The 141,365-nt window shown below is 46.5% G+C and overlaps 5 protein-coding genes across 22 annotated transcripts; 3 read left to right on the top strand and 2 right to left on the bottom strand.

Moving 5' to 3' along the window:
• Positions 1 to 24,715: 24,715 nt before the first annotated feature.
• Positions 24,716 to 73,160, bottom strand: BRCA1 (BRCA1 DNA repair associated). 5 transcript variants are annotated; one of them, XM_042844013.2, is made up of 24 exons: positions 73,036 to 73,160; positions 71,033 to 71,166; positions 69,368 to 69,467; positions 64,114 to 64,167; positions 63,680 to 63,760; positions 63,052 to 63,140; positions 61,763 to 61,902; positions 60,630 to 60,735; positions 59,592 to 59,640; positions 56,216 to 56,361; positions 51,400 to 54,858; positions 50,111 to 50,211; positions 47,799 to 47,973; positions 46,094 to 46,226; positions 42,810 to 43,009; positions 41,950 to 42,275; positions 39,956 to 40,043; positions 38,296 to 38,373; positions 37,962 to 38,002; positions 33,911 to 33,994; positions 30,658 to 30,712; positions 27,704 to 27,777; positions 27,066 to 27,126; positions 24,716 to 25,951 (listed from the first exon to the last, which is right to left on the bottom strand). In XM_042844013.2, exons 3-24 carry the CDS (start codon positions 69,445 to 69,447, stop codon positions 25,845 to 25,847), a joined length of 5,727 nt encoding a protein of 1,908 aa, XP_042699947.2. In that variant the 5' UTR covers positions 69,448 to 69,467; positions 71,033 to 71,166; positions 73,036 to 73,160; the 3' UTR covers positions 24,716 to 25,844. The 5 variants fall into 5 exon arrangements, with proteins under 5 accessions (XP_042699947.2, XP_023967135.2, XP_023967139.2 ...); XM_024111367.3 differs by lacking the exon at positions 73,036 to 73,160 and adding an exon at positions 72,556 to 72,764; XM_024111371.3 differs by lacking the exon at positions 73,036 to 73,160 and adding an exon at positions 72,556 to 72,764 and having other exon boundaries at positions 50,111 to 50,196.
• NBR1 (NBR1 autophagy cargo receptor) lies at positions 72,737 to 102,844 on the top strand. 9 transcript variants are annotated; one of them, XM_065577583.1, is made up of 22 exons: positions 72,737 to 72,876; positions 74,782 to 74,892; positions 77,752 to 77,814; positions 79,223 to 79,241; positions 80,240 to 80,262; positions 81,069 to 81,287; positions 82,048 to 82,122; positions 83,298 to 83,515; positions 84,688 to 84,852; positions 85,459 to 85,665; positions 87,323 to 87,482; positions 88,024 to 88,311; positions 88,955 to 89,107; positions 89,656 to 89,731; positions 90,295 to 90,405; positions 91,112 to 91,273; positions 91,400 to 91,534; positions 94,285 to 94,648; positions 94,924 to 95,018; positions 95,992 to 96,073; positions 96,931 to 97,036; positions 99,930 to 102,844. In XM_065577583.1, exons 2-22 carry the CDS (start codon positions 74,791 to 74,793, stop codon positions 100,104 to 100,106), a joined length of 3,000 nt encoding a protein of 999 aa, XP_065433655.1. In that variant the 5' UTR covers positions 72,737 to 72,876; positions 74,782 to 74,790; the 3' UTR covers positions 100,107 to 102,844. The 9 variants fall into 9 exon arrangements, with proteins under 9 accessions (XP_065433655.1, XP_065433653.1, XP_065433652.1 ...); XM_065577581.1 differs by lacking the exon at positions 72,737 to 72,876 and adding an exon at positions 73,107 to 73,235 and having other exon boundaries at positions 99,933 to 102,844; XM_065577580.1 differs by lacking the exon at positions 72,737 to 72,876 and adding an exon at positions 73,107 to 73,235.
• Positions 102,845 to 104,890: 2,046 nt separating this feature from the next.
• TMEM106A (transmembrane protein 106A) lies at positions 104,891 to 118,752 on the top strand. 5 transcript variants are annotated; one of them, XM_065577590.1, is made up of 9 exons: positions 105,106 to 105,165; positions 107,424 to 107,517; positions 111,397 to 111,636; positions 112,085 to 112,148; positions 112,654 to 112,813; positions 113,387 to 113,527; positions 113,989 to 114,032; positions 114,960 to 115,013; positions 116,796 to 118,752. In XM_065577590.1, the coding sequence occupies exons 2-9, from the start codon at positions 107,484 to 107,486 to the stop codon at positions 116,914 to 116,916; spliced, it is 858 nt and encodes a 285-aa protein (XP_065433662.1). In that variant the 5' UTR covers positions 105,106 to 105,165; positions 107,424 to 107,483; the 3' UTR covers positions 116,917 to 118,752. The 5 variants fall into 5 exon arrangements, with proteins under 5 accessions (XP_065433661.1, XP_065433662.1, XP_042699953.2 ...); XM_065577589.1 differs by lacking the exon at positions 107,424 to 107,517 and having other exon boundaries at positions 104,891 to 105,165; XM_042844019.2 differs by lacking the exons at positions 105,106 to 105,165; positions 107,424 to 107,517 and adding an exon at positions 106,640 to 106,982.
• A 1,254-nt stretch (positions 118,753 to 120,006) lies between these two features.
• Positions 120,007 to 123,381, bottom strand: CCDC200 (coiled-coil domain containing 200). 2 transcript variants are annotated; one of them, XM_065577592.1, is made up of 5 exons: positions 123,159 to 123,381; positions 122,954 to 123,041; positions 120,845 to 120,927; positions 120,491 to 120,664; positions 120,007 to 120,230 (listed from the first exon to the last, which is right to left on the bottom strand). In XM_065577592.1, exons 1-5 carry the CDS (start codon positions 123,234 to 123,236, stop codon positions 120,204 to 120,206), a joined length of 450 nt encoding a protein of 149 aa, XP_065433664.1. In that variant the 5' UTR covers positions 123,237 to 123,381; the 3' UTR covers positions 120,007 to 120,203. The 2 variants fall into 2 exon arrangements, with proteins under 2 accessions (XP_065433664.1, XP_065433665.1); XM_065577593.1 differs by lacking the exon at positions 120,491 to 120,664 and having other exon boundaries at positions 123,159 to 123,374.
• Positions 123,382 to 127,400: 4,019 nt separating this feature from the next.
• On the top strand, positions 127,401 to 129,194 carry ARL4D (ADP ribosylation factor like GTPase 4D). Its single transcript, XM_005310036.4, has 2 exons — positions 127,401 to 127,560; positions 128,001 to 129,194. The coding sequence occupies exon 2, from the start codon at positions 128,046 to 128,048 to the stop codon at positions 128,646 to 128,648; it is 603 nt and encodes a 200-aa protein (XP_005310093.2). The 5' UTR covers positions 127,401 to 127,560; positions 128,001 to 128,045; the 3' UTR covers positions 128,649 to 129,194.
• The last annotated feature ends 12,171 nt before the right edge of the window (positions 129,195 to 141,365 follow it).

Raw genomic sequence — 141,365 nt, 5'->3', positions numbered from 1 at the left:
GCTCCAGGCATGCACGAACTGACGTGACTAACAGCCTGGGGGATTCTCTCTCTTCCCTCTCTTCTCCAAGGGAAGATTATGTGATTCTTGGTTGTTATTCTTACTCCTCTGTATTTCCTGGCTGCTGGGCTGCGCGTGTGTTTGGAGAGGCAGCTCGGAGACGTGTGTGTGGCACCTGGAGCGGCAGGTGGGAGGTTTATGGCGCTTCTTAGTTCCCACTGGAATTTGATCCAGTGTGGTCCCTGGGGAGGCTTCGGCTCCTGCACAGACCAGCTTCACCCTTGCAGTGGCAGCGTCACTGTGCCCAAGAAGTGGAGCCATCGAACCACAGCCCTCGCCCGGGGCAGTGGGTATCCTGGGCCCAGGTCACTGATGCCTTGAAGATAAGGACGGAGGCCTGGAACTTGAGGATGAGGAGACCAGAGCGATCCGATTCCTGGGCAGAGGAGAGGGAGGAGAGGAGCAGGTGTCTACAGCACACAGACAGTTTGGAAACAGTCTGCTAGAGACATATGTTTCCCAGACACAAAATTGTTTAATTCATTAACTACTTCGCTGAGTGAGAGCCGCACGGCACTGCCCTCAGGCAGCAGCGCGCATCTGACTCAGCCTGCCGAGCAAGCCCAAGCCGGGTGCTGGCGGCTCAGGGACCGAGTGAGGCCAGCCTGGGAGTGCACAGACGTTTCTGTTCTGACATAGCACGGAACAGCCACAGGGACCTGGCTGGTGTCAGGACTTTAAAGGGAAAGAGACATCCCTGTAAAATTCCAGGTGGAATAGACTAGGTTGGAAGGCAACTCTGCAGCAGGCGGTGCATGAAATGGTCGGGGAGCTGGGTCTGCCCGAGGGGAGAGTGAGCTGGGGACGCTGCACTGATCCAGTGCAGCATACTATCAGTTCAGAACAACGGCACCTGTATTCCCCCTCTGTGGTCCCCCAAGAGCCCCCACTCTAGGCTCCTGGCTGCTCAGTCGTCACCTCTCCTGGACAGAGACCTGCTTCGCTCTCCCTCCTGACGAGTTTTCCCAGGCTGCACCGTTCCCTGCCTATGCTATGAAATCCTCCCCAGCAAGCCAGACTGCCTAAAAGGCCAGCGTCTGTTTGCTTTCTCTCCAGAGGCTATGGACAGCTTCACTGCTGCAGTTACAAGTTACCATACAGCTCTTCATATGCAAGCACATTTATGCTAAGGTGAAAGCGTTACAGAGACAACATGCTAAACACAGTAAAAGAACCTACATGCAGGCTAGAGTTTACCAGAGGTCACCCCAACTCCAACCTCAGGCTCCGGTAGGTGTCAGTCCTTCAAAACTCACAGCTGGCTTTTCCCCTGGGTTACAAGTTCATAACTGTCTCAGACTCAGAATCAAAAGAACCATGAATAGTTCAGTCTTTCCTTGCTACAGCTTGCCCCTTTGAGCTTGGCCTCATGCAACAGGTGATCAGCAGACAGTGGCGCCCTCTTCAGGGCGTAGCTTCCAAAGGCTGGGGTTTTGCATAACCAGAGATGGGGAATTTGCCTTCACCTCCCCCTAGCTATTCCCCAGGAAAACCACTTCACAAGCCTTGGCCCAAGAATCCATTCTTGTCTGGCCCATAGTTCAGTATAGTCCTTGGAGCCCCCAGGCCTCAAATCTCCCCCCGAGAGATTACATACAATCATTGCCCACAACAATACGTAAACCATTCATTTCAATGGACCCCAAAGACACGTAAACCTACTTCAGTAAGGAATATTGCAGGAAATTGCATGTCTGTCACAGCAACTCTCTGCTGCTTTGATTTCCACCCCCCTTCAATCCTTCGGAACTGCAGCATGTGGCACGGGGAGGGGAGCGGGAGGATGGAGACTATCATGACTATCTAAGGAGCTCTAGTCTGGGCTCCCCGTCATCACCTAGCTCCGTATCAAGGACAACTCCACAGCCACTTGATTCGTTTGTCAGATCAAAAGTTCTGGCAGCAGAGAGCTGGGAGTCGGAATTGCAGCATCAAGGAGAGGAATCCAACCCCTCCAACTGGAGTGGGATGGATGGCGGTGGTTCAGATCTGCTGCGGCAGGGAACTCTCGGCTCAGTAACCAGGCCCCACCCCTCTCTGGTCACCAGCACCTCATTCTCTGTGGCATTATTAGGGCAGGGGAGTTGGAACAATTTGTACAGTGGGGGGGTGGGGCTGAGAGCCAGTGAACCAAACTGTAAACCCTGGAAATGATGGAAACCACTTCAAGCCAGGGGGTGCAGCGGCACCCCCAGTTCCAGCACCTCTGCATTGGAGCAGAGCTGGGCACCATTAGGATGCGTGCATTCAGCATGACCATGCTCTGCCCTGCACATGGACGGGGAGACGCCTGCGCCTGTCCCCGAGCTGACGGTCTAATACCAAAGTGCAGAGGAGATGGGACGTGCTGGGAGCCAGCTGGTCTCTCAGGATTTATTGTTATTCTCACTCCAACTTCTGATCAACATAGGAGCAGCACTGAGGGGTTGCTAGGACTGGCTGGGGGTTCAGACCTGGGCTCCCTCTGGGCTACCCCGGAGCAGCTTGTGGCTGTATCATGCAGGGACTTTGAATGGGGCAGTGAGAGCAAGAGTGAACCAGGCAACAACTGCAGCCTTGGCTTGGGGTGCTGGGTGCCTGGCTGATGGGCTGTGCCCCCATTCCGTCCGAGTGAGACAGGCTTCTCCCCACGGGTGAGATGGTCTGGCGAGGGCACTGGAAGAGTGACAGCGAGTTCTGCAGCATTGCCTCCTCTGAGAGCAGGTCAGCTCTCTGCACGCTGCTCATCATCACAGCAGCAAAGCCGTACGCACAGCCACGGCGCTGACCTGCCGTCTCACCCCAGCCTCCCACGCAGCTACGTTTGCTGCACTCACTGAGCTGCCCGGCTGGCTCCCTAAACAGGGACCTGTGATGTATCTGGTGGCACTTTTCCTTCATCACACCAGTAAGGGCCAGAGACCTTTCTCTGCGCCGGCCACTGCCTGCAGCAAGGCGGCAGCAACAGGCAGACAACTGGCATTTCCTTCCCTGCCTTGAAATGCTTATTCATGTCCCCATCACTCCCCCCTCCCGCCCCGGGGCACGAGATCGACTCCAGCAGGTACAAGCATATTTCTGAATGAAGGAATAATCCCCCAGCAGCTCAGACTCAAATGCGTCCAAGCAGCTTTGCAGCGCTCAGCTTCAGAGAGCCCAAGGAAAATGTCACCGCTGCTAAGACCACTTCGCTGCCACGTCCCCACGCAGGGAGAATCCAGGGGAGCACGCTGTGCTAAGCTAGATCATACCATGTGCAGAAGGGTTTTATTCATAATAGCAGCAAAATAAAGTGACACCAGCCACAAGACGGATACAATTTACAAATCACCGAGAATAATTACAGGAGTGTGTGGAATATTGCTTTGATTTACTATTAACTCTAGTAAGGAGCTAGACAAGCATTATAATTACATCCATGAATAAGCTGCTCTCTTGTGAACAGCTTCAGCTCTGCAGGGAAATAACCCTTTGTGTCTGGATCCCAGTTCAAAGGAAGGATTGTTTTAAGGGTAAATTAGTTAAATAAAGAGCCGTTCATCTCCGTATTGCTCATTAGCAATATTAATACAGTGTGCACCAAAACGCCTGTGCCCTGATGGGATTCCCAGGAGCACAGGTTAAAATAACCACGCTATAACAGACCACCGGGCCATAGAGACAGAAGAATGATGCAGTGCCAGGCCAGTTACAAGGCTCAGTCACCCAGCTGTATTTTCAGCTCTTACGGAGAGAGGGCAGCATGGTCTGGCAATGAGAGTAGGAGATGTGCTACGAGGACTCCTGGGTTCTGTACCCAACTGTGCTACTGACTTACTCACGTGACCGGGGACTGGTCACTACACCTCTGTCTGTCTCAGACCTCTCAGCTCTAAAATGGGGATGCTGCTGCCCCACTGACGCATCGGGAGGATGAATTAATATTTGTAAAATGCCTTGAGATCCTGGGAGGAAAACACACAATCCTGCTGTTTGGAAACCTCGTTCCTGGCAGCTGGCGCCACATCACTCCCCACTCCACCCCCGTCACAGTCTTCGCTGTCGAATCTAGAAGAAGCTGAATACACCTGCTGTTCTGGGGCAGGATGTTCTGTGCTGCAATTGACCCTGAAATGGCTTTATTTGTATGGACATTTATTTACCCACCTACTTATGCGTCAGGGTTTTGGGGGTAGGTCAAGGGCATGTTCCTGCACTGGGATGTTCACTGGGCTCTTTTGATTTATTGCCTGGCTGAGTTGATTCGTTATTGGTAGAGGGATTATTTTGGGGGCTTACAAGTCTAATTAGCTGGGCACCAGGAGCTTCCTGTATGGGCAGGTTTTTTTAATTGTTAATTAAAAATGGAAAAACGGCAGCAATGTTAGCTGTGTCTGGCGGGTGGGAAAGGCCTCAATAAAAACAAAAGAGACTAGCAGAAAGCAGGGAATCTAAGTTCTTCTTAAACTTTTGACAGTGCTATCTTCATGCGGCCTGGGTTAGAGCACTTTCCTTTTCTCCTGGATGCGCACGTGTGTGAATATATTACACATGCACACTTGCCCTGGCCTCACCCCAGCAATCAGCCTGGGACCAGATGAGCTAATAATGCCAATGTCCTCCTGGGTGCCTGACAGATATTCCATCAGGAGAGGGGAAATTGTCTCTGCTGGGCTCCCTCTGCTAAGCGTGCCCAGGTCCAGCAGTGAAAGCTCACGCTGGAAGAGAGCAGACGTCTCCTGCGCTCTGTTTGCTTTGGAGCTACAGCTGTTCTTTGTAGGAGTGGGAGAAGCAGGACAGGATTGATGCCTTTTTAAAATTCTGCTGGCAACTTGTGGATTCTTCTCCAGGGAGGAAAAAAAATACACAGACCTCCCTGAACCATTTGGCTGCTGGGGCCCTGCTACAGCTCCCTCCATGGCAGTGGCTCACTGAGCCGGAGTCAGGCGAATTTTCTGATCTACGAAAGCAACTAATTTTTGGAGAAAAAATGGTGGCTGGAGTTTGCAGCCTGGCAGACGCCCGAAGAACTGTAATAATACAGAGCCCTGCCCTGCCCATAGCAATCTGCTGGGCCGTTCCCCCTCCCACCTCCACAGGCCAAAGTTAGTCAGTACTCCACCTCCTGGCTCTGTGAGTGAAACCTTTTTAGCCTATTTAAGCTGTTTTGTACTTAGCAGTAAGCAGAGGAAGACATGGCTTCAATCTTGTATGTGTATAAGGTCAATATTGATGATATTGAATTAACTATATTGTAAAAAAACACAAAAAACCACCCCCCCCTTCCATATCTGTAAAGTGCTCTGAGAGCCTGCAGTCCTGTGATGTAGAAACACAGCGCCACAGGCGCATTGTATGACTCTCTCTGAAACAGGAGGCATTGCCCACTGCTGGAGAGAGGATTCAGTCCTGGGGGGTCGTGGCTGCCAGGGTCTGTTCCTGGGAAAAGTGGAACGTTTCCAACCCTGGGAAGCGTGGCGCTGTCCCTACCCAGACCTGCACCAGTTGGTTAACTGATGCAAATCCCTGTGTGCACACTCCCCTTTTGGTATAAGCAGCTTATTGTGTATTAAGACAGAGCCCAAGGACTTAAATCCAGTGGGTCTCAGACTTTTGTACTGGTGCCCCCTTTCACATCACAAGCCTCTGAGTGCAACCCCTCTTATACATTAAAAACACCTTTTAAAAATATATTTAACACCATTATAAATGCTGGAGGCAAAGCAGGGTCTGGGGTGGAGGCTGACAGCTCACGACCCCCATGTAATAACCTCATGACCCCCTGATGGGTCCCGAACTCCAGTTTGAGAACCCCTGACTTAAGCTGAACCTGAGGAAGCTGCTCAGAGCAGCCACATGGTATTTAAGCAATTTAAAGTCACACCTGTAGTTAACCCTGCCCAAATCTCTCTGGAGACAAGGCCCAGGTGTCACACATGCCTTCTCCTGCTCCTCTATTTTTCACTTCCTGCATCTGACGAAGTGGGCTGTAGCCCACGAAAGCTTATGCCCAAATAAATGTGTTAGTCTCTAAGGTGCCCCAAGGACTCCTCGTGGTTTTACACAGGCCTTTGAATCAAAGCGGTGAAACCTTCCTTTGTGTGACCTTGTCACTGATCTGCCAGGCTGGGCCTGAGGCAGTGGGTGAAGCGGCTTGCTACAGTTTGACTGCCTTTTGCCTTTGCCTATGTCTCATTTGGAGCCCCTCACTGCCGAGTTGATTTCCCTCCATCCCAACCCCCTCTCCACTCCACCAGTTGGGCGGCTGCGGTGAGTCTCCTTTGGGCTCAGCTGCTCCAGGGATGTGGGGCTGGAATAAGCAGCGGAGCTTTTTTGCAATAGATTTGTTTTCTGGGTCTGAGATGCAGTTTTCTCTTGTGGCCCAGGCAGGGAGCGATCAGAAAGCTGCTGTTCCCTAAAACAAAGAAAGAAAAACCAGCCTCCCTGCTGCCTGTGTCAGAGCACAGACTGGTGTCATTAGGAGTTCCAGCTGCCTCTTTCTCCTACCTTCACCTCCTACAGATGGCAACTGGGTTTGCCACGTTACTAGTCGATTAAAGCAAACCCTGGAGGAGCTCGTTTACAATGCATAATGAGTGCACACGACTGTGCTAGTAGGTACATTTCTAATCGCTGTCATTACAGAGCGGGACTGGAATAATTCTCACTGCACTGGCCCCTCCCACCAGCTCTGGGACAGAAAGGATCAGGTTCTCTACGGATCAGGGCGTTGCTCGCCCGGCTGTCAAACAGCACCCTGTCAACCAGGCAGGGTTGGCAGCACCTCTCGGGAATGAACGAACGCGCTGCAGGCGGTGGGAGGCGGGTGCAGCCAGGGGCTCTGCATGCCACTCTGTGCAGTCAGGTCGAGACTAGGGTGACATTATTGTCACTCCTACAAAGGGCCTTCCCCTGCACACGAGGACGCCACCGAAAGCCTTTAGAAGCGTGAATTTAGCTCCTGAGGATACAGATGGAGGCACGAACACAGCTGTGGTCTGGGCACAAGTTGGGCAAGCTTCCCACCTGCAGCTTGGCCAGAGAACCTCCCGTGAGCTGGCCCCAGCGGTTCATCCCTGCCCACCCCCCAGCTCTGCCAGGGTGTCTTGGTGCTGACGTCCAGCATCCCCCGCCCCGGCTGTCCACCTAGCGCACCTCACTCCAGCACCCCCGTGCCCCACTGCAGCCCGTCTGATTGTTTGAATCCCTTGAGTGGAAATGGCTGGCATGTGCCTGGCCGTTCGTGGCTTCCAGACGTTGCCAGGCTGAGCCCTCCAGCTCCACTGACTGGGGATCGACAACCAATCCTTTACTTTGTCTGGCTCCACCCACTTCCTACAGGAGCAAAGGCAGTTCCCCCCCCAAAACAGACCATCCTTCCTGTCCCTCCGGCACTTCCCAGCGCACTCGTGGCCGGTTTGGGATTAAGCTGCAGAGGGGAACATGCTTCAGGGCGTCCATTTCAGAGAAGTCAAAAGAACCCCCTTGCCCTCCCTCCCGCAGCAATGGCCTGTGACAGTGTTGGGCACGCAGCCCCAGGAAGGGAGGACCCAGCCGGGGCATCTAGTATTAGAGAGCAGAATTCATCCTGGTCACAGTTCTGACCACTTCAGCTCAGCTGCCCTGCTGTGGGGACGGAGAGAGGAGGGAAGAAAATGGCAGCTCTGGCCTGATATACAACCTCTGCTGAACAAAGGAGGAGGAAAGCTTAACATGCAAGCTGCACAGATGTCTCTGCTGCAACAGGGAGTGTGGTCCAGCGGCTCGGGCACCAGCCTGGGACGCAGGAGCCCTGGGCTCTATTCTGCCAGTGACCCTTGCTTGAGCAAAGCTCTGGATCGCCTCATGCCTCGGTTCCCCCATCTGTAAAGTGGGGGCAATGCTGACCCACCTTCTTAAAGCTCTGTAGAAGGGCTTAGTATTAAATAGAGAGAGATTCTGCCACTAACTCCAGTGGGAGCAGGATCTGACCCTTGTACTGTATGGTACCTGAAACTAGGCTGAGAGCTCTATGAGAGCTCAGGCCATAAGAGACGCTGAGAAGTTTTTTACATCTGAACTGTGCCCCCTAAAAGCTTGTCTGCACGAGGCCATGCACCAAGGTGGTAAATCGGTTTGTAACCTGGTGCCAAGAGGCTGCAGGACGCCAGTTTTGATGTAAGAATGATGGGATGCAGTTTAGTTAAGCCCGCCCGAACTGACTTAGGTGGAGCTCAGTGTGGTTTAGCTTGAGTCATTTAGGAATGACTTAAACAAACTGCAGTTAGCCCCCCTTGTACCAGACTGGTTGCACTGGTTTAAATTTGCACCCTGCGGTATGTGAGTACAGCTTTCTGGGCACGCAAGGCCTAGTTCTCTACGGAGAGTGTCCCATGGCCAGAGTGTCTCGCAGGCCTGGAACCTCCATGTCTCCCTCCACTGGGCATTCTCCTCTGCAGCCGGTGCGTTGGACACATTGGCCAGGCTGACTTTGCAGAAGGTGGTCTCGGTTCCTATCCAGGTGAATGAGCTCCAACTGAGGGACTGAATCACTGAGAAAGGATCAGCCATATTGTCTCCGTAAGCCGGTTTCTGGCCTGGCAGGACGAAGCACTGTTATTTTAGACAAACACACATGCTGCGAAGGGTGCTCTTTTGTTCCCCTGTAGGCTGGGTGCTCCCCGCACTAAGCAGTGCAATCCCACATCAGAACTCACTATTTCCAAGCACTTAGAGCTCTTAACTAGCTGGTAATAATTTTCCTTTGATGTTTAATTACCCCCTGCAGTCCACAACCTCTCCCTGTTGCTTCAATCTGCTGCCTGCACAATAGCTATGGAGCAACCCACAATTATACAGTTATTCTGACAGCATTCACACAACCTGAGCAGGGCTGTCTCTGCCTTAGGACGTGCTGCCTAGCAGCAAAACACAGGGCAGCCTGAATCCTTAATGCGCTCTCTAGTCCCTGCTGCTCTCCACATTAGCATGGCTGATAAGGATGCAAGACAAAGCTCTGCCTAATTAGCATATATGAATGTTAACTAGGCATCAGTTCCCATATATTACAGAACAGACCCCGGACAATCACCTCCCCCCTGCCTAGACCAGACAGTTTCTAAGAGGGCTCAGGCCTGGCTGCTGATGCGTTTGCTCTGTTGTGGTGGCAGGCCAGGTCACCAGCCCAACCCTGCAGATCGCGGGATCGTGCAGACACGTTCCAGAGGAAGAACTTTTGCTGTCAAACCTGTCTTGTCTGAGGACCAACAGGGCTCCCATTCTGGAGCATCACAGCTGACAGCTGGGAGCAGTTCCTGGGGTGGTCTCCAAGGGCAGGAATTCAGCTGGTGAATGATAGTAATGGAGAACCGATGGGCAGCTCGAAAGGTCTCCATGGCGCTGGAACACTTTTTGGAGTGAGGCTACACCCTCCCCCCCCCGTACCCCTGTCTGCGCCCCCCCACCATCCCCTAGAGCTGGGGCTGGGAGCAGGGCCATGGCTCCAGGTGTAGAGGGGGGGGGGGGACACAGGGGTATGGGGGCCAAGCCAGGGGCCACAGCTGGGGGTGGGTGCGGAGCCCCGGGCGCAGGCCCAGGAGTGAAGCCCGGGCACGGGGCCGGGAGCAGAGCCCTGTGTAAAACCTGGGGGTGCTTCAGCACCCCCAGTGCCCCTAGTTCCCACACCTCTATCACCAACAGAAGTTGTTCCAATTAAAGCTACTCCCTCCCCCCTCCTCGTCTCTCTCGTAGCTGTGTTGATCTGAGGATACTACTACCCTGCGAACAGGAACGGGGCAGCCAGTTAGCAATGTAGGGCATGCGTGTCTCACAGCGCCCTGGCCAAGGAGGATCAGACTCCAGGGGTTGATAGAGGCACAGTGAGGGGAGGAAAGGACAGGCTGGGTCGATGCCAGCTCACAGGACTGGAGTGCAAAGCTTAGTGTATGCCCCCATGTAGGCTAGCACTCCCTGGACCTGGGCTTGGCTTCGGTTTTTGGAGAGGCAGAAATGACCTCTTCTGCACTTGGACTGGGCTTGTGTTTCCTGGCCAAGGGGCTGGGGGAAGAGGAACAGCAGTGGAACGTCTGGGCCAGGCCCGCTTAGTGCCGCTCTCTCGGCCCCTGCTGCCGGGGGGGGCGGGGGGGTGTCAGCTCCAGGCATTGGGCTCCCATGAGTGAGGCTGAGAGTCTTTCATGGAGGTTACGGAAGTCACAGATTCCGTGACCTCCGTGACTTCTGCAGCGGCTGGTGTGCTGACTTCAGGGCCACCAGACCAGCTGGGGTGGCCACGGGCAGCTGGTCCAAGAGCAGCAGTGTGCCCTGTGCCGCTCCGCCCCCGCCGGAGAAGCAGCATCCGCTGGAGCACTCCCCATCCCCCAGCATCTAAGATTTAGTTAGGGGTATTTTTAGTAAAAGTCATGGACTGGTCCGTGGTTGTGACTTTTTGTTTATTGCCCATGACATGTCCATGACTTACTAAAAATACACGTGACTAAATCGGAGCCTTACCCATGAGCCCTTAGCTCAAAGCAAAGAGTCACAAGCCGAGCCAGACGGATGTTCTGAGGACACAAGGGATGTAGTGAATAAGGAGAAAGGTCCGAGACTGTCTCTCAAGCCAGGCCACCTCCTGTCAGCCCCTGGGGGCTGTACCTAACAGCAGAAGCAGGTACGGAGGCTGCCAGGAAGAATCCAGGTGCCCCTCACATGAGCAAAGAGCGCCTGCTCCCACATATAAAGAGGAGCCTTTTTAATTGCAGGTGCAGAATTAGATTTGCCTGAGGCTTTGCCATCATCTGTAGCAATTGCCTGTCTTTCATTTCTGCTTTCTTCCCCTGGCAGCCGGCACGTGGCTCACGTGTTGCTCATCAGAGCTGGAAGCGTTTCCATGCAGCCACTCTCCCTAAGGCTCTGGGAGTTTATGGTATTTGAGACTTTGCTGTTCCTTACGCTTGGGTAATTCCCACAGCAGCCCCAACATGGCCTAGCCGGTCTGCACCACCTCTCCGAAACGCAAACACCTGGTGTAGTGTGTGCAACGCTGGAGAGCAAATTGCTATTGCACACGCTAGAACAGGGAGGGATGTGGCTCAGGCGGATTCCAGGAGAGCAGCTTTCCACTCTCACCAGGTCCTGGTGCTCTAGAAGAGCTGAGAAGAGCTGTGTGCTGTTCCTTTAAACCTGAGCCAGCCAGTGGGCTGGGGAAAGGTCAGGGGAGAAGCTCTGTAATGGAGCACAGAGGGACACTGTTAGTGCCTTGTTCAGTGTTCAAAGAAAGCAAGTCTTTCCCACTGTCACATGACATCTGTGGGCCCCAGAGTGACTGTGAAGTGCTGGGTTGATTGTCTCCATTCCCTGGAATTGAGCTGCCCTGCCTTTGTCCTGCCATGTGTCCTGCATAACCCTGCAAGAGGCTGCCCTCTAAAGGACCACCCCACCAGCGCTTGCCAGCTTCAGCACCGATGCACATGGGCTGGAAAACAGCTCAGTGGCATGGTCCTTTAGAGGGCAGCCTCTTGCAGGGTTATGCAGGACACATGCCCCCATGCATCATTGCTTGGCATCCCGGCAGAAGAGGGCAAAAGTCTAAGCCCTTTGTGAGAGGGCATGATGCCATCTGAACAGACAGGGACGGGCAATGAGGGCACATTGGTGGAGTGGGCAGGCTTCCCATCCTAGAACAGCCCAAGAGCTGCCCTTCCCCGCATCCCCGGTTGACTGAGGAGCGATGCCATCAGTAACTGGGCTGCAATTCAGCAAGAAAATTTTTTTTCAAACATTTTCAAAGAAAAAGGAGCGTTGGGGCGAGACAAGAGCACAGGAAAAGCCCACGTGATTGGCACCCCTGTGCCAGAGACCTCCTGGGCCTGTCGGTGATGAACTACGACAGCGTGCGTGGAAACACCAGCGACTTTATACCAGAAGCCAGAGCAGATTCCCGAGCCTCTTCGCATTACGCTTGCACAGAGCCTGCTTTCCTGCTCCTGATGCTAGTACAACCCAGGTGCTCCTGGCCAGTTGTGCCCAGGTTATTATGAGGGTTTTACACCTTGACACAGGGGGGGATTCACAGGCTTCACTCTCCTTCCTGCTGCCCAAGCAAGGCTGGAGTATGGCAGTCCTGAGGGGGGCAAAGACGGGAGGATTTTCACTAGATGCCAATAAAACAGAAGCTCACCACTGGGAGCAGCTTTGCTTCCGTGGGATTCATAGCCAGGAGGGAGAACAGTCCCTCTGGTGCCCGGCCCTGTATCAGCGGCTGAGGTGGCGGCCTGCATTTCAGATCAGCTGCAGCCACACAGGTTTGAAACCACCTGCCAAACCTACCCAGCTTTAGGCTGTGAGCGTCTCCGCGCTGCATGTTTGTACAGCGCTGTGCACAGTGGGGCTGGCTCCTCCATACAAATAATGAATGCCCAGAGCCAAGAGGCCACCTGTGACAGCATCCACAACAGAGGCCATTTTGGGCATCGGTCTCAGAACCTGACAAATTGAGGTGTGTTTTCTGCTTCGAGAGAGACTTGAGGCGTAAGAGAGGCAGGTCCAGATATGTCTGTCTGTGGCCATAGTGTCTCATAAGCCTCCTGGCAGGCAGCACAGGGCTGTTATCTCCATTGTACAGATGGGAACAGAGGCACACACCAGCTGAGTAACTGACCTAAGGTCACACAGGGAGGCTCAGGCAGGGTGGGGAATTGAACCCGGTCTCTAGAGTCCTAGGCTAGCACCATGACCACAAGACCACACCTCCTCTCAAGCCTGAAAGTCACAGACACCCAACAGCTGGGACACAGGATCACGGTCTCAATTACATTTCCATTCTGCTCCTAGCAAATAGGTTATGCAAATTCACTGCTAACTTCCCCTCTCCTGCCCTTTGAAATCGCCAAAGGGTGCAGACTCCAGGGACAGAGAAGATAAACCAAAGAGAAACTGCGAACATTTGGGTACTGCTGGGTCTGCCCAGATCCTGCCCTTCTGGCACCTACCTCTGCCACTTCCTCCCACAGACCTGAGGAAGGGCTCCGGGTAACTCAAAAGCTCGTCTCTCGAACCAACCGAAGTTGGTCCAATAAAAGATGTTACCTCCCCTACCTTATCTGTCTAGTTCCCTCCCAGTCCGTGCCCATCCAGCCACTGCAGCAGCAATCAGCCATTCAATAATTACACAGCATGACAGAAAGATGAGGCCTGAAATCCTTGTCTCCCTGGGACAAATTAAAAACTGGTATCACCATCCTGACAAGAGGAATTGACTCATCCCATTTACTAGAGACCAAGTGTCACCCAGATTCTACAGTTCTAATTTACAACCCATTTAATAACCTGAAGTCATAAAACTACTAGAGTAAAAAAATACTGCAAAATGAAACTTGAAACAAACAACTATTTGTGCTAATCTGCATGGATACCCAATCTCACGCCATTCTCCCACCTTTGTGACAGCCTTGGTGTGCATTGCAGCATTTTCCGTGATAACCAAGAATTTATTTCAGATCCAGTGAGCGATGCAATGAATTAGCCAGTAATTCTACACCCTTATCAGCTATGGTTTTGCACATTTGCAGTTGGATGCCAGGTGGAATGGCAAATTGGCAACTGACGTGCAAGTAAATGTAAAAAATCCAATTATGCAACCAAGCAGTGACATTTTCTTGAAAAACAAAAGAAAATATGAGGCTGAATTCTGGCCATTGTCAGGACCCAGGCAGATGTTCTCCGCGGGCAGGAGAATGAGGAGTCCGGTGGCATCTTAAAGACTAACAGATTTATTTGGGCATAAGCTTTCGTGGGTAAAAAACCACTTCTACCACGAAAGCTTATACCCAAATAAATCTGTTAGTCTTTAAGATGCCACCGGACTCCTCATTGTTTTTGTGGATACAGACTAACACGGCTACCCCTCTGATAATGGTCAATCAAGACATTTTAGATTTTGTTGCACCACTTACACAAACATTTGCTCTTTATTTCCAAAGTGTTACACAAACTGATTCATCCTCACAACATCCCTGCTAAGTGGATCCTCCTATTCAATTTTATCAATGGGGGTCACACAGTGGCCAATACAGAATTAGAGTTCAGGGATTCCTAGCATCTGTTCCCTCTCTCTCCCCCCACCCCAGTCCACTTGACTGCTTCCTCTCAGCAACTGATTTTAACATGGAAATTGGAACTTTATGCCTTAGTCTGGACTATGCACGCTTTGTTTATCAGGTATGGACAAGAGCTCCTACGAGTGATGAGACTAGGGCATCCATCTCTCTCTCTCTCTCTCACAAAATGTGGGCTTGTCCCAGGCTCTCCTCTTTCCAGCCAAGATGTCTCATGAAGAGCTTTGCTGCACCTGGTTTGCCTGTGCTCAGTTTATTCCACCATCTCTGCCACTCTAGTTACAAGAGATGTGCGTGTGCCAAAAGGCATAGGCCTAGGGAGTGGGAAAGATCTCAGAGGCAGAACGGCAGGAGTTTGCTACCAACATGGTGATCACTCAATTTGAGAGGATTGTTTCATCCAGCGTGCAAATATCTACGACTTTCCCATATTACATTCAACCAGCGAGACCAGATTCTCTCTCGGCTTGAAGTTCTTGCCATTTGGTGGATACATGAAGGGCTGCTGCAGAATGTTATGGACTTGGCCTGGGCCACTGGTCTTTGGGCTCCATTCTTTCCCATTTGCAATGAGCAGCGTAGCTGGGAGCACATGAAACAAACCCCCAATACTACAACAAGGCCCAACCCTCTCTTCCCGTCCAGCTCTACCATCAAGCTTGCAGAACCAAGCACTGACTTGCCAGCAGCTGCAGTGGGACTTTTATCCCCTCTTTTCAGGCTTTCAGTGTCACTAAGCCACGGCAACTCCGTTTTCCCAGCTTGCATGCCTCCAGATGGTGGGGCTCAGAGTACGCCTTCGCACACTGCTAATCACACCCTGTTGCGATGCTGACTTTATCCATTCTGCATCTGAATCAGCCCAGCCCTTCCCCACAAACTGAAGCATTGACTAATCATCGCAGATGTGTATTTCACATCATTAAAGTCAATAAAAGTGACTTACAAAACCATTTGTTTTATTTGCTCTTGTTACCTTAAGGGAAGCCTGTAATTGCTTTTTTAAGTTGTATTTGCATATTTCTATATTGGCATGTAAGACAGTCTTGGTGGATTCATTGTAATTTAAATATTAATAAAACAATCAAATTCCAGTTTAATTTTTTAAAAGCAATATTCCTTCTGTTCTCAGAATGTTGTTTTCATAGCCCGTTGTTCATTACTCCTTTTGTTTTTATTTTAAAAGGTGGGCGTAGCGGAGATTCAAGGACTATCTAAAACATTGAAACACTTGTAACAGCTTCCCCCTCTCTCTCCCACCCTGCCCCAGTAAGCAAATGAGCTGAAGATGCCATTCATGCACACATTTTCATGTTCAGTCTAATTTCCTGCCAGACTTCTTTGGGCTGTTCCAGTGGCCCCTGGGGGACAGCATCTGCTCCTTGGACTCTTAAAGGGGACATGTTCACTATCTCTCGTTTATAGCAAGCTTTTGCTGTGAACTAATAAAAACTTAACACTTGTTATATAGAGGGTTGGTGTAGCCTTGTGGGTCCCAGGATATGAGAGAGAGCAGCTAGTGTCTCTCACCAACAGAAGTTGGTCTAATAAAAGATGTTACTTCACCCTCCTTGGTTCTCTAAATGTTAACACTGTTAGCTGTGTGACGCACACTGCCGAGTGCACAGGAACCTGAGAGTTAAGGCTGGTGGTAGTTTGCTTTGTTGGGCACAGATGCTACAAACAATCACAAGGGAGGTGAAGCATGCATCAACCACGTCACATTATTTGCACCTGCTGCTATGCTTGGGAAAGGGCTAGGACACACAGAAGAGGCTGGAAGTTAGGCTACACTATGGCAGACTTTGAATTTCCTCCTTCCGTGTATTAACATGTGAGCCACTCCCCATATAGACTTATGGGCACATGAGTGATTTGGCAGTAGAGGAGCTGGGGAGGCAGGATCCCAGGCAGACTTCACTCTGCAGTTCAGTTGTTTCTAGGAAGCGATGCTTGCGCTGACACCTCCCAGAGAACCAGCCCTGCTGCACTGGCTGTGGCAAAGTAAGTGTAAGCAGGGGAACGGTTTCACTGTTGTGGGGGACTTTCCTGGCTTATGCACTACCCCGGTGAAGTGGGCTAGTGAAAGGATCTGAGGCCTCGCTCCCACTTCCTTTACCAAGAGGCCTGCCTGACCTCAAGGGCTTCCCTTCTGCTCTCCTGTGTGGCAGAGTCCTTGTACCCCCGACAAGGCTGGGCCCAGGATTCCTGGGGGGGCTCAACCCCCACCCTTGTCGTGGTCACTTAGGGCAGGGGCTAGGGTGTCCCCACTTCAGGATGATCTTTCTGCACTGGATGCTTCCCTGACCGACTGATCATTACATACAGTTCAAAGCAAATACAATTTATTAAACAGCAATCAATTAAAAAAAATAAGGAAAAAAATGGGAAAGGTTAAAGGAAAACCCATCACCCTACTCTGTGGCATGGGGCATCACAACCAGCATCTCTGGGACGTCAGGGCCGTTCAGTCTGTTCCTCACAAGTCCCCGGCCTCCTTCTCAGGCCCTGGCTGTGCTGCAGGGATGCTGCGGGTCGGACACTTGCTCTGGTGGTGGCCACGCCCTCAGGCTCTAGGTGGCAGGACCCTTCTTCCCAGTGTTGTCCCCACCCCATCGGGGTTACAATCTCCCCCCCCCCCCCCAGTCTGGCCTGCAAGGCCTCTTGGCTGGGGGTGTCTCCCTGCGCTCGGCCTGCTGCCCAGGGTCCCCCTCACTCTCCCCAGCTGCTCACCGCACCCAGCTCCAGCTCCACTGCTCTGCCTCCAGCTCCCTGGGCTGCTTCTCTGTCTCCTCGGGCTCTGGTTGCTGCATCTCCGCTCCCAGCACAGGTCTGCTCTGTGGGCTACTTCTGTGATGCTGCTCCCAGCTCTGACCAGCTTCCTGGCTGCTTGTCTGGTCCCTCTGGCTGGCAGGGCTCCGCTCCCCAGCTCAGCTCAGGCCCCTGCTCTCCTTAGCTCGGCCCCACTCTGTCTGACCCAGCCAATTCCAGCTCACACGGAGGACCGGACCCCCTTGGCCTCCTGACTCCCTGATTAGCTGCCCGCCCTGTCAATCAGGCTGACCTGGAGCACTGGCCTTTCCCCATTGTTCCTGGGGACTGTCAGTCTCAGGGTCCCAATTTCCCAACGACCCTTCCCCTTCCTTTGGTACTAGGAGCTAGCAACCAAAACACCCCCACTGAGTGTTAGTACAGGGACAACAGTCCCCTACACAAGCTTCCTCACGCTGACCCATCATTGCCTCTCAGCCTTTAGCTGGGGTACCACTTTGAAGGGGTGAGAAGGTAAGTCAGGCTCCATGTCCATCTAGCCATTGCCTCCTGTGCAGAAACTCACAAGGCAGCCAAGCTAGTGGCAATTGTGATGCTGCTGATTTTTGTGATACCCAGGATACCTGCTGTGACACAAGCTAACAAAGCGTTCACTAGTCATTGGGGGAGGCAGCTGGGGCTACCAAATCATTCCACAGAAGGTAACATGGATTTAGGTCACTACCTCCTTGGACCAAACTGGAACCAGGTTCCCTGATCCCATTCAGTCCTTAGCAATGCCTTTGTAAAGGAGCCCAATTGGAAACAGGCCTAACTCCCACATGCCAGGATCTCAGCAGCACCATCCCCCAGTGAAGGAAAGAGATAACTAAGTATGCAGGTGAGAGATGGAGCAGTCACTTCCAGGTCACGTACTGTAGGCCTTGCCCCTTAGGAACACCCTGATTCCCATTAATACACTAGAGCTCCACCCTCAAAATCCAATCAGCAAGTTCTAAAGATGTCTAAAGCACAGCCAGTAAAGTGGCACAGGAAGAGGCCTGCGTTTGTGACAAAGCCTCCTGAATCTGCCCTCTGTCCTGGCTGCACACCGGGGAGGAGGCTGATGGTGTGTGGACAATAGTTGACCTCACATTTCCTGCACCAAGGCAAAGTTGGGCTGAGGGAAACTGACCAGCTCCATTGAGCAGCGTGGCCGTTGTGCAGAAGCTCTGTGGAGTTTCCAGAACACTTGAAAGTGCCAGTGCATGGATATGGAGCAGTAGCTGAAACAGGCTGGAACCCTCAGAACAGCCCTCCTGCTGAAACAAGCGTGGAAATGCCTCCCAACTCTGAAACACACGTGGGAACGAACCACCATATACAGCCTGCCACTTGGCCTACTCAGAGTTATACCACGCTAGTGAAATTGGCAATGGAGTTTAAATCTACAGACACTTTTTACTGTGTTATACGTCTTGCTCACTGTGATATTTTGGCTTGAGCTGAAAAGCCCGCGGTAGATTACATTAGTGTTAAGCAATCCTGTACATGGAGTCCGACTAGCTGCTAAAAGTCTAATACTCTGTCTGCCAACTCATTTGGGAAATGTCATCTGGCTGTCCCTCCTCCCCTGCCCTGCCACTCCTACTAGTGAGTTCCCTCACCTGCTCCCTGGAAGAGTAGCAGTCCAGTCGTCTTGCTTTTTCCTCCGCAATCCCCACCTACATCTATGCCACCGGGTAAAAGCAAAATGCTGTCAGGTTGCCATGGCAACTGCTGGGCCAAATGACAACCACCTGATGTGGTCTGGGCTCTTTGCCGCCGCCCGTCATTCAGAACCAGCTACTCTTACAAAGCCACAGAGCTTTCTTCAGAAGTCCCAGAGCAGATGCTCCCATCACCCTCCCATGGGTGCAGACAGCTATAAAAATACAGTGAACCAGCTCTTCTACTAAACTGCCTTTGAAAACTGCTTTCTATAAGGGAGCACGACTGGAGCCAGAACTGGAACTACAGTTATAAACAAGGGGACCAAATTCAGACCTGGTGTAAGTAGGAGCAGGTCCCGTCCCGCCCCGTAGGGCGTAGGTGGCTCGTGTGAGCAACATAACTTGCACTGATTTGGTGTGCAGAGTGAGTGCGCCTGATACGCTGAGGAAGAGGTGATGCAGGGAAGGGGAGTAACTGGGAAGTGTAAGTGAAAGGAGGGCCTCCTCTACTTTATCTCATGTCCACTTAAAATTTCTTTCTCCGCCATGCTCCCTTAGTTTGCAGCATGCACCTCTGTTTACATCACTACTGAATCTGGCCCAGGGATCCTGCATCCAGGGCTTTTGTGTTTAAAAAAAAAGATAAAAGGGAGATTCTCCAAGTAACAAATGACCGTAAGGTCGTGTAGGACAATCTATCATTCCCACTTTTAAAATATGGATGGTTCAGGGGGCTGCTGCCTGCTGACACCAACTTTAAACCCACCATTAGCCAGACTCCCAGAATACTTGCATGTCACCCAGCCCCACCTTTTCAGAGGGTCCCGGGGCTGCTGAAGTCACACAATGGCAGACCAACAGAAATCACAAAACACGGGAAAACCTGTCTGCTGGAGTGAGCCTTTTCCAGCAAGCCAGTGATAAAGCTACATACAGACTGCCTTCGTTTGAGGGGTCTCTCAGACTGACTCAGACCAAGACATATTCGGTGGATTAAGATTACACTGTGAATTCTGAAGACAAGGAGAAGTGATTTTTCCAAGGCCCCACCAAGAGGTAACGCTGCCTTGGCATTAAGTGCACATACATGCTGGAGACTGATAAACTCTCCGGCCTTCCTGGTGAGAGGGGAACACTGATATTTAATACAGATGCACATGATTGTATCCAGAAGTGCTGCAAGATAATAAACTGGACAGAGCAATTTGTCCAAGGCCTGCATGCTGCCTCAGAGAAGGTGCTGTCAGCTTTGTCGTACCTTTCCTACAGGCTACCATGGCCTTCACTTACCATTCCTAAGTCACAAGGTACAAAGCAAACTCCAATTAGATTCTGTGTGCCTGATATTAAGCCTGCTGAGTGTAGAGCATTTCCCACAAGAATGTCAACTGTAGCAGCGCTTGACTTCTCCATTTGAAACTAAGCAATGCAAAATCTTCAGTAGACAATTGGAGTCCCTACAATGCTGCTTTGTGTTGTTAAACCTTCCCTCCACAAAGGCAGCGCTTTCAACCTCAGTCTTCGGCTTTGGAGAGCCATGTTTAGTTACACAGGGAGAAAGACACTTTCGGGAGACCAAAGCCAATATTTTCAAACCTGGATGGCTAATGACAAGAACCTAAATAAGCGGCTAGATTTGCAGAGATGCTGAGCACTCATAACTCCAGCGGATAGCGACAGGTGCAATGGGTGTTCGCTTCTTCAGTTGGGCACCAACATTTAAAAATCTTGGCCACACTTTCTATACACCAGTCTGTAGAAAAGTGACTAGTTTCAAGCTCCTAGAAACAAGTCTTGGCCTGAATTAACATTAAGGCAAGGGATTTTACATACCACATGGTAAGCTCTGGAACGCATCTCATGAGCGAACAGGACAACCGGTTTAATGCACTGATAAGCAAGATGGTCAAGCACTTCCCAACACAGGCTTTGAACATCACAAAACCATGTAGCTTTCTGCTGTAATGCTCAGCCATGAATCAGATATTTTGCTTGACATACTTTTTGTTTTTAAGTCGCATATAGTTGAATTTGATCCCTGTAGGTCTCTATTATAGCAGGCCTCTGAGTGACAGGCACATGAGCTCACAGTAGCTATGGACACTCAGGATCAGCCAGTCTAACCCAGCAGAGATGCCATGACAATACTCATTGTTGCTCTAGCCTCATGCTCCACTTTCCTGTTTTCTATTTTACATGCCGTCCATTGGTCTAGCATTAGTTGCATGTGCACACACATGCTATAGGAAAACAGAATCCTTTCACCCACTTATTCACCAGCGCCTAAAGAGACTGTCTATCCAGACCTCTATCTGGCCCTCATTAATGCAATATTTGTACGTCTAAGACAAACCGTTATTTCAGCGAGGATCCCACATTCACACTCCAGGGAAGTCAGGTTAGATTTCTGGAGAGGGACTGAACTTAGACTTGATGAGATGACACTCATGTTCCCAAACTGCAAGAGGACTGAGGCTAGACACACAGAAAATAGCAAACAGGAGATGGGGCAAGAGAGCATGGTTTCAAGTCAGCCTTCTTTACATCTTGCTTAAGTTCTCCTCACTGTTTTGTTTATCTAAAGTTAAGGGGCCAAAAATTAAACCAGGAAAATCAAAGCAGAGTTAGCTGAGCTGGAACTTATTCAAGAGCTGATGTAACATTTTAGGCCCCTTTCAGGTTGTGACAGCCGTTAGAATCTTGTAAAACGTTCCTGATTGCTAGAGGCAGCCAGGCAGTGACAGAGGCCGGACTCCTTGAAGGAGGTAATAACCTCATTAGAGGAGAAATTTGAAAGAGAACAGGTTTCAGATTGATGAGGCAGTGTGGCTGCTGGGAGATTGTAGCAAGGGGGCAGGAGCTGTACAGAACAGGAGTTACTGGAGAAAATTAAAGTCCAAGATAAAAACTGTTATACAGACATAGGGAGGAGAGAGGGAACAACGACAGCAAATAACATGGAAGTTAGAAGCGTGATGTGGTTCCTCCGAGAAAACGTAAAACCAAAGTGCATCAAAGGAGAAGAGTCTATAACAGATGCAGAGACAGGAGAGAGAAAAGATGGTTAAACATGGCCCTGCTCACCTAGGGCCAGATTGGGATGCTTTAACTTACTATTCCACGTGGGCAAGTTATTTCAGCCTGGCCCTTTGATTCTTAGCGCTACAAGGTAGAGAGGGCATCTTCTCTCAAGTCACCTGCATTAACCCAGCACATACCCATGACACTGAAGGAAAGGGGCCTAGGCAGAGAAGGGGTGATGGTGACTATGCCCATTTTGCTGCTTTCAAAATTCCAGTCAGCCTCCAGGAAAGCAAACATCGCCTCCTCCTCTCTGGAGGAAGCTAAAGTCTGTTTTTGGATCAACTTTTGTCAAGACTCCAAGGCAGAGGCGGTGATGATCATTTCTGACATGAATGCAGACAGCTGGGGCTCATGCCAGTAGAAATTTGCTCTTAGCAGCTGTAGTTACTATTCGACTCCACCACCCCCATTGCAATAGGTGTAAAAGTGAGACATAGGAGGCGGAAGGGAGATGCAGCTCTACCACCACTTTATTTGGAGAGCAATCTCAATGATACCTTTCCAGGTGCGAGAGGGGATTCAGTCTCCATAGCTCAATCAATCGCAGGCCTCTGCCACGATGCTCACAACGAAGGGAACAATCTAATTAGGATTGTGTTTGTGACTCTCACACCTACTAGGAACTGGACTGAGACCCCACCCAGTTCACTTCCCAGGGGTCAATGTAGTGACTTCTGAGGCCCACTCACCAAAGCAGGACTGGAACCAGTGGAGATGAAAGGCTCCAACTCATTGGCAAACTAAAGAGGCAGTGTCAATTCTAGTAGTTGAGTCTCCCCCTTTTTCTTGTTATTTGAACAGTGATTGACAGGCTGTCCCTGCATTCTCTCTCCTTATTTCCCCTACACTGTATGTTGTAACAATTGGGAGCAGATCACCAAGGAAACATTCCAACCACAAACAAAAATAAAGAAGAATCCACCAAAATGTATACCCATCCAAGCCCATACACACATACTGTCATGCATATTTACAGGAAGAAAGTGCAGTGGGCAACATCAGCCATACCTGTTCTAATCCCTCAGCAATCTAGGAAAATCCAACTTTCACCCAAAACAAACTGTCACAAACAGGAAACCTCTGCACAAAGAATCACTGCTCAAGGCCTCTCTCTTCAGCCCTTTGCCCGAGTTTTGCATTTTATGTAACTTTATGCAGAGCCCATGTATGCTCTGGGTTGTTGTGTGTGGCCTTTCTGTAATGGCTGTAGACAGGATTAGCTCATTCTGGGGATGACATGGGTGCAGGGTCTGTGACAGATATTGCAATCCCATGCGCTATCTTTGGGATATCTCCATTAATTAATTTAATTTATTTATTTAGCCCGATTGTGTGCAGACAGAAATGTAAGTCGCACCTTTTTGATAATGCTTTCCCCAGCAACAACGCATTTATCAGTATAAATCATTGGCAAAGCACAACCCCGGCAATCCAGGCGCATGGAGAGAGAAAAGCCCCTCTGGAGCTTCATGCTCATCCATAATTTTGTTCCGTGTCTAATCCTACGGAGCTGTAGTGCCTTAGATAGGTCTAAGATCTTTTTTGGATTCACCTACTGCACATTCATTGTCCTGATGAAGCTGGCAGTTGAGCTTTTAGCTGCAGAGTACTGTCAGACTAGGGCAGATGCCCATAGTTTAGCTGCATAATCTGCTATGTCCTAGGGGCTTGGTTTCAGTCGTTACGCATCAGCAGGGAACAGAGGAAAAGTCTCAGGACAGAGATACTAGAAAGCTGCAAGAAACATGCCAATACAATACGAAATCTGAATCTATGCTAACGAAGAGTCCCTTATGATGGGGAATGAGGTGCCAACTGTAATTTATTGAAGCCATCTAATTTAACCAGATTTTAAATTGGGTGAAGCTAGTTAATTTCCCCCTGCAGGCTCTACAATTCCTTCTCTGAGCTCTAGGCTCACACCCTCACCCTGGGAGCTCCCTATGACATCCACAAACTTTGCCTATGAGGTGGAGGGTCACCACTATGTGATGTGACTCTCCCTCTTTCCAGAGGCTGCCCTTGCAGGACTGCCAGCCCCTCCTGACCTGAAGCATGAGAGTGAGGGAACTTGCACCTAGTCTCCAGTTTAAGGCACTGCCCTTGGGCTGACCTAAAGCTGGTAATTTTTTTTTTAAAAGGGCAAACAGAATGAGGAGGAAAGAGAAAATGAACCGGTGAACATAAAGTTCTAACCAGAAAATACACTTTAGGGTGGAGGGGCAAGTTGTAGCTTCAATTAATCCCTATGGTAACGTAAAAAAAAAGTAAGTAATCCTCAACTGGGTTCCCAAAATAACTGAACTTTTCACTCAAAGCTTAACTCGGATGCAGATTACGATGCAAAATTTGCACATGGTTCTGCTTAGAAACAGCTTCCAGAGACCTTGTCACCTGTACAGCAGCTTTTCATGGAGGGAGGAGGACAGTGTCACACGTATTGTGCCTATTGACAATAATCTAGCAGGAACTATTACGTTACCTCCTGGAAAGGACAACTCTCGTGTCCGGATCAGAGGAACAATTTCACAGTGGCAGCTGCGAGAGGGGCTCGGCCTTTCCCTCTCATCTAGCAGGCAACATTTACCCCGATAGCTATAATCTTTTGAAAGGTAGATAAAAAAGCCAATGTGGACTCCAGAGATAAGAGGAATGTCAGCCTGAAGGTGAGGCTGTGCTGAGCAGCCGTGACAGTTATGAAATACCGTCACACGAGCTTGAAAAAGGAACCAAAAAAAGGAAAAACAGCAATATAGGCAGATTGAGGCAAATGCTCCCAGCACTCACCCTACTGGTAGTAAGCCCCAGCTAGACTACATCTGCCTGTGTTTGACACTTGATAACACATCTGCTTCTCATTCTGATGGAACCTACATACAATTGTGTCTCCAGCTCTGAAATTCCAATTTCTAATTATAAAATCTCTTCCAGCTGGCCTCCTCCTCCACCCCCCCCCCCATCGCCAGGAGATTAGACTTTAGAAATATTTCCATATGGGTCTCAGTGCCAAGGCTGAATGGCTGATTCACACCCAGAGAGCTGCACAACTAAGGAAAATACTTGCCAGTCACATTTATTTGCTTTGAATATTCTAACATTTACAAATATACTTTATACAAATATTCTAGACCAGCCTACTGCAGGTCATTGTATCAAACAATTCTTTGAACTGTACTATAAACAATTTTTTAAAAATATAACTTTATGAAAACAGTTTCTCTTTCTGCTCTGAAAGTACAATATTATTTATGAAGGCGGATTCCTTGGCAACAGGCAAAAGCAATATGTTCTTTCTCCTTGTGACCTCTCATTTTGCAGGCATGAAGTATTAGGATCAAAGAGTTTTTTAGGGCTTATTATAGGTAGCAGGGATGTGACAATGCATCTTGTTCACTACTACATCAGGATGCTACGAATACTCTCATATAGAACTAAAATTATCACAAAGCAATCACGAATAGAGGTTAAGGACTGATTTACTTTAACTTGTTAGTGACTGTTGGTTAAGTTGGCTTCTTTTTTTAGGCTCTTTCTTGTAGATAAGTTTTTAGGATAGAGAAATTATGTGTTAAGTGCCAACTAACAACAAAAGAGCTGTTTGTACTATTTTCAAAACAGCTTTTTCCATGGTCCAGAATAAAATGAGTTGATGTACCACTGATCCCAAAACGATTATATTTCAGTGTGTTGGTATAAGCGCTATATAGCGGGTATTTATGCAAGCAAAAATCAGGGAGATAAATGGCACTTGCACTGCTGAGTTAATTCAAGTCCCAAGCTCCATATAACTCTTGTAAATAGTTATGTTTCCAAAACATCCTGGAGTAAATAGTCAGGACCTGGCTGGGGTGGTAAATAATGCATCAGTGTTTCTCTTTGGAGGTCGGGCTTTAAATCCCCGATAGGTGACAGATGTGTTTGACTCACTTTACATACATTTTATAGGGCTACTTTGAGCAAGAAGTTTTACAGTCTTTAAACAGTAGCAGTTAAGCAACTTTTATGGTGCAAAGGCAGAATTAAATATTTTTGTGCTGATTTAAGTAAAACTTTGGATAATTTGTCTTGAAACAACATTGCTTATTAATGACACATGGTGTACAAGATATTCTAAAAATACCTGGTCCTTAAGTACCTGCACTGATAAGGATTTCTGAGCAATGGGAACAGAAGAGCAGCAGCACCATCATGACTGGGAGACAAGGTAGGTATCAAACTCCTGGCACTCATAGCATGCAACGCTGTCTAAAACCCACTCTCGGGTCACCACGGCAGTACACTTCTGTTGGATTGCTGCAAAACAAAATATGAATGATAAAATAATATCTGCAGGTCAGGGTGAGATTCAGATTGTGAGCTATTCTATTTCAGCATTATTTTCATTAACAGTGTTCAAAATATCATTTCAAATCAGTTACATGGTGGCTACTACTCTACACGTCCTGACATTGCATAAAATGCAGCTGTTTCATGGCCACTTGACAAACTGCCAGTATCTACCCAGGAACTCTTTAAACTGCCATACAAGAGACACTAATAAAGGTAAGAGAGCTGAGCAGTCTTTGATAAGCATCGCTAAAAGATTTCGAAATCACAGACTCTCAAGTTTCTCCATGCACACACACATTCAGTGTGGGTCATGTTTCTAGACATGTGAGGACACACTCATAGGGGAGGATGGCACAAAAGGGTGTTTGTGGCATTAAAATGCTCCCAGGTTAGATCCATTTTTCAGTTTAGGTGAGGTGGGGAGAGAAAGAAACTAAGAGATCCTCTTGTCCCAACCACTGCCCAGAAGACTGAATGCCAAGGGGGCTGTGTCTTTTTTAAATAAGTGGGGTGGATGGCCAGAGACAAGTGAGGTTTTTATATTTTATTTTGGGGTTGGGGTACTGGTGCTTGAACGGTTGGGAAAGGAAGACTGTTGGCCGCTTATTGCTGGGTGTTCTTTGTCTCAGCTGAGGTTTTCTACTAGATCTCACTGGTCTCTACAACGCAAAGCCTCTCCTAAACTCTGTAAATTTTAGAAAGTAGCCCTGCTGCCAGGGATAGATTTCAGCTAAACCCGACTCTGGAGACATGCAGGATACATGGACTGGCAGTTTATTTTAGTGCATATTTACATTCACATTTCATCACAACCTTCCTACTACACATCAGACTAGGAGACTGCCTGGCAAACCACCTCTCAGGACTTTTCCCTTACCTATCTTGAGAGTAAACAAAGTTTGAATGACCAACTGTGTCTGTTTCGAAATGTAGGATGTGCTCCCAATTCCAAACATAACAGGACTTTATTCTGCTTCCTTTATAGAAACCTACTACTATTTTATTACCCAAACCAGTGGAATCATAAGGCACTCACGATGTGCACCACAAAGCAATCCATAGCTCCATATAATCTTACCTCTGTACCCTGCGTTTTCGAGCCAAGCATCAGGCTGAACAACTATTACAGCAGTAGAGTTCTAGGATTTCAAGATAAGAAACAAGATAAAAATAGCGACTGTTATTTGTATTACATAAAATCAACCCTTCCAGTCTGTCTGCAGATAGCAATAACTGGGTATTTCTTTGCTTCACTGCATAGCTCCAGTGAACGAGTCAAGAGGAGGAAAAATAAAAAGTGTATTATGTTTTGTAAGAATATTCTACAAGAGTTTCTGTTCAGGGAGACTTGGTGACTATAAGTTAATGCACCAGAGCCATTTTGCTCCCGAAAGCCGAAGCCGGAGGAGAGCCCCAATGAGATGAGTTAAGTGGCCTGTACACAGTGCTCTGTGAACCTCAACACAGCAAGACCAACATGCATCTTGGCACTACTGGCACTGTGCTCAGGGGAGGCCAAGCTTGGAACAGAAGGGCTGCTACAGATGAAACTCTGGTTCACCCACAGAAGTGTGAACAGCACCTACCTCTATCTATATCTGGATACATCAGTCTTTTACAAGCACCAAAAATCACTAAGTATTTATTGGGGGGGCGGGGGGGCGGAGAGAAATCAATAGGACAGTTTACCTTAGACCATCATCACTGAATACTTACAGCTTTGTGTGTGAACAGATGAGGCTGCTTCACCACTGAGGCGCCACAAAGCTCCGCCATCCGTTCTAGATCACCTGATTAAGTCACACAAAAGTATCGCATTACAGTTATGACTGCGCTGCCCTGGGGACCAGCATGTCAGAGATCCAGCCCAGGTTCTCCACACCTTGCTAGTGTGGTTGTTACAAGTGAAATAATTTTATCCCCTTTATTTGTGGCATAAGCAGAGAACAAGGAGCCCTGCTCTTACTAGTCTGTGCAGGCCAATTATTACTATAGTCCTATCCTAGCTTCTTCAGCAGGGAGAACCACCATGGGAGCCTCAGGGTCCCAGGCAGACAACAGACACCCCTAGAAAAAATGCTGCCAGTCAGTTCATCTTAACTTAAGAGGCAAAGCATGAAATTACAATTGGAATCAAAAGTTACAGATCTGTGATAATTTCTGATCAACACAAACTAGCCAGAGTGTTTAATTCCCATTAATTTGCTGAACTCTTGATGAAAAAAAACATAACAAAATCTCCTAAGCAGAGGAGCCTGTAATTGCTCATCACAGCACTAAGAGTGAGCACTGCACATGCTGTGGTAATTACTGTAAATGTCAAGAGATATGGGGATAATTCATCCAGTCAGAAATAAATGTGATACTGGACAAATCAGAGCTTGTTGCAGGGAAGAGAATGAAGAGCAAAGATGGGAAGATATGTGCTTTTACTACTGAAAAGTTAAGCTACAAGTTTTGCTGCTTAATTGTCTTCACAAGAGACGCCACATACCTGCAGCTTTAAACTAATGAGAAAGCTGCAATCGTTTTCATCTACTTATCCTATGTGCATAATTGCAGGCTTAAATATGTGTTTTACTTTTCACAACTGCTCTTTTGTAAGATTAGGAAGAGATAAAGTTACACTGTGGCTGTCTCAATTGTTAAGAAGATAATGGGTAGGAGTTGTGTGTGAGGGTAGAAAAGTACTCAAATAACTTCAAATGTTCAACAGTGAGTACATAAACTTTTTCCAGAGAGAGTGGTGCTTACACATCTGCCTTTTTTTTTTTTTAAATGTGAAAAGAAAATGTCAAACATTGAATGGAAGGATTACTTCTAAAAATATTTTACGTGGCCAAGGCAGACACTGATGGGAATGCATTTAGGGTTGCCAACATTCTAATGGCAGAAAACTGAACACCCTTGCCCCGCCCCTTCTCTGAGGCCCCACCCCTAGCTCACTCCATTACCCCTCCTTCGGTTGCTCACTCGCTCATTTTCACCAGGCTGGGGCAGGGGGTTGGGATGCAGGAGGGGGATCCGGGCTGGGGCCAAGGGGTATGAAGTGCGGCAGGGGGGAGGAAGAAGAGAGGGCCTCAGGGCTGGGACAGGGGTGCGGGAGGGGGTGAGGGGTGCAGGCTCCAGGCAGCACTTACCTCAGGCTGCTCCCAGGAAGCGGTCAGGATGTCCCTCCAGCTCCTAGGCATAGGGGGGACCTGGGGGCTCCATGTGCTACCCCCACGCACAGGCACTGTCCCTGCAGCTCCCATTGGCTGCAGTTCCTGGCCAACGGGAGCTGCAGAGCCGGTGCTCGGGGCGGGGGTAGCACACGGAGGCCCTGTGACCGTCCCTATGCCTAGGAGCTGGAGGGACATGCCAGCTGCTTCCCGGGAGCCACGCAGAACCGGGTAGGGAGCCTGCCAGCCCCGTACCAACTGGACTTTTAATGGCCTGGTCAGCAGTGCTGACTGGAGTCACCAGGGTCCCTTTTCAACTGGGTGCTTCTGTCGAAAACTGGACACCTGGCAACCCTAGAGGCATTATGCAAAAATCTTTGGACAATCAGGGAGCAGAGCCAGAAATGCCTAATTTCATGATTAAGTAGATTCTTCTAAGAATTGCCTACTGAGTAATAAGAAGAATTGAACAGTCTTCTACAGACACTTGGGCAGATGAGGCCAGGAGAGACAAGATTCCATCTCTCTGATTGGGCTGTTCACACAGGCCTGACTTTTCCATCCTCACCTCAGGTTGGGTAGTACCTGACCTCCCAAGTAATGTTTATTTCAGTGGATCTACATGCAGTGTAAAGTACAGCTCTGTTTGAGGGTGACAGCCCTTTGATATTTCTGACAGTTTAGAGGACTGAGACTTGCCACATTCAGGAAAAGAAATCTAAATGCCAGATTTGTCAAGACTTTTTAAAAATTTTTAAATAAAATATTTCTGCTCTAACACTATCACTGCAACTGCACTCTAGTTATTACTGGTCTCGAGTGCTTTAATTTGTTGCTTGTGGTAAGAGTATTAATTGGAATAGGTGGGCATTAGAGAACTTGGAGATCTTACTTTCCATAATCCTAAGCCATATTTTCCTCAAGGCTCTAGTTCTTTCCTTTTTATTCAATTTACCTATAGGCATTTCTATAGGGCTCATCACCTTACATTAAAAACACCATTACATTAGTAACATCATGGTATGCATTTCTGTGCTGTAAGGAGTGCTTGGCGGCCATCACAGTATTTGTTAGGGTCTCTAGTCACCTGCAAGTGCTTTGGGGACAGACTTCCAAGATGAAAAGTGTTCTGTAAAGCCAAATCTTATTCTATTTTGTGCCATCCGTATGTCACCAACACAGAGATGGAATTCTCCTGAGATCAGCAGAGGACAGACTGCGTATCATGGTATAATGAGCTTTCCCCCAAAACAAAGAATTGCATCCAAACTTTTTTTTAAAAGTCAAGCAGCATTTTGTGAGTTAAGGAGATAAAACTGGAAAAAAAAACACTTAGTGCATGTTTAATCTGCAATTTACAGTATAGCACAATGAAATAGCCCTAAAAGGTGGGTCTCCATGAAAGGGCCAGCAAAGGCAACAATTCTGGAGAATTTGCAATGGCCACTGCAGATATTTTCTGTGGATTCTAGAAATGACAGTAAATTCCCTTAATCCAGAACCCCTCACCTGTGTGCATATCGGTGAAAGGTCCATAGCAACAGATCTCAAAGTCTTTGAAGAGCTGAAAAACAAGGCACACGTGAACAGAGGGTAGTGGTTCCAGGGCAGAACAGACATTCAATGAAATGTTTGTATTAGAGTGATGTATGAGGTCCCTCTATGGTTGGGAGTCTCAAGCTATGCTCTGTGAAGCAGCTGTGGTGCAGTAAACTCTTCCTGGTAGTCCACAAATTAAATGTTTTGACAACCAAGCAGGGGACGGTTGGGACTGGAAGAGGAATCTCTCTCTCATGAAGTTGTCTGAAGAATGAAAGCACTGGAGACCCCTGCACAACAGTATACAGGTATACTCTGGGAAATGTTAGTTCCTGTGACTTTGGTATATGACTTATGCTAATATATATAAGATCACAGTCTATATATCGGAAAATACACCCCTCACTTATCTGATTTGTTATTCTTGCAGCTTGAACATCAATGGATTTCCTCACTGCTAGCTGGTTAATTTAAAACTGACATTCTGTGTTGCATTGCTCATGGACAGTAGAAATTGATCATGCCTACAATAAATTTTTTGAGATCTGCTAGAATTATTTCAACAATTGTTTCAGAAACAGAAATTCCCATTCACGAAGCGTTGGGTCAGCCACCCTCACTTCAGTGGCCCATAGGCAAGGTATAAAGTTTCTTCTTTTCTATGGAAAGGGTTTATTAGGTCAAGGAGAGAGCTATTTTGCAATTAATGCTTGTTCCATAACCCTCTTGCTTAATCATTCAATTAAAATCTGCAACACTTATGGGAACTGCTTAAAGATTTTTGAAGTTCCAATGACCATTCTAAATCGGGAGCGAGAAGAGTTGCCAGACCACGCCCAGCCCTTGCAGCGCTGTTGTCCTCAGAAAGTCAGAGCAAACACACCCAAGAATGTGCACAAGATTTAGAAGTAGCGTAGTGTGAACATCACACTGATCCACACAGAGAAAACACATCACAGAATACTGATCATAAATCAACAAGCACAGCTGTAGCCAGACCTTCTTGTGTTGTGAGCCCAGCAGATATCACAAGGCAAGCAGGAATGCACCAAATCATTACACTTCCAATTACCCAACCTAGGTGCTACAGAAGTGGTGTTAACAACAGAATGTGGCACACTTATTTCCAAGTCAGCACTGAAATAAAAATCCAACATGATGTTAGGGGCACTGAGCTTCCAGAGATGCCATCTTCTGAAGGAGGTATAAAACCCCTTCTGATCATATTAAAATAGCATCCTTCATGAGAGTAGGGCTACCCTGCCTAATTTCCAAAGTGAGTAATTACACTATCTAAATTTCCTATGCATTTTCAATGGATGCAGTATCCTACAGCATTGCAGATGTAGCTGAGGAGGTGCTAATCTTTATCTACACTCACAGGGTGTTACAAGGCTTTGTTCACGAATATTGGTAAAATATGGGACTTTGAAAATTTGGGATGAAAGCTACCACAGAATTGAAAAATATTATTTTAGCTCCTATAGGAGCGAAAAGAAAAAATCAATATATTGCTGGCAAAGACTGAAGAGCACACTCTTTCTACAGTACATGCATATTACATCTTGCTTTTCATTTATTTTTATTTTTCTCCTTCTACTGCTGCTTCCCAGAAGTGCCAGCCCAGAGAACTATAAAAGACACTGCTGCTCCACAAAGCAACCCATATGCTATAAAAATGGATAAAGCTGGAGTTTCTTTAGGCTTAACACTCGAGTTTGGCAATTGTTACAAAAAGGAGAGGAACATTGTATGAAGTCTTGTATCTTGTTAAAGGTTATTCTTGTATTTACAGTTTCTTAATGAATATTACCAAACACGCTAACCAGAGAGCAAGGTGAGAAAGGTCTCCAAATAAGTGCATTGCACGTGCATGTATAACTAAGGTGGGGGGGAAAAGATCAGGGATGAATTGCCTCTCTCTCTCTCTCCTGTGCAGTAGGATTCAATTCAAGAGAGAACCTCTGGCTTCTCATTCTCCAGCCTAGTGGAGACAGACTGTTTCCAGTTGATGGCTCTGCCATCCTTCTAATGGCAGTCACACAGAGCATTATTACTGCCATTCCATGAGAACACAGCACATTTCCCCAGCCAACTGGAGGGGTTGGTACCACAATGGCAAATGTTAATGGGAAGGAGCTTGAGGAAAAACCCATGTGGTTCCAGGATAAGAGCTGGGCTTTCCCCAAACTTAGATGATTGGGGTCTCATCTGATGGCATAAACAATGTGGTGTGAAACAGCAACCAATTATGCCAGAAACATTTTAAGGCCACAGACTATTTGCACAGGACCTTGAAGATAATGAACACCTAGATTCGATAAATGAGAGAGAAAATGTCAAATTTGCTGCACTTTTTGTAACCGCTGAAGTGCAATTTGAACACAGCCCTAAACCCAAGAATAAACAACATTTATCATTTTGAGATTTGGTTTTGTACAAACCCATTTCTTTCCTACTGCAGTGGCAAGACAGCATGACATTTAGTATTTTACAATTCCATCACTCTGCAAACTGTTTTCAGTAGCAGTTTAGTCAAAAGGTCCCTACACACAGAATATAAATAACTATCTTAAAAAAAAAAAACCCTACGCTTAAATCATGGGAACAGAGTTTCATGTACAGAGAGAAAGTTTCAGAGGTTAAACAGCAGGTGATCAATGGAAACATTGCCTGTTTCTTCTAGATGAGAATTAGCGTAAATTGGTTATACCTTTTCCTTCCCCCAGACCTCCATTTCCCAGAGCCCGGAGGATCACCTACCCATATTTTTAGTTAAAATTCACCCTGCCTGCAAAAACATGTCTTGAATCACACTCATTCTACTTTCTGTAGAAGGATGATAGTATCTCCCTTCAGAACCTATCAACACTGATTCTTAATCAGGCAGAGGGATTGCAAATAGCTTCCCAGGGAGCTGTCTCTTTAGCAGAGCACTTCCTTTGAGCCAGCCCACACCTGTATTATAAAAGATGTAATTCACTCATGGTATGCAAAAACATTTGAATATTTCTGTTGCATGACTGGCAAGCTCTAGGAGCAGCACTGCAGAGACAGAGCCAACTACACCGTTATGTACAATTCTGTACATTTGATTTCATGGGAGGCTAAAAGACAATTTAAAAATATTTCAGCTATTCAGCTGGCATCATAAACAACAGTTTATATAGAATGGGATTCTTCTGACAGCTATGAATGGTTTCTTATGCTGATGTGCCTGTACCTTTCCAGCCTGGGATCGTCTGGCTCTCTTAGGGCCTTGGTGGTTTCTCCCATTGATCACATCTCCTCTCACTTCAAAGTCGTACTGGAAGATAATGTAAAGAATCAGAAGTCAGAGACAGAAAAGTGAGCCGGCATGGTGAGCCCATTGGGCCAAGGCAGGAAACGGCTCTCAGATTTCAGAAACTGGAAACCTTACAACAAACACACGCAGAAGACTGACTGAAAAGCATTGTCCATTATCAGTTAGAACATTCAAGCATTCAAGATAAATTTCTTCCGAGTTATCAGTGACTCGGTAACCAGTAATGCTATTTTTGACATAGAATGCCATTCCCCCACCCCCTGTCCTTCATTTGGTCCTTCCTAAATAGGTTAGAGGCATTGATTTTAACATTCCAATTGTGAGACTCATCCCACCAAGATTTCAGTAATACCAATTAGATTGAATTTATGCTTAAAAAAAAAAAAAAAAAAAAAAAAAAAGAGAGAGCAATTCCAATTCCTCGTTTGCTACCCAGGCTCCTAGCAGTGGTAGAGGAGAAATTCTCCAATTGCCTATACATCAGAAGTTAGAAATTGTAGAAAAATTGATAGGGGAAGCAAAGGGACACAAGGAGAAATTTACAGCCAGCAGAGTTAAGGACAATTAGAAATAATTTTTAAAATATATTAGGAACAAAAAGAATGCTACCAATGGTATTGGACCATTACTAGATGGAAACAGTAGAATCATCACTGATAATGCAGAAAAAGAAGAAGTGTTCAGTAAATATTTCTGTTCCGTATTTGGGGAAAAAACCAGATGATATAGTCTTACCATATGGTGAGAACACTCTTTCCATTCCACTAACATCCTCCAAAGATACCAAACAGAAACTACTGTTCAATATTTTGAAATCAGCAGGTCCAGATTACTTGCATCCAAGAATTTTAAAAGAGCTGACTGAGGAGCTTGCTGGAACATGAATGTTGATTTTCAGTAAGTCTTGGCACACTGGGCAAGTTCCAGGAAACTGGAAGACAGCTAATGTACCAATTTTTTAAAAGGCTAAACGAGATGACCTAGGTCATTATAGGCAGGTCAGCCTGACATCAATCCCAGGCAAGATAAAAGAGCAGTTGTAGGAGACTCAATTAATAAAGAATGAAAACAGAGTAATGTAATTAATGCAAATCACCTTGAGTTTATGGAAACTAGAACCAGTCAAACTAACCTGATACCTTTTTTTTTTTTATGAGATTATAAATCTGGTTGATAAAGGTAATAGTGTTGATGTAATATACTTAGATTTCTATAATGTGTTTGACTTGGTACCACACAACATTATGATTAAAATGCTAGAATGAAATAAAATGAACATGGCACAATTAAATGGATTAAAAACTGGCTAACTGATAGGTCTCAAAATTTAACTGTAAATGGGAATCATCACTGAGCAGGTGCATTTCCAGTGGAGTCCTGCAGGGATCTGTTCGTGGCCCTACGCTATTTAACATTTTTATTAAAGACCTGGAAGAGAACACAAAATCATCACTAATGAAGTTTGCAGATGACACAAAAATTGGGAGTGTGGTAAATATCAAAGAGGACAGGTCACTGATTCAGAGTGATCTGGATCACTGGGTAAACTGTGCAAGCAAATAATGTGTGTTTTAATATGGCTAAATATCAATGTATACATGTAGGAACAAAGAATGTAGGCCATCCTGACAGGCTGGGAGACTACCCTGGGAAACAGTGACTCTGAAAAAGATGTGGGGGTTGTGGTGGATAATCAGTTAAACATGAGCTCCCAGTGTGACGCTGTGGCCAAAAGAGCTAATGTTTATGCATCCCATGATCACAGGGGAATCTTGTATAGGAGTAGAGGGGTTATTTTACCTCTATATTTGGAACTGGTATGACCACTGCTGGAACATTGTGGCAAGTTCTGATGCCAACAATTCAAGAAGGATGTTAATAAATTGGAGAGGGTTCAGAGAAGAGCCATGAGAATGATTAAAGGATTAGAAAACATGCCTTATAGCGATGAACTCAAAGAACTCAATCTATTTAGCTTAACAAAGAAAAGGTTAAGGGACAACTTGATTACAGTCTATAAGTATCTACATGGGAAACAAATATTTAATAATGGGCTCTTCAATCTAGCAGAGAAAGATATAACATGATCCAATGGCTGGAAGCTGAAGTAAGGTGTACATTTATAACAGGTAAGTAATCAACCAAGGGTCATGGTAGATTCTCCATCACTGGCAATTTTTAAATCAAGACTGGATATTCTTCTAAAAAATGCGGTCTAGGAATCATTGTGGGAAAGTTCTATGGCCTATGTTACACAGGAGGTCAGGCTAAGTGATCACAGCGGTCCTTTCTAGGCTTTGAATCTATGAATCCTGCAGCTTAATCACATTAATGTTTCTTTAAAAAAAAAAACTAATCAAATTCTATTCAACACATTGAACTGACTCAGAAGAGCAGCAGTCAGTTGATAGAGGCAAATCTCATTCAGGAGAAATTAACTATCAGTACATAACCTCTAGAACTTTATTTAATTTTCAACATCTATTTTATTTCAAAGCATTCACTTGCCATTTAGATTAATAGTAAATACAATGCTTTATTTGATAATCTTGGGCCTGCATCTGTCTCTCAATCAATCGTCTATTATTCACTACTTTAAGAAAGCTCCTTCATAGATTTCTATAAAGAACTGGCAGAAAATTAAAAAACAAAACAAAACAAAAACAAAAAAAGACAACTCATATTTTCACCCAACTTCAGACTTATGTAGTTGTTTCCATAATGAGGGAGACTGAATCTGTCCTGAAAACCCCTCTCACATTGCTTGAAACAGAAGATTAATTGAGACCGAAGGGCATCCAGTAGATGCCCCATAGCATTGGCTGGAGAGCCCAGAGTTTCAGGAGCATCCATAAAGGGTAAAGTAGGACCCAGCTGGAGAATGATGAAGTCTCCCAGAAAGTTTATGGGATTAGTACAGTTTTTTCTTCTCCCTTGGCTTTAGATGCTAGCCTAGGGTTTTTGAGCAGAGAAGCTGAGGGTGGAGCGGAAGCAAGACATCCATTTCTACTCATCAGAACTATGAAATTTTGCACTGGACCGAAGTTTGTGAAGTACCTCTTCACACAACACGCAGTCACCCTATGGAACTCACAGCAATGGGATTTTGTGAAGGCCAAAAGGTATAACTGGGTTTAAAACAGAATTAGGTAAATTCCTGGAGGATAGGTCCATCAATGGCTATTAGCCAAGATGGTCAGTGATGCAGCCCAATGCTCCAGGTGTCACTAAACTTCCAACTGCCAGAAGATGGGATGGATCACTTGAAATTACCCTGTCCTGTTCATTCCCTCTGAAGCATCTGGCACTGGCCACTGTCAGAAGACAGGATCCTGGGCTAGATGGCCCTTTGGTCCGACCCATTACAGCCACTCTTCTGTTCCTTATACAAGGTTCTGCAAAAATCTGTGCCTGCGGCAGAAAATCTGAGCACTATACATGGAGAGGCAGATACCACCTAATCCATGCTCTAGTCTCAGATAGCTATCTGCACTACAAAGTTAGAAGATGCTGCAATGGCAAGTTTTCAGTAGTTGGCTATAGATCAGTTAATTAAGTGCAAGAGCTTGGACGTGGTTGTGTTCCAACATTATTCTTTCATACACACAACAGGTAATTACCTTCACCCTGCATTTGCCAACATCAACAGTCATATTTTATCTTTGGAACCGTTGCTACACAAAAGGTCAAGAAAATATCAGAGGGGAGGCTCTTTGTTCAGCAGCATGGAATACCTGCATTCTGCAGAACTGTGGATTTGAGTGACATTTCTTGGTACGGCCTAGAAGCCTCACTCTGGTCCTATGCCAAATTCTCCTCTGTCCCAAACACCACCAATTAATTTTCAGTTTCAAATATTTAATTCCTGTTTCTGTCTCAGACATGATTAATATGCTCATCGCCATAGTGTCTGGACGCTAGTGCAATGGACGTATTTTGCATTTCACTCTTAAGACATCAGACCCACCTCATCAAGTATCCTTCCTTCCTTAAAAGACTGAACAATCCCTAAACAAAAAGAGCAGAGAAGAACACATTAAATCAGGCAGGATCAGCACCAACAGTCTAATTATGGAGAAAGTATTTCTTTGGGAGAAATCACTTACAGTTATTTGAATGAAGCAATGGATACTTAAAAAAAAAAAAGAAGCTGAGTGTTATCGTTAAATGTCTAAATATTCAGATGGTACTCTGAAAAATACCAGATGCTAAAATATGTTAAATATGAAATATAAAGTAGGTGGTGTTAGGAAACCGGGGATGACGGGACACATAACTGCTCCAAAGAGTATTATACTTACATTCATAGCTAACTACCCATTTTCTTCCTGCAATGCCCAGAAAGTACTTCAGTGTCCGCTCACACACTAGCTCCATATCTGCAGATTAAGTAGAAATATACTGGGATCTCTCTCAGTTTTGCCATCTAAATAATGTAAAGCAACTTTGAAAGTTGATTCATATTTAAAGTGATACGCCGCCAGAAAAACACATACTACCCAATGACACGGTTGATGAACGCACTTTCAAGGGGGTTCAAAGTACCAATGTCCTAACGCTGCCCCCTCCTGGGTCTGCTCAAAGGGAGGAATCTAGTATGGTAGTCAGTGGAGAGTCTCTGACTGTACACCTCTCCCTCCAGCCCATGTTTCCTATTGAATTGGGCTCAGAGATGTTGGAAAGGCAAAAAATACAAGACTCTGAATTTGTATGCAAGTGAAATATTCAAACCCTCCCGATTTTCCCCTTGTGACTTCTTCACCAGCTTTCATAAGGAGAGGGCAAAAAGAGTATGTTGAGGATTTAATGGATTAAAAATGATAAAGACTTTTTTCCCTTTCTACATCATTTTTTTAAACTGGTAAGAAGAGTCACTTCTGGATCTTGAAGAATTTTGAAATGTTCCTATGAAGAAAACTGAGGACAGAGTAGGTTATTTTAATATTATAAATAACTAAATCCTGTAACACAGCAGATCAACTAACAGCAGTAGCTCATAAAATACTTTACAGTTTAATTTTTCAAGTTTTTTGTTTAACATCTGCTGATAAAATAGATTTAGTAAGGAGCTTAAAACTAACCTATGCCAAGTCATTTTAAATTTTGAGTAACAAATGTGAACGGAGAGGTTTGATGCCTTCTTGAAAACCAATCAATCAATCTTATGCTAATCAGTTAAGAGTTTGATTTGCATTTGTAAAATCTGAAGCTGTTCTGGTACTAAAGTTTATATAAAGTTTATTCAAGTCTTTAAGAGAGATGAGTGAGCTCTACTAAAGAACAAAAAGCAATTTAAGTGCCATAATTAAAAAAAAAAAAAAAAAAAAGTTACATCTTTTACTTTCTGAAGTTAATGTGATCTTGCAACACTGTTACTTTATTCCAATGGAAGTATGGCCTCCATTGGTTTTCTCAGCTACTATTAGAAAGCCAAATAAAATTCAGTTTTGGTCTGTTTTTGATTACATCAGACTATTTGGATTTTTGAGAAAGAATTTAAGTGAGCTTTTTAAAAACAAAAACAAAGGATGCTGTAAGAAGGAAATGTCTTGCTCTGCCTTTGGTTGGTTGTGAATTATCTAAAGTCAAAGTACTGCTGACACCTTCTTAAATTTACAGGCGTGACATGACATCAATCGCTCATCATAATGATATATTAATTTCAAATTCTAGTTGTAACCACGTCAATGATACCATATAAACAAGCAGCCAAAACAGAAACTTCTCATCTGGACTCCATGAAATGTAATAAAAGACAGATGGGTCAAGTTTTAGTTTAGACTTGGGATCACACAAACTCTGATACAGAATAAAAAAGCAGTGAACTCTAAATCCCACATCCTAATCAAACACCTTCAGACCATCCTGCTGAATGACCGTCAATGTGCTCTTTGTTTAGCCTGGAGTTAGTGTTTTATGTGGCATTAAATATCTGGTTTGTTCACAGAGCTTCCAACACACCTGTTTTCATTATGACATGGGTTGTTCCTTCAGTAATTTGATTAGATAAAGTGCTCTGGGTTTTCCTGGCAAACTTCTGCACCAGTAACTGAAAACAAATAAATATTGAATTAGAAAGAATTGATTTAATTAGAACATTAGACATCTCTGGCTTTGAATAAGAGTTTCCACATTACAAGATTAGCTTTCTAATATGTCTGAGAAATTAAATATATGTCAATGGAAGTTGTAAATACAACATACAGTGGAGAGGTACTTTGAAACAAAATGGAGAAATTCTATGCCAACAGGCACACAGATACAACCATTACTTCAAAAATGACGTTCATTTTGCTTTTAATAACAGAAATTATTTGATTGGCTTACATAAACTCAAGTAAAGCAATACCCTACTATACTATAATTCAGATCAATCAGTAATTTATGAACTAAGTGAAATGGAAACACGTGCTGCAGTTATCTGAGGCATTAAGCCAATATTCAACTTCTGATGGCAACAAAACATTAAAAGTCCAGACGACGTAAAAGCTCAGTGATCTAACCATCCGTTTCAACCGACTTACAGAGAAGGGTTTTAACCAGCACGTTCATTGTTGTAGAAATCTAGAGTTTTCCAGTTACCTATTAAATAAAATTAATAGCCATATACTCAGATCTGTTACTCCTCCAGCATCATAACTGGTAACTATTGGTTGGTAAATAACTTTCTTTATTAGAAACCACTATTTATCAACGAAGGTCACCAAAATTAGTATTTTTATATTGTACAAATATTGTAATTTAAGTTATTTCTCTCATGCTGCTTCCTCCAGTAGTCTACATGACTCGCGGAAAGCCAGGCTGAAAAGGCAATGATGTCCCCATACCACTGCCCTCTACCAGGATCATTAGCAATTTAGAATTAATTGCTGAAATCCTCACAATGGAGCAGAGTTCAATTAAAGCAGCAACCGCCGAAAAGATCAACTTAATGAAAGTTTCAGAATTATTCATGCATAAAATAGTAGTCAGCAGCTTTTATAATAAGTTTAGCACATTTCAACAAATCCAAATAGCACCGAAAGTGTCTCCCTCGCTAGTTAAAGCTGGGCTAGACTGAGCCATTAGTCATGTAATCCACAGCTTAAAAGCTAGCTGTTGCCAGTGCAGCTAATAAACCCTTTGCTTTATTAGACCAAACTGGATTCTCTGCAATTACCAATACAATAGAGCCAATGTCTGGGTAGCAGCTGCATGATAACTGACTAAATATACTGAACAATTTTAAGCAAGTGGTTTGCCTCAGATACACTAGTTGCAAGCACTGTGTGTGACTGAAAGGAAAGCTTTGGCCCTCAGACCTTTGAGTATCGAGTGCAAATCAGGGGGAGGCTGCAGCTTCTTGAGTCTCTTGTGAATACACCCTCCAAGACATTTAAACTCAGGAGGGAGATACTGTAGGCATAGCATGCCAAGTCGTAACATCACCAATCTTGGGCAGAGGTTGCACAGACAACGGAGATACGATTTTATGCTAGTGACGACTGGTTCAGAAAGTCAGTCCAATTGCTCACACCACAGTTGGAGAAGCACTGCTCTATGTAAGTTGGTTTTAAGTATATGCCACAATATGAGCCTCTAAAACTTGCAAGGAGTCTACTCGAATGTATAAAAAATAAATAAATTATGTTCTTTGAGGTGAGAGTTTCCCTTGCTCTGGAACAATGAACCTTCTTTTTGCCTGCCTGTGTGGATGGCTTTCCAATCCATTTAGAAGCGCTGAACCCTACTTAATTGCATCATTACATACAACCCCCCATATTTATCATTACTAGCAAACAAGGCAGTATCTAATTTCAAATACTCTGGTATTATTAATGGGTAATTCATGTCAAATTAAGTTTTGTTGCATATAGGATCTCTTTAGGGAGAGGTTAAAATTCTATTTAGGATCACAGGCGTCATGGTACATGTATATTAACAGGGGATTGACAAAGATCGTGAAATACACTTACAAGCTCACTCTGGTTCAGACCTGATGCCACAATTGACATTTGTCTTCCACAGGTCACAACTGGGCTTTTGGCATTTTCTTTTACAACTCCAGTGTGCAGAGCAGATGCAGAGGAAAATGCCCTTCTCCCCTGCTTACATCCCTGAGTACTCTTCCCATTAACAACATGCCCCGATACGGCTGCACGATTGGTTGATTCTGCAGTTTGACAGCGGGTAAGTCTTTCAGAAAATTTCAAGGGAGAGCTGTTTGGAGACCTCCTCACATTCTCACACGGAACAGCTGCACTGTTTATCTTTGTTCCAAATTCCTGCTCAGCTGCATTTTCTGAAGGAAAGAGGAATCAGTCACCGAAACAGTCCCGGTCTTTAATTACAGTTTCTCATTGCAGTCATGTTGGAGGATGTTGCTCCATCTTTTAAATTTATAGGCTACAGTCATTTTCTCTGCTTAGTTATTCACTATTTCACCTTTACCTCATTCATTATTTAAAATCACCAGGAATCATAATTTTTCCTGATCTAAAGCTAAGGTGCTCAAACACCTGTGAAACCTTTCAGGATACAATTAGCATTTCCTGAGAATACTATGAATCTGGGACTAAAACATTAAAATTAATTATTGTATCAGAGCACTACCCCCTCCCAAACTGCACCTTTTGATAGCACGGGATCTCACAAGGAATTATCAATGTTTCAATAGATTAAAAGTCTCTTGATTCACAAGAAAACACTATATAGTTAATTAAAACACATGTTCTTTACGATTTCTCTCATTATGGATATATAAACCAGACCAGTGACTGGGGTACAAATAGAAGCCAAAATGCATATGTTGGATTTGATCAGTCCTGTGTGTTACCTGGTTCAATTCTATACTGATTACATTGTTTCATTGCCTCTTCTTCCAACAGCACTGCCACACCAACCCGCTGAAGTGTTCCCTCCTGGGAGTGAGTTCTGGCTTTCCAAAGCCTCGGGCACCAGTGGCCTTGCTCCAGAGCTTCTTTTTTTAATAGATGGGATTTAGGATGGGAAAGCTGTAAAGCAGGCGACCTCGAACTAAAAAAGAAATTATGAACAATTTATCATCTCCTTAGCTATCAGAGACATTGGATCGCAACAGTGGAATTAGGTGTTGGGGAATGATTAGCAACAAAACTGGTATGAAGGCACAAAAGCAGTACTGTTGAATTTAAATTGATTAAAATATTTTAAAAACTGTATGTCGACATGTCAAACTGTCATGTAAATTTTCTCAAACTAACCCCAAAAGATAAATGCTAATAGCTTGCTGCTTAACAACATACCAGCTGTGTTTCACCACACTATCCAGCCTTGTGAAACAAACTTAATTTTGGTCTCTCCTCCATGCATCTACGTTCCAGAAACTTTGCTAGAACTTGGGTCTCCCTTAAAAAGAACAGAAATCTTTGCTGATTTCACAGGACCAATTTATTAGGGCTGTCGATTAATTGCAGTTAACTCAAAAAATTAATCACAAGATTAACTCAAAAAAATTAATTGCGATTAAAAAAAAATCAATCACGATTAATCACACTGTTAAACAATAGAATACCAATTGAAATTTATTAAATATTTTGGGATATTTTTCTACATTTTCAAATATATTGATTTCTATTACAATACAGAATATGAAGTGTATAGTACTCACTTTATATCGTTTTTTATTACAAATATTTGCACTGTAAAAATGATAAACAAAAGAAATAGTATTTTTCAATTTTCCTCATACAAGTACTGTAGTGCAATCTCTATCGTGAAAGTGTAACTTAGAAATGTAGATTTTGTTGTTGTTACATTGTTTTGTTTTTGAGTGCAGTTATGTAAAACTTTAGAGCCTACAAGTCCACTCAGTCCTACTTCAGCCAATCGCTCAGACAAACAAGTTTGTTTACATTTACAGGAGACACTGCTGCCTGCTTCTTATTTACAGTGTCACCTGATGTATTAATTAAATTTGTGACTGAACTCCTTGGGGGAGAAGTGTATGTCTCCCGTTCTGATTTACCCGCATTCTACCATATATCATGTTATAGCAGTCTCGGATGATGACCCAGCACGTTTGTTTTAAGAACACTTTCACTGCACATTTGACAAAATGCAAAGAAGGTACCGATGTGAGATTTCTAAAAATAGCTACAGCACTCGACCCAAAGTTTAAGAATCTGAAGTGCCTTCCAAAATCTGAGAAGGAGGAAGTGTGGACAATGCTTTCAGAAGTCTTAAAAGAGCAACACTCAGATGCATAAACTACAGAACCCGAACCACCAAAAAAGAAAATCAACCTTCTGCTCGTGGCATCTGACTCAGCTGATGAAAATGAACATGCATCAGTCCACACTGCTTTGGATTGTAATCAAGCAGAACCGGTCATCAGCATGGAGGCATGTCCTCTGAAATGGTGGCTGAAGCATGAAAGGACATATGAATGTTTTAGCACATCTGGCACGTAAATATCTTGCAACGCCAGCTACAATAGTGCCATGTGAACACCTATTCTCACTTTCAGGTGACATTGTAAACAAGAAGCAGGCAGCATTATCTTCTGCAAACTGTAACCAAACTTGTTTGTCTGAGCAATTGGTTGAAGTAGGACTGAGTGGACTTATAGGCTCTAAAGTTTTACATCATTGTATTTTTGAATGCCTTTATTTTGTACATAATTCTATATTTCTAAGTTCAACTTTCATGATAAAGAGATTGCACTACAGTACTTGTGTTAAGTGAACTGAAAAATACTATTTCTTTTGCTTTTTACAGTGCAAATATTTATTTTTTATTACAAATATAAAGTGAGCTCTGTACACTGTATTCTGTGATGTAATTGAAATCAATATATTTGAAAATGTAGAAAACATCCAAAAATATTTAAATAAATGGTATTCTGTTATTGTTTAATAGCATGATTAATCTTTTTAATTGCGTGATTAATCACGATTAATGTTTTTAATCGCTTGACAGCCCAATTTATCTTTCCTCCTCTACCTCCTCCCAACAATACCTCAAGTTCCTATTTAATCTCCCAGCTGTCTTTGACTGACACATGCAATGTTTGCTTACATTTAGGAAATACACAATCAACCACCGAACGGTAATTAAACAAGGGTGATTGAATAAATAAATATTTCAAACTATCTTTCTGCATTGAGCTACATAGAAGAGGTTTGTCTTCCCTATGCTTACATCTTATTATAGACAGAATATCTGCTAGTAATTTTAGTTTTAACATTTTAATTTTGGACACACAGCATAGAAATTAGTGCTGGAAAAGACCTACTAACCATCTCCAAAGCCCAATGAAGACTTGCTCTCTACAGTTTGTTTCTAGTATTTTGTACAGTCCAAATTTAAAGGATCCAGTTGATGGGGCTTTGTTATTCCAGTCTAGCAAATCTAGCTGCTGGGGCAAGTTTCCATGATATTTAGCCTGAAGTTTTCCCCTTTGCTCAATTTGGTTCTGTTACTTGTAATTAAGTTTCCTCAGATCAACCTGAACTATTCTTCCTCTTCCTTGACGTTTACACCCTTCAATTATTTATGCAGTGTTCGCTTGTCTTCATTTTAAAAATGCAAGCCAACTTCTTCCTTTTCTACTAACCAAAGGCACTGGCCATAAATAACTTCAGGGCACAATACAATATGGATCATTTGTAAACTAATCACTCTTCTGTGGAATAGTCCATCTCTAGTTAAATCCCATCTCTACTGAAGTCAATTATTGACTTAAGTGGGGACAGGATTTTATCTCTATTGCTTGAACTGATAGACTGGAGGGCCTTGAAAAGAAACTTCCAGGTCCCACTGATCTCTACACAGCCAACACAAGAACAGCCCCTACTTCTCTATCCCAAATGATGGAAAAACAAGTCTGCTCTAAACTCCGGTTTCCTGTATGCATGCATGCAAAAGGGTTAATCCTGCATCACTGAAATAGTCTGCATGTCTGTCATTAAACAGAGATGACAGAACAAGCTACATGAAATCTATATAAATAAAAAAATGTAGATTATTTTGGCTAGAGATGGAATCACCAATCAAGGAAATACTAACAAAATGCAGCTCTTCTTCTTCAAGGGGCTAATTGTTCATAGAAGACCATAAATGATAAACAAAAACATTTACCCTTCTTCTTCTAGCTCTTTATTGTTTATGTTGGAATGATCACTTGGCATTACATGGAACCCATCAGATGAAAGTCCCTTTGAACTGCTGATTTTGTGATTTTCAAGATTTACTTCTGAAATTAATGCTGTTCCTTCAAAAGAAAAACAAATATTTACAAAAATCCAAGAGAAATAAAAACAATAAGTGTTTTCAATCTTGTTCTTAAGGTAAGAATTCAATTATTTCTCCAAAGCTGCAACCTTTAGACAAATCAGATTTGTTTTTTAAAAAAAGAAAAAATTCCAGATAAAAAAATAAATGGAAAATATCAAATAAAACAACAGGTATATGCAACTGTTATCACCAGGAGAAGACTGAAAAAGAACAATTTTCTAGGCTAAGGACAGACAGATACATACGAACGATACGTGGTTTGAGTGAACTATAGTGCCAGTGGCACATTTTAATATCAATAATGGTGAAATGAGCTTAGTTTTTACGTAATTTTCAGTATTCTGCAGAATTATAATGCAGCATTAACCATGAAAAAAAATGGAGCCATATTAATTTCTGACCCCTGCAAAAGAAAGTTACATCTTACAGACTATAAAATCCCAATGTCCCCAAATCAAAATGTGTATAAAATACTACCCCATTTGAAACATAGCAAACTTCGTATATTCAATCATTTACAAAAAAAGGTGTCAACTGATGCATTAGGTGGAACTAATGATGAAATAATAGGGAAAAGTAGAAACATTAAGGCAAAATTCCGCTATTTTATACACTTTTTATTTATAAATCCTCAGAAATACATGAACGTATCTGTTCACCAGTAAGTGTTTTAGAAAGGCAAATACTTAATGGCTGGGAGATGCTTGTAATTTTTAACAAACCATCAATAATTGTAATCAGTTTGAAGCTTTTATGAAAAAGCTTGAAATCCATATTCTAGCATGACAATGTAAACAAGGTTTGTGTTAATTAAATTGTTTTAAGTCACTTTCTAGCCTGAAGGAAACTAATCATTGATTTCCCGACTTAATCCCCAAACACAGTATTTATAGTTATCTTATGAGTTTGGCTTATTGGATCTAGAAATGTCACAAACACTCATTCAAAAGTTAGCTCCATCAGGAATAATGTATCTCTCCTATCAAATTAGGCCCACCAGTGTCAACACACTTTTCAGTTTCTCTACCTGTCAGCAGTCTGGACCTGTCCTGCATCACCTCCTACAGCCAACCGATACTGAAATCAACTCCATTCTGTTTTGCCAAAGGACAGTCCTTCAGTGACAGAAGGTGGAAACCTGTTGGGGATTTAGCAGCTTTCACAGCCCCCATCCATCCAAGGGACAGAAGACAGTCAGACTGGAATGAATGCCCACAAAACAAGCAGCATGGATCGGTATTGCTAAGCCATGGGGCCTACCTAATTTCTTTTTGAAAATATCTTAAGCAAGAATAATTTTATGAGAGTCAGGAACAGATAAGTATGTGTTTTGTAACCTATGAATTTTACCGTGTAAACCATATAAATACAAAAAAGCCACTACTTTGTCCTGTGCATTTCACTGAATAATTGAGTTTAAGCAAAACTATATTAAGATTAAACCAGCTCAACCCAACACCTCAGCTTCTGGGGGAAAAAATAATCATGAGATTCTCAGCCAGTTGTTTGGAATAAAGGTTAAAAATAATTTTCATTGATGTTCTGTTACCTCTAGCTGGTCTCATCTGTCCCACTGTGAGTGTCCCTTCCACTCTGGAATGAGGCGGGTCACAGGGTGGGGGTGGGAATTCAGAGCCCTGGCTTCCATGCTCTTCCAGCACAGCCTCAAGCACAGCCATTTCCTGTTGAAGTTTTTTTAAGCTGTTTTGCATGGCATCCTTCTGCTGCAATAGAAAAACTACATTGTGCTACCAGGAGTCAGCTCAGTCGCTCAACAGTAAAAAATAATTTCTATTCAAATACTTGTGAATGGAACCACAGCAGAACAACTCTGATCCAAAATACTGAATCTAATTCATTTACATCCTGAGTGCTTGGGAAATTACAGCGAGTTTCTATTGTAAAAACAAACCAGGTGATGGCAGAAGAAAAAAATAAATACATTCACTTTGCAATTGCAAAACATTTTGAACTAGACTCCAAGTTATCACAGCCTTGCAGTGAGCAGCAAATACAGGCGTTGGCTTCTACAGAACGATTTACACAATTCAAATAATAGATTACTACTTTTTCCTTCCAGTCATCTGAACCTGTTGAATGCCCTAAGACAACACGTCTAACAAAGTGGCCCTTGCATGCTCATTGAATTGGTCCTAAATTGCACATGCTATTTATTCAGCAGTGGAAAAGGTCCCTATTACATGAATTCCAAGCATACTGAGCCTAGTACACGAAGGGTTAATAGGCCACTTTATTTAGAAAGTGGTAGTACAGAGCCTCTAATTAGCATTTATGTTCCCTCTCCACTATGACTCAGAAACCCAACAGCTGTTTTCAAATAGGAAAAAATCGCATCCCTTCCCTTCTTAATGCTGTCTCTGATCCTTGAAAACTGCTGTGCCCTCTACTAAAAATATGCCATTTACCTTCTCACACCACACAGAATACATGGCTTCAAAGGATGCTTTTATAAACAAACAGTTTTGCAAGCTTGACAGAGATGGTTTCTATAACAACAGTGGCTATTACATTGCCAGTTCCACTACTGCCACCACGTGGAACTTTCTGGTTATTGCATCACTGACCAAGCTAGAAATGAGAATAAGAGTAACTCCAGCCCAAAGCCCTTAGGGCTTGTCTACACTGGGCTTTTCAGGGCATGTCTACACTACAAAATTAAGTCGACATAACTTACTTTGGCATACAGCCCACTGCAGTAATTACATTGCTTGTGCGTGTCTACTCTTGGCTCCTTGTGTCGGCGGTGCACATCCTCACCGGGAGAACTTGTATCGATTGTACGGTCAGTGTGGGGCACTGTGGGACGGCTTCTGAAAGCCAGTAACAGTTGATGAAAGAAAAGCAGTGTCTACACCAACACTGCGTTGACCTAATTACATCGACTCTATGCCTCCATAGAGGTGGAGTTATTAAGTCGGCGTAGCTGGGTAGTTACATTGCGGGAGCGAAATTTTAGTGCAGACACTCACATAGTTAGGTTGATGAAAACTGCCTTGTGTCGATCTAACTCTATAGTGTAGACCAAGCCTCAGTCACCAATGAAGTAGCACCACTACAAACCCACAGCATAGTTGTGCTACACCACTACGAACCATGACTTGCAATAGTACAGCACACACTGGTTTGAACATGGAAGGGCCACCCACACAACAGAAAGGTGAAGTTTATTCTTCCTGGGATTCTCTGCTGAGACAGCCAACAGGGTGTGACAGGAGGCCAAGGGGGAGTTCTGTGGAGAGACCTGTCCACTAGAAACTGGACTGAGGTCAACCCGCCAGTATATATGACCCAGGCCACCCTTTCAATGTGGTCTGGTCTGAAATCAGTGACCAAGAAGGCAAAGACTTTGTGCTTCTAATTAATCACCATAGCAATCCAGTACCTCTTTCTCTACAGACAACTGGAATCAGATAATACAGTTAACCAGGGTTATAATTTTAAAAGTCTTTTTCTCATAAATCCAATATCAATTCCTACCAATGCAAACCTTTGGTGTAGGAAGCACAAGTTTCCAGCACTAATCGAATGCAGAAAGGAAGTTACAGACACAACCCACAATTAAGCATCAAAATCTTAATGCTATATGGTGAATAACCTGTACTAGAATGTGTTGCTAATGCATAAGGCAAAATCTGTCAAATATCAGCATTAAAGCAGCTCTGCAATTCTGGATAGTTTAGTACCTGAAACTAAGAGCACCTTTTCTGTAGACCTGTGGCTTCCAGTGATGGTAGCTCCATAATTTTCACATGACTGTCTTGTTCCTAGATTTTATACTATCCAACCATATCTGGAAAGTGCATTAAGCAGTTAGAGAGCTCAGTGCATGAACTTGCCTACCTGTGTGGTAAGGATCTCACCCTGGGAGGACAGCCCAGAAGAATCTCCTGGGTGACTGGCTTCACTGTCATATCCGGATGCTTCACCTTGAAAAACGGAAGCTATATATAAAAAGTACTGTTAACAACAACGTCTCTCACTCACCACAGGATCCATCAGTGTATGTTCACAATGAAGAGATTAAGGGTGATGTTTTCAAAAGCACCTAGATTACTTAGGAGCAAAAGTCCCATATTCAGAAGTGACTTAGATTCCTAAGGGAGTGATCTTTTAAAGCAGGGGTAGGCAACTATGGCATGTGTGCCAAAGGCCGCAAGTGAGCTGATTTTTAGTGGCACTCCCACTGCCTGGGTCCTGGCCACCGGTCTGGGGGGCTCTACATTTTAATTTAATTTTAAATGAAGCTTCTTAAATACTTTAAAAACCTTCTTTACTTTACATGCAACAATAGTTTAGTTACATATTATAGACTTCTAGAAAGAGACCTTCTAAAAATGTTAAAACGTATGACTGGCACGCAAAACCTTAAATTAGAGTAAATAAATGAAGACTCGGCACATCACTTCTGAAAGATTGCCGACCCCTGTACTAAAGCATCAAAGTAGCAAGATCACAAGTCCCTTCCAATGGGACTGGTGTTCTTAAGTCCCTTGGGCACTTCTGAAAAATATTTATTTCTTCCTATTACTGTAGCACGTAGGAGTCCTAATTATGCCCATCCTGAGTCTCACTTATCATCAATGGAACTTAAGAGCTTTTGAAAATGTTACCTTAGGTCTGTATCCTAAGAATAGCTTATGCAAGCATCTTTAGAAAAAAATAATTATCCTGTGAATTTAAAACTTCTCTTAGAGTAGTAAGTAATGTAGAGCTGAACAACAAAAGATATCAATTTCCATTTCAATGGATATTTTTTCTGGGAAAACCACCTTAGAACTAACAATGAAGTTTTGTCAGCAGATCCAGGAATCAAATTCTTATATGAAATTCAACCCTTTAGTCAACAGGTGCTGGGGCCAAATTAATTCCAGGCTCTATTTTAGTAGTTTCCTCTTTGCTCTAAGAATTAGTATGAGAATTTAACTTAAAGGAAACAAAAACGAACAAAAATGCAGAAAAGTAAATAATTTATGTATACTTCTGATTTGATTGCACGTTACTTAGATAGTAAGCTTTTGGTGCAGGGACCGTCTTTTTGTTCTGTGTTTGTATAGGACCTGACACAATGGGACTCCTAAGTATTCAGTAATACAAATAATAAATTGGAGCAAGGATATCTTCCTTTGTACCTAAATTTGGTTGCACATTCTGGTCTTGTTGGTGTCCATCTTCCAAATCAGTTTTTCTTCCTGTCAGCTCTTCATTACCATTTGGACTAGCTTCTCTGCTTCCATTGAAACTGCTTATTTCTTTGGAACAAGGAGCAAATGTTACGGGCTTCTTCAACTCTTGTGGTCTATTGGTTGAATCTTCTGACATGTTGGACTGGGAAGAAAATAAGTTAACTGAGCATTCTGACTCTTGGCTTGGAGAAACACATGCATCTCTCGAGAGGACTCCAGGCGTTTTCTGTACAGCTTTATTATTGCCACTGCTACGGTTCAGCAATGCTAGAATCTCTGCCGGGGATGAAGACCCTACCGTAGACATGATCTGTTCTGTAGGCTGCAATGGTGTGCTTGCTGATTTGCCAACTATTAATGCCTGAAAGCATGGTAGTTCTTCATCTTCACTAGAATCCTCCTCGGAGGACTGCAATTTCCCGGCTGGTCTTCTGGGTTCCCGAACAAAGTTTTGAGACCTAGACTTAGAACTACTGCTGCCACTGTCCAGTTCTCTTAACGAGGCATTCTGACCTTTTTTAACAAATACAGCAGAAATTTCTTTCCTATCAATTTCACAAATGCTTATGTTCGCTTTAACGTCACCAGCAGAGCATAATAAGCCATCAGGGGTTTCAGACAGCAATGGAAAACCACTAGTATCTTCAGTGGATTGTTCCAGAGTCTCCTCTGAAATTAAGCACTCAGGCACACCTACGCTGGCAATTTGGGATACTTGTTCTTCATCACTCTTTACTTGTTTGCATTCCCCTTCATAACTATTCTTTTCAATTACTTTGCAGCTAAATTCAGCAGGGCTTTGTTGACAAACTACAGGATATACCAGCACTGGTTTGGGCTGTAAATTTAATACTGGCCCTTTGTTTTCAGCTTCTTCAGCTTTTACTCCTTGATTGCTTCCTGTTTCATTAACTGTGCTTAAATCAGTTATTTGGAAAATTCGCTCTTCTATATTACTCCGGTCACCTAGGCTTCCATTACTTTTGTTTAGGTTCTCACTTAATTGACTTTCTATCACCATTTCAGGTGAAATTCTCTTTTCCTTTGGTTGTCTTCGTTTTTGCAGTCTGCCCCTACTCTTAATCTTGGCTGTGGCTGCTCTTGGTGGGGAGAATAACTGCACTTGATCTGGAATTTGTGAAACAGTCTTGCCATCGTCACTAACATGTCCATAGTTGGTGTCCCTGGAAAAGTGAGTTCCTGGACTATGCCCAGAAATACCTTTAGCAGATTCACACATTTTAGGCTCTTCTCTCTCGCAAACCTCATCCAGGCCCACTGTTTTTTTAACATATGGAGGTTCATTTTTTAAGTCTCTATTTTTATGCCTATATTCTACACAGCTAGCACCTGATTTCCTTAGCGTTTCAGAAGCAGTGCTTTCTGTCACTGATTCCTTCACTGGACTAGGATGAAGGGTAAATGACAGTCTTTTTGAATGTCTGAACATATTTCGGAGGTACTGTGTGTCTAGCTCACTGTCTTCAGTTTCTGTGTTCAACTCTGAAATGATTTTAGCTTCATGTGACTTTGGGTTTCTGAACCTTTCCAAGTCATTTTCTGTGCAATGTCTATTGGTCTTGGGTGAACATGCACACAACTCTTTCTTTTTAGGCTCGATGGCAGCACACTGATTATTCTCAGACAAATTCTGCACTGGGCAGGCAGCTTGATCCACATTTGTGGAATGAGGCTGCAGGAGTGAATGGCTGCCTTGATTTTCGCTAACTTGAGAATCTGTATCAGGCACAACAGAACAAGCATTTAAATCCTCCACTGACATTTCGACATACAAGAGGCCCTTTCCAGTTTGCAGACCGTCAGAACAATTTTCAGGATCAGGGAGTGTTTTATCTGCTTGCAAGTCATTGCCCTTCAGATCAGTGTCTGACAGAGGTACGGTATGGTTCGGTACATCCTGCTGCTCATCAGGGCCTTTGCATTCAGGGACATGGACCAATACATTCCTCTGTAATCCAGAGGAGGAATCTTTGCTTTCACTGGCATGCTTTCTTGCTCCCTCATTTGGCTCACCTCTTCTCCTGGTTTCTTTTGTCATTTTTTCAGTCAGTAACTGAAGTCTCCTGCTGCGTCTGACTTGTTTCTTTTCTGAATCAACTTTTCTTGGCTCTTCACTGCTTGGGTAGCTATCAATCTGCAGCTCAGTCTGATCAGGGCAACTTGCGTTTCTATCCACTACCAGCTGCAGAGCACACACGGGCCTACTTGAATGTCTGCTTCTTTTTGTCTGTGAGCTTCTCATTTTTTTAGTACTCTTTCGGTCACAGGTATTCTGTGCTGGCTCTTTATCAGTGCTGTTGCAAGCTACTTTCTCAGTATCATTTTTCAATATGGATTTCCCCTCTCGGAGGGCAAGTTCTGCTGGTATATTGTCCCCATTTTTCACACCCATGGGACTCCCATTAACAACAGTGGAACCTTCACCACCTTTTTTCCTTTCAGTATTTCTACTAACAAGGCACTGATTAACACCCTCAGAGTGCTTCTTTAGATCCTTTTCATCTCTCTTCTTGATGAAGTCCACAGGTTGCAGATCAGAGGCAGTCTTTCTTTTCCGTTTTAATTTACTTGTTCCGGAATTATTTGAGGGTTTCACCTCAGTAACATCTTCCACTTTTGGACTCCGTGGCATCTCTCTCGTGTGGACTAGGGGGTTTGACTTCCTCTCTCTTTTATAAGTTTTCCCAAATATTTTATCTTCAATGTTATGCACAATTGATTTTGACAAACTCTTGTCATTTTCACATCCCACCACAACTTCCGTGCGGTTTACCATCAGGTCAGTCTTCTCTGAAATACAGGACTCTCTATCTGATAAATATGAATCTCCATCTTCTGTGTCAGCTGCCCCAGCAGGAGCATCCTGGGAGGAACTAGAAGAGAGCATCTCATTGCTTTTAGAAAACCACTCGTTGACTTTTTGAATGCTTCTCTTCAGTCTTTTCCCAGAAACTTGACTCAAAGGATTGCCGTGAAGAGTCTTGAGCTGCAATAGACTCTCCGAAGCAGGCTCCCTTTCATGCAGGGAGTTACTCTCAGGTTGACATGTTTCTACAGCTTCTGTATGCTGGACACCATTACCTGTCTTCTTGCTTTTATCTAATTGGTTTTCTGAGCTGTGTGCTAAGCCAGACTCTTTGTTTTTACTACTGAATCGAGTTTCCCCAACATCCATTTCTTCTGCACTGTGGAATAAACTTGTGTCCTCATTCAGTAAAGAGCTGGAGTTGGCTGTTCTGTCACACTGCTCTGCCTGTGAGTTTGAAGCAGAAATGCCCTGGCTCTCCTTTAAATGACCGTCAGCCACATTCACTTGAGCAGCCTCTAAGTCTTCGATGCCATTCCCAGTGCCTTTGCTGTCTTCCTCTGAGACAACACATTCACCTGAAAATACATAAGACTTACAAGCTGTTAAGCACCTCAGGGTTTGCATACACAGGAATAATGAAGTGCTTAACTGCTAATATTTTGTTTGCAAATACGCTGAATTTTAATTTTATTCATAAAAACTAGTTATAGCTTAAAAAAACCTACCTACATGCACACTCAGGTACAACTATCATACTCACTAGCTATCTCTTGTTTAATTATTCCAGACCTAGCTCATATCTCATTTTTCCAGGATACTTAATTTCAGAGTTTTTGTTACTCCCTCTACACTGTCCTATTCCCTAATCTTCAAAGGCTAATTAACACCAAGTCATTCATTTTTCTGCATTTTTAGGTGGGCACGTTATTCCATTTAAACTAAAATGAGTCTTTCAATTGCCAATCCTTCAAAACATGTTTAGAAATATAATTATGACAACCAGTATGAGCAAGTTACAAAAGCAGTCTTTGTTTGAATACCTGGAACTAACAGAAAGTTCACCAGCAAAAGAAAGGCAGAACTGCTTGTGAATAGTTTGATTATACAGGCATGAAAGAGCCTCACTAACCCCTGCAAATCCTGAAATTTCTCTGGATTGAATCAAGTTCAAGGTCTCTGTCCTTATCTTCAAGGTGCTGTTTGACCTGAGCACAGGACACCTAAAACATGACTAAAGCTCCAGGAGGAGGATTCTGGTCGACTACTCTGCTGCCCTGGTAAAATGGAACTTTTCCCATAAGGGTAATGCTCATCTGTGCAGGAGGCAGAGGCTTCTCGAAGACTGTGGAATGAATTCCCACCGGAACTAAGGACCATCACAAACCTCACCACTTTCCACTCCAAGTGCAAGATGCACTTTTTCAACTTGTCTTCTTTAATTTAAAAACAAAACCCTACCAATATAGTTCACTGCACACACTAGTCTCCATATGGGGAAGAGGATGGGAGAAACACTGAACCCATGTGACATATATTCACCATGATGCTTAATGCACTATCGGAAGGTACTCCGATACTACTGTGATGAGGGTGATATAGGAACCCATGCAGAGAAGAATTTGTTTTCACTTTAAACAAGTTCATTTTTCTGTTTCCATGTATACAGACAGTTAAATATCTGCTAATAAGTCTGATACAGACAACCAAATGCCTAGCATTTTTGTGTGTCTAATCTGTAAACAGCTAGCCTCGTAACTACACACACTCTAGCCAAAGTCATCAACAAAAATGAATTCAGTACAGTACTGAGAGTGCACATTACCTAAACATGGAAATGAAAGTTTTAATTTATAGGAAGCCAAAATTAACACTCTAATTTCAAACTTCCTTCCTGTCCATATGTACTATCTGGCACAAAAATATCACACATACCTAAGATATCTGACGAGAGTATTTCTCCTGCATCTGACTTGATAGGCCACATGTTGCATGGACTTTCACTTTCCTTCTCAGCATACTTTAGTTCTTCCTCACACTTTCCTTTTTGAGGTGGAGTCTGAAATCCTTTGTCTCCCATTCTGTTCGGAAGGATTGTGAAAAAGAAAATCCATGTAGTCACAAGTGCAATAATGCTTTGACATAATCAGAAAATACTATTTTATACCCAATAGCAAACAAAGATTATTTACCAGATAATAATAATAAATTATTTCTGCTCCTCTGAAGACATCGTATTGCAGGATTCATTCTCATCCAACCCAGCTCCCCTCAGAGTGGGGGTAACTGTTTCTGAAGTCTTTTCCCCCCTTGCACCTGATTTTTCACTATCTCATATAGAGAGAGAGAGAGAGAGAAAACGAACTGTTGTGGTTATGATTATGCTGTACCAAATCCTTTGGAAAATACAGTACCTGATGTTTGCACCATGGAAAAGAATGATCTGAACCTTCATAAATGAATCATCAGAATAGAAACCTAGACCATGAGGACTGTGCACGAAGGGAGGCTTGCCATTGTGACCAAAGAATTGAAAAGATGTAAGATAGAAATGTGTGAAATCTCAGAGCTGCAATGGAACAGCAGGGGCCATTTCTCGACGATGGATGGGTTTGCCACGTACTATGCAGGCTGTGAAAGTGAGAAAAAGTGGTTACATTTATCTTATCCAAGGAGACATCCAAGCACATATTTGGACATAATCTAGTCAGCAACAGAATAATCAGAATTTGTCTTGGAGATAAACCACTTAACGTTGATCATATAGGTTTATGTTCCTACGACAGCAGCTGATGACAATGCAGCTGATGAGTTATATGAACGGTTTGAAAAGACACCCATTGAAACACCAAGTAAAGACATCACCCCTGTAACTGGAGATCTGAATGAGAAAGTTGGAGCTGTAAGCTCTCAAAGAAGTAATGGGAAACAATGATCTGGGTTTACAAAATGAGAGAGGAAGGTGTTTAGTTGCATTCTGCTGTTTAATCATCTAGTCACTACAGTCATCGTCTTCACCCAACATCCTAGACGTTTATAGACATGGAGGTCACCTGACAGTGTGACAAAGATCCAAATCACCTATGGAATAATACAAGGACATTGGAGATCAAGCATCTAATGGGCGAAGATTTTCTTGACTGCAGATCGTGAGTCAGACCATCAACTGTTTGCCTCAAACATAAAATTAAAACTTAGGATAACATGTTTGGCAGGTCCACTACATCTGGACCTGTCCAAAATCAACGAAAACTACATGATTTCTGTAAAGAATGCATCTGAGTCGTTGTCACAGGTGAAAGAGGAGAACAACTTGAATAAACTCTGGGATAAAATGAAAAACTATCATGCTCAAAGCCCCCAAACCACACATTCTGAAAAGCCAGCATCAGATGGCACTACAGTTAATGGAGGTGTTTGAGCTGGCAAAAAACACAATGCAGAGTGAAAGAGAGGCGTGGAGACTGAAGAATGCAGGAGAAAATACAAGGAATTGAGCAGATGGATTCAAAGGCAGACTAGAGGAGACTGCCAGATGCTGCGACTGGAGGACAGGAGTTATAGCACTCGATAATTGCCCTGTTCTTTTTGTTCTCCTTGAAATATCCGTCATTGGTCACTGTCGGAAGATAGGACACTGGGCTAGATGAACCATTGGTCTGACCCAGTATGGTCATTCTTATGTTCTTATGACAAGAATAAACACAATAGGGCAAAATGCAAGGAACTTGAGAATTATAAAGGCAGTAATATTACAAAAGCTATTCCCCCAGCGGTCAGTCCCCTTACTAAAAAGTTTTCCCCACGACCAACCATAATAAAAGATTATGATGACAGAGTTCTTACTGAAGATGATGATATCAAATGCAAGGCGAGCGATTACCGTGCCAATCTATATGCTTCATCAGAACCACTTACTATACATGACAGCAGAGAAGAGAATACAGAGCTGAAGCCATAAATCCTGAGAGGAAGCGGGGTGTTATATTATGAAAATTAAGCCTAGGAAAGCACTATGGGTGGATAACATACCAGCAGAATTGCTAAATGCAATTGGTGTCCACAATATTCACCTCATATGGAAAATCTGCAATGATGTATGGATGACTAAAAACTGGCTGGACAACTGGACAAAGGGAATCTTTCTGCCCTTGCCAAAGAACAGGGATATAACAGAACGCAGTAACTATTGTACCATCTCCCTGATATCGCACATGAGCAAAGTGCTTCTCTACATAATTCAGGATACCATGAAGTACGATAGGAGCAGAACTACCAGCACAACTATGTGATTTCAGAGAGGAATGAGACACAGGGGATCAAATTTGCAAATATCCATATCACTGAAAAACCCAAGGAGTATAAACACCCATTGATCAAGTGATGCCATATGACACAACCATCACTGAGGATACAGGCAGACACGGAGACTCCAAAGCATCTAATTAAACTTATTGCAAGTCTCTTCTGTTAACAACAGGCCACGGTGTGAAAAGCAGCGATTGGTTTTCCATTGACCAGGGTGCGAGACCAGAGTGCATTTTCCCCTCAAGTCTTTTCCACGTGTTCACAAAATTTATTACAATTCAAGCTCTAGAAAGTTTTGAAAAAGTGGAAGGAGCTGAGCTTCCATTGGTGGACACGTCTTAACTGACCTCAGATATGCTGATGATATGACACTTTTTGCTGCAACCACGGACACAATGCAATGAATAATGAAGCCTGTAAAAACATGTAATCGGGAACATGGACTATTCCTGAATGTGGCAAAAATGAAATGCATGTATGTTGCCATGATCAGTAACATGATACAAGCAGACATTACGATTAATGGTCAAGCTGTAGAGGCAGTAGATGAATTTAATTATCTGGGATCATATACATCCAACCAAGGAGGCTACTCTGAAGAAATTGGAAGACTAGGAATGGCTTCCCTTTTGAAAGTGTGGAAAAACCATGGTATCTGGAAATGTCTGAAGGTTGAATTGGTGAAAAGCGTAATATTTTCCATAGTGACTTATGGATGTGAATCCTGGGACACTAATGTTAGCTGTCAAGGGAGTGCAGAATGTGGCTAGAAACTGGATTTAACTGTAAACATGTCTTCACACACATTTTGTGAATAATGTTTACCACAGCAGTGTCATCTATTTGGAAAGTCCATCAAAGGTGCCTAGCACCACTAAATACTGTAGGTCCCTCTTGACAGCACTGCAGCACATCTGATTCTCTAAGACCCAACAGGGAGGAGTTAAATGAGCTAAACTAGAAAATACCAACCACATTCCAAGTACTGTTCTCTTTTACTTACCCACCACCACCTGCTTTTTTAAAAAGAAGATCTTCAGAAGAATCAGATCCTGGAAAAAAAAAACAACCAATCAGCTGTTAGCACTCTGGCTGAAAAGATTCCAAAAGCAAACCAGGATTTGTCATTGTTTCAATGCGCTGTATTCACATAAGCACTTACACCCTGGTGTTTTTCACAGTTAAGTTCTTTCAGCTTGTACTATGTGAACTCCATCTTGATCATGCCAGCGATTTATACTGGATCTAATTTCTCTGTGCAGATACATTGTTGCCCCCCGCACAAAACAATGTACTAAAGCTTTTTATACGGAGCCAGCTAGTGAAAGAAAAGTTCTGATTTGAGTTCCTAATTTTTTACCCAATACAGAAGGCACCAGCTAGTGTCTAAAGCAGGAGACTGGAAGTCGGGAGCTCTGGCTATATTCTAATCCCAGCTCAGGTTCTGTGGCTCAGTTTATCTCCTTTTTATAAGTGGAGAATTCCGCACTCCCAAGGATGGTGCAAGTCTAAATTAATTAGGAACACAGGAACTGTCATATGGAATCAGACCTGAAGTCCACCTAGTCCAGTATCTTGTTTCTGACAGTGGACAGCGCCAGCTGCTTTAGAGGAAGGTGTCAAAACCCCCACAGTAGGCAGATGTGGGATAGTCTGCCCCGAACATTAGGTCTCATCCTGATCTCTAGCAGTTAGAGATTGGCCAAAACTTGAAGTACAAGGTTTAATTACCATCATTATTTTTAACAAGTCTGGATATTCTTTATATACATATAACTATCCAATCCTTTTTGAATCTTGTTAAGTTCTTGGCCTCACAGACTGCCTGTGGTAGTGAGTTTCATATTTTAATTACACATTGTTTGAAAAAGTATTTAATCAGTTTTGAATTTCCCACCCAATACAATTAAAATGTCCCCTTGGTTCTTGTGTATGAAACAGAGATAACTGCTTGTAAAACACTTTGTGATGCACAGGAAGAAGGTGCTATACAAGCATTATTACGCTTTAGATTAGTACATTTACACACAAGGGTTCTTACCAAATTCGATGTACACTGCTTTACCAGATTCACATTTCTGCCTTTTGTTTCTGAGGGAACTCCTCCTGACCATGTTGTCTACAACCTGGGCACCAGCATTAGCTTCCTGTCAATAAAAGAGTACAGAGGAAGTGGTTACTGCAAAAAACAAAAGTAAGCCCGTCAGGCTGAATTATATAATCTGAAGGCCGGTCAGATGTGTTATGGAGCATAAGGGTGAATGTTTGTATCTGGAGACTCTGTACAGAACTTTAAACATGTGCAGTTCGTGAGAGTGGCTTTAACTGATTTGAGAGGTATTCTGCAATTAATATACATGCTTCTGGTGTAAAAGCAGAAATGTAATTTTTAGTCATTTAACATTTCAAAGCATTTCTGTTACAGTTCTGCCACATTTAGCATAGGATTATATTCAATATCTGACAGATCAGACAAGTGTCCTAATGGGTCCTGGGAACGATCTTAGGCTCAAAAAAAATTACCACCCATTTGGGAAATATCTTTTTGATTATAAATAGCTAAGACTATTTTCTTCAAATTCACCACTTTACTACCAAAAAATTAAACAGTGGCCAGTGTTTAGGTAGACTGTCAACTAAACAACTTTTTTTTAAAGCTTTGCTGCAAAAATCAGTTCTTCCCCCAACATCACCAGTTGCACAGGAGTAGAAAAAACATCCAACAGACGCTCATGCTACTGTCAGCTCTCACAGGAGATACACTGAAGCAAGTGGAAAGGCAACATTTGAAAAAATTTTATTTTTCAAGGTTATTACAGGCTATTACAATGTCAAGTAATTTTCTTTTATAATTTTTTTTTAAAGTCTGCAATGTCCTTTTAATAGTTATTCAATTAGGATTCGCCTTTATACATTAGTAGAAAAAAACCTCATAGCAGTAATTTCAGCAATAATTAATATATTACAACCTTGCATAATAAAAAGTAATGAAGCCCTTTTATTCAACCAACACCTTTAAGGAGAGTTATTTCAGTCAAATAGTCATTTAAAAACCAACACAATAAGGATTTTGGCTCATTTAAATTAATTCAGAGTTGCATTCCTAAATCACTAGCCATCAGATGATATTCCAGATGCAAGAGAGATTAAAAATAAACAGAAGAGAAAAATTACCAAGGTAGGATTTTCTTGTTCTTGAATTCTTTTTTGTCTGTTTCTGTAGCCCTTACTTTGGATAATGGAACCTTCCTTCCACAGGAGCTCAGTAGAATTGGTTTCTAGAGGTTTTTTAGAAAAATCCTGACTGTTTAAAACTGAGAAACGATAGAAGAAAAATATTAGGAAACAAACTTTCTTCCACCATAACCGTTAAATAACCATGAACTGGACACTAATACATCATTTGCAACAGTAACAGAAGTCCTGTACAGACGCTCCCCGGGTTGCGCAAACGCGACTTATGGAAAAACTTCCGTAAGCACTTTTTTTTTTTTTTTGGCGCGTAATTGTCGAAGGTACATTCCTGACTTACGCAAGGCGTTCTGGAACGGAACGCCTTGCTTAAGTCGGGGAGCTTCAAGATACAATTGTATCTTGTACATAATGCTCCAAGCCCCAGAAAATAAAGTTATTGATTTTAAGACTAGCAGTGAATAAATTACTAGCATTAATTTTACACTACAGAACTATCCCTAACCTAGATTCATGAGAAATTCCTTACAAACTAATTTACTAAAGCCCCAATCTCAAAAACAGATCGCCCAGGCAAATCGGTATGACCACATGGATCCGCTTCAGGATCAGGGCCTAAAACTAGTAATTTTAAAGTGATGCAAAACAATTAAAAAACCTGAGAGGAACTGTCCAACTCCATATATCAAAACACCTTCCCATAAAAAAGCCCTATCCCAAAATATGAACAAAAATATGCATCTAAAAGTCTACCAGTTCCAGTGTGCTAGAAAGGATCGTTTCATATCAGAATAACATGACAGAGAGAGAGTACATTTAAATGTAATTAGTGCAGTGATTCACAGTTCAGTCTCATTAGGCTAAAAATTCATTATATCACAGTTTAGTTCAAAAAAATAAATAGAAGCAAGCAAAGACACAGTAAGAGGAGTTGGGGGCAGCGGAAAGAGAGGAAGCAGGATAAGACTTTTGATATGGTTATAGAATTAAAATTAGCTAACAAGTTCAAACATTTCTCAGACGAACACTGAAAATATGGTCTGATACCGTAGTCATTCCACACACAGAACAGTCCTCGAAATCCTGGGGTGGGATTTTAAAAAGTGCCCGGGTGACTTTCTTTACAACTTACGGCCCTAAATAACTAAGCACTTCTGAAAAACCCACCCTATGGAGTTTTACACAGTGACTATGGCATTGGACGTATAATTTGACACAAAAGCCCAAAAGTTTACCATGAGTGCAGACCCTTGGAGACAAGCAATACCTACACTTGATTCCAGTGTCAAGTTCAAAAGCATGGATAGTTTCCAGTAGCCCTTCAATTAGCTGCTTAAATCTTGGATTTTCCTGAAGACTTCTGAAACAAAAACAACAGATGTGTGTCAAAGAGGAAGACATGGGTAAGTTACCAGTAGTTCCCTGGAAATCTGAGCTAAGTAAGGAGGGGGATGCAACCGGGTATGTGGAAAATGAGGCAGTGCTAAGAACTGTTTCCAAGGAGCAGAGGCTCAATTCCCCAAGATGCTATAGCCGGTATTACTGTAATTAAAGCATTATTCACTTCAGAATAAACCAAGAGGTGGTACACATTATCCTTACAATTTTATACTTAATTATTCTAATGCAGCTTTAGCATAGAAACTGCCTGTTATGGTTAAACAATGGTGAAATCCGAGATATTTTACAGCACAAACATTTCGTAAGAGTAGATTCTGAACCATACAGCTGTTTTGAAGATGGTCACAGAAAACGCTAAGAGACAATTCTTCCTATTTTTCTACTCTTTCAATTTTTTGTTCCTTATTGGCGAAGATATTTGCACAAAACAGGATCTTCTGTTTTAAAGTTCCATCTGCTCTCTCTCTATCCAATGCCATGGTCCCCAGAGTACATTACCTTTTGGTAACCTCAGTCTTACACAGTGGACACTGAGCTGGGCCTTTTTTCTTTTTGCTGAGAAGTTTAAACATACAGAATCTATTAAAAGAAAGAGGAAAAATCATGCTGGTAATATATTTTAACAGAAGAAATTGGTTTTTCTAAAAAGCTGCAGCCATTTTGATAGGTTTCACTTTGCTAGGATAACCTCATATCTGTACAAATCTGTCATTGTCAAGCTGAGTACCTACATTATTACTACAGAGTTTAAACCAAATTGAGCAAATTGCTTCTGAAATGGTCTCCGAAGCTGCAGCTACTTCTCAACTGGAATGGATTTTCTTCTCTTGAAATAATAAATTAATGATTAGCTAAGTAGTCTACTCCATTAGCATTGCTGGGAGAGAGTATGCTCAGAGAGCACTATGTGCTGAAGAAGTTTGGAGGCCCACCTGCAGAATATATGGTCACATTTTGTTGAGACTGGCTCTTTTATCAACTCCAAACTGAAAGAGAAAAAAAAATATTTACTGTTATACATTTGAAAAGACAATACAACAAAAAGAAAGAAAGAAAGAAACTTCATTGAACTAGAAAAAAATACATAATCTTTGCCAAGAAAAGCAGAATATTCAACAAAAAGAATGAGGAGTACTTGTGGCACCTTGGAGACTAACAAATGTATTTGAGCATAAGCTTTCGTGGGCTAAAACCCAGTTCATCGGATGCATGCAGTAGAAAATACAGTAGGAATATACATATACACATACACATACACATACACATACACACACACACAGGACATGAAAAAATGGGTGTTGCCATACTAACTATAACAAGAGTAATCAGTTAAGGTGGGCTATATTATATTCAACATAATTTTTGTTTGGGCACCAGGCAAGGTGGCTGACTTTTCCAGTTGTGCAGCCTATTGCACAGTATTAGTTTTTCTAAAGCCATTTCTTTCTTCCTTCCTCTCTACCTGAAAGGTATGCTTTCTGGAGATGCCAGTTCAGTATGACAAGGGACAAGTTGTTTTGCAGCTACAAAAGATGTCCTCTTCCACTCTGACCCCTGGTGGAAACACTGGGAATACAAGCCTTCCCTATACCAATTCTATTCTACTCAGGTTGTTATGTGACCCTCATCACTGCAATATGATCATTTTCCAGAAGTGCATTGAGTGATATGATTAGTATCTGTCATGTGCGATTCTCTTTTTCTGTTTTTCTCCCAGTGAGAAGCTGTGTGTGGGGAGTGGTTTATTCTATTTTTAAAAATTTATTTATATCAATTTAATAGATGTACATTGTGCTGTGTGTTTACATTAGCAAAAGCAAGGTCAAAGATGTGAACCTTGCATTTAGAGCAGAAGGGGGAGATGGCTGTGGTAGTTCTTAGTCCCTGTGGGAGTCTGTTCCAGTCTTGGATAGACCCCCCTGTGAAAGTTCTGTCTCCTGCACAAATGACCTTTATCTTTGCTGGGGATCGTTCCATTGAACCAGAGAAGTAGCGCTTTCATCTGCAGTCCTCGTCCTAGAGTTTTGGGGATCTTTTAAATATCCTGGACTCAAACCATTTAGTGTCTTGAAGATAAGGATTGAGTCCTTGAATTGACATAGTAGTACACCTCTACCCCGATATAACGCTGTCCTCGGGAGCCAAAAAAATCTTACCATGTTATAGGTGAAACCGCATTATATCGAACTTGTTTTGATCTGCCGGAATGCGCAGCCCCGCCCAACCGGAGCGCTGCTTTACCGTGTTATATCCAAATTCATGTTATATCGGGGTAGAGGTGTATATGGTGAGCCCCTGAAGAGAGCAGAAGACAAATTTGATGTGTTTGCAGTAGCTCATGTTGCTGGGGAGATGGGTTGCCACATTCCATACTGGTTGTAGTTTCCAGAGGGCCAACAGCTTCATTCCCAATTAGACAGCATTCCTCTAACCTGTTAAGATGGGACCCAATCTCCTAGTACATGTGACTTGCAGATGCTACTTAGAAGCACCCCTAAACTGTGCACTGAATAGTACAGTTGTGCAACTTTAGTTAATAGAGACTGCACCATGCTGGAAACTCCTCAAAATGTGCACTATGATTATGATGGTTCTCATGTCTTGGATAGATTAACTCAAAGCTCTGAAGCAGACAGACAATTCCTGCTTGGATACAACCCTACTGCTTTTTGAGATACAGCACATAGAGCAGAAATCAATGTTACTGGGAAGCAAGTTCTAGCTAGGGTACCACATGCTCATCTAATATCACAGAACTGGAATAATTACATTCCAGCTCAGTATTTATAACCCAAACCAGGCAGACATCCTGCAAACAAACTCAGCACACAGGAAAATTTCAACACAAAATAAATAAAAAAAACAAACAGGATTGAAACCATTCTTGTAGTTTGTCTTACAAACACTGACTAACAGGCTAAGAGAGACACTTCCTCCTCTGCCACATGTTTTACTAAAATGGCTCATCGCACTGTGTTCAGCATCTTATTTTTCAGGAGGACATGTTTCAAAATGAACATTCACACACCCATCTTTGGATTGGTGAAGGTTCATAAAGACAGGACCAGCCCAATCAGTGAATGATATTACTAAGCCCCCTCCCCCCCGTTTTCCATCCAAAAATCCAATACACACTATGTTTTAATAGGAAGTAAGGACTTCAAAGATCTCCTACCACCAACCCACCTTTTCCCTCCCCCACTCCCACACACAAGCAACCATCACTAGAGGGAAGATATGAAATAAGTTTCTAAGCAGGACAGAGGGAAAGAAGTAAGAACAAAAGAAAACCAGAAAGGGATTAGAAAAACTATTCCACTGGGGATAGTCCTTTGCCACACAGTTAAATTCCATTTCCTCTACCTTTCAAAACCAAGTTATGGCACACCAGGTGGAATCGTACATTTCTTGTGAGCATGGGCAGACAAGGTCAAAACAGTCAAATCTGTTCTAGCCTCAGTACAAAAATAAAACGAATACATGCAGTAGGGAATTACAGTAGCAAAAATCTACCTGGTGCAGAAAGAAACATTCAGGAAATAACTTGGCTTGAGTCATTTTAACTCTTTAGCTGTTCTTAAAACGTGTTAGACAGAAATGGCTTCAAAATATTAACTCACTTTTGACCCTGAATCCTTTGTTGTTGTGGTTTTGAGATATGCTCCTAATGGATTTACTTGAACAGTTTCCATGCTTTAGCCATCTTAAAATCAGCAAGTACAACCTACCTTCAACATGTGGAAAAATTCCCCTTTATTTAGATAAAATGTCATACATCTAGGCAAGCATGGTGTTAACAGGCCGAGTCATGTTGCGAAACCCTTAAGGGTTTCACAGTTCTTGTATCCACATCAGGAGGACAGATCATTCAGAATCCCAGAATCCCAGAAATTAGCAGCATGTAAGAACAGGCTAAGTATTTTCTGTTCACTGCTACCATTCTTCTTCAACAGCTGCCACAGAAATGGATTTCAGCTCAATGAACCTCAGTGAATAATGTAGAGAAGAAAAACATGCTATATAAACTTTGCCAAGTACCACAACGACTCCAATTAAAAGGCCACATCAAAATGACTTTTACTTGGTCAAAGCAAATAAAACAGTTTCTGCTGCAAAACAGTCTAAATAATAATTGCTAATACCAAAATCTACAGCAATCGTAGCCAAAAAAGCAGCATCAGCATTAACTCTCATTCCTGCATCCTTAATTTTTATGAGTCTCCCAACTTTTAAAATTGATAACTTGCTAGAGTAATAAAGAAAGAACATTACACTTTTATGACTTAGATTCTCATGAAAATGCAAAATAAATGGGCCCAACTTCCACAGTATCCATAGCTTTTTGCTCACTTTATAATTACTACCATGAGAGGTTAGTAAGTGTTGTAAAATCCCAGAAGTATTTTTTAATATTGCCGTCTACTGCTTCTCTAGCATAGTGGTTCTTAAGCATTTTTCCCTGGTTTATTATTTAGCAAATATGCTGTTAGCTTTAAGAATCAAATCCATGTTGCCTCTCAGAGTTCTCCCATCAATGAGAGGTGAAAGTTGCACTGGACAAAACTCTCCCTTCACACAAGATATTCTACTGTCCCTTAGGGAGCTCCACATACATATGGGAAACAGAACATGGTAGAAAATGTGCACCAGGCAAACCTGAAAGCAAAACTTGACAACTGTGTTGGATTATATTTTCTCTCTGAGTAATTGTTCACTATTTATTGTCATTATAACAAATCATGCAGTGATTCAGAGATTTACCAAAGAAGCACCAGCATTATTACACCCTAAATGCTCCAGAAGAGGTAGTACAATGACATTTGACTAGTCATAAAGAATATAGAGTCTTCTACACTGTGGCTTTACAATGAAAGAGATCACACTATAACATGTCCACTGCAGTTAGGCCAAGTCATTTTCTAGTCACCGGGGCAAAAGCTAGATGTTAAGCTTGTTTAAAACTCAACTCAGACCTTTCATCCCTGAATTATTTTCTATTAAATGCAAAATCTACCACATATGTGGTTCTTAGAAATTAAGAGTCTGTCCTAAATTCATCAAGAATTTCTGAATTTCCTAGCTTTAACATCCTGTTTGTTTTAAAGGACTATATACCTTGTGTAGAGACAAGCAGGCTGGATCCAAGCTCTCTCACAAGCAGCACTTGGATCCAGCCAGTTCCAGTTTTTTTCTCCACTACTGAATAGTTAAGGGAGGTTCATGCTTCCTTGTTAATAAAGGCAGGATTTGTTAGAACACCTGTTTGTTACATGTATCCAGGTGCTGTTTTTAACTCTTCATGCTTAGAGCTGAGCAGATGCAAGTATTTTCTCAATAAGCTCTCTGAGATACAGAAAGCTTGGACCTCACAAAACCCAAATATTCATTTTCCAAATGGCCCCAGCTGTGGCTGTGCGTAGAGTAAGTAGTGTTTGAATACAAGAAAAAAAAAAAAGTAAACAATTTGTCATAATTCACTGCGATGAGCAAACTGCAGCCCGCGGGACCGTCCTGCCTAGCCCTTGAGCTCCAGCCAGGGAGGCTAGCCCCCGGCCCCTCCTCTGCTGTCTCCCCCAACCCGCAGCCTCAGCTTGCCGTGCCGCCAGCGCTCTGCTGCAAGCTCCTGCCGGGCAGTGCGACTGCAAGAGCTGTTGGCCTGCCCCGCTGCTCTAGACTACGCGGCAGCGTGGCTGGTTCCGGCCGGGCAGCACAGCAGCCAGTCCTGGTGTTCTGAGAGCCATGGTAAGGGGGTGGGGAGTAGGGGGATTAGATAAGGGGCAGAGGGTCCCAGGTGGCAGTCAGGGGACAGGGAGCGGTTGGATAGGCGTGGGAGTCCCGGGGAGCCTGTCAGGGGGCGGGGGTGTGGATAGGGGTAAGGGCAGTCAGGGGACGGGGGGTTTGGATGAGGGGTCCCGGGGGCGTGGCGGTTGGGGGGGGGGGGCCTGGGATGGGACGGTCAGGAGACAAGGAGCAGGGGGGACTGGATGGGTTGGGGGTTCTCAGGAGGGCAGTCTGAGGGGCCGGAAGTGGGAGGGGCAGATAGGGGGCGGCGACCAGGCTGTTTGGGGAAGCACAGCCTTCCATACCCAGCCCTCCATACAGTTTCGGAACCCCGCTGTGGCCCTCAAGCCAAAAAGTTTGCCCACCCCGGTGCAGTATGAAGTCCAGATTATTCCCCTGACATACCATATTGGGCACTCCAAGTTCTTCTGCATAGCCAAAAGCACATTTTGCACATCTCCAATGGCAGCCACAGACGAGTCCATTCCTCAATTCCAAACACAATCTACAAAAAAGAAATTTATTCTGGCACATAGTATCTCATTCACATTTGCCTGCAATGTGAACATTACTACATTCATATGTACTATGCAGCATGTATTAGGCTCCTCAGAGAATTTGATGGATCCTTGCTCTAAAGGGTTCACAATCGAGAATATAGACTTGACATTACAAGGTGACCACAAACTAGAGGAATAGAGTAGTGTGGGGAAAGTAACAGAAATAAGATCATATGGCGACTCAGCGAACTCATGTACACTTCTTGATGAACAACTTTTTTTTCAAGCTTTCATTTAAAATATTAGTTTATTTCTTTGAGGTTTTGGGGCAGATGCGAGTCTTTAGGAGGGACCTAAATGCAGTGAGGGTGATGCCTTAGCGAATAGGCTTCAGCAGAGTTTTCTAGATACAGAAGGCAGCATAGAAAATAGCAGAGATTTATGTGAGAAGTCAAAAGCTGGCATCACTGGTGGACAGAACAGATGAGGACATGAAAGTAGACTATATTAAAGATATAGGGAGGAACTGAATCTCATAGTCTTGAAGGCCAGAATTTGACCTTAATATGCAGACGGTTGGTGAACAAGTGCAGGGCTTTCAGGGTTGTGGGGAAAATGCTGTTATAGCAGCTAACAAGGAAATTATTTTGTCAACTGAATTTTGGATAGGTGAGGTGCACGTCAAGAAGAGGAGGTTGTAATATTCAAAGCAGGAAATGGTTAGGGCAGATACAAGTATCTTAGGCTATGCCTACACTGTGCACATTACAGCGGCACAACTGTGCCACTACAGCCATACTGCTGTAAGGTACGCAGTGTAGCTGCTCTTTGTCGGCAGGAGAGAGCTCTCCTGCGGACAAAATAAAACCACCCCCAACAAGGGGCAGTAGCTTTGTGGATGGGAGAGCGTCTCCCACTGATAAAGCACTGTCCACACCAGCGCTTTTCATCAGTAAACCTTTTGTCGGTCAGGGGTGTGTGTTTTTTTCACAGCCTTGACTGACAAAAGTTTTACCGAGGAAAGTGCAGTGTAGACATACCCTTAGTTGTGAGGAGGGCCAATCCTGAGCTCCACTGACTCATGCTTCCAGGATCGGGGCCTTGCACATGAACAGTTTCCAGAACTAATGAAAAGCTAAATAGATTTACATAAAACATTTAATATTTCTTAAATTAACTTGCAGAAAACATGAGAAATTATCTGATAATGGTAGTCCCTTTAGCCACTGGCATAAAATCTTTAGAAATGATTCCCTATGTGTACATAACTGCTCTGCTGCTCACATGAAATGCAAGGAAGTACAAAATGGATCTTCACCTCTGTGTGCCTGTTACCCCTCCCCATTATTTGAGCATCTGGACCATAAGCTCTTCAGAGTAGGTACTGGCTCTTACAATGTGTAAACACTGTGCCTCGCATAATAGGGTCCTCGTCTCAGGTGTGGCTTCTGGGACGGGCACCCCTCTTCTACAAAGTTTTTTTTTTTTTTAATTAAATACCTACATAGTGAAATACTTTAGAGAGGCCACTGCAAAGATTCTAATGGGAGAAAAACATAATTAATGCTACCTTTATTGCTGTTTGCTGATGATTCCAGTATAGGTCGTCTGTAGCTGAGCAAGTGGCAATGCACATCATACGTCTGCAGAATGAGAAATCTTATACTCTCTTGGCTGACATAGTAGACTTGGAATCTGAAAAACCTATTAGATCACACAAGGAATAAAATCAGCTTTTGGAGTTGTGGGTAGCAGGGTAAGAATACACAAATCAAAATTGACTGAACTCAGTTTAAATCTTACAAGTATGGGCTATTCAAATGATGTGCAGTTGGAGACCAGAAACAAAACATGATATAGTCACAGTGAGCACTCAGCAGCAAAAGCAGGTGGCACTTGCAGAAGCTCGGATTAGCGTTAGCCTGAACGATCAGATCTAGATTTTGAACCAAAAGGACGCCCTGTGCCACCTTATTCAAGGATGGCAGTTTCTAGGTATGAGACTTTTCACTTAAGAGGGATTATTGCATAGACTCAGTTCTGAAGCTCAGACAGGTGGGGGCAGCACTGTCTTAAATTTACACTGAAGCAAAGACAAAAGTAAACACAGAAAAAACCGAGGGAGAATCAACCACGCTGAAACCGAGAGAGCAAGAGGCAGACAGCCTAGCCCTGTCCTCACAAACAGAACAGGTGAAAGGAGGAATAGACAGGCAAGCAAACTGCAGAGCCCAAGGGCAATCACAGCAGCCCCTCATTTAAAGAGAATGAGAGTGTTGACACCCCAGAACCACAACAGGGGGGGGTCCTCCTCAGACAAACAATAGGCCCAGGCAGCCAAACCAAGAGAGTGTAATGGTTCCCCCAGCCAGAGCTCTCTCCTGCTCCTACTCACTGCACCCCACTCCCCGGGCCCTGTCACGCCATGCCCCTTACCCCCAAACCGTGTCAGCTTAGGGCTTATCCCTACAGATCCTGCACCACACATGTCCCCCCACCCTAAACCTTGCCAGAATCAAGCCTACCCCTTGCATCAGCTTGGACCCTAATCCCCAGAGGTCCTGCTTTGAACACCCCCCAGCCCCCAAACCTTGTCCGTCTAGGGCTCTACCCCCACCCCCGGGGCCCTGCCCCACACATGAACCCCCATCCCCAAACCCTGACAGTTTAGGGCCTGCATCCCAAGGCCTGTCCCACCCACAAGCCCCGTCATTTTAGGGCCTACCCCCTCATCCTGCCCCACACATGCACCCCCTCCCCCAAGCCTTACCAGCTTAGGAACCTATCCCACACCTGAACCCTGCCAAGTTAGGGCCTAACCCGCCCAGGCCCTGCCCTGCCCCACCTCTACTAGCTTGAGGCCTACCCCACACCTGCACTCCCACCCCCGAGCTAGGCCAGCTTGGGGCCCCCTACCCCACCCCTGAGCTAGGCCTAACCCCTTCCCCCGCCCTGCCCCATCGAGCCCTGCCAGCTTAGGGCCCGCCCCATACATTCCCTCTTCCCTTTCCCCCATCCCAGGCGTTACCCCCCCCCCCATCCCCTCCCTTCCCCGCCGGCCGACACCCGCCCCCATCCCCCTCGCACACTCACTCGCCAAGTGCCTCACTCGAGCTGAAGGTATTTCGCGCCCTTTCCATCACCTAGGAAACCACCGCACCCAAGTAGCCAATCACACAGCCGAGTTCGCGTCACATGGGGAGAAGGGTTTCTCCGTATTGGCTCCACTACAGCCACATGACTGATCGCGCACCCGGACGTGAGGGTCACTTAGGGTAGGAGAACCCCTGATTGGCTGTGCTGCCCCATGTGACCTCTGGGCTTGTTTATTCCGTCACGGGCGGAAAGCGAGCGGCGAGGCCTGGAGTCCCTCACCGAGCGGGGCAATGTTTGGAGCCAGGCCCAGCGTAGGAGGTACGCGCCGCCCCGACAGGGACTACGACTCCCAGCGTGCACTGCACAGGCCGGCCCCTCTGGGGAGTGGTGTATGCTGGGAACTGTAGTTGTCAGAGTGAGGCATCCTGGGAGTTGTGGTTCCGGGTGAGGCGGGGAACGTCGGGCGCTGAAACTTACGGCGACGACGCTGTGCGTGCCGGGAATTGCCGTCCTAAGGGTGCGGCATGCCGGCAGCGGCAGTTCACCCCGGAAGTGGAGGGTGTTGGGAACCGCTCTGCCCCGGATCCAGCCTCCCTCTCCCCTCTTGTTTATTGTTGTGGTCCCCAGAAACGTGGCCCCACCCCTCATCGTTGAGACCAATCCAAAGGAGGGAGGCTGTGAGTGGCAGGCGCGCAGACCAATCGGGCGGCAGTAAAGGGGGCGGGCCAGATGAGGTGAATCCGCCATGTTAGGATCCTCTATCACAACAGTGAGGAGCGAGCGGCGCCTGGAGCCTCCCCCTGCCCAGGGTCCCGCTGAACCGCCCCGCTCCCCTGCCGGGACCGGCCTCGGGCGGGTAAGGACCCCCAGCGGGGGTGTGACTTCCCCCGGTGCCCCCGCCCGATCCATGAACCCCGAGCCGGCTCCCCCCGTGCTCGGGGCAGGTCACAAGCCTCGCTCGGGGCAGGCTCCCGGGCTGGGTGTGCATCTTGAGTGGCAGCGTCCCAGCCCCCCACCGGCCCCAGCCCCCCTCCTCCGACCCCCCACCGGCCCCGGGGCCCGGCCCCAGCCCCCCCTCCTCCGACCCCCCACCGGCCCCGGGGCCCGGCCCGGTCCCAGCCCCCCCGGCCCCGGGGCCCGGCCCGGTCCCAGCCCCCCCCGAACCCCCCACCGGCCCCGGGGCCCGGCCCGGTCCCAGCCCCCCCCTCCCCCGACCCCCCACCGGGGCCCGGCCCGGTCCCAGCCCCCCCCCTCCCCCGACCCCCCACCGGGGCCCGGCCCGGTCCCAGCCCCCCCCTCCCCCGACCCCCCACCGGGGCCCGGCCCGGTCCCAGCCCCCCCTCCCCCGATCCGCCAGCGGCCCCGGGGCCCAGCTCCCCCGACCCCCCCACCGGCCCCAGCCCCCCCCGACCCCCACCGGCCCCGACCCAGCCCCCCCCCCCCCCCCCCCACCGGCCCCGGGGCCCGGCCCGGTCCCAGCCCCCCCTCCCCCGACTAAAAACAGAGTGCCAGAAAAGCTTGGTTACCTGAAGCACAGAAAAAAGCTGTGTGGGGATTGCGTGAAAGGGCAGTGATGCACTCACTCAGCTGTGTGATCAATCATGAATACATTCTAGCCCCTTCAGGACTGAGGGAAGGAATTGCTGCTAGTCGCCTGACTCTAGGTTGCAATGTAAACAGTTGTTGGAAGAGGTGTAGCAAATTTCCAGTATTGACATGGAGCCAAGACTCCAGTTGAAGTCTCTGTTGGATGGCTAATTTGTGAAGAGAAATACACCTCTACCCCGATATAACGCGACCCAATATAACACAAATTCGGCTATAACGCAGTAAAGCAGTGCTCCAAGGGGGCGGGGCTGCGCGCTCTGGCGGATCAAAGCAGGTTCAATATAACGCGGTTTTACCTATAACACGGTAAGATTTTTTGGCTCCCAGGGTCAGCGTTATATCGGGGTAGAGGTGTAGCTGAAAACTGTGTCCTTTGTGTGAGCAAAGGTGTCTTTCTACAGGCAAAGTATTGTTAATTCCTGGACAAACAAAAATGCAGGCATTTCAGTTAAGATCACCTTTGTTGTTTTAACCTCTTTGTTCAAATCGTAAATATTAAGGACTAAATTCTCAATTCCAGTGAAGTCAGTGGAGTTGCATTCCGTTTCCACAGAAGAGACTTTGGCCTGAAATGTCTTGACATATTTTAGGGTAACAGTCTTTCTTTTTCCATAGCCCCACAGCATGGAGCCCCAGGTAAACCTCAGTGTGACTTTTAGAGGTGAGACTCAGAGTTTCCTGGTTTCAGATTCATCAAACACTACCTGGGCTGATGTGGAAGCCATGGTGAGTTTTGTAATTGTGTTCATGGATCCTGTATACTATCCTGTCTCTTTCCAACTTTCATAGAAATCTAGGAATTAAAGAACATTCATTTTTAATATAGGCAATTGTATTTCTTTTGAGAAAAGCAAATTAAAGGGAATGTTAAAATAGATAATTGCCACTGTGAAGAAGTTCTTAAAGTTCCTTTTATTGATGCAGTTAAACACAAGATCCTCTAGACTTCATTAAGCTATTAGCTACGTCTATGTTACATATTTCTGCTGGCATAGCCGTGTTGGTCAGGCATGTGAAGAGAAGTATCTCTGGCTAATGTAGCTGTGCCCATAGAGGCCCCTAGCGTAGATGCAGTTCTGTTGGCAAAACTGCACTTTTACTGGTATGTCTTGTTTTCTTTAGTGGTGGCAGTATGGTAAAAGTGCAGCTTCGCTGCTATAAACTGTGTCCACACTAGGAGCACATGGCTGATACAGTGTAGACATGGCCTTAGTAAACTTAACCTAAAGCTCCAGTTGCCTTGAATACTAATCCAATTTGGTTATGTTATTTCAAAATCATAGAGAAGTTCTTATGTTTGATTAATCTGTGAAAACTTTAAAAATGAAGCTTCTCTCCCTTTCCTTTTCAGCCTTGGGAGTCATAATCATGCTATCATCTTTTTTTTTTTTTTCCTCTTTGTCTCTCTAAACCCCACCAATCTCGCTCCCTTTTACCGTTGATTGTGCTTTCTAAAATTGGTTGCAACAAGCTAGTTTTGGGGTGAAATTATATTTTATTGTGAAAGTTTGAATCTTTCATTTGGCTTATCTGAAAGTAAGAGGTAATGTCTCCATATCCTGTTCTTTTCCACAGCACTAACAATTACTAAGGATTCAAATTTAGGCTTTTTCCACCATCAAATGCACTGACTAGTCCTCAACTTCTTAATTCCCTTCCCTACCGAAATAGATATAGGGAAATGACGTACCTTAATGGTTCTCCGCCTTGGCTATGACTGGTTCTCCTGAAACTTGATCTTTGTTCTGAGGTGCAGTGGAATTGCTGACATAAGTGATCAGCTTCTTGTTATGTTAGTGGTTTTTTATGGACTGGTTTGCCTTTTGGATGCAAGTGTTTATCTTGCATATAAGCTGTGTGTGTAGACTCATATAGTCACTTGTTACCAGTCTGTATATCATATGGTAGGTGACTGGTCGCTGAAAAGTATTAGCTTGGATTTGCATTTCCAACATTTTCTAGTTACACTCTTTCACTGGGATAGCTGTCTGGGAGAGTTCACAATTCCATTAACCATAGCAGAAATAATGCATCAAATTCGTTTCCACCTGCAGTAACACCCCATCTTTATCCTGTTTTTGTTCATACCCTCACAAAGATGCATCTTGACATAATGGGCAGTTATCAGCTTATATCTCTACTTTCCATCACTATCTAAGACTTGGCTATTATCTTTGAATGATACATCTTGGGAGAGGGCCCTGCTTCACAGCTCTCATCCTTGTATTCAGGAACTGAACAGCACTAACACCCTTGAGAGCTGCACTTTAATGTTCTGGAAGGAGTTGTAGTTCAGATTTAAAATACTGTATTGGCATGACAAGCTATTCAGATGTTTCTAAAGGGCAGAAAAGGACAGGACCATCAGATCTGTACTCCCATTTCCTACTCACACTGGGAGTGAGGGACATAAGTCAATTGCAGTGCTTCCTATAGCTCCATTGAGATACTTGAGTGCTGGGGCAGATGCTCCAAAACATTCAGTGTTGTAGTTTCTCAACTGGGAGCTTTGCCATTTTATCTATAAATTATCTGCAATGATAAACCTGCAGAGAAGGATTCTATTAGGAGTGCTGAGACCACTTTTCAAAGGTGCTGATTCTGGGGTATATTGCTGGGGACAACTGCATTGATTGTCCTGATATGCTACACTGATTGTAGTTATTACACTGGGGAGTTGCTCAATTTCTCAGGAAACTACTGTATAAGAAACTCAGCTTTCACTTGTCTTCCATCCCCACTGGTTGTCTCTACTAGGTTCAGAATTGCAGAAACCTGGCCCGTATGTAATTCTTCCTTGTGTCAAGTAGAGAGATTTGAATCTGCTTGGGGAAAGAAAAGGATTGTTTGCTTATGTAAATTTCATAATTGCGAAAACATACATGGCCCTCAAAGACTTATCACAGTAGGAAACATCTGCCAGTGTTTATGGCTCATTTGGAGCCATTCAGGGCTAATGCAAAATACAGAATGGCTGCATCAAACTATTTTCCTGAATCTGAAACACATGAAGTTAGAGATTCCATGTGGTCCCACAGAGCAGAGTATCAGGCAGTGGGTAATGCAGGAGTACGTACTTCACTCTGAGTGCTTGTGTAGCTTCAGTATTTGAAAACCCAAGGGGACAAGTGAAGCAGGTATGTGGAAAAAAAGGCTCTTCACATGAGTAAACAGTCTCCTGATTGCTTGTTTGTGTAAAAGTGCAGGTGCTTAAGAATAGTTTGCCTCAGCCTTTCTTTATTGCAGGGTGTTTACACAGAATAGGACCATAAACCTTGTGTAAATCCCATTTCAGTGGAAAGGTTGCTAAATGAAGCTTGGGTTTAGGTGCATATTAACTAAGGAAGAAGGGATCAAAGGGGAGTATTGCCCTTGGTCGTGATAGGTATTTAAATTGTGTAAGGCCTAAAGGAAAGGCAGAGAGAGGGATGTAACGTGACTGCAGAAAAATGGATTTAATAAAACTCAATTGATCTCAAATGAGAGACAATGGGAGGGGAGAGTTTAACCATCTCCCCTATTAATAACTATGACTAGCTGAGAACTACCATGTTCCTGTCTCACTCTCTTTATTTTTACTTGCAGGTGAAAGTTTCATTTGATCTAAACAACATACAGATCAAATACATGGATGAGGATAATGATGAGGTACTTATGTTAGTGATTGTGTGTGTGTGTGTGTGTGTGTGTGTGTGTGTGTGTGTGTGTGTGTGTGTGTGTGTGTCCAACATTAGTGTGAGGCCAGTAACCAGTTGATGGTTTCTAGCTGGTTGTTCAGGCAAATGGTGTGTGTTGTGTTGGACAGGTCAGAGTTAACTCCTTTTGGAATGCTGCAGCTCCACATGCAGGATTCACTTTGCTGGTTTCCCCTCTTGTAAAATGAGATGTTCCTGTTTCAAAAAGATGGAAAACTGCTGTCCTGTTGCCATTTCCCATGGACTACTGAAAACCTGTAGTCGTTCCATGCTGTTATGTGGGAGGGATGTTCCTTTTCCTGAAGACTCACAGGGTTGTAGCTACTTGTGTTGTCAGCCACTGCAAAGCCCTAGCTACTTAGTGCATGCCATTTCTCATGGAAAATTTAGGTTTATTACTATGACGTGAAACATTCAAATTCTTTGCATATCTTATTCAAACTCCATGGTCTCTATGAAGTGATGCTTCCATCCTGAGTGAGTAAATTGCCTACTTGTAATTGTTCTTTTTGGGTAACTTCCTGCATGGCATAACCTGATTCACTCACTGCCTCTCAATATATAGTTAGAGGTTTAGATCACAATAAAACTCTTAGGTAGCTCCTGAACACTGCCCCTGTTGGATAGCTCACAGCTCTTCTTGTATGCTGGGAGAAAAACCAACACTTCTGGAAGCTTTGAGGAGAGCCCTTTCTGGTACTTTACTTTAGCAAACAGATCAGTATTGTGTTGTCTCAAGGAAAAGATTACAGGAATGGAGTCTCCCTTTATGTTTAAGTCACACCTATGAAGACTAGCTACTCTCTTTGTTAAACTTCATTCAGAAATGCTAACTGATGACTCATTGCCCAGGATCTTCAGAATCAACAGTCTGTAGTGATGAAATAGGATCTTTCTTATGCGACAGATTAGTAACTTTTCTGTGCACACTTACTAATCAGGCAAACTGTAGGAGATGGGGCTGGCTTGTGTCGAATTCAGTTGAGCATTACACCTTGAAAGGTAATAGGTCAGATCCTGCTTGTGTGATTGTTTCTGTCAATGGCCCAAAGACACGGATGGAATCTTCTCCAACTTGCTTCTAGTAGACAGGGTTGTGCCTCGAGGCCTCAGTTGGGGATTGGTATACAAATCTAGTAAAAAGACCATACAATCTAGGTTAATAACAAGATGCAGCAGGATGAAATAACATCTGGGTGGAGATGAGGATGAGGTAACAGAAGTAAGACAGTTTCTGAAATTCAGAATAAGAAATAATTTTATTTGAATAAATTTTCAAATGTAGTTGGAACATATAGGGAGTAGTAATAGGAAATATTAATGATGTGGGGGCTTTTGCTCACTATTATTTCTCTTCACAGGTCTCTGTCAATAGTGAAGGTAAGGTATTACTTTGCTTTTCATACTTGGTTTATTATTTTCAGTAAAAGAATAGCACTGCTTAGATTTCTGGGGAAACATGGTACTGCTAGGCAGTGCCAAGTCAGGGCATCTCAGTGGCGAAGAGGAAAGGTCTGGGCTTCTGAAAATCTATAGCACTACTATTCTTAAGACTCCCCTTTTAACCATCCTTCTGTTGTCTCCCTGACTTCTGAGCTTTGCTGGAAGCTATGTAGAGAGATGGTTTTTAAATTGTAGTTATTAAAAAGCCTGTGGAGTGTTGGCTAGTTCTGTCACCCTCATGGAATTGTCCTGCTTTTGTTTTGTGTGAGTGGCATCTGATCATTCCTCCCCCTAAAGTTCCCTGGACGGGGAATCCATGCTTGGTTGCTGGATGCTGACTTTATCATCAAAAAAAAAGAACAGGAGTACTTGTGGCACCTTAGAGACTAACCAATTTATTAGAGCATAAGCTTTCGTGGGCTACAGCCCACTTCTTCGGATGCATATAGCTATATGCATCCGAAGAAGTGGGCTGTAGCCCACGAAAGCTTATGCTCTAATAAATTGGTTAGTCTCTAAGGTGCCACAAGTACTCCTGTTCTTTTTGTGGATACAGACTAACACGGCTGCTACTCTGAAACCTGACTTTATCATGTTCGTCACCCAAGCTCTTCACAAATGATGGGCTGTTTGGTCCGTCAAGGCTGCTGATGTCATGAATTTCTACCCGGGTAGGTCCTGACTCTCAGGTCTTCTGCAGAGTTCTAAGGGATTTTTTTTGTCATCCATTGGCTGATTGTATGGGAATTATGAGAAATGGGTAGAAATGAAGGGAAGAATGTTACATTGCCAGTCTGCAGGTGCATATACTGTCTTTTATGCTACTTTTTGTAAATTGCAGAAGGCCCTTTAAATGCTATTGAGTCCCTGAGGAAGAGCACCATGTTATGTCTGGGACATGGAAATAGTCACACATTTCTTCTTTTTTCTTTTAGAGGAATATGAAGAAGCTCTGAAGGTAACTGGTCCCTGTAACTTTTTCTGATATCTTCAAAAATCTCTATAATGGAAATCCACGTAGTGCTGGATTTTTCTCAGGCATGTGGGGAATCAGAACAACCTGGTTGTAAAGTTGCCTAGTTTTAGATGCTAGTTTGAAGACTTTATTAGAATAATTCTTCCAGGCCAAAATATTGTTACACTGACTTCCCAAAAATTTTCCATCTTAAAAAACAAAACAATATTCAGAGAATGTAAAAGGGACTCCAAAGCATGGTCTTGCAGACTCTTAAAGGCCTTACCACATACAAGGTCCAGTCCTGCATTCCTGAGTAATGTAAACTACAGTGGTGGTGAGCTCAGCTGCTGTATCTAAGGTTAATTTGTTAGAGCAGCTGTAAACTGTAAACCACTTGCTGGATAACTAGCACAAGAAAAATCCTTTCATCACTTGGTTCAATTTTGAATTTCTGTTCTTGAAATAATGTTTAAATATTCAAGAACAAAAGAACTGTGAAGTAATCTCGTGACTGCTCCGGGGCTAAAGTTTTTCATAGTCATTCTGTTTATCAGGTCAGATAAACTGCTCTCTTGTGGATTTAGCAAAACCTAGAGAAGCTCTGTCTTCTTTCCCTTCCATTTATATTATGACTTGCTTATGATTTTGTTTGGTAATAGAGACCAGCTGACTGTAATCTGGCATGTCACTTGCTTTTTTGGCTTTTCTGTCATACCATTGTAGTATATGTCTCTGCAGGAAAACTTGCTTGTTGCTTGTGAAATGGCGAGAATGGAAAGTGTATGTATCATGCACTGTTTACTTAGATTGCAGTTGCACAAGGAAATCAGCTCCAAATGAAAGTGTATCAAGTAAACTCCCTTCCAAGTGAAACTTCGCATTCCTGTTCCACGCAAGTCTGTGAAAAAGCTGGGATAGAAAAACTGTCCATTCCCAAAGATGGAAAGAGACCTCTCTCACACTATTCCATGCTTGCTCAGGCCTTAGGGCAGGACTTAACGGCTGAAAGGGAAACCACAGCACAGGTAGGATACAGAACTGTATTGTTCAAAACAAATGATTCTGAAATGTTTCACTTGATAGCATATTATTGCAGGCTGGTAGTCATCTACCTGTACACAAGATGGAGGTTTGAGTCAAAATTTTGCCTCTCCGTCGCACCTGTTCAAACCCACTGAAATCAGTAAAGTTGATTGGCTTTAACTGAGGGGAGACTTGTTTGGTCCGATATTAGGATGAAGGAATCCTTAATGTCAAGGACAGAGTCTTAAACGTTATAAGAGGTGTGATTGTTAGATTCCTAAAGCTTTAATGAAGTGGGTTCTAGCCCATGAAAGCTTATGCCCAAATAAATTTGTTAGTTTCTAAGGTGCCACAAGGACTCCTCCTTGTTTTTGCTGATACAGACTAATTCGGCTACCACTCTGAAACTTGATTCCCTCTGTAATTCTCAGCTACAAACTAGCTGCTCTCAAATAATTTTCTCTAGCTTTCAGTGTGTAATTTTGCATCTAATGCTAATAATGGAGGAAACTTTCAGTAAACTTAGTCTATGCAGACAGTGGCTTGCTTATGTGGCTTCCAGTGTTCTTCTAGGAGACTGAAACTCTGTTTATGGTGAAAGGTGTTTGAGGGGAATATGTTCTGTACTCTCCTAGCTGTTCATGGGCGGGGGGGGGGTATGTATTTGGACTTGGTGTTTTTGCTGCGTAATCCCAAATTAATTGGAGATATATACAAGGAAATTATGTATTTAAGGTTTGCAATTTATTTTTGGTTCTACAGAAAAAGCTAAATCAAAACAAAGCTGAAGGGACCAATGAAAAGCCTCCAGAGTGGTTTACTAGCTACTTGGAATCAGTAAGTGTTTCCTTGGATCTTTGTCCTCTCAAAGGTTTGTGAGACACTGGGGGATGCGGGGAGGATTTTGTTTCTTACAAGTATAGGTCTGGTTAATCTGGTTTCCTTAAAGCAGATGGCACTTGGCTTCTAAATATCAAGAAGCCACTACAGTTCCTAAAATGTGGTCCACATTGAAAGTTACAACTGCTCTATCCCTTGTCAAAGCTGGATTGTTCCCTGTTGAACATTTACAAGGGTTGTCCAATCTGATTTTAAATAATCTTAGCTTTCACAAGGGTTGGAATAGTTTAGGGATTCTCACTCTTTCCATTGGGAGACTCTCATGGTAGAATCCATGTTGCATTCCACACAGCCCTTAGGATCTCATGCTAGTCATTGTCCTGAAGAATTAAATAAAACATGGTGTCGCTTTTAGAAAGTCCTGTTTGACCAGTTCAACAGGTGTAGCCCTCAGGCCTTATTAAGACTTGGAACCACAACATAAACAGAGCAATTAAGAGAGGCTAGGCCACTAAAGGTAACACTTCTTTGGAGACCAGTGGGTATAACATATAGACTGTTAACATGGGTTATTGATGTTGTTGTCGATCAGCTCCTTAATACACAAGCTCACAGGAGAGATGACTAGCCAGGAATAATCAGCTACTACCTTTCTGAACTAATCCAAGTCATAATGATCCCTGTAATAATAGCACCACAAACTAAGCAGCCCCTTATTTATAAGGCGCTAGCTAGTGATATTTAAAGTAGGATCTGGTAAGTAAAGGCAGGATTCAGACTTTTAGGGATCCTCTAAAAATGAAGGCTGGAGGCCTGCTTGCTGTCCGGAAAGGTCCACGCAAACCTGGAGTTTAAGGGAAAATACTAGACTTACCTAACTCCCAGTTACCTGATTTGCTTGGGAAGCTGTGCCATAGAGTCAATATTTAGAATCTTCTGTTTGCTTTTCTGCTATAAACTTGATTCATTAAATAAGTAGTTTGGTATTTTGTAAAATGCCAACTGACTGTCTGAGGGGGTGATACTCCACTGATTTCAGTCTGGAAGTTGCCAGGAGAGGAAAAGGAATTAACAATGAACTTTTTGTCTTAAAAATTGGGAATATTGGGACTATGTGGACCAAAACCTAAAGTCCAGGCAGGTGCCATTGGTGACCACCTTCTTTTCCTCAGTTTAGGGAACAAGTAGTTAAAGAAACTGTTGAGAAACTTGAGCAAAAACTCAGTGAGAAGCTCATCCTTCATAATCAGCCCCCAGACTCATCTAGCAGCTCCACCACAATAGCACAACCTGCTCCAGAGACCCAGTCGACACCAGGCAGCCAGTGTGACTGGCTAATCTCCTGCAGCAACTGCCACGCCCGGATTGTGGGGATCCGCTACCAGTGCAGGTACAGTCTGATGGCATCTGGTTGTTTAGAAGAGTGACATATCAGTGTTGCATGCCTATGCATTATAGGATGAGAAATTGTTGGCACTTGGAAAAATCTCCAAAGTTTGAATCCACAGTGTGAGATCCTTGTCTCAGATGCTCCTGTGTGCATTGCTGCATGTCTTGTATAATCAGTAACTGTACCATGTGCTTTTGGTGATTTGACAACTTTCTCAGTGGCATATGGGCCTAGATCTGAGATCATGATGTCTTCAGTAAATAGTTCTCTTGTTGGTCATGACTGGTTACTAGGCTAATGCACATTTTTTTTTTCTCCTCTTCCTCTCCATAGCCACACCAGAATTCAAAGCACTGAATCCTGCATTACTAATACATTTATAAGGACCTTACTGATAGGTATCTTAAGTGCAGTGTGATAACACAAATCCCATAAAAAGGGGCAACTTCCCTTTGAGTTTCTGTAAAAACAAATGCTTCGTTCTTATGGCCTAAATAGCAACTGTAGCAATTGACATCGTTCAATCTGATGTATATTTCCTCTGTCACTCAGAGCGTAGAGATTGAGATACTTCCATTAATTTCATTTCATCAGTACATCTGTTTACAGCCCTGGGACGCTGCTAAGAGCTTTGGTGTCCTGTCCCCTACACTGTATCATCCACTGTACTGCAGTATATTTTACAGAGAATTTTGCTTAGTTTTTCTTACCCTCTGTTGCAAACAATCTGCAGTCAGTCACTCATGAGTTGAGGAAGGCCGGTTTTAAGATGTGACACTAAAGAGGAAATGACTCAATGCCTTGGAAGGAGTTGTGTTGGAAAGAATGTTCCCGATAGAGGTGGCTGCACAAATGATGGAGCCGACTCCTGCTCCACCCAAGTAATCTTGCCTAATATGCAGAGGTTCCGATACAGTGATTGCGTCTTTAGAGAGATGGGGGTGTTAGCCATATGAGGATTTTCTCTCTCTCTCTCTCTCTCTCTCTCTCTCTCTCTCTCTCTCTCTCTCTCACACACACACACACACACACACACACACACACACACACACACACACACACACACACACACACACACACACACACACACACACACACACACACACACACACACACCCCTACCTTCCTTTATTTGCCTTTAAGTAACCTGCTTGCCTTTACTTCTTTTGCAGTGTGTGCCCAGCCTACAGTATCTGTGAACCATGTGAGACAGGGACATATGCACATGATCCTAATCATGTCTTGTTGAAGTTGCGGAGACCTGTTCTATGTGTCTCTGAGACATACAGCGTTGGGCAGTTCTCTCCTCGTCTCCCTGCTACTCTGGAGCAAGTTAGGTAAATGCGTAGCTGCCTCAGTTACATGGCAATGTTCTTCTGGTCTGCAGGAGGTAGTTTGAAAACGCCTATAATTGGGGTTTTGTTTAGGTTTTTATGATGGCTATAGAAGAAAGCAAGAAGTGGAAACTGGCATATGCATTATTTCCAGAATATGGAGCAGATGACTAAGCAGAGTAGCATATGTCTGTGCCACATGAAATCCAAGACTGTCCTAGACTCTTCAGCAGGAAGGTGGACGAGATCATTAGGCAGAGGTTTCTTCTCCTTTCTCGTCTCATAGCTGGGTTCTGCAGGATCTAACGAGTTCAGTATCTCCCTGTGATACCACGTATGTTAATGTGGCTTCCGTGAGTTTGCTCTTCCATCAGGGCCACATTGAATATCTTCACCAGCTACTCTTCAGGCATTGTCGCAGATTTCCATCCTTTGAGAAATGTGCCCTTCAGAAGCTGTCCCTGGGATATTGCTCATAGAAGCCTGAGGTTTTTCATTTAGTGTTCCATGAAACACTCCTGGCAGAATTAGAGTTTATGTTGTTGGAAGCTGAACTCCAGGTTGGTTGCTAAGTGGATGTTGTACAGAGCTGGATGTCTTTATTTGCAGGCTCCAGAAACAGATGGACAAGAGATTTCTGAAGGCAGAAAAGCAAAGACTACGAGCGGAGAAGAAACAGCGCAAGGCTGAAGTCCGAGAGCTCAAAAAGCAGCTCAAGCTGCACAGGAAGATTCACCTGTGGAACTCGGTCCATGCGCTGGAGCTCACGGGCTCCCCCGCTATCAAACCAGAGAGCCTGCAGCCCAGTGCCCTCAGGTAAGCAATGCTGGGAGCCGGAGCTGGAGCTCCCGGGCTCCCCCGCTATCAAACCAGAGAGCCTGCAGCCCAGTGCCCTCAGGTAAGCAATGCTGGGAGCCGGAGCTGGAGCTCCCGGGCTCCCCCGCTATCAAACCAGAGAGCCTGCAGCCCAGTGCCCTCAGGTAAGCAATGCTGGGAGCCGGAGCTGGAGCTCCCGGGCTCCCCCGCTATCAAACCAGAGAGCCTGCAGCCCAGTGCCCTCAGGTAAGCAATGCTGGGAGCCAGAGCTGGAGCTCCCGGGCTCCCCCGCTATCAAACCAGAGAGCCTGCAGCCCAGTGCCCTCAGGTAAGCAATGCTGGGAGCCAGAGCTGGAGCTCCCGGGCTCCCCCGCTATCAAACCAGAGAGCCTGCAGCCCAGTGCCCTCAGGTAAGGAATGCTGGGAGCCAGAGCAGCGCTTCGTGCATTGCTGTGCCATTTCTCGATCCTGTGATGCAATGAGCTTAAAATGTCCTGTAGAATTTTATGAAATAATGAAAGGCTAAATCCTGGAGACTCTCACTGGTGGCAGTGAGAGTCCATGAGAGCTTTGACCTAGTGAGGACTGCAAGGTTTGATGCTGTTTGTTAAAATCCTATCCCTTACCAAAAATCTGAAAACAGGTGTATCTGGAGCATAAGCTGGGCATGTTGTGAGTTGGGAGAGTGTGAGGGGTTTAAATTTGAGGTGGTGTAACAGGGAGGGAGGGAGGGCAGCATAAATTGAGGTTGAACAGACTGCATTTTTTTATGGTCTTCCTGACTGGCTCCTTTTGGAATCTAGTCTGTACTCCATGTGCACAGTTTTTGCACAAGACCATGCTGAGGTAAGCATGGAGGCGATAGCACCCTTTTGTCTCATTAGATGGGAGTCTTTCATGTAGAGAAGTCTGCTTGAGTTTTTCCATTATTCTACTTTATGCATGTACAGATTTAAAACATGTAATATCTCTGGTTTCTCATTCCCTTAAAATCATTGGGGTGTATTTTTTTCCCTTTACATATGTCTGAATCCAATTAACATTAGTTGGAGCTACTTTATACTCGTGGAGAGTTTAATAGATCTAGTTGTGTTACCTATTTGCTAAGTAGGAAATATTTCCACTTTTTTTTTAAAGGACACCAATTTGAAATGTAGTGCAGGACCTGAAACTGTGTTTAAATTGACCTGTCCCTAAGCCTCCTTCCAAGTTTTCGGTGGGTGGGTGGGGAACATTTAAACTCCTCTATTGCGGAGAGTCCTTACGGGGAAATGATGAGGCTGACCAGATACTGAAATGCTTTGTTGAATCAGAATACTAGTATGTGTTTTAAATGCTTTGCTTTGAATCTAGGCCAAAGACCTGTCAAATGAAAGTAAACCATCTGGGAACAAATTATTTCATTAATATAAATCTTTAAATGTTGTAACTATACTAGGGGAAGTTTTCAGAAAAGTGTTTTATTTTGACCCCTATAAGCAAAGGGAGACCAACTGCTTAAATGGTGGCTTTTAAAACTTAAGTTGATGATATTTATTTAAAATGCTAGGGCTTTGGATCTGCCTTCCACAGGCTGACGAGGAGGACAACTGAAATAGGTCAGTCTGCTTCATTCAGTCAATTTCAGAACGGCTTCTATGCTTTGTTCTGTACTCAGGAGTCCTGTCCAGCCCTGCCCAACCGTTGTCCCTACACTGAGTGCAGCCTTCGTGGATGAGAATTTGCCTGATGGGACTCACATACAACCAGGGACAAAGTTTATCAAGCACTGGCGAATGAAGAACACTGGCAACGTGGAGTGGAGCTCAGACACCAAGGTGCCCGCCCCCCCTTTGCTATTGCTGTGTTTACACTCGTAAATCACTTGAGTAAGTTCCAGGAGGTAAAGTTTGTATGTGTTGGCTACGGACGGGGATTGTGGTTCTGACTGCAGTCAAAGCAACACCTGCCTCAGGTTCTGGCTAGTCTGTTCATAGAAGAGTACACTTCTTGCACTCCTCAGGAATAGATGGCAGAGGACTGAAAAAAAGGGGTTAATTACCGCCGTAACTTTGGGAAACTATATTGAGTTAGTGACTTGCCAAGGGCGGGAGGGGTCCCACAGCATGGTCGTTCTATCATACATCCGCTTTTGCTTCTATCACATACACACATCTGACCATAGCACCACAGCCTCTTTCTTTCATTAGTCTAGACCAAAATTAAAACTGAAACATCAATATTTTATCAGCCTTTGGCGTGACTGTGACTTAAGTAGAAAGTCTGAAGGGTTCATTAGAAGGGTCGAGTAGAGCTGGTGATTGTGGGGGAGGTTAGGGTGCCAATAAACTAGTTGGTTTTGTTTTTTTTATCCTTCAGCTGAAATTCATGTGGGGAAATCTGACCCTGGGGTCTTCTGAAAAAAAGGACGTGTTGGTGCCATCCCTGCCAGCAGGGCAAGTGGGGATTGTCTCGGTCGAGTTTATTGCTCCTGCTCTAGAAGGGACCTACGCTTCTCATTGGCGGCTGTCACACAAGGGGGAGCAGTTTGGGCCCAGAGTTTGGTGCAGTATTGTTGTGGATCCTTCCCCAGTCACTGCCTGCCTGGAGAGGAATCAGAAGACCTCTAGTTTCAGTCTAAAGGATAAAGCTTCCTGTAGAAATGAGGCAAGTATCCCAAACTGATATGATGGAATCTGCCTATGGAAGAAAGACTAGCGTCTGTTTCTATTTGGTGCAGTGGTGTAGTTGTGTCCATCCTCCCGTAGTGTTGGGGATTGTTTCAGTTGTTTCCCATTGTTTAAAAAAGATGGCCTAACTTTGTTGCTGTAGTAGTTGCTGACATAGAATATCAGGGTTGAAAGAGACCTCAGGAGATCATCTAGTCCAACCCCCTGCTCAAAGCAGGACCAATCCCCAACTAAATCCCCAAATAGCCCCCTTCAAGGATTGAACTCACAACCCTGGGTTTAGCAGGCCAATGCTCAAACCACTGAGCTATCCCTCCCTCCCGTATTACCTGCTGCTTTGCTGAGCCTTGAATTAATTGTTGCAGTGTATTACAGCTGGGTTTTTTTTATTTTGTTGTAACTGAAAGTTTGCAAGACACCATTCTTACGATATTTGCACTTGTCTATAATGCTCCAAGTAGGTGGAATGAGGCTTTTTTCATATTCATACCGTCTTTCTGCATAACATTCTGGCTTCATATTTTATATAACTATATTTTTGAGCCTCCTGCAAACATCAGAAGATGTTAATCTAAGGTGCCTCTGGGGTGTATCTCCTCCCCATCCTTGGTTTTCTGCAGGCGGTTTCTTCAAAATCAGAAGCAGAAGGGCAGCAGGCTGGTGAGGGGATGGAGCAGACAGACTTGCCAGTGCCAGCCATCCCTCTGAAGATTAAAAATATCCCCAATGAGAGAGAGTTTTACATCCCATCAGTTGATCTCCTTACTGCGCAGGTAAAATACCAAATTAAAGGCAAAGGAAGAAAGAAGATTTTGTGCCCTGGTTTTAGTAAAGTGCATAGATATTCACAGGGGTTAGTTGCCTCTGTCTTCTTGAACTGTGAGCTGTTTTGGGTTCAGGAAAATACAGGCCACAGCTTTCTTGATTCAATAAAACTACTATTTCCTTGGAGCAACCAGTAGTGGGAACTTGTTGCCACTACAATAGGTATGCCACCCATCTTGTTGCCCCAGTAGAACCTATTCCACACTGAGTTATATGGGCACCTTCCCTCCTTTGCCTCTAATAAAGGGCATTTGTATGTGCATTGCTCCCACTGTATAGTCTCCCTCTTTCTGGCCATTCACTGATTTTAAAAACATAGCTATTCTTCTGCATTGGACATAGGAGTCCTACTAGAGAGCTGCGGTCTGCCTGAAATTCTGAGGGCCCTGGAGAAGTGGAGTAGATTTATTTATAATAAATGTGGTGCTGCTAGGTTCTGTGGGAGGGTGCAGTGCAGGGCGCAGTAATGGAAATGATCTGGGGTTTCCTCCTGTAGGATTTGCTGTCCTTCGAGCTGCTGGATATTAACATTGTGCAAGAACTGGAGCGAGTGCCACACAACACTCCTGTTGGTAAGGAACTTCTTAAATTCTGGTGCACAGCATCTCCCATTCCAGGAGGCCTACAATAGAGGCGTATGACTGTGGTCACGCAGACAGCTGATTCTCCCTTTGGGTCTCCATGGACTGTGATGCTGGAGAAGCAATTTGGCCCTCTGCATGCGAGACTTTGCCTCTTGAGACACAGAGGTAGAGTAATGAGCTCTTACAAGCTCAGCGTCTTCTCTGCCCTTCACTCAGAATTCCCCTTGCTCTGGCCCAAGGGGAATTTTGAGGGTCCCTTGTGCGTTCATTCTTGACTCCCTTTCTCACTCACATCACCATGAACAAGGTGATGGACCTCAAGGGAGGCTGCACTTCTGTCCACCCACCCAGCCAGTGTCAATGGAGCATCATAGATCAGCCTGTTTGAGGTGCTTGTTCGTGACACCCACGGTCCCCATCAACCTTGCAGCAAGTAACCTGAGGGGGGTGCTAAACCTAAAAATGGCTAATTGCTTGAAAGGTTGCCTTTTGTTTAGCCGGAAGTCTTCTCCTGTAATGCAAATAAACTTTTTTTTGTCTTTATTTTCCAGACATGACTCCATGCATGTCTCCTCTGCCACATGATAGTCCTCTGATAGAGAAGCCTGGTTTGGGTCAGATAGAGGAGGAGAATGAGGGGAGTGGATTTAAACCAGTACCTGGTAAGCAGTCACCCTTGGAGTCCCCAGGAACATTTCCCATTTTCTCTAGGTTGCTAGCAGCTTAAGATCTGTAAGTGGGAACCAGGAACCCTACCTGCTGCCACCACCAAATGCAGCCGTGTGTATTTCCAGCTGCATTTGTTGCAACCTTTTTATTGCCTTAAATTTCCTCTGTAGCCTGAAATGCAGCGAAAATGGTTCCTCCTTATTCAGCATTTCTGCTCACTGAGTCTGAGTCCAAACTACTTTAGTGACTTAAACAAATGTTTACTCCTGTTAACCCTTTTTAAGGAGGCACAAATGAGAATGCCTGGCTCATAATCTACCATTGGCTGATCCACTCTGATTGCAGGATTCACGTGGATTTTAGATCCAGTGAGAAACAGCAGTTAGAAAATCCCCAGAATTGATCCAGAACTCCCCCTTGCAGTTGTGCATTGAGTTATGCTCCGACACTGCAGTCTCTTTGGTCCACGCTTTTCTCAAGATTCTACTCACTTATATTTAACTTAAAGGAAGTGAACTCTGGAATGCATCTGTTTCAAAGAAGTAATCACATTTGAAAACCTAGAGGTTTTCTTGTGCTAGCCTCTGCCCTGGTCAGGCTGCCTTTCACGCAGTCCATGTGATACATTCCTCTAGCTGTACTAAAATAACCTGGAGTACTTCACTTGCAAAGAGCTAATTGAAGCCTGCTGTCCTGCAGATGCTCACATGGTGAAAGTGAAGGCTGAACATCCAGTGAACTTGGAAGAAGGGGAAGAAGACATGAGTGGGACTCAGTTTGTATGTGAAACAGTCATACGCTCCCTCACCCTGGATGCTGCACCTGACCACAAACCCCCTCAAAGGAAGAAATCACTGCAGAGTGAGTGCTCCCCTCAGCTGAATTCTGAGGCTTTATTTAATTTTGTGCAGCTGAACCTTGGTAATAAATTGCCTCCCCTGAAGGTGGGTACAGCATTTTAACTGTTCTTCCTGTTTCTTCTATTAGGCTCCCTGCAAACACTACAAGACACCTTCAGTTACAGTGTAAAAAGTGAAGAGGCTAGTAGGACAAAAAGTAATTCCGCTTCCAAACCCAAGGAAATGGGGTCAAAGAGCCAACAGACAGAAGAAAATAGGTTTGGTAAGTGAAATGGATTCTGAGTCCGGAATGGACCACTGTAATAATCTAATCTGACCTCCTCCTTAACACAGGATAGGACTTCTCTCAAAATAATTCTTGTTTTGATTTAGAACTGCCTTTAAAAAACAAAACAAAAAAACAATCAGTGGGGTCAACTGTGTGTTTGAATGCCTGACTCTGAGGCTGTAATGGATCCCGTGATAAACTCTGAAGTACAAGAAGAAGTCTGTGGAAGGGAGTCATGTTGCATTAGAAAATCTGTGTCTGTACTCTAACGGAGCAGCACTTGAAACAGTTTTCTTCTGCAAAATGGAATTAAACTATAGCAGGCTAATGAAAACTTGAAAGGGGAATTCTAGTTGGGTAGGTGTCTGTTATAACACTAGGCGAAGGGCCTGGTTTTCAGCATGAGTCCACGTTAGGCCATATCTACGCTAGCATTTATGTCGGAAAAACTTTTGTCACTCCGAGGTGTGAAAAAAAACACACTAAGTTACACTGACAGAAGCACTCGTGTGTACAGTGCTATGTCAGCAGGAGACGCTCTCCCGCCAACTTAGCTATCGCCACTCATTGAGCTGGTTTTATTATGTTGACAGCAGAGCTCTTTCCCGTCGACATAACACAGCTACATAAGCGCTCTTACAGCGGCGCAGCTGTAAGCTTGTAAGTGTAGACATGGCCCCAGTGTGCACAACTAGATGGGAGCACTTCTTGCTTTGTGTTGATAGTTGGTAATCTGTGTATAGGTGCATGCCTCGCCAAAGACTGAAAATCAGGCTCAAATTTCTAAGTCCTCACTGTAATTAGTGTGCATGTTGCATTTTGCATTCACTTAATAATATGGCCTGTCCCTTTCTCACATCCCCTCACTTTTTCCACGGGCTAGGATGCACTCTGGAGATCTGTACTCAGTCCCTAAGGAGGTGAGTTGCAAGCCCAATTGATCTGTGTGGTTGTGAGGTTTCAGCTACCTGGTCACTTCTGGAGGTGCCTGTGACGGGTTCTCCCCGGGGTGCCACCTGGAACTGGGGTACCACTGAGCGCTCTGACTCACCAGCCTGGGCTCCTCTCACACTATGCTGCTGTGACAAGTTGCAGACCTGCTCCCGGTCCTACACCTCCACCAGCAATCACACAGGCAGGGACACACCCAGCTGCAGTTACATGCAATAGAGAGGCGACAGCCAAAATAACCACCCGCTTCTCAGTGTAGGACCCCAGAGTTGTACCATCCTGCCCTGGTCAAAACCCTGACCCGTATGAATTTATTATCCAGTTCGCCTCCCAGTCAATGTGAAGGGGAAATGCAACAGCCTTTGCCCCTTGAGCTAAGATTTCCAAGCACTTCATTCAAACTCACTGGTTTAGATAAAGCAAAAACAAATTTATTAACTACAAAAGATAGATTATAAGTGATAGCAAACAGATCAAAGCAGATTACCTAGTAAATAAACAAAAACGCAAACTAAGCTTAACATACTAGATAGATTGGATATGCATTAGTAGTTTCTCACCCTGAGTGATGGTACAAATAGGCTTTCAGATTCATAAAGCACAAGCTGCACTTGCTTTACAGCTTGGAATTCCCAAGTTTTTCATACGCAGGCTAGAAAATCCCTTTAGCCTGGGTCCAGCACTTCCCCCAGTTCAGTCTTGGTTCCTCAGGTGTTTCCAGGAATCCTCTTGTGTGGGGAGTAAAGAACAAGCGAGGATGTCACTGTCTGCCTTATATTGCTCTAGCATGTGGCAGGAACCCTTTGTTTTAAACTTGGTTCCTAGACCAGTTTGTGGAAAAATACAGACCTCCCAAGATGGAAGTCCAGAGTCATGTGGCCTGGTCACATGGCCTTGCTGAGTCATAGGAGCCATTACTTATAGAACAAGAGTACTTGTGGCACCTTAGAGACTAACACATTTATTTGAGCATAAGCTTTCATGGGCTACAAGTTATGCTCAAATAAATGTGTTAGTCTCTAAGGTGCCGCGAGTACTCCTGTTCTTTTTGCGGATACAGACTCACACGGCTGCTACTTTGAAACCTGTCATTACTTATAGACTGTCTGGAACGTTTACAGGAAGGTTAAGTTCTTTCAGGGTCCATTGTCTTTGCTGATGGGCCATCAGCACTGTCTGGCTTCTTCATTGTTGTACCTGGAAGGCTAGTTGTGGGTGTCACCCAGAGTAAGCACATTTGAAATACAGATACTTAGTCAATATTCATAACTTTAGATACAAAAATGAAACATGCATACAAATAGGATAATCATATTCAGCAAATCATAATTTTTCCAATGACCCTTCACATGGCCCATCTTGTACAAAATGCATCATAATTAGGCCATAATCATATTATTATAATATCACTGTGAGGAATATGGGATGCAGTATCACAGTGCCTTTCTAACTTAAAGTACCCAGGCATAGTGCAGTTCTTCGCCCCTCTGCCCCTGTGTGAGCACTGGGTAAACAACCTGATCTACAGCCGGAAGGCCAGGTAGTAGCAAAGACAAAGTGCAACCCCACTAATCTCATGCCAAAGGTCATTTAGACAAGGTCTGCTTCCCAGCCAGTTGAAAGCCCACACCATCACCACATGCACACAGAAAAAAACCTGGCCAGCCTTGGTACCAAAGGTCCTGCAGTTTTTTTCTGAGCTCTGGTCTTGTGTTTGTAGGCAAATGGTGCCTTTGTTGCCAAGCTGGTCTTAATGGCAAAATTCTAGTACACCATTCTTTTTCTTCTGTTAGAGAAACTTGCAGTGTCTGACGGAGCAAATCTCAGTGGGGAGCCTAGTGACGCAGAGTATGAAGAGGAGGAGGATGTTAAAGATGAAGTTCAAAGCCAAATGTCCTCTGCTTCTTCAGAGGATTATATCATTATTCTCCCTGAGTGCTTCGATACCAGCCGTCCACTGGGAGAGTCTATGTATAGCTCTGCCCTCTCTCAGCCCAGTTTGGAAAGAGTGATAGACACTGAAATGGAGATGGTGATCCCAGAAGGAGAGAGCCAGCCTCAGGTCCATAATATCAACGATATCTTAACAACTTCACAGACATTGGATGCAGTACCGTTGACCCCAGAGATCGTCAGCACCTTACCCCAGCCACAAAGGTATGGAGGGTGTGGGTGCTTCTGTGTCAAGAACAAAAATGCTAAAGATAGAAATTCTATGTCTATGGGGCACTGAGCCTGAGTCCTGTGTGCAAACTGAAAAAGTTACATTTGTGCTGTTTGAAAAGTATATGCAAGTGTGAATGTCTCAGATCCTGCTGTACCGTTTAAGGAAGAATCTTCTGTACAGCCTGTACTGACTCCAGAACTGAGGTTTGCGGTTTTGGCTTCTATATCTTTCTACATGGTTTTTATATATAACTTTTTTTTTGCAGGAACCCCTCTTTTCTTCAGAGTCATAGTCTCCAAAAACCAAATTTGCCATTTACAGAGGAAATACCGTCCACTGTTCCTGATCAAATAAGAGAAGGTACCTGCAGCCTATATTATAAATTCCATAGGCGGCTGCTTCGTAACATACACTGTTAACTACATGCGCTCCTCGTTGTCACCTGTTTGTTGGGTTCTGCAGCATATTATTTCTATTAAAGTAGTGTCTAAAATCTGCTAGTTGCCATAGAGGCAAAGGAAGATGCAGTTTCTCCCCACGCTCTTTGTATGGTTGTCTTTTATACTATAAATTCTTTGGGGGTAAAGTAGTACAGCATACAGTCAGAATGATTCTTTTATACACAAATGATCCCTTTCGACTTTTCAATTTATCCAACCAGCAATGGTTATCTTCTTGTTTGGGTAGGAGTGTGCCTGAAGAGAGGGATTTGGAGATGTGCTAACTAATTTTGACCCCATTTTCTGGCAAAGACAGATCTGCTGAGGCAGAGGTGGGACTCCTAGGCATCCCACAAAAGGCCCCGTGGAAATCAGTCTGTCTGTGGTGTTTTCTGAATGCAGAGGGTTAGCTCAGTGGTTTGTCCATTGGCCTGCTAAACCCAGGGTTGTGAGTTCAATCCTTGAGGGGGCCACTTAGGGATCTGGGGCAAAATCAGTACTTGGTCCTGCTAGTGAAGGCAGGGGGCTGGACATGATGACCTTTCAAGGTCCCTTCCAGTTCTAGGAGATGGGATATCTCAATTTATTATTATTATTTATTTATTTATTTATTTATTAGAGGGTGCAGGGGAAAAGGGGCAGTGGTGGTGAAAGATAAGTACCCCTGTAATTTCCCTCTCTTCTTATCCCATGATCCCCAAACACTGGATAGCTGCAGCACCCAGCTTAGAGTATGGTGAACTGGCTGCCTACAAGCTTGTGATGTCTGTGTTAAACATAGTTTCTTGTGGCCTGTGGGAACCTCACTACTCACTTCAGTTCGCATACGCAAACCACAGCTGTCTGCTATGCTTGTTGACTGCACCTGCTCACTTGTTTTGATTTATTTCTAGAGCCCAGATATGAAGACTTTCCTGGACCAAGACCTTCAAGAATTGTAAATAATAATAAATTGAAGTGCCCAGAATACACAAGGTAATTGAAACCAATCAGTTATCACTTCAGAATTGATGCATCTTGGCTTCGCATCTCTTTGAACTAAGAGAAGCAATTAAGGGCATAGTTTCTCTTTGTAGGCTGTGGAGATGGGGGGAGCCTGTCTTAGCAACGTTCAATTCAAGATTTCAGAGATTCAATTACTGATTTCAATGGAGCCAGATCTTTAAAAGAGCTCTGCTCTGATTTATGCACCTAAATGAAGGGGCTAAAGTTGATGAGCACTTTGAAAATCTGGCCCTTGACTTGCATGCTTCTGTTGGAGCGGAGTCCTTCTGAAAATCTGGTTTGTTGCCTCCAGGTCTTTCAGATTCTTGGGAAAAAATTAAACTAAAGACACAGTGAGAATGCAACCAACTTATAAAGATGTTCTGAGTTGGATGTACAGCATAGTAATCTAAACAGAAAAGGGTCAAGAGACCAGGCACAATATCTGGTTAAGTAGATGGGACCAACAGAGACCAGAAATGGTAATGGCAAATCTGGATGTTAGGATTGTTCTGAGAGAGGTATTTGGCAGGCAACACAGTATGCTGCTAGATACCCCCATACAACCCTGTAGATCTCTGTGGGCAAGCAAATAATAGTTCCACTGTAGATAGCTGTTGAGTGTGTCTTGAATGTGCTCTTTCTATACTTTCATAAAACATGTTGATAAGGTGTCTTGAAAGAAATGGACCGACCTCCACAAATAGCCTCTGAATGATTCCTTTGGATAATACCCCATTTTTCCCAATGAGACTTAAATCTCAATAGGTTCTGTAAGAGGGAGATACCGGAAGTGAAACACACACTTTGCCTTTACTGACTCCAGATAACCTCACACTTCTCCACAGACACCCCCCAGGAAGCAGCATTGCAGGAGGGCTGGTTAAAGGAGCGTTGTCTGTTGCTGCCTCTGCCTACAAAGCACTGTTTGCTGGACAGGCCATTGCAGAACAGGTCAGTGCATCTCTCGTTTCTGACGCACTGTGTGGGAGGGGTTTGTTTAGAACTTTAACCTGGCATTAAAAATGTTAATTACGGGAGTTTGTTACCCTGTATGGGGTAAAACTCCTGTCCTTTTACTCTTGGAACAGTAAAATATTAAACAGGTTTGGCAGTAACTGTTTCAACTGCAGACTCAAGCACAGCTTCCCTGAGTACTTCAGGAAAGCCAAACACCAGATGGTTAATTGGGGGGCATTGGTAATCCTAGCAGTTCATACAAAGCAATAACTGGCTGAATACCAACTAAATCTGAAAAGTTGGATCATGTCCAAAGGGGGCTGAACTGTCAGAGCTGAGCTCTGTATGGTTATCACATTGACTCCAGTGTCTTGAAGGTTTATTTCTATTCTGCAGTTTAAGATGCAAAAATGAGATTTATGCCATTTCCTTTGCCAGGAAAGATTTACAGTTATGTGTTGTTGACTGAGTGGAGTCATTGGAGTTATTGGAGAGAGTGACTTGTATAAGATAGCGATGCGATTGGACAGCTGATGTCCTAATATTCCAGTGTAATGTAACTTTCAGCCAATTGCAAGGAGAATTGTTTCAACCACTCAGCCCAGAAAAATCAGTTGCCCTTCAGTGAATCACCTGTGTCCCATTCAGCCCATGACTTCTTTAGAGTGTCTGCAGGCCCTTGTTTTATCTAGTGTAATAAGTCATCTGTTGCTTGGTTGTGTATGCCTTTTGGGATTGGCTAATCATCTCACCGTTATTTCCACCACTAATAAATCTCAGCAGCTGTTTAAGGCTTTGTATATTCCAGTATGGCTAGGAACTGAGTTACCTCCCTATTCTAAGTCTCTTTGCACTGTTTTTCCTGACAGCATGGAACCATAAAAGTTGCAGATGGGAGAGACCTCTTAGGGCAGGGGTCAGCAACCTACGGCACGTGTTCCGATTTTGAATGGCACGCGGCTGCACTCAGCCCCCCCGCCCACCGCTCTCCCCTGCTGGGGCAGGAGGCAGAAGCTTCTTCCTGCAGCAGCCAACTTCCTCCCCCCCCCCCCTCCCCACCCCCGCTTCTTCCCCTAGCCATGGTGCAGCCTGCTTTCCTGCCCCTCCTCCTCTCCTTCCCTGTGCCAGCCCTTGCAAAGGGAGGGGGGAGGAGTGGCAGCATGCTTGCTGCTCTGCAAAAGCCCCGCAGCCCTGCTCTCCTGGCCGGAGCTCCAGCCGGCGTGCAGCAGCCCTGCGGCCCCTTGCTAAATCTGGACCTGGGTAAAGGAGGCAGAGAAGAGGTAGGGATGGGCCTTGGGGAAGGGGGTGGAACAGGACATATCCCTTCCAGCCCCCTGCCATGAGCCGCTCAGGGCAGAGGACCGGGGGCTGGGAGCACCCCCACGAGCCGAGCACCCCAGCCCTCTGCCCTGAACCCCTTCCCACACCCAGACTTCTGCCCTGCACCTCCACACACACACACCCCAGCCCTCTGCCCTCCCCCCCAACACCCAGCCCTCTGCCCTGACCCACCCCACCCCCAGCCTTCTGCCCTGCACACCCCCAGCCCTCTGCCCTGAACTCTGAAGCCCCCCACGCCCCCAGCCTTCTGCCCTGCACACCCCCAGCCCTCTGCCCTGACCCCTGCACCCCCTCACACCCCCAGCCTTCTGCCCTGCACCCCCCCACACCCCTCCAGCCCTCTGCCCTGACCTCTGAAGCCCCCCACACCCACCGTTCTGGGGGTGTGGGGGCTTCAGAGGTCAGGCCCCACTCAGCCCGCGGCCGGCCTAGGTGAACAGAACGCCAGGCTCGCAGCGAGCTGAGCAGGCTGGTGGCGCAAGATCATCATTTTAATTTAATTTTAAATGAAGCTTCTTAAATATTTTGAAAACCTTGTTTACTTTACATACAACAATAGTTTAGTTATATAATATATAGACTTATAGAGAGAGACCTTCTAAAAAACGTTAAAACGTATTACCGGCACTGGAAACCTTAAGTTCAAGTAAATAAATGAAGACTCAGCACAGCACTTCTGAAAGGTTGCCGACCCGTCTTAGGGTGTGCCTCTACTACCGTTAGACCCCTGCGGCCGGCCTGTACCTGCTGACTCAGGCTCGCAGAGCTCCTGGGACGATTTAATTGCGTTGTAAACATTTGGGCTTGGGCTGCAGCCTGAACTATGGGATCCTCACACCTCGCAGGGTCCTAGAACCCGGTCTCCAGCCCGAGGCTGAATGTCTACACTGCAGTTAAACAGCCTGTTACCCTGAGCCCCGTCAGCCCGAGTCAGCTGGCATGGGTCAGCCCAGGGTTTTTAACTGCAGCATAGACATCCCCATTGAGGTCTTTTTTCCATCTAGTCCATCTTCTGGCCAGTGAGCATATAATGGTTCTTCAGTTACTCATGGAAATAACCAAGTTACTCATTAAAATAATGATTTGCTCACGGTCCTAGGATCATTCTGGGTTTTCTCCAGCAAGTAACTGGCATTGATTTCTAAACACATGCTGATATCATATCATTAAAATCAAATAAACCAGGTGTTTCTGGGTAGAGATCACTGATTTTTCTAAAATGTTCTGTAAACGAGGACAGTTGGTGCTTTTTGTGAAATGCTTAGTGCTAGCCATAGTGCTGGCACACACTTCAGGTTCCCCAACATGACTTCAGTTCTACCCCTTTCTGATTGCTCTTCATACACAATTTTTGTATGTAGGGTAATGAAATGTACAACCACGTATAAAGGGTGGCTGTAGCTGGTCCCTGCCCCAAAGAGCATAGCTTGAGGGGTGATCCTCCTGTTGACTTCAGTAGGGTAGGACATGGTAACCTTGATTCATTTGGAACATGAGTCGACACTTGAATCCATCTTTGAATTTAAAGGGTTCTCTTTTCTTTAAGCAGCCTACAACTACAGAAGAGCAGACGGCCACTCTCCTAGCCAATCTGTGTGAGATGGGATTCTGTGACAGGCAGTTAAACCTGAGACTGCTGAAGAAACACAACTATAACGTAGTGCAAGTAGTTACCGAATTGCTTCAGATCAATAACAACGACTGGTACAGCAGCAGATATTGACTTCTCCTGGTAGCCGAAGCGCCCGTGTGTGACCAGACTGTTATTAAACACCACAGCCGCAGACTACTCCCAGGCTTCCTTCGGTTTGGGGTTGGGGGATAGAAGCACTTCATTTCCCGTTTTCTTGAATTCTTGATTTGTTCCTTCGCTGAAATCTCAAACACACCACCCGCGTCTCAGAATTTTATGAATCAAAGACCCGAATTTTAACTTTGCTTTAGACACTGGATAGATAGTTGAATAACTTTTAAATCTGATTTGATACTAAAGCTCTTGTATCTAGGAGATCAGTAGAATTATTTTAAACTTCTCCAACACAAGTGACAACTTCCTCTTTTACTGTGTAAGTTGTTTTTAGGCAGTTGGGAGATTTTGTTTTGCTGACCTCAGCATGAACAAACATTGGGAAGAGGGGCCAGACACTGCTGTGAAATGTAGTCTCACCTAATCTTCAAGATCTGCACACAGCTAGCAGGTTGCCACTTCTGCTGAGATTTTTTTTTTAAGTAATCAACATTTCTAATGCATGATAGAAGTATTAATAGATTAAAAATACATCCTAAGCACTCTTTTAAAAAAAAAAAGAAAGAAGAAAAGAAAAGAAAGGGTGGGGTTCTCACATGAAAGACACCTAAAAAAACCCATGATTCAAATTTATTTTAAAATACTGAAAGTATAACCAATGTTAATTTAAATGTACTTAATGAAGGTCAGGAATTTCATTGTTTAATTTCATTGTAGATAGAATGAAGCATGAGAATTAATTCACCAGCAGCTTCTGAACAGTATCTGTAATGGTGAATAGTACAAAATGTATTTCTTCAGCAAAGAAACAAAAAGTCACATAGCCTACATAAGATATTTTCCTAAAAGGGGAATAGAACTGTAGGAAAAAGTCCACCTATGAATCCTTAGGGACCTTTTGCAAAGGATGAAGGTTTGACACTTACTTTTTCCAAATCACTGCAGTGCAAACCTTCTGTTTTAGTGACAAAGAACTGAAGAATGTGATAGGTCAGGCCTATGTGGGGGTGTGAATTCTAGTTATGTTTGGGAATGTGAGTGGGAGTAAGAGGTAGGATTTGGTTTACTTCTGGTTTTAAAAAAAGCATTAACTCCAGCAGCATTAACTACCCAGTCTCTTGATGAATCAGGTTATACTGTGTAACAATTACAGTATATTGTATTCAGTTGTACTGTATGATACAATGCCATTGCGGCTTATGTGCAGTATTTGAGAAAGATGAAAACCTGAGAAAATAATTCCCCTTGAAACCTGTCAGGGCTAGGGTTTGATTCTTGGGAATGACAAGAAACCATCAGTATCCACTGCTGTGCAGTAGTGTGCCAGTACTTTGTAACTTGGAACCCAGCCATCTGGATTTGACCGCAGTGTTGACTACATTCTTATTTTGAATCTGTCATGGTTTAAGTGAATTTTTTTCCTTGCTACAGCAAAACTCAGACCATTGACAGTATTGAAAACATATTAAATTCTGATCTCTGCTGCTTCTATTTAAGGTGTTAATATTTTGACAGGATGTGGCTAAAGAGTCCAAAGCAGTATCAGTATTGTGATTGACTATATAATAATCATTAGCCATACAAATATAAATTAGTCTATTAAATAAAGTATTAAAAGAAAATATGTATCAGATACAATTTTGTTGTTTAAAACCTATTTTTATAGAAGATGCAAGATAACAAATTGTTAAACATTTATTTTGAAATACAGTGAGACTATTTTGCAGTGTGTTTTTCCCCAGTACATTTCTATCTGCTGTGGACCAATTCTAGATAATTCCTCACTTGATAAAACTGCAGTTTTAATACTTTTCCATCACCTACAGTCAGTGGCGTAGCCAGGTGGAGGGAACAGGTGGAGCATCAAAAAAGAAGGCGCCACCCGCTGCTGTGCTTTTATTGACGGGACGGTGCTTTTACTCACCCGGCGGCGCTCCGGGTCTTCGGTGGCGGGACCTTCACTCGCTCCGTGGGTCTTTGGCGGCATTTCCTTCAGTGCCGCCGAAGACACCTGGAGTGAGTGAGGGCATGCCGCCAAAGCGCTGCCGGGTGAGTAAAAATTAAAAAGGCGTCAAGATGCTCAGTGGGGGGAGCGGCCGCTGCCCCGCTCCCCCCCCAGCTATGCTACTGCCTACAGTATGTGTGCAAACTGTATGTGTAGTGTTGTAGCTCAAGCTTACAGAGAATGAAATGGTGAGGATGAAGTTCAGTTGCTGGTAAGCATCTTACTTTGAAATGGATTGTTCAACAAGAAAAACTTTTTGCTCTTAATACATACCTTCATACTGAGAGTGGGTGGTTTTTGGTTTTTTATTATTTTTTTTTGGTTCCTTTTTAAACAACTTTCCATTTGAGCTACTTTAAGTAATTGTTAAACACTGAAAGATTTGCAAGTAACTCACTTCATTTGAGATTGAAACCTTTTCAAGTTTGCAAGACCTATTCTCTTTAGTTTCCCCCTCCATAATGCTTGGGTTAGTTTTACTGTTATAACTCTAAGCCATTCTCCTGTATCCTGATCGTTTTAGATAATGTATGCTTGGACTTAAGATATATTTCTGTTGGCTTTGTATATTTTGTTAATGGATGCATGATATAATTTATAATATATTCCATAGTGCAGGTAAGGTCTTTGTATATTATTTAGAATAAGCACTTTAAAGTCTTCAAATGTGATGTAAAAAAAAAATAAAAAAAAAAAAATCTTTGCCTCAGACCTTATAATAAAATTCTTAACTATTTGTTGTTCATCAAACTCTTAAAGTGCACTTGGTAGCCTTGCAGTGATACCATGGGGGTGACAAGTACCGTTTTAATATTATGAACTGGTAGGATACCTTGTCTTTTTTTTTTTTTTTTTTTTCTTTCACTTAACTAGTGATTGATATGCCACTATGCAGATTACTTATCAAGAAAAAAGTTCATTTACGTTAGATAGCAGGGTTGAGAGCAGGAAACAAAGCATCTGAACAATTCCAGTTTTGGCACAGCTTTGGTGAGGGCCCTTGTGCGATCCCTTTGACGGATAAGGGGAGAAATACAGCAAGGGTTAATAAAGAGGGTGAGGTCACTTAACTAATGTTTCTACAGAGCTGCTGAGCATTATGACTCTGCAGATGTAGTCTGTGCCAAACTTCTTACTCCCAGCTGTGATATAAGTGAACATCTTGGTTCATTTCCTCATTCTGTTACTATTGTTCTGGTAGAAACTGCTGCTCCTTGACTTTTATCATAGTTCTGTTGAGCTGCAACCAGTGTCCAAAGGCGTGCTGAGGCCCTGAGCCAACCAAGTACGAACAGTGACACATAGGCTATGACACAGCCTAAAACTTCCCACTGTTGTACAACCCTCTGCAATTCCATAGCTGGAGGCAGTGCTGGAGAATAAGAGTGGTATAAACAGGACACCTTTATCTAATCCTAGGTACTCAGCCGTTCTCTACAGCAGTAGTGAGGGAGCTACAGCAGGGGATTAAAAGTCCTGTGTAGACAATGTTAAACACCAAAATAATGAAATGTGATTGTGGCCATAGCATAACCGTAGCTGTGCCTGCTGGATTACATTATCACATAATGGACCCAAATGTGCTGATCTACTCTATCATCCTTTTGTAGCGTTGGCAGGTAAAATCCATTTGGTATTTATTTGTATTATTCCTTTCTATCTAATTACTGTTTCAACTTCCCTGAAACATCCTCGTCTCTCAGCCAGCATCAATCTTCCTATGACACTGCTGTCAGTGAAATTTTTGTGCAGTCTGCACCAAATCTGCCAGTGGTGGTAATATCAATGTTAAACCACCCTCTGCTACTGTACAGAATTCTGCAAATAAGCATAAAGTTTCTTCTCTTTTCTGTTAAAGGGCACAGTTTGATCCCTGGCAGTGGACTGATGAGGCTACAGGCTTGCTGTACACCTGCACAAAAACACCCCTGGTGTTGCTGTGGGAGTGTGGGAGAATGACATGCTTCCCTACTGCTCCCTGGTCCTAACCTCAGAAATACATTTCCACCTCCAAAGGGCCCACTTGATGGGTTAAACAGTGGAATAAATTGCCTAGGGAGGTTGTGGAATCTCCATCTCTGGAGATATTTAAGAGTAGGTTAGATAAATGTCTATCAGGGATGGTCTAGACAGTATTTGGTCCTGCCATGAGGGCAGGGGACTGGACTCGACCTCTCGAGGTCCCTTCCAGTCCTAGAATCTATGAGGAAGTGGGTCATAGGTGTAAGGAAACTTCTGAAACCCACTAGTGGGCTGAGAGGGGCTGTAGAGCTGCTCTGTTCCTGCTGTGTAAAATCCAAGGGTGGGGCTGGGATTTCAAAGGGTGCTTAGATGCATGGGCCATACGTGCTGGAATTGAGGGTGCTGCCCCCCCCGGGGGGTTGAAGTAGTTTCCATTATATGCAGGGTTTACCGTTTGGTTCAATGGCTCTCAGCAGCCCCACTGTCAACCTGTGGAACTCCTTGCCAGAGGATGTTGTGAAGGCCAAGACTATAACAGGGTTAAAAAAAGAACTAGATACATTCCTGGAGGATACATGGCTAGTAGCCAGGCTGGGCAGGGCTGGTGTCCCTGGCCTCTGTGTGCCAGAAGCCGGGAAGGGCGGCAGGGGATGGGTCACTGGGTGATTCCCTGTTCTGTTCATCCCCTCGGGGCGCCGGGCACTGGCCACGGGCGGACAGGACACGGGGCTGGGCGGGCCCTGGGGCGGACCCGGTCTGGCTGGTCTCTGTACAAACTGCGGCCGCGGGGGAAACGAAACGCGCAGGCCCGACCCGCCGGGCCCAGACTGGCCCCAGGCCCGGGCGGTTCGGGGCCCCGCTCCCCGGGAGCGGCTCGGCGGGTGGCGGGATCCCCGGGCCGGCGGCGCCTGGGCGGGACCCGCGGGCTGCACCTGCCGGCGGGGGCGGGGAGCCGGGGCGGGGCCGGCCCGCCCCCAGCCCGAGGCGCTTTTGGTTCCGCTTTGCCCCGGCCCCGAGCGGGGCTGGCTCGGCTGCTGCCGCCGCGGGCCTGGAGGAGCCGCCGCCGGGGTAAGAGACCGGGCCTGGCTCCTGGCCGGCCGCGGGGCGGGGGAGGATCCTGGGGGGGACCCGGAAACTGGCCGCGCCTCCGTCCCCAACGTACCCCCGTCCCAGGCCTAGCCATGGGGGCCCTGCCCCGTGTGGGGGACCCCAGCACCGCCCCCTGTTCCCTGTACCCCCAGTTCCCTTCCACAGACACCCCCAGCCAGCCATGGGGGCCCTGCCCTGTGTGGGGGACCCCAGCACTGTTCCCTGTACCCCCAGCTCCCTTCCACAGACACCCCCAGCCAGCCATGGGGGCCCTGCCCCGTGTGGGGGACCCCAGCACCGCCCTGTTCCCTGTACCCCCAGCTCCCTTCCACAGACACCCCCAGCCAGCCAGGGGGGCCCTGCCCCGTGTGGGGGACCCCAGCACTGTCCCTTGTTCCCTGTACCCCCAGCTCCCTTCCACAGACACCCCCAGCCAGCCAGGGGGGCCCTGCCCCGTGTGGGGGATCCCAGCACTGTTCCCTGTACCCCCAGCTCCCTTCCACAGACACCCCCAGCCAGCCAGCCAGCCATGGGGGCCCCGCCCCGTGTGGGGGACCCCAGCACTGTCCCCTGTTCCCTGTTCCCTGTACCCCCAGCTCCCTTCCACAGACACCCCCAGCCAGCCTTGGGGGCCCTGCCCCGTGTGGGGGACCCCAGCACTGTCCCCTGTTCCCTGTTCCCTGTACCCCCAGCTCCCTTCCACAGACACCCCCAGCCAGCCATGGGGGCCCTGCCCCGTGTGGGGGACCCCAGCACTGTCCCCTGTTCCCTGTTCCCTGTACCCCCAGCTCCCTTCCACAGACACCCCCAGCCAGCCTTGGGGGCCCTGCCCTGTGTGGGGGACCCCAGCACCGCCCTGTTCCCTGTACCTCCAGCTCCCTTCCACAGACACCCCCAGCCAGCCAGGGGGGCCCTGCCCCGTGTGGGGGACCCCAGCACTGTCCCCTGTTCCCTGTACCCCCAGCTCCCTTCCACAGACACCCCCAGCCAGCCAGGGGGGCCCTGCCCCGTGTGGGGGACCCCAGCACTGTCCCCTGTTCCCTGTACCCCCAGCTCCCTTCCACAGACACCCCCAGCCAGCCAGGGGGGCCCTGCCCCGTGTGGGGGACCCCAGCACTGTCCCCTGTTCCCTGTACCCCCAGCTCCCTTCCACAGACACCCCCAGCCAGCCACGGGGGCCCTGCCCTGTGTGGGGGACCCCATCACCCAGAACTGTACTCCCAGCTCCTTCTACAGACATGCTAAGGCCCAGCCACCCCCAGCCCTGTGCCCAGAGCTAGCCATGGAGGAACCTTGCCCCCTCCCCAATACTTGTAACTTGCTCCCCTTGTCCTGGCACCTCCTGCCTCCAATACACTGGTGCCCTGTTCCCCAGGCACAGAGCCAGCAGTGGGGGATCCCTGCCAGATAAATCCAACCCCCAAATCTGTTACCTCCTCCCCTCACCCCATAGAGCCTGTAGGAAATGACATAGCTCTATTTGAAAACACTGAAACTGGCTCCTAATGAAGCAGGAAACCGATGAGCCCTGTCAGCAAGAAACATGTCACGAATAAAAGGGCTGAGCTTGAAAAATCTCATGCAACCCCACCACCCCACCCCATAGGCGCCTGTGAAAAGGGGTCCTGCTCCTTCCTAGCCACTGGCGCAAGCTCACAAACACCACATTGGAACAGAGGAGCGAATGGCACAGGTGCTGGTGCGGCCTACAGGACCGTACTATTGCAAATGGCGGGGCAGACGTTCAATACTAACCAGGCAAGCGAATGGCAGCGTGTTTAGTAGGCACTGCAGAGGTGAGAATGGCACCCTTGGATGTCTAGAGCTGTGTCATCCCTGCCAAACCAGCCTGTAGTTCAAACCCCTTTGCTGCCCATCCCGAGGAAACCCCGTGTGACTGAGAGAATTGAACAGAAATTGTGGTAGAAGTTCCCAAACCCAGACACAATCTCCCTCTTGGGGAAGCAGTGTTGCCTCCTATGGGGCTTCTGCTGTACCTGTTGGAGGCCAGTAATCTGATTCCAAGGCCAGAAGGGAACACAGGGACCATCTGGTCTGATCTCCTGCATAACGCAGGGCAGAGACCTGCCCCACAATAATTCCTAGAGCAGATCTTCTAGAAAAATATCCAGTCTCTGTTTAAAAATGGTCAGTGATGGAGAATCCACACCAACCTTTGCTAAATTGTTCCAGTGGCGAATTATCCTCTCTGTTAACAACACACACCTTATTTCCAGGCTGAGTTTGTCTAGCTTCAACTTCCAGCCATTGGATCATGTTAGACCTTTGTCTGCTAGATGGAAGAGCCCATTATCAAATTTCTGTTCCAGTGTAAGTTCTTCTAGACTGTAATCGAGTCACCCCTCAACCTGCTCTTCGTTAAGCTGAATAATGAGCTGCTTGAGTCTGTCATTGTAAGGCAGCATTTCCAGTCTTTTAATTATTCTCATGGCTCTTCTCTGAACCCTCTCCAGTTTATCAATGTCCTTGAATTGTGGGCATCAGACCTGGACACAGTATTCCAGCAGCAGTCCAGCATGATGCCTCCCCAAATATTTTTCAGTTACTGCTCTCCAGCATATAGTCCCCCATCCTGTTAGTATGGTCTATGTTCTTTGTTTCCAGATGGATGCATTTCCATTTATCTGTATTAAAACGCATTGTTTGCTTTCACCCAGTTGGCCAAGCGATCTAAATCAGTGATTTACCCACTTCATTATTTACCACTCTCCCAATTTTTGGTAAATAACTTAATCAGTGATTATTTTTTTGTTTTCTTCCAGGTCATTGATAAAAATGTTAAATAGCTTAGGGCAGAAAATCAGTCTCTGTAGGACCCCACGGGAGTCCAGGGCTTTGGAGCTGTGCTCTGGCTCCGCTCCAGCTCCAGGCAAAAACCTGCAGCTCCACTGCTCCGGAGCTGCTCCGGGCTCCAGCTCCGGGCTCCGCTCCAAAGCCCTGCGGGAAACACACCTGCTTGATAATGATTCAGTTTACATTCACATTTTGAAATCTATCAATTAACCAGTTTTTAATCCATGTGATGTGTGCTGTGTTAATTTTATATTGTTAGATTTTTTTAATCAAAATGTCATGTGATACCAAGCCAAACACCTTGCAGAAGTCTAAGTATACTACGTTAACACTGTTACCTTTATCTACCAAACTTGTCATCTTGTCAAAAAAAGATACCAAGTTAGTTTGACAGGATCTATTTTCTAAACCCCTAGTGACTTGCATTAATTACATTACCTCCTTTAAATCTTTATTAATTGAGGCCCATATCAGCAGCTCCATTATCTTGCCCAGGATCTATGTGAGATTGACATGCCTGTAATTAGCCAAGTCATCCCATTTACTGTTTTTAAAAATGGCACAACATTAGCTTTCTTCCAGTCTTCTGGAACGTCCCTGGTGCTCCAAGACTTACTGAAAATCATCATTAACAGTCCAGAGAGCTCCTCAGCAGCTCTTTTAAAACTCTTGGGAGTAAGTCATCTGGACCTGCTGATTTAAAAATCTCTGATTTTAGTAGATTCTGTTTAACATCCTCCAGAGATATTACTGGAATGAAAAGTGTGTTATCATCACTCTAGGAAGAGACTGCACCATTTGTCGTCCCCCTTTCCCCCCCCCCCAATACAGAACAGAAATATTTATCCAACACTTCTGCCTTTTCTGCATTATTACTGAGTTTTACTGTTTCCATCTAGCAATTGACCAATACCATTGTCAGGATTCTTTTTGCTAATATATTTTAAAAAACTTCTTACTATCCTTAACTCTGCTGGCCATAGATTTCTCCTTGTGCTTCCCTTATTGATTTTCTACAGTTCCTTACTTCTAATTCATATACATTACCATCCGCTTCCCCTTTCTTCCATTTATTATTTTCTAGAGCTGCCTTCACTAACTCCACCCCAGGTTGCTGCTTTTAACAAGCAAAGCCTTCCTGCCCCTTTGGCCTAGCATTTGCATGCAGCATCACTAGTGATGCACTTGTCTGTTGTGATAGGCAGCAAGCTGTCAGTCCTTTGGGCCTTCTGAAATGATACTCGTTTATCAGCTTCCAGCACCATCCTTCAAATGTGTTTTGTTCTTTGATCAAGGAGTTGCTCTTTTCTTGTTTGTGAAGTGCCATGCATGCACACGGTACTGTATAAATAATAATAGTTACACAGTCAGTGCGGCTTCTTCCCAGCACCCAGATTATCTACATACATTATTAGACCATCTTTTTGTATCTTGCAAACCACACCAGCCCAAGCTCTCTCCCTCAGGGGTTAAGCATATAAGAGCGATTTTATACTGGGAATGAAAGTCACAGCTAAGAGTGCTGTTCTAATCTACTGCAAATCAGCAAAGGAAAGGGTTAATCTTATGCTTGGCTTTCCCTTGACATCAGCAGGGGTTTCCCAGGCCCTATAGTCTTTTGTCCTAGTTGATGAAAAACCACCTCTTTAATTCCTCCTCCTCATTTTTTACTCCTGGAACAGGAAAACAAAGTCCAAGTATTAATAGGGGGAAATTTGCAAGGGTAAGAGGCTGAGACCGAACTGGCCAGAGGAATCTTTGAAGCCTCTAGCTCAGCGGTTCTCAAACTCTGGGTTGCGACCCCATTTTAATGGGGTCACCAGGGCCAGCGTTACACTCGCTGGGCCCCGCCGCTTGGGGCTGAAGCTGGAGGGCTTGAGCCTGGGGCAGCAGGGCTCTGCCCCCCCCAACTCAGCCCAGGGTGGGGGGGCTCAGGCTCTGGCCCCCTCCCACCTGGAGTCACGTAGTAATTTTTGTTGGCAGAAGGGGGTCATGGTGCAATGAGGTTTGAGAACCACGGCCTGGCTTTCCAAAGGACGCTGCAGAGCTAAGGGATAGGTCCTTAATAGAAAAGCCTGGGATCAAAAATTGCAGAGTCACTGGAATCTTTCCGGTCTCAGGGCCCATGTTCTCCCCTGCAACCTTCCAAAGTGCAGGACTGCAAAAGGGTTGGGTGCGCAGTGGATGCAGTAACTCAGCAAATGGGGTCTCAGGGAGCTGCTGTGGGGAGATCCCCTTGTGATCAAACCACTGCACCACTGTTGATTATCTTACCTCCTTACTTGAATGAAGTCCAAAGGCTTCCTTTGTCACCAGGAATATCCCTGCTTGCCTCCACCTGGTAAATATAAGCGGAGTTTGCTGAGACTCTGACGCTGAGCTCTCAGCAGCGCTGGTCTCTGAGGTCTGGGGACTAAAGGAGAGGTCTGGATGTGTCCGTGGGTGTTGCACCCCACATCCCCAAGTTCTTTTCTCCAGCGCGTTTCAAGCAAGAATCAAGAGTGGTTCTTTACATCCAGCCTCTCATCCTTCTCGGTGAGTGCAATTAGTCTTCCTTTAGGCCCTTTCTGTCGAGAAGCAGCCTGTCTCTCAGTCATTAAAGCAAGGCTGCCTAGACTAGAGAGCAATCCTCGCCCCTTTCTGCTGGCAGCTGACATCATGGAGGAAGCTGCATTCACATGGGCTGGTGGTAGAATATTGTTCTTTCACTTCTGCTATTTTTCTTCTTTTGTTGCAAACTCTCTTTAATAATAAGCCTGGCTGTGGGCTCATTCTGACAGCTGATTCACCAGTTTCTGATTGCAAGGGGCTGCAGTGAACCAGGAAGAGGATCTGAGAAGTCATTTTGGTTTAAACTAAAGGGGAGAGACAAATGCTGATCTGATTTTAATTAGGCATCTGTTTAGTAAGGTTAAGTTTGGTGAGGGGTTGATGCATTCAAAAGTGAGCGCATGCGTGTGTGTGTGCCCAGTATTTTTGCTGCCAATTGGGTGAGTGATCTGCCATAGGAAAAGAACCTTGGAATTGTTACTTGTAGATTTTTGCAGTGATGCTGCCACCCCCTAGAATTCAAAAATTCATGAGTCAGACCCCCAAAATTAATGAGATTGGAAAAAGCAAAACACACAGGGTTCTTTTTATTTACCTTCTGTTTTTGTAGCCATTAGCTCACGCTCGAGTCAAGTTTCTTCCCTGTAACCACTAGGGCTAGAAAAAACTTACTTTTAATTTTTTTAAATTGAAAGCTGAGATTCTGACACATTCCCGTGACTCCAGGAGGTGGGGTTTCAGGAAGTACTCCAACTAGTGCAATATTTGCTATTAAAAACACAAGAGTTAGCAGGACTGATTAATAAAGAGACTTTTTTCTGGAATGTTTTTTGGTTTTGGATCTAGTGAAAAATTCTCTTTCAACTATGGGCGAAACGTTCTCCCGGTTCTGGAAGGTCTCCGACCAGAAGGAGAGGGGAGGGAAATCGATTCTGCGCAGGAAATCGGCTGATGAGGATGAAGTCACCAATTATGGCACTATCAATGGAGGAGACTCTGCCGCATCCTGCATGCCCTGTGTGGGCACTGTGAGTCGGGGCTGCATCAACTGCCCAACGTGCCAGGGAACGGGAAGGATCCCCAGGGGTAGGTGGTTCTTGTGTGTGCTTGGTCAGTGGTTTCCAGCCTTTCCAGGCACTTCACCAAACAGACCTCTGCTTGTTGCGTCTCGCTCAGCTGTGCGTCCTATGGAACACCAGTCATGATGGAGCATTGCATGCTGTGACCTGCAGGCTCCATCTCTGTACTAAAGAGAGAGCCTGCGATCGGCTCCATCTTGCGTTAATCAGTGCAAGACCTGGGGCTGTTGGAAGGTATCCGTGCAGCCCCAAGTTAGCCAAGCTCAGTCTGTCTCTGTGCTTGGCTGAAGCCAACAAGGGTTATTTGAGTTAGACCCCTGCATCCCTCTGATGGGGCAGCATTTGTAACGAGAATGCTGATGGACCCTAAACTGCAGCCTGATGTGCCCTGTTCACTACTGCACCCAGTGCGATGCATCTCTTCTGACCTGCGCCTCTTATCTTCTGTCTTTCAGAGCAGGAGAAGCAGTTGGTGGCTCTGATTCCATACGGTGACCAGAGGCTGAAGCCCAGACGAACGTAAAGTCCTGTTTCTCCCTTGTTCTTTTAATGCTCTGGCTGCGTTTAAATGGGTGCAGCTGGGGGGCGCAGCATTACAGGAGGAATCTGTTTGCAGAGGTTCATTTAAAAGCTTCGTTGCTCGTTGGGCCCCGAGCTGCAGTGGGTTTTGATGCCTGCAGGGCATCTGTCCTGTGTTGGCAGTGGGCTGTAGTAGCACTTCTTGATGCAGGAGGGACTGTGGGCTGGGATTCTGGCCTAGTTCTGTTTGAAAAGGGCCATGTGGGACTGCTGACTTCCAGCAGTGACAAGCAGCATGTTTCTGGGTCTGAAACCCACCCCCTCCTGGCCCCAACGTGAACGTGCTGCCACTACTGCACAATCCCTTTGCAGGCCCTCATGTCTTGGTGCTTACTGTGTCTGAGCTGGCACTCGTGCCACCCTGTGCTTGTCCAACCCTGTAGAGTCAGGGCTGCAGGACAGGGCTGGACCAGGCGAGTTATGATCCTTTGATGCTGTCTTGCAGGAAGCTCTATGTGTCCCTTGCCGTGACGATTTGCCTGCTGATGTCCTCTCTCATCATCTTCTTCCTGTTCCCTCGCTCCATTGCTGTGCAGCCCGCAGGGCTGAATGCCTCCTCCATTGCCTTTAATTCCACCGTTCTCAGTATCGATCTCAACATGACAGTGAGTTCCCAGCGCAGCGCGTACGGTGACATTGAGCTCGTATCTCATTCTCAGTCCATAGCTTGGCTCACTTCTAAGCCTTGAGGATAGCGCGGCAGGTCAGTAGGGAGCTAGGTGGCAGAGCTGTGCGCACATAGCGGGGCAGCAGGCAAGACTGGAGTGGCCCGTCAGAAATGAGGCATGTTGGAGCAGTGTGTGATGGTGCTGGGTGGAAGTGAGCTATGTAACAAATGTTGGGAATTTTGTCGCTGTGTGTTGCATCTTTCCTCCGCTTTCAGCCCAGCCATGACTGCGGGACAGGGAGCAGAGCGGGGGCAAGTGATCCCCAGAGCAGCTCTGGGGCAGGTGAGCAGCTTTGCTCCTGTAAAGAGCTAGTGACTCTCACCCAAATGCGATGTTGGGTGTTTCCTTGGGACAATCCTCAGCAGAGGGGAATTGCCACGGCTCAGCTACCAGTGTCTGAGGACTGGTGTTTGCAGGGGTGTGCTGCTGCAAGGTCACTGCATGGAAATCCAGCACACGCGTTACCCTCGCTGTGTGAGGGCTTCGGGCTGAGTTTGTCTCTCTCCTTAGAACGTGTTGAATGTAACCAACAACAACTTCTACCCAGTCACTGTCACCCAACTGGACATTGAGGTCTTACACCTGTCCGTGGTGATAGGGAAAACCACCAAGAAGTACCTGCTGAATATCGGCCCTTTGCACAGCAGCCAGGTGGGTGCTGCTGCCTCTTGCTGCCCTATCGAAATGTCTGGCCCCCTTTGGGTGGGGAGAAATAGTGGTCCCCTTCTCTGTTGCCTTGTAGTTCTATTGCCCCAGGGGCAGAGCATCCCTTCACTGCCTCCCCCCCCCATTCCTGTCTTTCCAGGTGCCCATTCACTTGCTGGCCCAGGGCAGTACTTAGCAAACACGGGAGGCAAAAGACCGAATGCTGAGGTCTCATATGGGTGTTTCTTGCACCGGTTCATGCTGCGTATTGTAACTCTGTCGAGATCTGCCATGTTGTAACTTGGTCCCAACACAATGTGGATTGGATTTTAAATACTGGCTCTGAGCTGTGTGGAATTGATGGGATCATCTTTAATTCTCTCTGTGCTCGGCTCACTGGGCTGCACCTGTACATGGTTACTGTAATCTCTGTAAATCTCCAACTAACTCGTCTGTTTTACTTGCAGATCTATTATGCAGTCTCCAGTATTATACGGGACTATAATACCTAGTAAGTATTTCTCAGAGACTTACTTACCAGCCAGGAAAGTAGCATTAATGTTTCTGGACTTTTCTCAAGGGGCAGTCTGGCATAAATTTATAACTTGGGCGGTAGCCTCATTCTATCTGACCCTGCAGTGCAGCTGAGAATGTGTCCCTTTGATTTTCGTGTATGTAATCATGTTGGGACAGAAACCCAGCATGTCCATTTTACATTCCTTTCTAGTTCTTCTGCAGTAAATGTTTTCCCAGCCTGCAACTGACAAGACTGTATCACTTTCAAATCTAATATCCCCACAGATTAATAAATCTGGTTTGGAAATGCCTGTTACAAATTAGTCCATCTGTGTGCAGTTAAGTGTATCTACCACCCCCAATCTCTGTGAATGAGCAGTTTGCTGATTCTCCACAGGCATCTTGTGCGATCTGTTTCCTGCTCTGCCCATGGTGGGGAGATGTCAGGTGTTGCTGGAATGTGAATTCTCCCACCTTGTTCTGCTTGATGCATTTGCAGGAAGGGTGTCAGGTCTACACTACAAACTTCTGTTGAGGTTGTGATCTCTGACCAAATTAGCTGCGTCAGTAAAAGCCCCTAATGTAGATGCAGATATACTGGCAAAATGGCACTTTCACCAGAATAGCTTATATTGCTCAAGGAGGGGAGGGGGGCATGGCTGGAATAAGTTTTGTCAGCTAAAGGCTTAAAGGAATAAGGTTTGCCAGTATAAGCAGTCTCCATACAAGGAGTGCTTTGCCAAGTAAGCCGATCGGTCCAGCCACATAGACAAAGTCTTTCAAGTGTAGACCTGATCGGAGAAGCACTTCGGAGAAGCTTGCGCTCTCTCGCCAGGCCTGGGTTGCTCTGTGGTGCAGGACGGGTCTTGTGTGATGAAAACATTGTACTGCAAAATTAAGTCTCTATTTTCTGTCTCCTAAGCAACATCTGCACCTGGATCAAAATCAAAGTCCACAACGTTCTACTGCACATACAGTAAGTGGCGTTTGGTTAAAAGCGAATCACTCGCTGTTGATCTGCGTGGTCCCAAACATTCCTCACTGAGGCGATCTGGATTTCTCTTTGTATTAGTGCTTTCAGAGACCAAGACTGTTCGAAGTTGTAATTAGTCTTTCCCCAGGTAGGTTTGCAACTGTTGGCGTGGGTGTGTCACAGTTATTTGAATTTCAAGGGGGAAGTCACCCAAGCTCTTGGTGCAGGGGAGCATGCCTGGACTTCAGCCCCAGGGAGCTCCAGCAGTGCAAACCCAGAGTGTTGGTGAGGTGACTTGTACAGTGGTACTGTTTCTGCCTGCATTGGGAACAGCTATACCTGTGTCTGGGGTGAATGGTGCAGGAGGAGAATGAGCTTGGCCTGTTCCCCAAAGGATAGATCCTGTACATCCCCCATGTTGGGGCAGAGTGACTCAGACTCGTGCTTGAGGTCTTCAGCATTTGAACAAAGACCCCAGCTGCTCAGATGGCTGAGACACCAGGGTGTGAAGGAACAAAGCACATTCTCTCTTCTGCAGACATCCTGCCCTGGCCCCATCTTCTGCAGACAGCCTGGCTGCAGAGGAGGTCCTGGCCAGGAAGATGGCCTGAAGGCATTGCACTCAGCTTGACTGCATGTGAATTGTGCTGTATTTTGAATGAGCCAGTGAGAGCAGCCCACACCAGGCAAACCGAGAAAGCTTTGCCTCCTCCTCCTAGGGAGGTGGGAGTGAGTGTGGGCCCACACAATCCTTCCCAGGGGTTGGTCAGTAACATGACCCAGAAACTGACCTGCCATTGACGACAGTTTCCTGTCTGGTGGCCAATGGAGCAGTGACCACAAACCCATTTCCAACACTGTTCTTGAACCATGGCTTAGAGTGCGGCTCTCAGCTGCGGCCCATGTGACCTCCTCGGGGCCATACAGGTAGTATTGGATGCGGCCCACATAACACATTGTGGGCTGCATATGCAGCCCGCAATGGTAAATAAGTTGAGAACCACTGGCTCAGACATAGTGTGGTCAAGTCCTTGTGGTACATTCTGGGATGAGAATGGTTTGGCCTGTCTGCTCTAGCAGTTAAACAATCTGTATCCCCTCTGATACAGGTACTGAGACCTAGTGTTGACGGGTCTGAGTATCGAGTAGGATGGTGTGAATATCTGCAGTGGCGCTGGGCCGAGCGGCTACAGCTCCTGCAGTCACACCATCTATCTGCTGGCCATCGTTGTCACTCGCAGGAGGCAGAAGGTGACCTTTGCTGCCTCTCCTCTGTGTTGTGCCACTTCCCAGTGGTGTTAGCCCTGTGGTGCCTGGCATGGTAGGGTACAAACTGTTCTTTGCTGTAACACTGAGAACAGAATGGGAAGGTATGTGCTGCTGTCGCGCTACGTTGTCGCTTCGACTACGCAAGTGCTCGGTTTGTTTGGCATGACCTTTAAGGAGCAGGCAGAGGTGCAGAGGCTGTAGCAGTGAATGGGTCCAGCTTTAAAGGCTGTGTTAGAAGAACATTGCAGATTGCTGATAGGGGATCGCTTAAATGCTGCCTTAAAAATTAATGTGGTCTGAGGGAGCCCCCTACAAATGTGTGAAACGGGGCAGCTCGGCCTGGACTTGTGGTGTGAGTGGTTTGGCGTTTCAGAGTAAGAAAGACGAAAATTGTGCGAGTGGTTGGGAAAGGCCACAATGGAACTTTAAGGAAAAGTGAAATCCCAGCAGAAGATCCAGCTTGGTGCTTTCAAATCTCTTTATAGTTCAAGTAAAATGGATTATTGTGTGTTGCAGGGGCACCCTAACCTGCTCGTACCTGTGCCACTCGGAGCAGCTGGCTTTTGAGAGCTACAAGTATGTGGACTGTAGAGGGAATGCGACGCTGCCTCACCCGCTGTACCACCGCCCACCATGATGGGGTCACTGGACGGTGACATTCTTCTGTCGCAAAGGCAAGTTGTACCAGGGACACAGCAACTCCAGGGGCTTCTCGTCCAAGCCACTGTGATTTTAAACAGGACATTTGGCTCTCCCTTGGGAGGAGACGTTCAGTCTGCTGCTGTTTCCTGGTTACAGACTGAAAGAATTTCATGAACTTGGAACACGCTGCTCTGAGTTTGCAATTCCCCTTTGTATCCTGTATGGGGGTTGGCATCAGCAGAGTGTGCACACTGTATAGGGAAATTGCTGTATTAACTGATTAAGAGAACTCTGCTAGGTTGTTAGCTGCCTTGTCCTGTGCAGTATTTCACTATTGCACTAGTGAACAGGTAACACATTACCTGTTGGTCAAATCAGCTCTCCTGCCAAATAACATTTTTGTGCCTGTGCCCTGTGGTGTGGGCGCTCTTGGCTGGAGAGCATCCCCTACTGATTCTTGGATAGCAATCACACCCCGGCTCTGCGAAGCAGGGAGAAACCCAACTGCACTGACATCTAAGAACCTCTGGCTCTTAAATAACAAGCACTGAATAATGGGCTAAAACTCTGCCTGGTTTGCACCGAGAGGGGTAAGGGTGGTGTAGTGGATGTCGAGGGAGGCTGGGTAAGTATGTTCAGTCCCTGACTTTTCCTAATCCTATCAGAGGGATTGTCTCGCATGAAGGGTTGTGCAGTCCAGATCGATGCAGCGGCCACGGTCTATCTTGTACCCAAAGTGATCAAACTCTGCTGCATCCTTGCAGCATGGAGGCGGGGAGGAGAGGGATTGCTACTTCCCAGATGGCAGAGGAAGGTGAGGGGCCCATCATGCATTCTCCACACAGCACATGCCATTTTCTGGGGCACTCCCTTGTGGGCTCCTGTATTAAGGAGTTTAACTTTAATGAGTGGCAGGAGTCTTACTTGGATAAGAAAAGCTCTGTTCGTGCAAATGCCAGGAAACAACAGTTGCCGTTTATACCTATTTGTAGCATTTTCTATGAGGGAAGGAGCCCTGGCCGCTCTTCCACCCTCTCTCCAGAGCCTTGTACGGTACAGACTCATTCTCTGTAGGAACAGCTCAGGCAGAGGATGCACACTCACGTTACTGCCTGCTAGACCCATGGGCATAAGCACCCTCCTTAGATCCCAGCGTTGCTAATGACTGGCACATTCTGCCTGGATGGATGGATGTATAGAAATTGCTGGGCATATGATCTGACCCAGAACAGCCCAACATCGCCCTAAACGCCTCTCCAGCCAGATGGGACATGGTGGGAAAAGCAACATGCATCAGAGTAGTTGGGAGAGGAAACCTTTGTGCCTCAGCAAAGAACTAATCACCGTCCACAAGACCCCTGCCCCTGGGGTGGCACTCAGCAGGGACTCCAAGGAGCCTGCCCTTCCTAGAGGTCCCAGCAGGGCAGTGTTCTGTAGCTTGCCTTTCATTTACCTGCTCTGTGGATCCAGAGGTCCAGTCTCCAGGGCTCCCAAACTAGCACATTTCAGCGGAGGCATGTTAATCATTAAGTGTCTTTTCCTGATCGTTTATATGTTCCATTAAGGTTCCCATGGATTAATTCCCTGCCTGAGGCAGGGGCGAGGAAGCACCTTGTGTTCTGAAAGCGTCTCTTGTCTGTTGGCTCATGTCCTTTTCCATCATCTCTCACTGTATGTTTGTATTCGCGGTGTTGTTGCACCTGCTCTGCTATTCTCTTCTCGCTGTCTCTGCCCCGGCACAGTCGTTGAGAGCTGGCTGTGCTCTGGCATGGCTGTGCCTGTGTTATATGCCTGCATCAGTCTGTTCACAAATAAAAAGGGCTTTGTAAAATCAGAGTGGTGCTTCCTCCTTATGATCTGTGCTGGGACAACTCCTGGGAATGCTGAGCGGGGACCTGATTCCCTGGGGAAATCAGTCTCCACATAGCGTTACAGTGACACCTGCTGGCCAGTGGGAGTCACTGCATATTATGGCTTAAAAAGGGAGGAGGGAGGTTTTAAATGGGAAAACCAAGGCCTCCACGAAGGCGCATGCTGAACATCCCCTCCCAGGAGAGCAATGTCCAGGGACACCCAGGGTTTTGCAGTTAACTTCTGCCAGAGGCCTGAGGCAGGAGTTGCTCTCATCGGCTGGTTGTGCATAGCAGCATCCTATAGGGCAGTTTCTCTGTAGCTGTAAATGCAGCACACTGAGATCAAATTCTATTTACAGGCCTTTCTTGGTGTCTGATCACCTCCCGTACGTCAGTGCATTTTCATCACAACCCACCCCATGAGGAAGGGATGTGTGACTATTTCAGCTTTACAGATAAGGAATTGAAAGGAAAGGGACTTGTCTGAAGTCATGCAATGAGTTAACAGCAGGGCTGGGACCAGAACCTAGATCTCCTAACTCCCAGTCCTGTTCCTAAGGCACAAAACTATCCTCCGCTGCCTGATGTTTCTGTGGGTTAGAATTTGGCCTCTTAACTAGAACGTTTTCAGTATCTACAATGGACTGCTGTGGGGAAAGGGTTTGTCTTCCCCTCTGTGGGTTATTAAAGTTAGTGCAATTAGGTGAGGAGGGATGGAGCCCCCACAGTCACTCTGTTAGCAGCTGTTGGAAGGATGAATGTGTCAGGGTAGGAAAGAAGCAGTGTGTAAAAAATCCTGAGCTGATGCTGGCACTGGCAAAATGTTTTTCCAATAATAACAACTTACAAGAAATGTCAGAGGCTTCCTTGCCCCCCCCCCCAAAAGAAAAGGTGGGGGGGCGCAATTGAACAATACTAACTTGGACTGGGAAGGACAATCTGATTCCTGACCGACTGTAAGCAGCGGAGTGTAACTGGCTAAAATTGTCACTTTCCTCAGAATTTTGTCTATCAAATCAATTTTCAGTGTGTGGACAGGTGACACTAGTTTAAAAGTTCTACGTCAATTCTTAAGGATGCTGCTTTCTTTGTCTGAACTTAGCATAGTTTTCATATAAAGTACCTGGTCTTGGTTGGTTGCAACTGTTTTAGCAGGGAGGTGGCAAAGTGAATGGACTATGTGCAAATGCAGGGTGCTCTTAGTTGCCTAAGAGAGACCATCCCTCATAATGTTCTGTGGGTGTGGAGAGTTTATTACACATTAAGGGTTACAGCCCCTAATGGGAAGTGGCCGGCAGGTCCTGTGTGTTCTTCATGCTGATGGCTTCGTTATGGTGTTGGATTCAGCTGCACTTGTCTGGATCTCCTTGGTGCTTAAAGGCATGTTACTAGGCGAGGAGTCATTCCTCTGTTGCTGGTTACTCGGTCATTACCATTGTTGTATGTATTGCACAGCCTGGAAGGGTAAGGAAAGATAATTTGCCTCCAAGTTTCTCGTGTATAATGGGAGGGTGCATGGTGGCCGTTCTATGCCATATCACTTTATAATTTGGGGGGTGGGGGGATTTGTAAAAGATTTAAAAACAAAATGAACCATTTTCTTACCATTCACAACTGAATTTCAAAGAGAGGTGAGGAGTGGGCAGCAGAGGGGGTTTAAATAATGATCCACTATTGGCAAGAAAACAGTTTTGTGCAGAACTGAGAGGAATTTACCTCCAGCAACAGTCCAGGTGACTCTCGTTGATAACTCCTCGTTATACCGGTATAAAGGCGCTGAACTGGAGTAAATTGGGCTGCTGTAGGCCCTTTTATACCAGTGTAACTGCATTCACGCCAGGAACATTTTGCTGCTTTAGCTATACCGGTATAGTTAAAGTGGCAAAACACCTAAGAAGAGAGAGACCCTAATTCTTGATGTGTATGGCAACAAAAGATGAAATCTCTTAGGGAATTTCCTTGCAGAGAAACCCAGGATGCTCGTGCAAAAGGGTCACACCCTTACATCAAAGAAGCGAAGAACTAATTCTTGCTCCCAACTTTTTTCTCACCCCTTCCCCATCAACTTACTGAGAATCGACGTGGCAGTTTTGCGCTGCTTATCGTCACGTAATGACACTTGCATGGGCAGCACTGGCAGGAGCAGGTGACGTCTGAAACAAATCACAAGTTACTAACCAAAACTCAGTTGCCTTTGCAGAAACTCTCTCTCCAAATGTGAATTTATTTTACTAAATGCCTTTGCCCTGAATGACTGCAAAACCATGAAGAGCGATAGACCCACCCACACTGCACCTCTGGGACAAAGGCAGATTCACAAGAATTACTTGACATGCCTGTGTTGCTCATACTGCCATAAAACTGCAACAAGTGGTAAGAAGATGAAATGAAAAACTGGCCCAGTGAAAGGGATATGCAGTGATGCATTCCAGTTTAGGATTGGCCTCAGATGTGTAGCATCATTGGTTTATGAAGCTAACATTAAAGGATTGACTTTATCTTTAGAACACTTGATACAATGCTGCATGAGAGAGAACTGCCCCTCTGCTTTTCACTTCCATCTTAATAGTGCTGAGGAAACCTAGGCCTGGGCTACACTACCGGGGTGGTTTGAACTGAGATACACAACTTCAGCTACGCTAGGCGCGTAGCTGAAGTTGAAGTATCTTATTCGACCTACCTGGCCGTCCTCAGGGCGGCGAGTCGACTGCCGCGGCTCCCCCATCGACTCCGCTTACTCCTCCTGCCGAGGTGGAGTACCGGCATCGATTCGCGGATCGATTTATTGTGTCCAGATGACGTGATAAATCGATCCCCGTTACGTCGAACACTACCCACCAATTTGGCGGGTAGTATAGACTTACCCTTAGACTGCTGCACTTCCCCCGGTAGCCTGATAGGGTCAGCTATATTAAGGGCTTGTCTATACACAAACTGGAACTGCACTAACTGTTTTAATCCACACTTTTAATTATTTTGGTGCATCTCTGTATGTGGACACAGATTTGTTTCAGAGATGTAGTTTTTTGGGGGGGTGGGGTAGGTAGAGAGGGTGTTAACGTTGTCAATCCAATGAGGGAAAGGCCTTTCTGAAGAGGATGGTTTGGTAGCGTTCCCTAGTGTATTAACTCCTTTCAGACACAGTGGCCTGTTCTGATTACGTGAAATCAAACAGGGGACACATGATCTGAAATAAGTCTTGCCCCAAAATAGCTAAAACTGAACTAAACTGATGTTACTTTGATTCCATTTTTTTGTCTATACAACCCCTTTGTTTACACCTAGGTCCCGATTTTCAGCTGGGCCTCTCTTTGTGCATGTAATGTTTTTCCTCCCTCAGGTAGTTGTGGCTGTGTTGTTTCAGTACAGTTAGTTGGGGGCACTAAAGCACGGGCCACTTCTGGAATTCTAGGCCCTGGTTTGAATCTCAAGGTGCTTTACGAACACTAATGAATTAAACTTCATAACTCCTTCAGACTTACTGGGTAACAGAATCCAGGAGCCCTGACCTGCAGTCCCCTCTACTAGGTACTGGAAACACTGCCTGAGTCCTCGCCGTCCCCTTCTACACTTCAGTCATTGACTCCATTCTCCTGTAATCCTACACCCTGCTTCAGGTGCTAGTTCACTCAGCTGTCAATGTATTATTCACCAGCTCCCTCACTGAGCTAAAAGCGACAAGTGGGGAACGAGGTGGGACTGGACCGATTCATTTCCTTACAGGAATTTTCCCCAGTGCTGTGAAGGGGGAGGAGGGGAACCTTAGTGCATTCTTCTCATCACGGTCTGGTTCCATTCCGTTCTGGGGCAGGGAAGGCTTTGCCTACAGCAGGCGGCGGCGCGGGGGGGGGGAGAAAAGGGCCTGATTTTCCAGCCGTGCTGAGTGTCCTCCCTTCCAGCTGAAGCACGAAGCTCGGCACCTCTACACGCTAGGACTGTTGGGGGGACGGGCCTGGGGGGTCAGTCCAGGGTTTGACTCTATGCCCCTCACTGCAGCACAGGAAACTACTCCGATCGCTTCAACTGTCACAACTCCCCCCAAAGGGGGTTTCACAAAAGTCTTCTGCCCCCTCCCCCCCCCGTGCAGGCCAAGCTGCCCCCAGGACAGTCCCCTCTTGACCCCCCCCCCCGGCCCTTAATCTGCGGAGCCCCGGATGGCGCCCGCCCAGCTCCCCTCACCTGGCGGGGGGGGCTTCTGGGGCTGCAGCGCGGGGGGGTTGATTTCAGGTCTCTGCTGCGGCGCCTTCTTGGCGGCTTCTTCCGCCTTCTGCACAGGAAGGAACGTCCCGTGAGTGAGGGTCCCCGGGCCCCCCCCGACCCCGCCCCGGGCCCCCCCCCGACCCCTGCCCCCCCCGGCCCTTGGACCCCCCACCCCCGCACACACCTGCTGGAGGAGCTGGGTCCGCCGCCTGCGCTCCAGCATCAGCTGCCTGCGCCGGGCCTCCCAGTGGTAGGCGGACATGGGGCCGGGGCCGGGGCCGGGGGGGGAAGCGGGGCCGGGGCCGGGGATGGCTCTGCCCAGGGGAGCCTCCGCTCCAGCCGCTGGGGCCCGGCCTCACAATGCGGCGGCGGCTGCCAGGCAACCGGGTCCGGGGAGGCGCTGGGCCTGCCGGGCCCCTCCCTCGGGACCCACCCCCGGCTGGGGCCCCTCCTCCGGCCCGGCCCCCGCAGCCCGGGCTCCCCGCCAGGGGGCGCTGCGCGCCCGGCGTTCCGGAGACACCCCCCCCGGCTCCCCGCCAGGGGGCGCTGCGCGACCGGCGTTCCGGAGACCCCCCCCGGGCTCCCCGCCAGGGGGCGCTGCGCGCCCGGCGTTCCGGAGAACCCCCCCCCGTCTCCCCGCCAGGGGGCGCTGAGCGCCCGGCGTTCCGGAGAACCCCCCAGGTCCCCGCCAGGGGGTGCTGCGCGCCCGGCGTTCCGGAGAACCCCCCCCCCGTCCCCCCGCCAGGGGGCGCTGCGCGCCCGGCGTTCCGGAGACACCCCCCCGAGCTCCCCGCCAGGGGGCGCTGCGCGCCCGGCGTTCCGGAGACACACACACCCCGGCTCCCCGCCAGGGGGCGCTGCGCGCCCGGCGTTCCGGAGAACCCCCCCCCCCCGACCCCCCGCCAGGGGGCGCTGCGCGCCCGGCGTTCCGGAGACACCCCCCCCCCCCCAGGTCCCCGCCAGGGGGCGCTGCGCGGCCGGCGTTCCGGAGAACCCTCCCCCCGTCCCCCCGCCAGGGGGCGCTGCGCGCCCGGCGTTCCGGAGACACCGTCCCCCCGTCCCCCCGCCAGGGGGCGCTGCGCGCCCGGCGTTCCGGAGAACCCTCCCCCCGTCCCCCCGCCAGGGGGCGCTGCGCGCCCGGCGTTCCGAGGTACCAGAGAACCCCCCGAGTCCCCGCCAGGGGGCGCTGCGCGCCCGGCGTTCCGGAGACACCCCCCCCCCCCAGCTCCCCGCCAGGGGGCGCTGCGCGCCCGGCGTTCCGGAGAACCCCCCCGGACTCCCCGCCAGGGGGCGCTGCGCGCCCGGCGTTCCGAGGTGCCAGAGAACCCCCCGGGCTCCCCGCCAGGGGGCGCTGCGTGCCCGGCGTTCCGGAGAAACCCAGCCCCGGGCTCCCCGCCAGGGGGCGCTGCGTGCCCGGCGTTCCGGAGAACCCCCCCGGACTCCCCGCCAGGGGGCGCTGCGCGGCCGGCGTTAGTTCCGAGGTGCCGGAGAACCCCCCGGGTCCCCGCCAGGGGGCGCGGCGCTGCCTGCAGGCGCCGGGGACCAGCCGGGGCGCAGCCGGAGCCCCGGGCCCCTGGGAGCCAAGCGCGCCTCTGGGGGCGCCTGGGGGCCGGGCTCTTCCCTGTCCCCGCCGCTCCCTAGCCCCGCTGGGCTGCCCGGCCTTTCTCCCCCGTCCTGATCTCCGCTAGGGACCTACCCACCGAGCCTGGGCAGCGCCCACCCCGGCAATAGCGCCCGTGGGCGCTCGGCCCCGCCGAACCTCTGCGCAGGGCTGGTGGGGCAGCTGCCGCCCGGCTCCCAGCCCCCTTCGGGAACTCGGACCTGGCTGTTCAGGTTTCAAACCGCCGGGGCCATCAGTCCCCGGGGCTTGCTGGGATGACAGTGGCGCTAAGGGGCAATGCAGGAGGGGTGTCATGGGCCAGCACCGCTCACCTGCCCGTAGCAGCCCGCGCACAGTTATTCAGCCTGGTAGAATCCAGTTATCTGATTTCCTCGGCAGCTTCCCTGAACTCTGCCTCCCTCTGTCCAGGGGGAACCAGGGCTTCCAAAGAGCGGCTTCCCCTTCACAAGGGTGCTGCAAATTCTGCCTTCCTATCCCTGTCTAGCGTCCTTCAGAGCAAAGTCGGCCAAGAGTGGGGGTTACAAATAACTACTTTATTCCTAGGTACCCCAGAGCTATCGAATGACAGCAATAAAACATCCCATCGAAAAGCTGAGTGTTGTTGGTATTGAACATTTCTATTGTGGTAGTGTCTAGTTCCCTGGTACAGGATGGGACCCATCGGGCCAGGCACCCTACAGACATAAGAAATGACTCCCTGCCCCCTAAGACTTTACAAGCAAGAAATGAGAAGGAAGTGGGCAGGGGAACAGAGACTAGGGGGAATGAATAGAACAGGGTGTTTAGGACTGATGGTCTCTTTGGGGTGTATGCCCCAGGGAAGTGGGCCTGCCACCCTGGAAGGTGACCTTTGTTTCCTCACTGCTACTTTTAGCCTTGAAGGATCATTGCTGCCAGAAGCGATTGAGTCCCTGCGTATGGACAGCCTTGGGTATTAATCCCTGACTAGAGGCTGCCAGAGTTGTCTACACATGAATGAGTTAAGTGTAGTGGATTACTGGGTTTACCAAAACTCATTTCACTTGAGGTAGCCGGCAGGGCTCACAGGCGGTGAAAGGTCCACTTCTTTGTTCCCTGAACCATCCACCACTGACTTCCAATAGGATTAGATGCTACCCATTAAATTACTCCTGTCAATGACAATCTGTTCGGCTTGGCTTGATAAGTTTAGCAGTGCAGTCTATTGACAGCCTTTAAATTAGCTCATCACCCACTTGTGAGGCCGATGGCAGATTCATAGGCCTGAACGGCCGGGTTGTATTAGTGCTAAATCTAGAGTGACTCCTATAAGTGGTAGTAACAGTTTTAAGAAGGGGCTGTATTATACAGGGGGAGGGAATTGTGCCCAGTGGTGAGAGCAGAAAGGATTGGGAGACAGGACTCCTGGGTTCTATTCCTGGTTCTGTTATTGCTGTGCTGTGTAGACTCGGGCAAGTCACTTGGCCTCTCTGTGCCTCTCAAACATGGGGTTATTTAATCCAAACTCGGTTATTTAGAAACCCTATGGACTATGCAAGTGCTTCATTCAGAATGAAGCAGCATCTTAATCTGCTGAGCGGAAACTCCACCTACCCCGCCAAAACCATCTAGGTGACATCCAAACACCTCCCAACTATGAATGCATTTACCCTTAGAGTGCAGTAGGGAAATAGGGTCATCCCCGTTTCAGAGATGGGGAGTTGAGATGCAGAGAGATTCAGTGACTTGCCTGACATCTCACAGGGACCCTGTGGCAGAACCAGGACCTGAATCCAGATCTCCTGAGTCCCAGGTCGCTGCCTCAAGACCATCCTTCTGCTTTAGATGCTCCCTAATTGTTTACACAGCCTAGGGGTGAGCAGGCCTCTGCCTGCAAGGAACTTTGCTTGTGCTCCCGGTCACGTATTTATTGGTTTCCACTATCTGCCAAAGATAGCAGGAGTTTATTCCTTTAACCCCTTTAAGATTGTGTAATTGGCTTCTCTGTCAGCAGGCTCATTGGAAATGCCCGGTGAGTATCACTACCTTGAAGGCTAGCAGGAGCTGAAGCATGGAAAAAAAGCCTACCGAAAAACACCAGCTATGATTGACAGCTGTCACTCAGAGCATACATCCTCCTAGAACAGGAGCCGCCCTCCTAAGAAGCATGTTTAATGTCATGATTGACTGTTAACAGTCACCATCTTCATTTGGGGAGCAGCATCTACCAGTGACAAAGGGACCTTTCACTCTCAGCTTGCAGGCACACCTGCACCGCAGCCGGTCCTTATAGACAGTCCCCAATATAAGGAAAGAAACAGGGCGCTACTGCCACTAGCTATGAGCTTTCCTTGTGAAAACAAGTCTTTGCCCTGGGGGCTGTGCGCCTTGAGGATCCCCCTGGATATTCCCTCCCGTCTTGGATGCTGAATATTGTAGGGTTTTCTGTAATGTCCATTACCCTAGTATCTCAGCTAAGCTAGATTTGCAGCTGGGGGCCTGTGCCTCCTTCCCCGGGGGGAAAAGGCTCTGCCTGGGATAATGGGAGACGTATTTTTTATTTGTTTTGTCAGGTCCCTTTCCTTTCTCCCCACTCCTTCCCATATACCTTAGCTGCACTGGGAAAGGTGACACCTCCCCAACGCGATGGGGCTCGGGAGAGTTCACCCTGCGGGGTGGAGCTGCGGGCTCTCCCCGGCCCCGGTCACGCAGAACTGGGGGCTTCTTCCTCCTTCCCTGCGGCTGGCTCTAGGCTCCGGGCTCCTGTCCAGATGCAAACAGCTGTCGCCAGCTGTGCACAGCGGCTTGCGTTGATTGGCTCAGGCGCCGTGACATCACGGGGCTGGCTCGGAGGCGTTTAGCTCCCTCGCCGCCGCCCTTGCAGGAGTTTCCAGCGGCGGCTCCAGTCGCCGCAGAGAGACGGTCTCGGTGGCGGCTCCGTGGAGCTGGGAGGGTCCCTGCCGGACGAGTAGGCTCCGACCCCGGGCTGCCCCGGCCCCTATGGCAGGTAAACGGGCTGGGGGCTGCAGCGGGGAGGCGCGGCCGGAGAGCGAACCGGGAAGGGCTGGGGTCCCTTTCCCTGCTCTCTGCGCTGGGGACGTGCCGGGAAGGGGCGTCTCCCGGGGATCCCCACGAACCCGCCTGCGGGGGCGCGGGGACCCCGCCGGGCAGCGGGGAACTCCCCCGTGGGGATGGGGGAGCTGGGACAGCCCCCGGGGAACCGGCCGGGGCGGGTGCCCGGCCCTCTCCCTTCCCCGGGGGAAGGACCCTGTTCCCAAGCCGGCCCCTGGAGCGTCTGCAGCGGGGCGAGCTCCCGGGGAGTGGGGCTGGCTCCTCCGGGGGTCCCCTGCCTGCTTCTCCCGGTGCGGGGCGCTGGGGGCGGGGTGTCTCGGGCTGGGGCCGGCCTCCCGCTCCCCCCGGCTCACGCTGCCCTTCTCCCCGCCGCAGCCCGGAGCGCCCTGTAGCGCCGCCCGCCCGCCCGGCCCGGGCACCATGGGGAACCATCTGGCGGAGATCGCGCCCGCGCCGCCCTTCCTGCCGCACTTCCAGGCGCTGCACGTGGTGGTGATCGGGCTGGACGCGGCCGGCAAGACCTCGCTGCTCTACCGGCTCAAGTTCAAGGAGTTCGTCAAGAGCGCGCCCACCAAGGGCTTCAACATGGAGAAGATCCGGGTGCCGCTGGGGGGCTCCCGCGCCATCGCCTTCCAGGTGTGGGACGTGGGCGGCCAGGAGAAGCTGCGGCCGCTCTGGAAGTCCTACACCCGCCGCACCGACGGGCTGGTCTTCGTGGTGGACGCGGCGGAGGCGGAGCGCGTGGAGGAGGCCCGGGTGGAGCTGCACAGGATCACCCGGACTTCCGAGAACCAGGGCGTCCCCGTGCTGGTCCTGGCCAACAAGCAGGACCTGCCTGGGGCGCTGTCGGCCTCCGAGGTGGAGAAGCTGCTGGCCCTGCACGAACTCAGCGCCTCCACCCTGAGCTGCACCCAGGGCTGCAGCGCGGTGGACGGGCTGGGCCTGCAGCAGGGGCTGGAGAAACTCTACGAAATGATCCTCAAGAGGAAGAAAACGCTGCGGCACAGCAAGAGGAAGCGATGAGCAGCCCCGGAGCTTGCCCCAGCCCCACCCAGCTGCCAGGGCGTTGCTTGTTGGGTGCAGGGTGAGCAGGTCCCGTGCCAGGCCTGGCTCACCCCAGCGTGGCTAAACCTCCCATGTAGACAAGGACTTTGTTAGGGGGCAGCGCCCTCTGGGTGGTCTGCGTGCCTGCCCGTGAACTCTCCTCCATCCAGGATTCGGGATGGCTCCAATGGGAGTGTGCTATAGGGACTGGTCTGGACCTGTGCCCGTGGGCTGACCGGACACACAAGTGCCACAGCCAGACTGAGAGCAACGGCCCCTAATGTGTCAAAATCAAATTTAAAGAGAGGTAGGGTGGGGTCAGGAGACTGCAACCTGATGGCAACTTGCATTAGATGAAAACACTGCAAGTGGGTTTTCTAGGCGTGTGGGTGTTAACTTCCATCATTGCTACAGGAAAGGTGGGGGAGGGGAATCTTTGTATTACTGGGATTTTTTTTTTATAAACCATGTGTATTTTTTTTTTGTAGGAACTAAACATAAGTTATTAAACAGACAGATTGGATAGCTGGGAGTGGCTTTGAGTCTTCACTTTCATGCTGTCCGAGTTCATACTTTGTCAAGATTCCACTTGGCTGGATCTGGACAAAAGGTACATTGGGATTAAAGGCAGGACTGCCTTTTATTGAAACCAAAGACCTCTGCTAAACCGTTGGCTGTCATCTTCAAGGAAAGAAGGCTTTTAGACATGAAGTGACAGAAATCTAATCTATCCTTGTCTCCTGCTAAGGGAGGGAGCTCTTGTGCGGGTCGAAAGAAACCAACCAAGTCTCTGGCTGTTGCACTAATGAATAGTAACAAAAACATGACCCGATGTTGTTTTCCAGGGCTGGTAAGCCCCTGCAGCTCCCATCCATGCCAGCATTTGCAGTTTTATGCAGCATCTGGAGTTATAACTAGCGATGAGACAGATTTTGCAAAGGAGAGAGATTAAGCCTCAGGCCGTAGGTTTAAACCTGTCTTGAACTACTGGAGTCCAGGATGAGCCTTGATGTGGGGGGTGGGGAAAGCAAATTATTTCACTCTGCTACTGTGGTGTTCTACCTTCCTCTGACGCATCTGGTGCTGGTCCCTGTCTGAGACAGAGGCTGGACCAGATCTAGTGAGGCAATTCCTACTACCCCGTCCATGGTAAATCTCAGACATGGCTCCCCTGAAACTCTAGACCTAAGTCACCGTTTGAAGTGGCCTGTATGGGGCTGAGTAGGTATCAGGGGTGAAAATGAGCTAGGAGCCTTTAAGTAAGTGTGAAAAGCCCAAGGCTTCTTCCTTCCCTCACACCCAACTGGCTGGGATCAGATGTGCTACCCTGTCCCTGGGTCCCTTTCTGGTAGCGGCTGGGCTGTTCACAGGCTATAAACGCCACAGATGTGGGAGATCATCTTATTGGACCAACCTCTGCTGGTGAAAGAGAAGAACAGGAGTACTTGTGGCACCTTAGAGACTAACAAATTTATTAGAGCATAAGCTTTCGTGGACTACAGCCCACTTCTTCGGATGCATCTGTAGCCCACGAAAGCTTATGCTCTAATAAATTTGTTAGTCTCTAAGGTGCCACAAGTCCTCCTGTTCTTCTTTTTGCGGATACAGACTAACACGGCTGCTACTCTGAAACCTGGTGAAAGAGAGACACTTTTGAGAGTTCAAGAGCTCTGTGTAGCTCAAAAGCTCGTCTCTCTCACCAACAGAAATTGGTCCAATAAAAAATATTCCCTCCCGCACCGTCTCTCTCTAATCTCCTGGGCCAGTACAGTTATAACAACACTGCAGCCCAACACCTCGCAAGTCTAACTGTACAAAGGTGACAAGAAACTTAGTTGCTGTAACAGGAACTGGAGGGCGGGGGGAGGAATAAGCAGGACAGATGTTCCCCCCCCCCCCCACTCCTTTCAAAATGGGGTGGTAAATGCAGTGGTGGCCAGAACAGTAATCAGAGGCATTTACTGCTGCGTTGGCCCCAAACGTGACCCAGAGTAAAAAATGTGTCTTGGCTGCCACACGAGTTTGAATAAATGCAGGGTTTATTCAGCTTAAGCTGGTCGCGCGTGCGTGCGTGTGTGTGTGTGTGTGTGTGTGTGTGTGGCTAGAATCCTTTTCACTCAACAAGATTATACCTTTGTACTGACTTTTGCTCCCTCGGCTGTGCTCAGCAGTTTGTGGGTCAGGGGTGGGGTCGGAGCCCCCACCCATGTGTGCGGCTGCCATGCCGCATGTTCCTGTAGCGGGTGAACAGTTTACGTCATGAACTGCACGTGAAGATCTCGAGTTCCCCTTTTCCAGACAAAGAGAAGGCGCAGCCGTATGCCAACTGAGGTGCTCCACGGGGAGGAGCAGCGGAGTCTGAGGAGCCAAGAAGTGGCGTTAAGCACAGAGAACTGAGAGCTGCACCATTCACAACTTCTCACACAGCAGGGAAGGAAGGAAAGCAGGGGGCTGACTTCCTCCCAGAGAATCCCTTCTCCCTTGGTATAGCCTGATGTGGGCCCTGGGTTTGGGTTAGTTGCCAGAGATGATGGGGGAATGCAGCAAGGGTTTGTACATAATTTGCCTAAAAAGCTGTTTAAATAATTGGATGAGCTTTGTTAGCATGGTCACGCTGGCTGGCCTTGCTCTGCTTCTCCCCCAGTGGAGGCAGCCCCCAGCCCTGACACAGAAGGACCATCACACCTGCAGTGTGTCAGTCACAAGGACCCAGATCCTTAGCGGTATTTGTGTGCTAGCTCACATCAACTCCCCAGGGGAGGCAGGTGCCTAAGTACCTTTGAGAACCTGGGCCAAGGTGAAGAGCATCAGGGGGAGTGGGCCTGTGCCTGAGGAGGGATGGGGAGAAGGGACCTGGAGGAGGGAAAGGGCTTCAGAGTTTAATACAAAAGCCTGCCCAGGAAGTGAGATCTATAGAATCAAAGTTAATCCTTCTGCTGCACTCCCCCACATGGAGAGACAATGAAAGGACTGGAATTGTTTCTCTTAGAATAAAAAGAGATGAATAAAAAGGGACATGATAAAAGTACATAAAACAATGAATGGTCTAGAGATGGGACAGTGGGAGATTCTGTTTCCCCTGTCTCCTAACATAGGAATATAGGGTTATTAAATTAAATTTCACATGTGCACACTGCATAATGAGACTGTGGAACTCACTGACACATGATCTCAGTGAGGCCAAGAATTTAGCAAGCTCCAAAGAGGGATTGGATGATTCTATGGGTAACAAGAATATCCAGGGTTGCAACAGTTAATGTTGAAAAGAGTTTTGGAAGGGAGCTATGCATCCTCATGCTTCAGGAGAGAAGGCCCAGATCCACAAAGGAATGTAGGCACCAGAACCCCTAAGTGCCTCAGTCCAGAGCAAGCATGAGAATGAGACTATAGCCTGGTGGGAAACTGAGGCCAGTGCCCTGCTCCAATGACACTTTAGTTATTGGTTCAGTGGGGAACAGCTTGAACAGGAGAAATTGAGGTAGCACCATATCGGAGTATAAACAGCTCTATGATTCAAGCATGTTTGTAAAAAGTGGGACCCCCCCCCCCCTTAAATCCTTTTTCCTCCATCAGGCCAAGGCAGGAATTGAACTTAGGTCTCACACCTCCTGGATGGGGGTAAGGGGAATTGAACCATAGCCTTGTGTGTTTCTTACAAGCATAGCTTAGCTGCTAAAGCCACCAGCCTCTGAGAGAGGGAGTCGTAGCTGGAGATCACTAGTAGAGGTAGGTGCCTCCCTGTAGCCCAGACCTATGGTGCTGAGCTCTGTGACAGAGACGGGGCGTAGGACACACCTCTCTCATTGGCATCTCCCATGGGCTAGTTTGGGTGGTTCCCAGGTATCTAGCTGTCCCTGTGCATTGTTCAGGGACTTGCCGAGGTGCCTAACCCGGTTGAAAAGGGACCCTCCCCAGCCCGGTGAAAATGAGCAAGTGAGGGTGGGGGAGAGCGAGTGATGGAGGGAGGGGGGGATGGGGTGAGCGGGGCAGGGCCTCAGAGAAGGGGCGGGGTAGGGGTGTTCAATTTTGTGTGATTAAAAAGTTGGCAACCCTCGGCTTTGTGGAACCTATTCTTGTGCCAGTGATTTTCTGGGCACCTCAAAGTTAGTCCTTCTGTTGATACTGGCAGTTTTCCTTATTAGCGAGACCCTGAATGGGTCCAGCTGAACCTCATGAGAAATGCTCCACGAGGCTGCCCATTTACTCTCACAGCCAATCCCACTCTTCTCTGACGGCAGCTTGGGTCACACCTGTCCTATATAAGATCTTCCCCAGGTGCACTACCCGTTTCTGCAGGCAGGCTCCAGCTCTGAGATTGTCTTCTAGCTTAGCAGCACTGAACTCTTAGGGGGCTGGAGCCCAGGGGGCAGGAGGGCAGTGGGGCTCTCCACATTGTACTAGCATCATCACAGTGCTCAGACTAGGAAACCTGTTCGGGGCTTAGAGGAGGAGCTGAGCTGGGGTTGGGAGTCAGAGCACTTGAGTAACTCTATGTGTGGACAAGCCCTTAGGTCTCTCTCTCGCCTTGGGTAGTAGGTGGGTGGCCTCTCTGAGTATGTCTAGCTGGGAGGGAGCCTGGGAAGACAGACTTGTACTCAGGGCCTCGACTTATTGCGCTAAAATAGCAGCGTGGCTACTGCGACTCAGACTGCGGCTTTGGCTCTTGAGCTCGGGCTGCCGCAGGACCCTGAGGTGGTTTAATGCGAGTGCAGGGCTCTGCGATCCTTGCAGGGACGGGGCTACCATGGGTCCAGGCTCTTGCCGCAGCCAGACCCACTTCTCCCCAGAGAGCGGGCGGGGGAAGGGAGCGCAAAGCCCCTTTCCACGTGCCAGGGGATTTGCTCGGAGCAGGGCTCCTGGCCCAGTTCGTTGGGGGGGGGGGAAGCTGAGCGTTTTAAATGAGATGAGCTTTGCCAAGGGGAATGCAGCGTCCCGTTCTGAGCCCCAGAACGCAAGGTGCCCTGCTGACAGAATGAGCCTCAGCCCCGATCTCTTTATGTAACCGAGCGCCCTGCAATCCGCTTAAATCCCCTGGGGGGTGTTATATAAGGAGCACACAGCGCTGTGTATCTGGCTCCAACACCCCACCCTAGGTGTGCTGCTGACTCCTTTAAATCCGTAGCGCCTGCAATCCCCCTCCAGCTTTAGGTGGGAATGTAGGAACTTTATTAATGGCAGGACCAGGAGGCCATATGCTTTCACCAAGAGTTTCCCATGGCATCACCTGGGAGGTCAAGGACCTGGTGCTGAGCCGTCACGTGGGCGGCTGTGTGACAGGGACGGGTCCATGCACCGCATCTCTTCAGCAAGCTTTGAAGCTTCGCAGCTGGCAGGCCATGTCGCTGGGATTCTTCAGAGAGGAGAATCAGCTGTGGCTGGGGGGGAGATGCTGAGTTTCCAAAATCATAATGAGCTTAATTCAGGCTTTGTTGTTCCCTCTTAATTTTTTAATTAACTTATACAACAGCTGCTCACAGTGATTAAGTAGCAGAGCAGGTGAGCCTCAAATAACCCCAGCAAAGCCTAACCTGAGAGCTCAGCCCCCACCAGGGAAAGTGGGTCTGCCCTGCAAGAGAAGGCAAGTCCCCCCGGAGGAGCACTAGCAAAGCCCTGTGTTTACCTGCAGCCGGGGGCAGTCAGGCTTCACCTGGTCTGCTGAGCCACTCGAAGCCAGAGAATTGCAGGGGAGAGCGCATGAGTTATTCTGTTCTCACTCGCTGCATCTCACACACCTGGAGAATACACTCAAGGGAATGGCCTTGTTTTGACCAGAGACTGGAACTGGCTGAACCTTCCTCCTGGTGTGAGGGTAACTTTTAGAACAGGTTCTCCCCTGCCCCCACGTGCTTAACTCATCAACGCTCAGGGTCTGTTCAATAGAGACTGGCAGCATCTCTAAAGCACAGGCCTTAGTTCGACCATGAGTTAGTGGGCTCGGTAGTGTTCACTCGGGGAGCAGGGAAGAATGATTCCCTCCATTGCCAGAACCGAGGGGGGAGGTTCTCTGGTGCGGGCCATGCAGGAGCGCAGGCTAGATAGTCATAACAGTCCCTCTGACTTTAACAGCTAACCTTAACTATCCAACTGGTGGAAGTTTCCTACAGCTATTAGTTATAGTTAGCATATCTTGCTATTGATATCGTGCCCGGGTGGGGGGCTTCCAGGATTTCCTCGTGCCATACAGAACGCGTTAAGTAATCCAGTGCCTTCAGGAAGCAAACAATCATAGAACTTCCTGTCCAAAACAGGGTGCATTAAGAGCACATAGAGCGAAACCAAAGAGGTGGTCTTTGGGGGCAGATTTAGTCCAAGGGCCAATACTAGAGACCTGGACGAAGCCTTAAGCCTCTACCTAAAGCAGATGTTTGGGTAGGGGAATGCACAGTGCCCGCTCCTCCCCAGCCCTTCCCGCGGGCTGCTGGCGGTGGGCTGCAAACCCCTCTCCCGAAATGAAGCCGAATGCTGGGCCATAATGGCGCTCAGCTGGGCTGGAGAGAGGGCTCTGTATAAGTGCATAGAGAGAGAGTCCTGCCGACTTAATTTCTTTCCAATCCCTGGGCAAGATGTACTAAAGAGATTCAACTTTCCTGTCCCTCTTGGGGGAGGCAATGATAATAACACAGCACTGACATGGCTTCCATTGGAAAATTCAGTCTTTTATAAGTCCTCTTTGAGCCTCACAACAACTCTGTGAGGAAAGGACACTGGCATTTTACAGAGGCTAAGTGATTTGCCCAAGGTCACCCAACAGCTCAGTAGCAGAGCCCAGAAAATGTGGCTCTTGGTTCCTTGCTTGAAACACCTGGGTCAAGATTTCCCCTCCCGAATAAAACACAAAAGCCTTTTGCCCTGGACCAGTCTGCAAACTGGCGCACACACGTATGCCCAGGGAGGGCTCCAGCAGCTTTATCTTCTTATATCAGCTGCCTTCAAAATAAGCTCTTGGAGCCTGCAACTGTGGGGTGCAGGGGGAGTAAGGCAGCAAGGGAGGAGACACTGGACGACTGATCGCCTGAGTTCTCCAGCTCAAAAGGCTACGTGTGAGCTGGGAGAACAGACCCCCTGGTTCATCAATATCACGGAGCTATAAAGCTCGGCGTGTGTCCCAGTTCCTTCGAACGGGAAATGTCAGTAACCAGACTGGGAGGAAGTGGAGTCATGGACATAGAAGGCAGCCATTAGAAAAACAGCCCAGGAACTGGCAGTGCCAAGATGCCAATGGGCAGAGGTGGGAGATCAGGACTAGCCCAGAAACACTTGATGGGTTGCAATGGCCAAGGAGCTAGTGCCATGGGGGAGCCCGGGGACTGTCCCAGCCCCGGCTGTAAGGGGCACCATCTGAGCAGCCATGTAGTCGTGTCTGGTGGGTCCTGGACTCTTGTCCCGTCCTCCTAAGCCTGCAGATTGGCAGACAAATCCAGCCCTGGTGTCGAGAGCTATAGGGATGGGAAGCTGATGTTAAGGGGTCGTTCCCCCATTCATAAATGTCTGCGAGGTACTCAGTGACCCTATTGCCAGGGGCCACTTCAGATAGAGCCTGGCCCAGAAAGGCTGATGACGCCCAGAAGTCAGCGTGGCCCAGCAGCTCGAGATGGAAAAGGCCCATTGGATCAGGGGGTCCATGCCCAGACTGGCCTGCATGATGCATGAGCAATCATTAGGGTACCTGCTACTTGCCCTTATCCAGCTGCCAAGTGCTGCTCTCCTGTAAGAACTGTAGGCGCTTGTATCTCCAGGAACTGGGATGAGCTGGGGAGGAGGTGATGTCAATGAAGGGATAAGTGCCTGGTACAAACAGTGTGGGTGATACTGTATCAAACCTACCTGGGAAGGCTATAAAAGGCAAACACCCAACTGGAGATCGGCATGGGTGGATCATGTGCGCAAGGAGAAGCTATTCACTCTCAGTACAATCATCTCCTGACTACGCAGGGCGGAAGAGATTTAAAAGGTGAAAGTGAGCCAGAGACAGTGAGACAAATAAACGGAAGGAGACAGCTTCTGAACCAGGGAGAAGGAGAGTGAGAGAGGCTAGGGATGGAAATGCTGACCTGGGCGTTCTCCTCTCTCTGAGTCTGAGGTGACTGTCTCAGCAGAATTTGCTGGCAACGCTTGCCAAGCTACTGTCCTGACACCTGCAGTTAGACAAGATACCAAAGCAAAACCTCTAGGAAACCAAAATTCTTGGCTGGAAAGTGAAATTCGGGTATAAAATGTGAGTGGTGAGGTTGTGCGGCTCGCTGCTCCTCCGTACTCTCAGCAGCTTGGGCTTTGCATCAGGATGGCAGCGTCGAGACTAAAGCCAGTCCCCAGAGGGCTGCGGCTCATGGCTCAGCCATCGCTCAGCAAGGCAGAGATGTGCTCTCAGCTTCTCGGTGCTGTGTTTTACATCGTGTGATTGCAGCAAAGACCCCAATGCCCACTGCACTGCAGAGAGACTCTGGAAATTCACAACCCTGCTGATTCTCTTTTATGTGACATGTCATTATCTGAGCTGCGAGTTGCTGGAGATGCTAGACCCTCTCTCTGGTCAGCACTTTAATTAACGGGGAAACTTCAGTGCAAGGAAGTGGGTCAGGGCATGCAGTCCTGTGGAGGGACGCTCCTGGCTCTCACCTTGTGGGGGAGGGGTGGGCGGCGACTGCATTAGCTCGGATGTGGTTGGCTGAACCTGGAGTAGTTTGGAGGGCTCCTTCAGGCAATCTCCAGGCATATTTATGCTGAAAACATTTGAGCAGGGGCTGCATTTGCATCCAGTCTCCTGGTTTTGCAAACAAACCACGTATGGGCCCCTCTCTTTAGCTGGAGCGAGCTCACGGGAAGGGAAGAAGGGGAAAGTCTCATTGCTCCAGCCGCTAGATTTGCTTGCTGGCAGGCCACACTGGGCGCAACTGACCAGTTAAACCCCAGGGATTATGGCGAGTCTTGCTGGTGTGTGCGTGCCAGGAGGGCTACGCAGTTCGAAGGCTGTAAGGATGAATTGGTCCCAGGTAGGGCTGGCTCTAGGGAGCCGTCTCAGGGGCTCAGCAGTGCTGAAACCACTGCAGCCAAACTCGGGATGGCCACGTAAATTCTCTTCTTTTCAGAGAGCAGCAGCGTGGGCTGAGGCGCTTGCGGTGACTAGCCTCACATGGGTCCCTTTCTCTCCCTTGGACCTGCAATGCCTCTGGTCTGACAGGTCTCTCCTGAGCCTGTAACGCCCAGCTGTCTGGTGGGCTTGTGCTGGTCACAATTCCAGACACGTCTTGCCTGACAGCAAGGCCCTGTGGGAACCCAGCTGTGCAGAGATGGATGCCTTGGGCTTGCTCCACAAACAGGGGCAAACCACGAACCTTGGACTCTGCCCAGGTCATCAGATTCTCAGCCACCCTCCCTACTCTTGATCTCCTGCTACGTGGCCCAACTCCCACCGTGTATTCACAACCTGATGGGCAAGCTCCTTGATTGCCATCACCAGCTCCCTTGGAGAGGGCACCCTGGGGAGCAGGAATGACGCACCCCCAGCCCGGGACTGGATACCGGGATTCCTGAGTCAGAGTCCTGGCTCTGCCTTGACTCCCTTTGCCCTCAGCAGAGGTGGGAGGTGGCGATTCTTTTGTGATCATGGGAGCTGTGGGAGCTGGGCATGTTTGAAAACATCTTCCCTTGGCTGGGTGTCTAAGGGGAGCTGAGCCCGCCTGAAACCTCTGGCCTCAGTCTCTGTTTCAAATGGGGAAAGTGCCCACTTCACGGTGAGGATCAAGTGATGATGATGTTTGCCCAGTGCTCTCCACAGGGAGTGTTCCTGTTTGCTCAGGCAGCAGGGTCCCGATTCCACGGTGACACACCCAACTAACCACAATGGGAAGGGACAAAGGAACTGTCTGCGACCCCAGAGCAGGCCTGGAGACACAGCCCTGACAAGGCCCAGGAACTGGTTAAGCAAGGTCATTGCTAAAGAACCCAGCTCAGCCCTGTGGGATGGTGGCACTTAGCAGCTAACTCAGACCAAAGATCTGGCTGATAAATGGAGGCTGTAACCTCCTGCTCTGGGCTTTTGGTGCTGGAATACCAAGGGGGGGACGGGACGTATAAACACTCCAGAGACTGATCCTGCCACTTCTTCTGCCATGACCTGAACCAGACGGGGCCCCCTTTCCTCCCCAAGGGGCAGGAATAGCCCATTAGCTTGTAGTGGGGATCTTGGGACCGGAGATTCCTAACAGAACAGAGCTGAGGTTGCTCCACGCAGTTGATCTCTGAGTGGGAATTAAGTGGTGCTTCAGTGGAAGTGGCAGACTTTGCTACCATGGCAACGGATGCTATAGAAAACAAAGGCATAGACAGAACCCAGGATTCTCACTTCCTAGCCTCACGCTTCATCCCCTGGTTCGTCCCACTTCTCAGAAGTGGTTCCCCGCCCTTCTCTGAGATTCGTAGACATCCGGCTCCCAGGACTGTTGTATATTCTTCTTGTTTTCCGTTGGTAAATAACTCCAGGCAAAGACAGATTGAGATGCTGCGATGGGAAGGCAAGGGGGCTAAGAACTGAAAATCACCTGGCAGATTTAGGTCCCACGTTTTCTGGTGCTAAAAGAAGCTTCTGGGGTGTCTGCTGTCAGAGGAAGATTTTTATCCGTGGAGAGTTCTGATGGGTGTCTGTGATATTAGACGCTGCCAGCTGGTGTGCGTGTGTAGAAGGAATATGCAAAGGCCGAGGTCTCCTTCTGAAATGCATTCTGCTCTCTCAGCTGAAGTTGTCAACACTATTTGATTATGTTTATTCTTGACAATTCAACCATGAGAGTTTGATCAGCTCCAAAGAAGAAGAAATTCCTGGCTGCGGTCTCTTGCTTTCCCATCTGTTCTCCCAAAGATAAACAGCCTTTTCTGTTCCCCTGAAGAACATTGTAAAATGAAGTATGAAATACTGGAATAATTATTAGACTAAAGCACAGGCCAAAGATCAATAGAAAGGAAAGATGAAATATTGTCCAATGTGCTGTATAAATTACTGGCTCAGAATTCTGCAGACTGTAATTTCTTCATGAAAATTCAGACGAGCGTGGGGCAGTAGGAGACTGAGGGCTTATTGGTCTGCAATTCAATGTCTCTTTGGGCCCAGACTCTCTGTAATTTGCATCTACGTGCATAACTCTAAGGGTCATTTCATGCATCAGTTGGTTTCTTACGCTTCTCTGGGCTGTGCAGAATTGATCTCAATAGAGGTGGGAAAAACTCTTGGCTGCAGCTCCACAAGGGAGGGCAGGGGGTGGCACATCTGCGATAGCTGGCTAGAAGTCCTGCTGTGTTCTGCAGTTTTTGGACCCCATCTGCAGCTCTCCGGGGAGCTGGAGGAACCCACCTGTGAAAGGCACAAGGGGAGGAAGATTAATGGTGTAGTACAGCAGATGCCAGCTCTGCAGTTTCACTTGCCTCCTCTGGAGTGGGTGGAACACAAGTAAGAGAAGGAAGCTGCTAACAAACCAAACCTTTAGAAAAAAATAAACCCAGAGGGAGACTTCTGTGTCCCAGATCCTGGGGCTGGGGGAGCAGTTCACTGCTGTCAGTGTCCTCTCTCTCCGGTTGTACCCTGCATGCTGCCGGCTCTCTGGGCCCTTTGGCTGAGGACATCAGCCCCCAAGCCATCCAGACCCACAGCAGCCTAGTTACTACTGCACACCCCAGTATGTACCAACAGGCCTATGCACAGATGTTGTCATGTGGATACATACCGCCATGTGCAGGAGCAGATGTGGGCTCACACAGACCTGCAGCCGTACGATCCAAGTCAGGGTACACACAGGCCTGTCCATGGTACAAGAGCACACGTGGGGTATGTCTTCACAGCAACTAGGCACCCATGGCTGGTCTGTGTCAGCCGACTCAGCCTCGTGGGGCTTGGGCTGCGGGGCTGTTTCATTGCTGTGTAGACGTCTGGGCTCGGGCTGGGTGGGAGGGTCCCAGAGCTCTGCACAGCAGTGAAAGTGCCCTGCAGCCCCAGCCGGCTGGCACAGGCCAGCGGCGTTTTTTTCTTTGCTGTGGAAGCGAACCAGCCCGAACAAGGGCACACAGGCTCTCCTGCAGACGTGCTGGTGAGCAGGCAGGGAATGGGGCTCAGTCTCTGAGTTCCCATCTGCCTGGTTGCTTCTGACCATCCCTGTCTGTAGGAGCCCAGATGCTCCTCACATCCCTGCCTGAGGAATCCTCCATGCGCCGCTGACTCACTGCTCTCCATGAAGCAGCAATGCCGGCCATGTCCTGGGCAGACGGGAGCCCAGCAGACTCTGAGCGCCTCCCTCAATCATCCAGAGCAACTTGTTTGATGATCAAAGCAGGAATTAGCACCAGGCCCACAGCAGGAAGACTGACACCGCTATCAGAGCAGGCATCTCTGCTGATCCTCTGGGGCTGTGTAATTGATCCGTGTGCAGCCAAAGGCAGCTACCTCTGGTCCCCCTTTCCCAACATGCTACAGCGAGGCGTGGAGAGCAAGGGAGAGAGAATGGCTGGTTCCAAGTTAAATGTCTTTGGTTTTTGGTTAATCCTAATTTTCTCCCTCATCCCCAGCACTTGGGACTCTGCAACAGTTAGTGCAAGGAGGGGACTGAAAGGAAACATGCTAACGAGGGCAAAGTCCTGCTCAGTGGAGAGAGAAGTGACCCAGTTACCATGACATGGACAGTGACCTTCCAGCGCCCTCAGCTCTGAGCATCA

The sequence above is a fragment of the Chrysemys picta genome, chromosome 24 (assembly GCF_011386835.1).
Source record: "Chrysemys picta bellii isolate R12L10 chromosome 24, ASM1138683v2, whole genome shotgun sequence".
Taxonomy (NCBI): Eukaryota; Metazoa; Chordata; order Testudines; family Emydidae; genus Chrysemys; species Chrysemys picta.
The sequence above is the reverse complement of the archived record's forward strand: the minus strand, read 5'-3'. Positions and strand labels throughout refer to the sequence as shown.

Coding starts and splice junctions, on each gene's coding strand:
- CCDC200 (XM_065577592.1), bottom strand. CDS start 123,236: ATGTCCGCCTACCACTGGGAGGCCCGGCGCAGGCAGCTGATGCTGGAG. Junction 123,042..123,158: donor GGACCCAGCTCCTCCAGCAG/GTGTGTGCGGGG, acceptor CTTCCTGTGCAG/AAGGCGGAAGAAGCCGCCAA. Junction 120,231..120,490: donor CACCTGGACTGTTGCTGGAG/GTAAATTCCTCT, acceptor TTACCCTTCCAG/GCTGTGCAATACATACAACA.
- ARL4D (XM_005310036.4), top strand. CDS start 128,046: ATGGGGAACCATCTGGCGGAGATCGCGCCCGCGCCGCCCTTCCTGCCG.
- BRCA1 (XM_042844013.2), bottom strand. CDS start 69,447: ATGGACTCGTCTGTGGCTGCCATTGGAGATGTGCAAAATGTGCTTTTG. Junction 63,761..64,113: donor TGTGACCATATATTCTGCAG/GTGGGCCTCCAA, acceptor TTCTTTTAATAG/ATTCTGTATGTTTAAACTTC. Junction 61,903..63,051: donor ACTTGACACTGGAATCAAGT/GTAGGTATTGCT, acceptor ATCGTTTCTCAG/TTTTAAACAGTCAGGATTTT.
- TMEM106A (XM_042844019.2), top strand. CDS start 106,871: ATGGCACAGGTGCTGGTGCGGCCTACAGGACCGTACTATTGCAAATGG. Junction 111,637..112,084: donor AACGGGAAGGATCCCCAGGG/GTAGGTGGTTCT, acceptor TCTGTCTTTCAG/AGCAGGAGAAGCAGTTGGTG. Junction 112,814..113,386: donor GTATCGATCTCAACATGACA/GTGAGTTCCCAG, acceptor CTCTCTCCTTAG/AACGTGTTGAATGTAACCAA.
- NBR1 (XM_065577582.1), top strand. CDS start 73,304: ATGTTAGGATCCTCTATCACAACAGTGAGGAGCGAGCGGCGCCTGGAG. Junction 94,649..94,923: donor ACCTTACCCCAGCCACAAAG/GTATGGAGGGTG, acceptor TTTTTTTTGCAG/GAACCCCTCTTTTCTTCAGA. Junction 95,019..95,991: donor TCCTGATCAAATAAGAGAAG/GTACCTGCAGCC, acceptor ATTTATTTCTAG/AGCCCAGATATGAAGACTTT.